At 50.8% G+C, this 109,413-nt stretch overlaps 11 protein-coding genes across 19 annotated transcripts; 3 read left to right on the top strand and 8 right to left on the bottom strand.

Moving 5' to 3' along the window:
- Nucleotides 1–7,323: 7,323 nt before the first annotated feature.
- Nucleotides 7,324–10,650, bottom strand: LOC109454409 (asialoglycoprotein receptor 1). Its single transcript, XM_074320122.1, has 9 exons — nt 10,443–10,650; nt 10,125–10,202; nt 8,965–9,081; nt 8,735–8,830; nt 8,586–8,657; nt 8,301–8,387; nt 8,062–8,213; nt 7,883–7,989; nt 7,324–7,742 (listed from the first exon to the last, which is right to left on the bottom strand). Exons 2-9 carry the CDS (start codon nt 10,189–10,191, stop codon nt 7,586–7,588), a joined length of 855 nt encoding a protein of 284 aa, XP_074176223.1. The 5' UTR covers nt 10,192–10,202; nt 10,443–10,650; the 3' UTR covers nt 7,324–7,585.
- Nucleotides 10,651–20,215: 9,565 nt separating this feature from the next.
- DLG4 (discs large MAGUK scaffold protein 4) lies at nt 20,216–42,410 on the bottom strand. The gene is given in 21 exon segments (XM_019745102.2): nt 20,216–21,122; nt 21,367–21,458; nt 22,011–22,120; nt 23,104–23,276; nt 23,584–23,685; nt 23,768–23,815; nt 23,948–23,975; nt 24,068–24,104; nt 24,391–24,567; nt 26,169–26,283; nt 26,422–26,524; nt 26,657–26,952; nt 29,692–29,836; nt 29,985–30,121; nt 30,222–30,391; nt 30,490–30,614; nt 30,813–30,872; nt 31,010–31,063; nt 34,565–34,606; nt 34,609–34,731; nt 42,251–42,410. Coding segments are annotated over 21 exon segments (2,274 nt in total). The 5' UTR covers nt 42,281–42,410; the 3' UTR covers nt 20,216–21,015.
- Nucleotides 42,411–45,013: 2,603 nt separating this feature from the next.
- ACADVL (acyl-CoA dehydrogenase very long chain) lies at nt 45,014–50,383 on the top strand. Of its 2 annotated transcripts, none has more exons than XM_019745105.2 (20): nt 45,014–45,169; nt 45,260–45,335; nt 45,607–45,672; nt 45,757–45,829; nt 45,914–45,978; nt 46,084–46,218; nt 46,622–46,766; nt 47,034–47,163; nt 47,242–47,367; nt 47,736–47,934; nt 48,197–48,301; nt 48,739–48,825; nt 48,910–48,972; nt 49,073–49,174; nt 49,249–49,346; nt 49,425–49,497; nt 49,592–49,664; nt 49,752–49,824; nt 49,916–49,991; nt 50,073–50,383. In XM_019745105.2, the coding sequence occupies exons 1-20, from the start codon at nt 45,123–45,125 to the stop codon at nt 50,211–50,213; spliced, it is 1,953 nt and encodes a 650-aa protein (XP_019600664.2). In that variant the 5' UTR covers nt 45,014–45,122; the 3' UTR covers nt 50,214–50,383. The 2 variants fall into 2 exon arrangements, with proteins under 2 accessions (XP_019600664.2, XP_019600663.2); XM_019745104.2 differs by having other exon boundaries at nt 45,026–45,184.
- Nucleotides 50,384–50,454: 71 nt separating this feature from the next.
- DVL2 (dishevelled segment polarity protein 2) lies at nt 50,455–58,303 on the bottom strand. Of its 4 annotated transcripts, none has more exons than XM_074320488.1 (15): nt 57,875–58,303; nt 55,529–55,598; nt 55,056–55,188; nt 54,828–54,925; nt 54,561–54,696; nt 54,353–54,443; nt 54,144–54,213; nt 53,911–54,050; nt 53,744–53,820; nt 53,064–53,131; nt 52,763–52,891; nt 52,516–52,647; nt 52,199–52,378; nt 51,591–51,809; nt 50,455–51,464 (listed from the first exon to the last, which is right to left on the bottom strand). In XM_074320488.1, the coding sequence occupies exons 3-15, from the start codon at nt 55,169–55,171 to the stop codon at nt 51,016–51,018; spliced, it is 1,905 nt and encodes a 634-aa protein (XP_074176589.1). In that variant the 5' UTR covers nt 55,172–55,188; nt 55,529–55,598; nt 57,875–58,303; the 3' UTR covers nt 50,455–51,015. The 4 variants fall into 4 exon arrangements, with proteins under 4 accessions (XP_074176589.1, XP_019600650.1, XP_019600649.1 ...); XM_019745091.2 differs by having other exon boundaries at nt 55,056–55,201; nt 57,875–58,296; XM_019745090.2 differs by having other exon boundaries at nt 50,878–51,464; nt 54,816–54,925; nt 55,056–55,201; nt 57,875–58,201.
- A 470-nt stretch (nt 58,304–58,773) lies between these two features.
- Nucleotides 58,774–63,103, bottom strand: PHF23 (PHD finger protein 23). The gene is made up of 5 exons (XM_019745219.2): nt 62,867–63,103; nt 61,306–61,337; nt 61,059–61,151; nt 59,662–60,499; nt 58,774–59,557 (listed from the first exon to the last, which is right to left on the bottom strand). Exons 1-5 carry the CDS (start codon nt 62,898–62,900, stop codon nt 59,340–59,342), a joined length of 1,215 nt encoding a protein of 404 aa, XP_019600778.1. The 5' UTR covers nt 62,901–63,103; the 3' UTR covers nt 58,774–59,339.
- Nucleotides 63,104–63,985: 882 nt separating this feature from the next.
- On the bottom strand, nt 63,986–66,046 carry GABARAP (GABA type A receptor-associated protein). The gene is made up of 4 exons (XM_074320620.1): nt 65,828–66,046; nt 65,198–65,276; nt 64,939–65,057; nt 63,986–64,475 (listed from the first exon to the last, which is right to left on the bottom strand). Exons 1-4 carry the CDS (start codon nt 65,915–65,917, stop codon nt 64,410–64,412), a joined length of 354 nt encoding a protein of 117 aa, XP_074176721.1. The 5' UTR covers nt 65,918–66,046; the 3' UTR covers nt 63,986–64,409.
- A 1,107-nt stretch (nt 66,047–67,153) lies between these two features.
- CTDNEP1 (CTD nuclear envelope phosphatase 1) lies at nt 67,154–73,443 on the bottom strand. 2 transcript variants are annotated; one of them, XM_019745129.2, is made up of 8 exons: nt 72,641–73,442; nt 69,986–70,052; nt 69,770–69,888; nt 69,501–69,572; nt 68,970–69,086; nt 68,621–68,732; nt 68,109–68,193; nt 67,154–67,811 (listed from the first exon to the last, which is right to left on the bottom strand). In XM_019745129.2, the coding sequence occupies exons 1-8, from the start codon at nt 72,740–72,742 to the stop codon at nt 67,751–67,753; spliced, it is 735 nt and encodes a 244-aa protein (XP_019600688.1). In that variant the 5' UTR covers nt 72,743–73,442; the 3' UTR covers nt 67,154–67,750. The 2 variants fall into 2 exon arrangements, with proteins under 2 accessions (XP_019600688.1, XP_074176719.1); XM_074320618.1 differs by lacking the exon at nt 69,501–69,572 and having other exon boundaries at nt 72,641–73,443.
- Nucleotides 73,444–73,908: 465 nt separating this feature from the next.
- Nucleotides 73,909–83,099, top strand: ELP5 (elongator acetyltransferase complex subunit 5). 3 transcript variants are annotated; one of them, XM_019745128.2, is made up of 8 exons: nt 73,910–74,032; nt 74,192–74,252; nt 74,339–74,419; nt 79,789–80,009; nt 81,134–81,315; nt 81,755–81,850; nt 81,978–82,078; nt 82,713–83,099. In XM_019745128.2, the coding sequence occupies exons 1-8, from the start codon at nt 73,987–73,989 to the stop codon at nt 82,825–82,827; spliced, it is 903 nt and encodes a 300-aa protein (XP_019600687.2). In that variant the 5' UTR covers nt 73,910–73,986; the 3' UTR covers nt 82,828–83,099. The 3 variants fall into 3 exon arrangements, with proteins under 3 accessions (XP_019600685.2, XP_074176718.1, XP_019600687.2); XM_019745126.2 differs by lacking the exon at nt 81,755–81,850 and having other exon boundaries at nt 73,909–74,032; XM_074320617.1 differs by lacking the exon at nt 81,978–82,078 and having other exon boundaries at nt 73,909–74,032.
- Nucleotides 83,100–83,346: 247 nt separating this feature from the next.
- Nucleotides 83,347–86,567, bottom strand: CLDN7 (claudin 7). Its single transcript, XM_019745131.2, has 4 exons — nt 85,026–86,567; nt 84,022–84,186; nt 83,818–83,902; nt 83,347–83,730 (listed from the first exon to the last, which is right to left on the bottom strand). The coding sequence occupies exons 1-4, from the start codon at nt 85,246–85,248 to the stop codon at nt 83,568–83,570; spliced, it is 636 nt and encodes a 211-aa protein (XP_019600690.1). The 5' UTR covers nt 85,249–86,567; the 3' UTR covers nt 83,347–83,567.
- A 9,552-nt stretch (nt 86,568–96,119) lies between these two features.
- On the top strand, nt 96,120–102,838 carry SLC2A4 (solute carrier family 2 member 4). 2 transcript variants are annotated; one of them, XM_019745179.2, is made up of 11 exons: nt 96,120–97,224; nt 98,546–98,662; nt 98,778–98,950; nt 99,040–99,164; nt 99,280–99,395; nt 99,488–99,650; nt 99,737–99,924; nt 100,092–100,196; nt 100,327–100,428; nt 100,948–101,151; nt 101,698–102,838. In XM_019745179.2, exons 1-11 carry the CDS (start codon nt 97,192–97,194, stop codon nt 101,899–101,901), a joined length of 1,530 nt encoding a protein of 509 aa, XP_019600738.1. In that variant the 5' UTR covers nt 96,120–97,191; the 3' UTR covers nt 101,902–102,838. The 2 variants fall into 2 exon arrangements, with proteins under 2 accessions (XP_019600738.1, XP_019600739.1); XM_019745180.2 differs by lacking the exon at nt 96,120–97,224 and adding an exon at nt 98,018–98,127.
- Nucleotides 102,839–103,266: 428 nt separating this feature from the next.
- On the bottom strand, nt 103,267–109,193 carry YBX2 (Y-box binding protein 2). Its single transcript, XM_019745177.2, has 9 exons — nt 108,681–109,193; nt 108,013–108,076; nt 106,868–106,901; nt 105,906–105,995; nt 105,028–105,312; nt 104,772–104,875; nt 104,272–104,449; nt 103,770–103,854; nt 103,267–103,654 (listed from the first exon to the last, which is right to left on the bottom strand). Exons 1-8 carry the CDS (start codon nt 108,955–108,957, stop codon nt 103,804–103,806), a joined length of 1,083 nt encoding a protein of 360 aa, XP_019600736.2. The 5' UTR covers nt 108,958–109,193; the 3' UTR covers nt 103,267–103,654; nt 103,770–103,803.
- Nucleotides 109,194–109,413: the final 220 nt, after the last annotated feature.

Genomic DNA, 109,413 nt, shown 5'->3' with positions numbered 1-109,413 from the left:
GGCCTATACAAAAATTACATGTGATTATGAATACCACGTTATTACCTAGTCACAGAGCAGGGAGGACCCACACACGGAATGTCCGGGTCCTACACCCAGATCTGTGTAGAGAGAGACAGCCAGAGAGAGACCCTGAAACTCTGCTGGGGCTCCTGTCCTTGTCAGATGTTCTGCAAGAGAGACAGGCCAACCTGATTTCAAATCCCTTCCTAGCTTTTTCCCTTCCTAGCTGTGTGACCTTGGACAAGTCACTTCACTGCTCAGGGCCTCAGTTTCCTTACCTATAAGGCAATCATAGGAGTTCCTACCGCAAAGGGCTGTTATGGAAATGAAGTAAGAAGAGGCCTGCAAAGTCCTGGCGCACAGCCAGTCCACGGAATATGCTCATCTAAGTGGTTATTTGTTTGTCTTCCTCCCCTCCTTGCATTCTAGCCTCCAGCACTTCCCTGCTCCCATTTTTGTCTCTTCTAGTGAGCCTCACTCAGGGTTCCTGAGGGACCCCACCCCTTCTTGTGTATGGTGAGATCCCTGGAGATTACGCCTAAGGAAGGTAGGCTTGTGCCGAGGCCTGAGACGGGCTACCATGGACGATGTCATCCAGAAGAAATCACACCTGTGGCCAATGGCCCTGGACCTCAGCTCAAGGGCCACGAGCTTCCCAGTTGCAGAATTCTACAACTCTGGGATGCATCTCAGACTGAGTCCCTAAGACACAGTTCCCAGTGTGGCTTCCTTAGTCACAGGACACTGGGCTGGGAGTCCAGGGTGGAGGTTCCAAGATGCCAGCTCCCTGGTCTCTCGAGCGTAGTCTGTGGAGGGGCTGCTCCCCCTGGTCCCCCACACCCCACCTCAGCCCCATCTCTGAGAGGCAGGAAACAAGGAAAGCTCACCTGGGGACCTTACAGTCCACATTCCTCCTCCTCCGGAAGCTTCCTTCAACTGGGCAGCCCTTGCCCCTCATGGAGCACTTTGGGCAGAGCTGGGAAACCACAAAAATTTTCAGCTGAGATGAAGGAACATAATGGGCTCTAATCTGAAGTGACAGCAGCATGATTGGCCAGCAAAGAGCCGCAGGAGCAGCAGGATAGCAAGGAGGGAAGGGGAGAGGGGAAGAGAAGGAACAGAGGACTAGACAGAGAAGACGCAGGAGTGAGGCAGGGTCCGAGCGTTGGTATGAGAGCGGCTGCCCAGGTGCCCAGGGTCGGGGGTGAGAGACAGAGTCTCACAGTAACAGCAGCGAATACAATAATAAGAGCAACTAATGCTGGTTTACAATGTGCCAAACACTGTTCTAAGCTCTCGTATTAACGAATGTAATTCTCACGGTGTAGGTGTTAGTATAATTATCGTTATTTTACAGAAGATGTAGAAATTACAGCACAGAGAGGTCCATCAATAATGAATACTGATCCCAGTTGCAAGGCTGGCATCTGCTGTTCTCAGAGGCCTTCTGCTCTCTAAAGGTCAGAAGTCAAAGGCCTCACTCAGGAGACAATGAGATGCAACTACCAAGTTCAGGATAAAGAAGGGCCGTGTGGAGCCCCTGCCTCCAGGACCTGGAAGGTAAGCAAGACCATGAGCTTAAAACCACCACTCAGGCAGGGCTGATGGGGGCCAGGTGAGTGCCAGGGAGAAGGGGGGCCAGGAACCTAAGGGTCAGAGGTCTTGATTAGCCTTTAGGAGTCAGAGGTCAAAGGTCCGTTTAGCCAACCAGGGTCTGGAGGCCATGACCGCTGACAGTTGGCTGGGATCCTGCCCAGGCCATGATTGTGGGGAGCCATGGTTTCTTGCAACCCTGAACCTTGCAGACTGGCTCGGTTTCTGCCCCCATAACATTGTTGATTCGGGGCCTGGAGCTGGCCCCTCACCCAGTTTCCCTGAATCGGCTTTCCGTTTTTATTTGTTTTGGATCTGCATTCATTGGCCCAATGTTTTCCTCTCCTGCATTTAGGACACACATCTGGAGGCTTTCTCACAGGAGCAACCGAGTTCTCAGATTCCCCTTTATGAGGGCATTGAGCAGCTCGATGTCCCTTTTTGCCACAAGTAAAACAAGCTCCAGAGCGACTTCCTGCATTAAATCTTGCTTGTTGATACAGTATTTCTTTCATCCCCTGGGCCTGGCTCAGTGCCTGACACATAGTAGGAGAACTTCGCATGTAATCTGCCTATCTACCTATCCTTCTTTCTTCCTATCATCTATTTATTTTCTATCTATTATCTATCTATCTATGTATCTATCTATCTGGGGATACTATAAAGAGGTTTTTGTTGTTGGCATTTGCTTGCTTGCCTGCTTGCTTTAATAAATGAGGCTCAGAGAAGAAAGTTAACTGGCCAGCTTGGCTCTAGCACCTAAGACAGTGCTCACCCGGTCACTCCATTTCTCTGACTTTTGAAGACATCTGTCCCTTCTCCTTGGACAGTTGAGCATCCTCTGTGAAATAGATCCTGATTTAAGTTTTTAGTTTAATTTTTTAATTGGAACAGAAATCGTACCCCTCGATAAATAATCACAAAGCAAAGAGTCGTGCATCAGGAAATAGAGTGTCATCACACTTCAGAAGCCCCCCTGGTGGCCACCCATCCTGACCCCATGTTGTGTTCAGGATGTTATTGCTGCTGCCTCAGTTTGTCCATCTATAAATGGGAAGGGGCCTGCTGGGTCTGAAGTTTGATGGATTGTTGACTTCCTCTGTGTTTTATCCCTTCGAGCTGGTACTGCTTCTGGCAGCACTCATAGAAACAAACACAAAGAGGCAGCCAAAATGAGGAAACAAAACAGTGCATCCCAAATGAAAGAACAGAAGGAAAATCCAGAAAAAAAAAATTTTAATGAAATGGAGGCATGCAACCTACTAGAGACAGAGTTCAAAACAATGATTATAAGAATGCTCAAGGAACTTTGTGAGGACTTCGACAAAGAGATAGCAAGCATACAAAAATGGATATAGAAACCATAAAAAAGAACCGGTCAGAAATAAAGAATACAATAACTGAAATGAAGAATACATTAGAGGGAATCGACAGTAGAGTAGATGAAGCAGAGGATCGAATCAGTGATTTAGAAGATAAGATAGCAGAAAACACCCAATCAGAACAGCAAAAAGAAAACAGAATCCAAAAAAATGCAAGTGTAAGGGGCCTCTGGTACAACATCAAGTGCAAACATACCAACATTTGCATTATAGAAGTACCAGAAGGAGAAGAGAGAGAGCAAGAAATTTAAAACCTATTCAAAGAACTAGTGACATAAAACTTCCCTAACCTGGTAAAGAAAATAGATATACAGGCTGAGGAAGCGCAGAGAATCCCAAACAAGATGAATCCGAAGAGGTCAACACAAAGACACATCGTGATTAAAATGCCAAAGTTAAAGACAAAGAAAGAATCTTAAAAAGCAGCAAGAGAAAAGCACTTAATTAGCTACAAGGGAGCTTCCATAAGACTATCAGTTGATTTCTCAACAGAAACTTTGCAGGACAGAGGGGATTGGCAGAAAATATCCAAAGTGATGAAAAGAAAGGACCTACAACCAAGAGTAATCTACCCAGCAAAGCTATCATTTAGAATCAAAGAACAGATAGAGGGCTTCCCAGACAAGAAAAACTAAAGAAGTTTTTCACCACCAAACCAGTATTACAAGGAAACTTAGAAGGACTAAGATGGAAAAAAAATCAGGAACACGAATAATAAAATGGTGATAACTACATACCTATCAACAATTACTTTCAATGTAAATAGATTAAATGCTCTAATCAAAAGATAGGGGGGCTGAATGGATAAGAAAACAAGACCCTTACATACTTGTACTCTGCCTACAAGAGACTCATTTCAGATCGAAAGACACACAGAGACAGAAAGTAAAGGCATTGAAAAAAGGTATTTCATGAAAATGGAAACAAAACAAGCAAAAAACTGGGGTAGCAATACTTATACCAGACAAAATAGACTTGAAAACAAAGACTATAACAAGAGAAAAGAAGGACCTAGTAATCCCACTTCTGGGTATTTATCTCAAGAAACCCAAAACACTACTTGAAGGGACATGCTCACCTATATGTTCATTGCAGCATTATTTACAATAGCTAAGATACGAAGGCTGCCTGGGTGCCCCTGGATAAGTGAATAAAGAAGAGATGATATATATATATATATATATATATATATATATATATATATATATACACACACACACACACACACACACACACACACACACACACACAATGGAATATTATCATTTACCAGATATAAAAAAGAATGAAATCTTGCCATCTGCAACAACATGGATGGCCCTAGAGGGTATTGAGCTGAGTGTAGTAAGTCAGACAGTGACAGACAAATGTCATATAATTACACTTATAAGTGGACTCTAAAGAACAGAATAAACAAACAAACAAAACAGAAACAAACTCATACAAAGATACAGAGAATATTTTGATGGTTGCCAGATGGGAGGGGGTTTGGGGGTGGATGAAAAAGGGGAAGAGATTAAGAAGTACAAATTGGTTGTTACACAGTAGTCATGGGGATGTAGGGTATCGCATAAGGAATATACTCAATAATATTGTAATTATGTATGGTGTCAGATGGGTACTAGATCTATTGGGGTGATAGATGGGAGGGAGTTGAGGGTAGGGTAAAAAAGGTGAAGGGACTAAGAAATACAAATTTATAGCTACAAAATAGTCATGGGGATGTAAAGTATAGTATAGGGAGTATAATCAATAATATGGTAATAACTAGGTATAGTACCAGGTAGGTACTGTTGAATGACTATGATGTACACCTAAAACTAATATTATATTGTATGTTAGCTATATTTTAATAAAAATCTTTTTAAAATTTTTTTAAAAGAATGCACACATTGAGAATAGTAGAGTGACAAAATAGAAGCAGATGAGGTCCTAAAATAGAAGCAGATGAGGTCTCTTTGTTCATTTCTAATTCACAAGACTTAATAACATAAATAGGTGGTGAATTTTTGCCATGTTCTTTTTCTTCAATGGGTGATTTTTTGCTTTTATATGCCATTAATCTAGTCTTATGCACTCTAAGTCTATTTCATTAATAAATCATTTGTGAGGTTAAACCATCTTTGAATTCCTGGCATATCTAAAGAACAGAATAAACTCTAATTTATTGAATATATTTCTTGAATATATTGAATTACTTGAATATATTTCTTTTAATACACCATTTGGTTGGGTTAGCTAATATTTTAGATAGGAATTTTACATTTGTAGTCATTGTAGTGAAAATTCTTTTTTTGATATTAGTTAAAACTTTCTTTATGGCCCAGTATTTGCTCAATAAAAAAAAAAAATTCCCAGTGTACTTGAAAAGAATGTGTATTCTGTAGTTAATGAGTGCAGTATATTAAATATGTCTATTGGATCATAATAGTACAACTTGGGCTTCAGTTTCCTTAGTGATATTTTTGCCTGCTGATCTATTAATTACTGAGAGATGCATTACAGTCTCTTACTATGAATATACATTTATATATTTTTTCTTGTACTTCTGAAATTTTTGTTTTATACGTTTAATGGCCATGTTATTCAGTGTACATATATTTAATGCTGATGTATCTTCCTGTTGAATTAAACCTTTTATCATTAGGAAATGACCCTCTTTATCTCTAATAATATTTTTTGTTATGAACAATACTTTATGTGATAATTATTTTGTTTAGAATTTGACTTTTTCATGCTTTTGCTTTCAACGTCTCTGATTTAGATATGTCTCTCGGGCATATGGTTGGACTTTTATTTTTTATTCTGTTGTCTGCAAATTCTTGTCTTTTAACAAGATAATTTAGTCTTTTGCATTTACTACAATCAGCAGCATATTTGGATGCATAGCTAAATTTTATTTTGTGCCTTTTCTTATCTACCTGTTCTTTTTTCTTTTTTCCTGCCTTCCTTTAAATTAATATTTTTTATTCATTTTTTTCATTTTATAAGTTGGAAGTTGTAAGCTCTGTTTCTAAGGGATTAACTGAAAAATTACAACAATGGTGGGGAAAACACTGTCTTCACTCTGCTGTTTCAAATCTGCAAGTGTTATATAATTATATCCTCTGTATCTGTACTTCTCTAACCTTTCTAAAGCCATGTATCTGTGTTTCTTTCTTCTTCATATTTGTTTATTTTATTCACATTTTCCAAGAACCAATTTTTTCTTTTATTGGTCATATCTACATTTTATATTCTAGTTCACTGATTTTTGCTTTTTAAAAATAAATTCCATCATTCTATTTTGAGGGGTTTATTTTGTTATACTTTTTTAAGTTTCTTGAGTTAAAACTTAGCTTATTTCAACTCTGCCTTTCTTGTTTTTAATAAATGTGCTAAAGGCTATGTACACTTCTTCCAGGGAATTGCTTTAGACCATCCCATAACCTCAGTATGTAGTGCTCTCTTTGTTCATTTTTAATTCACGAGACTTTGCTTTGATTTTCTCTTAAAGCTATCTAGATAATGAGAAATGTATATGTTATAGATCTGTTTTGGTTCTACTTTGGTGTTCATGTGTAATTGTGTTTTATTGGGATTAGAGCATTGCTCCTTTTTAGGTTTAGTTGAGGTCTTATTTGTGGCTAATACTTTGTCAATTTTTGTTGATTTTTGTTGACCTGCCCAGCTGGGGCAGCTGGGCCCAGGCCAGAGGGACAGAGTGCAGCATGAACACACTCACTTGAAGCCCGTCTCATAGTCTGTCCCATCCACCCATCTCCTGGGCCCATTTTGGTCAGTGAGGCCCATCCATGTGTTCACAGGATCCATACGAAGCTGTACACATTTCTGGGGAAAGAGGAGGGTGGTGACCTCTCTGTAGACCAGTCAGACACTCCCATAAGTGTCTGTAAAGTCTTAATGTGTTTGTCCTGTTAACTCCCATCGTAGGTTGTGAATTCTATTTATCTGAGGTCTTCCCTTCCGTGGAACTGGTTTTCCTCATGTGTTTGGTGACTCTTAGTTGGGGCTCAGTTTTGATTCATTGTATTTGCTACCTGTGGATGCTGCTTCTGTTCACCGTAATGCATGCAACAGACATCAAGGAGTTTCATTCAAAGCTTTTGAAGCACTCAACACATTAGGGTGATTCTGTTCCTGGGAAGTTGCTGGAAGTAGGATGGTCCCAGTAACAACACTATTTTCCAGCCAAGACTCAGAGAGCAGAGTAATTTGCCGTAAATCACATGCCTATAAATAGGCCAATACAGTTCTCCCAATATTCCCACTGCCCACCCAGGGCTTCCTAGTGCCACAGCCCACTCCCCACTCCTAATATCCAATAACCAGACAACTCAGAAGATTTATTATATTTCTCTTCTCTTTACTCTAAAAAACAGTTGACAATAACAACAAGCAAACTACAGAAAGTGGCATGGGTTTCAATACCCCCATCCCTCCAAACATCATTCTACATTCCTCAGACACTATCCTTTCACCTTCCCTTAAAACCTAGATGAAAATCCCTGAGAAGGTACAGGAGGCCTCCAGATAGGAGGATCCCCAAACCAGGCCCCTTAGGCAAGTGAAGGCATTGAGGAAATAAATTAGGGGAGAGGAAGCTCCTAGCTGGCCCTGTTCAGCTCTGTCTCGCAGACCCAGCGGTAGGGCCTCTGGCAGACGTCATCATTCCAGCGGCCATCATCTGTGAAGTGGGCACAGTCTTCGCCTCCCCCAAGCCCGTGCCCATACCAGTCATCTGGCTGCTCTGGTCTCCAGTTCCTAAGGAGACCAGACAAATGTGGGCCCCAGAAGGCCAGACCCTCAGCAGAGCCCAAGGAGCCCCTCTCACCCTGGGACCCACTCAGCTGGGACACCCGGGCCCAGGCCAGAGGGACAAAGTACAGCATGCACACACTCACTTGAAGCCTGTCTCATAGTCTGTTCCGTCCACCCATCTCCAGGGCCCATTTTGGTCAGTGAGGCCTATCCACATATTTCCAGGGCCCATATGGTGCTGGATAAATTTCTGGGGAGAAGGAGGGTGGTGACCTCTCTGTAGACCAGCCAGCCTCCCAGATGTGCCCTCCAGAGCCCTCACCTGCTCCTCCACGGAGCCAACCACAGCCAAGTGCCCGTTCTCCAGCTGGCAGTACTTCTCAGCCTCAGGCCAGGGCTTCCCAGTACGAGAGAACCAGTAGCAGCTGCCTTCATACTCCAGCCAGTTAACAGGGCAGCAGGTCTTTTCAGAGCCTGCAGGTAGCACAGAGGGTTGGTGGAGGAGCTGAGGTGATGCCAGGAGGGGAGGTGGGCAGAAAAGCATGTCTGGGCATCCCTCACCATTGCCCTGGAGGATGGCCAGCTGACAGCTTAGGCTTCGAATGTCAGACACGAAGGATTTCACATGGAGCAGCAAGCTGGAGTGATCTGGGGAGACAGAGGGCAGAGGGGGAGGGAAAGATGAGAGTGGAGAAGGAAAGGAGGTCAGTATGAGCACTGCGGCTTGGGAAGGGACTGCATCTGCAAGCAGAACCAGAGGCCAATCCCAGATGCCCCTGCCACAAGACCCCTCGGTTTGGACTGAGACACCCCTGTATCCTGTATACCATATGCTCCTTCTCTGACCTTCACTCAGGTCCTGCTGCTGCTTCTCCAGCTGCGACTCCAGGGACTTCATCTTTCTGCCCACACCTCCTCCTGCGGGAGAACCTTGCTCAGTGTCCCACGTCCCTAGTGTTCCACAGCCCCTCAGCCTCAGCCCTGGCTCCCCTCACCCTGAGTGCGCAGCTCCTTGACTTCGGCTTCCGTGCTCACTGTGAAATTGCTGAACGTCTCTCTCAAGGACCGCAGCTCCTCCTGCAGCTTGGAATCTGGGCAGGAGAGGGTGTGGATAGGACAAAATAAGAGGACTGTGTCCACCATCGCAGCAGCTGGCATTCCCCCACCACCATTTCCACCAACCTCCCACATTGCTCCCTTCCCAGCCCGCCCCAGGGGCACCTACTCTGGGATCCAATCACACAGACAACCACCAGCAGCAGGAGGCTGAGGCCCAGGGAGAGCAGGAGGAGGCGGGGTCCGGAGCAGAGACGCTGAAAGAGCGGCTGGGGAGGAGGCGGCCCTGCAAGAGAAGAGGACGTCAGGGTCTCAGGGACAAAGGGGAGCCTGGGGCAGCTCTAGCGTCCTAGGAGGAGAGCAGGCTAAGGCTCCTCTAGTAGACTAGGAGGAACCATATAGATTAAGAAGTATGGGCAATGGGTGACCCTGAGGAGTCAGAGGCAACTGGATGTGGGGAAGGGAAGAGGGTTATGGATAGATAGATGCAAAGCTTTGGCGTGCCCTAGCCCTGCCCAGGCCCTGGACCTTTGCTGACATCTAGTGGCTTGACTGTGTCAGTGCAGCTGATTGAACCTCATCAGAGCCTTGAGGACCGAGTTGAGCGGGAGAGCGGTGGAGTGAGCCGCCAACTGGGGCAAGAGAAGGGGGATTCTTTCTCTCCCCACGAATCCCACTGCTCTTTGGCTGAGTGCAGGAAGAGAAGGCAGAGTAGCCAGACTTCAGGTCCTTCCAGTTGCTCCCACCCAGGGAGCCCAGTCCCTGTGAGCTGGAATGTGGGGCTTCCTCTCCATTTTCTCCTCCCCTGCAGCCTCTTCTCCCATCAAAGGGCACTCCCGTCCCCCAAGAACTGTATCCTCGCTAAGCCCAAACAAAATCTCTCTTTGACCTGAAAGTGGGTAGGGGGGCTGTTTTTGATGTAGGAGAGCCTCATCCTCCCTCAGATCAGAGATCCCCAGCCTCTTCACAGAAATCTTACCCTTTGATAAACTGATCCTAGACACACACACACACACACACACACACCCACCCACACACACACACACAACGTTTATGGGGTGTTGGAAGAGGAAAGGAGGAGGAGGCCTAACTTCTTCCAGTTACACCCACTCCCCTGGGCCCACCCCCTCCCCAGGGTCAAGGGTTGAGAGGCATGCAGAAGCTCCTCCACCCTGAACCTCCTCTAAAAGAGGTGGTTCAGATACTGTGTTCCTGTGAGGGGAGAAGACCCAGTGATAGCGTCAGGGCTCACAGAAAGAAGCAGGAGCTGAGGTGAGGGAGCCAGAGCCACCCGATGCCTTTCAGAAATGGGGGGAGGTGTCCACTCACCTCCTCTGAGCTGATGATCATTTTCCTCGTTGTCCAGATGCTGAAGATCTTGATACTGCTTTGTCATGGCAGGGTTGGCTGGGGTTAGGGTTGAGATTGGAACTGAACAGAGTTGGAGTGTGGAGTCCGGTCCCTTTCTAAATGATTGGTGGCTACCTAAAGACCTTTCTTCTTTCCCCCATTCCCTCCCAGGCCTGACACCCAAAATCCATCCTCTGAAATTTTCCCGCCCTGCCCTTCCCCTCCTGACAGCAGGTCCCCTCCACCATTCCCCCATCCCACCCCTAGTAAGTCCCCCTGCCTTTCTTCCCCTTTTACTTGCTGAAGGTCTCGAGAGTGACTCCTGGGTCCCCGCAATGCTGTGCAGGTCCCAGGCTAAGAAGGGAGCTGAAGCCTGGAGATTTGGGGTGCGCAGACAACCCTGGATAGTGGAAGAGGAGGAAGGGGCAGGGTCCACACGAGGGTCCTGAGCCCTGGGCGTCTGCGTGTCTGCTTGTCTGTGTGTCCTAGAGCTCTGAACCTGGCATCAACAGTGCCAGGGACTTTGGACGTAAACAGAGGTGGAAATGGATTTGAAACTCGGGATCTGTGGGGGTGGGAAGGGGGGGTTAGCAGGGATTTGTTGCCTCTGCTTTCTTCCCTGAGGAGGGGGAATCTCCTGGTCTGTCCCCCACACCCCCATTTACTGGTCACCACACTCATTGCATGGTTTGGGAGGGGAACCAGGCCAGGGGGGCAGGGGGGCCATTTCCCCTCTGCCCCTGCCCCCGTCACTTCCTGCCTCTAAATTCCCAGAATTGTTGGTGTCTCCAAATATCCCTGACTGGGATCAGAAGGACCGGTCTTTGCTCTTGCCCAACCTGGGCCTGTGACCCTGGCATCTGAACCTAGGCCCCAGCTTCCTTGGGGGCTCACCACCAGACTCCCCAGCTCCGGCTGACTAACTTCATTCACTCTCCTGGAGTAAAGTTCCCCAGCAGCATGGGGGGCAATGAGGGGAGAGCAGAAGAGCAGGCTTTCCCCACCCCAACTGGGATGGGTGCCAACAAACCTTTATTGACTCCTACTGTGTGCCTGGGGCTTTTCATTCATTAACTCCTCTCATTATCCCCAGAGCACATCCTCAGATAAGGAAACTGAGGCTCAGAAGGTAAGAGCTTACCCAGGGTCACATCACAAGGAAGCAGCAGAGGAAGGACTGGAACTGGGGCTGCCTGACTCTAGCATCTTGTGCTGTCACCATGGCTGGGTCTTGGGGTCCCAGAGATGCTAAAATGTGGTTCCTCACAGTCCTGGGGGGGGGGGGGTAGGGAGGGTTGTGTTCAGAGAGGGTTGTATGAATTCAAAGTATGCTAAATTAGAAATTGGGCAAGATTAAAGATATTGATAAGTTTCTCTTTAGGACCCAAATGTGAAATCATGCAAATCCTATGTTAGTTATTTCATGAGAAAACTAGTGTTTGGAGTTTTACATCATGTGAGACATTCAGAAACACGTCCATTGCATAAAGTATGAAAGCCCTGGCTGCACCCTCTTTTGTCTGAAAAAGGCCCATGTTGTTTGTATGTACTTGGACTGTGCCCAGTAATTTTGGTGACTATTGGGCTGTTATTTTAGTATTCTCTGATATTGTTCCTTACAATCTGGCTTATTCAGACAAACAAACCTACTCTGTTTGGGTTAGAACAGTGGCTATCCCTGCAGGAGTAGTGAGTGGAAGGGAGCATGGAGGGCTTCTGGGGTGATGGAAATGTTCAGCTTCTTGATCTGGACTCTGGTTGCACAGGCGTGCTCAGTTTGTAAAACTGCAGAAGGCTGTACACATACACAGAAAGCAGTGCCTATAACCACGGTCCCCAAACAGTGCTTGAACCAGTCCTGAAGAACACACTCCAAAGCCAATAACTTTAGAATGGGAATCAGAGGTGATAAAACACTGTGAAGAAAGCCAGACAAACAGCGTGGAACATCAGGTCGCTAATTTACAAGCAAGCCCTCTTTAAAACATTGGAGATAATCCTCAGAAACTAAAAAGTAGCTAAAACCAAAACTATGCCACAATGGTGGTAGATCTATGCACTCTGAGAATTCATCCACCCTTTACATTTATTCCTTTAAGAATATACACCTTGAATTATGCAAGGTCTTCAGAGACAAAGCCTTATGTACGAGGTCTGACAATTAAGTTTGCGAACTCATCCTAGAAAAAGTGGTGCGTGCCTCATTGCTGAATATCACTACGGTCACCTTCAGAGTACTCACTTTGGGAAGCTATGCACTGATGCCAGAGCCTAGTCCACCCTTCAAACCAATTTTCTAATCTTTTTCTGGAATAGCCATCAGAGCTGTCATCGTATTAACCTTAATGTCAGGAATGTCATAAAAATGTCTTCATTGGGGGCTGGCCTGGTGGCTCAGGCAGTTAGAGCTCCATGCTCCTAACTCTGAAGGCTGCCGGTTCGATTCCCACGTGGGCCAGTGGGCTCCCAACCACAATGTTGCCAGTTCAATTCCTCGAGTCCCGCAAGTGATGGTGGGCAGCGCCCCCTGCAACTAAGATTGAACATGGCACCTTGAGCTGAGCAGCTGCTGAGCTCCCAGATGGCTCAGTTGGTTGGAAAGCGTCCTCTCAAACACAAGGTTGCCAGTTCAACTCCCGCAAGGGATGGTGGGCTGCGCCCCCTGCAACTAGAAAACAGCAACTGGACCTGGAGCTGAGCTACGCCCTTCACAACTAAGAGTGAAAGGACAACAACTTGACTTGGAAAAAAGGCCTGAAGTACACACTGTTCCCCAATAAAGTCCTGTTCCCCTTCCCCAATAAAAAAAGAAAAAAAAAACCTTTTAAAAAAATAATAAAATATAAAAAAATAAAAATGTCTTCCTTTCAATATCTCCTTTATCTTCGGGTAAAGAAAGAAGTTATTGGGGGCCAGATCAGGTGAGAAGGGAGGGTGTTCCAATACAGTTATTTGTTTACTGGCTAAAAACTCCCTCACAGACAGTGTCATGGGAACTGGTGCATTGTCATGATGCGAGAGCCATGAATTGTTGGCGAAAAGTTCAGGTCGTCTAACTATTTCACGCAGCCTTTTCAGCACCTCCAAATAGTAAACTTGGTTAACTGTCCAGTTGGTACAAATTCAGAATGAATAATCTCTCTGATATCAAAAAAGGTTAGCAACATTGTGGCAACAAGTTCACAAACTTAATTGTCAGACCTCGTATGCATTTTCTATGATTGAGTTATAACGTACCACAAACTTAGTGGCTTAAACCAACACTCATTTATTAGCTCACAGCTCTGTAGGGCAGAAGTCCAACTGGATTCTCTGCTCATAGTTTCACAAAGTCGAGGTCAAGATGCTGACAGAACTTATTCATGGAGGCAAAGAAAAATAATCTGCTTCCAAGTCCAGTCAAGTTGTTGACAGAATCCATTTCCTTGCAGCTATAGGATTAAAGTCCCCAGTTCCTTGCTGGCTGTCAACCATGGGCCACCCTGTGTTCCTAAAGGCCTCTGCATTCCTCATCATGTGGCCCCTTCAAAGTCAGCAACAGTGACTGGAATCTTTCTCATGCTTCAAATCTCTCTGACTTCCTCTGTACCTTTAAAGGGACTCATGTCATTAGATTAGGCCCACCTGCATAATCTTCCTGTCTTAAAGTCAACTGTGTACTATATGAAGTGTGATTTTGAAAAAAGGTGAATGTTTAAATTTTTAAAAATGTATTACAGTAAAAGACACATTGCCATTAATCCCCCTCAAAATACTCCCCCTCGCTTCGAACACATTTATCCCATCATTCTTGCCACTTTCTGAAGCAATTCTGGAAGTCCTCTTTCGTGTCTTTAGTTGCACTGTCATGGCTGCCCTGATGTCCTAAACATTTACCTTTTGTGGTCATTTTGACTTTGAAGAGCCAGGAGTCGCATGGTACCACACCGAGTGAATAAGGTGGATGAGGACACACCGTAATGTTTTTGTTTAACAGAAATTACTGTACCAGAAGCAACGTATGACATAGAGTATTGTCATGAATGGAGGATGAAGTAAAGACACGAAAGAGGACTTCCAGAACTACTTCAGAAAGTGGCAAGAACAATGTGATAAGTGTGTTGGAAGCAAGGGGGAGTATTTTGAGGGGGATTAATGGCAATATGCCTTTTACTGTAATAAATGTTTTTATTTAAACATTCGTCGTATTTTTCGATCATACCGTGTGTGTGTGTGTGTATGTGTGTGTACATTTTTATACACTTATATACAATAGGTCCTCCCTTAACGTCATCAATAGGTTCTGTGACTTTAAACAATATATAACAAAACCAGTTTTACCATAGGCTGATTTATATAAACAAGAGTTAATTTCCTACAGCCTTTCATCAATGTTGTAACAAAATGACATTGAATGAAATGTTATTCAAGGACCTGCTATATATATAATCATATGTAAGATTAACTATATATAACATAACTGTTAGAGTGATATCTCATCATATTCACTGGTTCCAGGGAATATTGGGGGCCACTCTGCCTACCACACTTCACACAAAGCAACCTTGTCCCCTCTGAGCGCACTTTCCTGTAGAATGAGGAACACATGTAGAGAGCAATTTACAGAGAGGCTGGACTCCAAACCTGGGAACCTCACTCCTGGCATTAGACAAAGGCTCCCTAGAGGAGGTCTGTAATGTTGGTCTGGGAAAACAGGATTTTATCAGTGGGTATAAGCAAGTGACCCTGGGGAGAGAAAACAGTAGCAGAAGAGAAATGGCCGGAGAGGTAGCTTGGACCACTCTGAGATGGGCCTTGAATCTCGGGGTGAGGCATTTTGAATGTCATTCGAAGTGCAGAGGTCTCCAAAGTGGGGGATATGCACCCAAAAGGGTCACAAGATCATTTATTAGTGTGGCAAGAAGACATTAGACCTTTATATACATTGTCATCTCTTTTCTTTAGATTTCTACTTGGGAATATATTATATAAGGCACATAATAGATGTTTACAGTGGCCCATGTGTCAGGGATCTATTGCTGCAAAATGATCACTCCAAAACTTAGCAACTTAAAACAAGAACTATTTATCATCTCAGTTTCTGAGGGGCAAGAATCTGGGTGCAGCTTAGCCGGTTGGTTCTGGCTTAGAGTCTCCCGTGCCGTTGCACTCAGGATGTCAGTCAGTGCTATTTCATTTGAAGACTTTCTCCAGAACCTGGAGAAGCAGCTTCCAAGGTGATACATGGCTGGCGAGTTAATGCTGGCTATTGGCAGGAGGCCTCAGCTCCTCACCCCCTGGATGTTTCTGCAGGGCTGCTTGAGTGTCCTCACAACATAGCAGCTGGCTTCCCCCAGGGCAAATAATTCGAAGGCACAGGACGGAAGTGCAATTTCTTCTACAACCTCAGAAGCTGGTGGTTACACAGTCAGCCTACTCAATGTAGAAGGGAACTACACAAGTGCGTGAATACCAACGGGGGAGAATAATCAGGGGCCATCTTGAAGGCTGGCTACTACAACATGTATAGAATTATTAGGTGTGGGAATACATATTGGGGAACACACACCCAAAAACATTTTACTGATGGGCCCCTGAACAACAAAGTTAAAGACTGACTATAGACTACGGGGCTCATGAAGAGTTGTAGGCAGGGTAGTGGTGAGATCAGATCTGTCAGCTGAACAATGGCCTGGCCTTGGGGAAGGTGATGGGTTAAAGGTGGGTTGCCAAGAGTCAGGGAGCACAGTCAGGAGGCTACTGGGTTGGTGTCAGTGAGAAACAGTAATGCTTGAGGCCAGAGAGGGAATGTGACATGGGCAGAACTTAGCGGAGGAATGGAGCAGACCTGGTGGCGGCTGAATGTGTGCAGTGAGGGAGGAGAGGATGGAGCAGGGGGAAGACAGCAGAGCACCTGACCAGAACCCAGAAGGCTTCTGGAGATGGGTGTGGAGTCCTCAGAGATTTCTGGGCTGGAGACACTGATGGCATAGGTTTGGGTGTGGCCCAGGTGTGGCAAAATGCCTGTGATGACCTCTGCCCAGTGAGAGGGCACAGTGGGAAGGAAGCAGCTCAGGAAGAGCCCCAGGACTATCAATCATACGAGCTGGGAAGTGGAAGTGACCTTTAGGGCCAGTTCTGGGGACCCAAGTGCCATGTTAAAGACTGCCGAGGACAGAAGAGGATGGGCCTCCTATCAGAGTGAGTCAGGAAGAGGGAAGGGCTTTTCAGGCAGGGGGAGGCCTGAGCATTGAAGGGGCGGGTAGAGAGAGGGCACGCTTGGATGCTGAGAAGGAAGGATGCTGGAGATCCCCAGAAAGATGTTAAGGGGTGAAAGACTAGTACAGCAGGAAGAGCCTGAAGGCTGATGACAGATCTGAGTTCACCTTGCTCACATTGGGAAAGTGGGCTTAATGCTCATCTCAAAGAGTTATTGTCAAGGTTAAGTGAGAAAATTAGTGACAAAGCACTTAAGGCAGTGACTGGCACATACAAAATGCTCAGCATGTGCTAGTTATTTTCATTCTTATCATCACTAGCAGCACAGCCAAGAGTTGTTAGACCTTCAGAAACTCTGAACGTGTGGGAGGGTGCTGGGGAAGGAAGGTTGGGATCAGGGGAGCAGAGGATGTCTCTCCCCAAATCCCAGAGGGTGGTTAGCAACTTCCCTGGGGCAGAACTGGGGTGTTGTCTGAGGTACAGATGAGACCTGGGTTCTGAGCTCCCTCAGCTCTTGCCTACCCCTCAGAGCACTTTCAGCTACATGTTTGGAATGGGCCGGCCTAGCTCATGCCCCAGACCAAGGTTGGGACTACACCTCATTCCCCTCGGCATCCAGCAGACCTCAAGAAGAGGTGACTGAACAAGTGGGCAGAGGGGAAAAGCGGAGGCTCAGTGCTTTTCAAAAAGGGTGACCCAGTTGCCCAAATCTAGGAGAGGGTGAGCAGGGCTTGGGTGGCAGTGAAGCAGGAGAGGCTAAAGGAGGTGCCCTCAGGCTGGAGGGCTAAGCACCAGGAGCAGCGGAAAGGGAACAGGGGGCTCCCCAGGGCTGGCGGGAAATGACCACTGCACACAAGTTTAAAATGGGAACCCAAACAACCCACCCAAAGGCTTCAATATGAGCTCCTGCAGCCGGCGGGGCCTGAGATCCGTCTCTCGTAGCGTCCTTCTCCCTCCTGGCTCTCCTTCCCAGCTCCACTCTCTCCATCCCAGGTAGTGTTGGGACAGCCAGGATTCTGTGACCCAGGACCCTCTCTGCTCCTCTTTCCTATTTTTATTTAGAGGATGACATCTTTAGAAAGATTTAAAACTCCAAATGTTTCCAGGTTTTATTTAACTTTCAAGTTTACCCAGTAACTGAGACTAGATCACGAGGCCAATGGCAATATGCTACCCTTTTCTAAGTGTGCCCAGCAGGGTGCCAAAGGCTTTACATGGATTACTCGCCTTTATTCCTCACAGAAATCCAGCAAGGTGGGCAGTTATTATTCCCATTTTACATATAGGGAAACTGAGGCTGAGAAGTTAGGCTCTTTGCCCAGTTAGTGAGGCCATATTTCTCATCCTAACCTCACCACTGCCCCCTACCGCACCTTCTCCACCAGCACGGGGCGGGACCGGGGGCGGGGTAGGGGGCAGGGCCCAGTTGCACCCTTCTTAAACAGCTTACAACAGAGCTTTTTATGGCACTTTTTAAAAAAATCCACATAAAATCCTCAGGCCTTGCTTACTTCTCTGACCCAGCTCCTATTTATCTCCCTGCCCCCACCCTGCTGCACCTGTTTTCTCTGGCATTCCAAACCTCTTCTTACCTTGCTGTTCCTCTCTCTACCTAGTACACACCCCCACCCCAGGCTTCCTCATCGCTCAAGTCACAACTCAAATGTTGCTCCAAGAGGCCTCCCTATCTAAACTAGCAAGGACACATACCCATACTTTGCTTAGTATTACCATCATTTTAAATTCTCAGCATTCCTTTACTTCCTACTGTCTTTTGTCCCCACTGTATAAATCTCAAGTTCCCTGACATTGCATTCCTAGCCTTTCAAACACTACCTGGCACCAAAGAAGATCCAAATAAGTATTTATGGAAACAAATAGAGGGAGATGGAGGAGTCAGGATTTGAATCCATCTGTTTGGGTACCTCGTGCACCTATCCATACGAGGTCTCTTTAAACAGCCAGAGATGAGCTTTATAGATGTGGAAGAATACATCCCAAACTGCTAACATGCTTCCCTCTGAGAACTATGTGGAATGAAATGGGGAGGGACCTTTCTTTTAGCCATATATATTTCTATATTTATTTGAATTTTTGTAAGCTACATTACTTTTGTAATCTAGAAAATAATGCATGCAGAACTAGGTGATTTCACGCCTTCCTCAGTGAAGTCTCCTTAACCGCTTAGAGCCAAGTATGTTACCTGCGCACACCTTCCATAGCTCAGATTTCTCCCTTCAGCTGATGGTAGAGAACATCAGCACAGCCTCAAACCATCTGTTCCTACGCAGAACCAAGCTAAGATTATTTGAAGAACATTCTGGGAAGCAGTGCTTCTCCACCCAGCAAGACATCAGAATCACCTGGGAAGTTTCCTGAAATGCAGACCTCTGAGTCCAAACCCCAGGATTGAGTTTACTGGATACTGCACAGAAAACCATGCAAGGCAATCCAGAGGGGACCACTGGTTTAGGTTGACACACTTCCAGGGATCTCTGCCTTTATCATTGGATCAGTTTAGGCTGGGGCAGCCATGCCCTCCCCAGAATCACTGCCCCTGGAGGTGGTCTTTTGCACCCAACTCTCAAAGTCTGTCAGGGGTAACTAAAAACTGCCCTTTTGCCCTGTTGAGGACTTAACCATAACTCACAATTCTTAGTACCTTCCACCTCAGCCTTCGCCTTGGGGCCCCTGAATCAGAGGGAGAAAGGGGTGGTATCACAGCAGGTGCCAGCTAAAGCTCATCTGTGCTGCAGCTGAGGCCTTCATGGTGGGAGCCTGTCAAGCACACGAACAGCGGCAGGAGGAAAGCTAAGAACCACTATCCTACACAGCAACATCTGAGGGGCTTCAGTTAGGACTTAGGGCCAGGAAAACCTGACTCCCTAAAAGGACTAAAATTGTCTTTATATATATTACATAAATGTATATATGTATAAGTGTGTGTGTACACACACACACACACACACAAACTAGGTAATGGACCATTTCCTTTTTTGTCCTATCTGAGGAAGCTCAGAGATCACCTTTACCCTATAGCAACTGTTTCTCCTATTTTTATCTTTGGTATTGAGTTCTATTTTCCTATCCTTATTATTTGCAAAACTGCTTCAAATCTTTCCTATAGAGATGGGGCATAAAGAAATTCAGTGAGTAAATATTTACACAGCACTTCTTACCATGTTTCCCCGAAAATAAGACCTAGCTGGACAATCAGCTCTAATGCGTGTTTTGGAGCAAAAATTAATAAGACCTGGTATTATATTAATTACATTAATTATATTGTATTGTATTATTATTATATTAAAGACCTGGTCTTACAGTAAAATAAAACTGGGTCTTTAATACAATAAAATATTATGTTATTGTTATATATTCTTATATTAATTTTTGCTCCAAAAGACACATTAGAGCTGATTGTCCAGCTAGATCTTATTTTTGGGGAAACACGGTGTCAGCAAACTTCTGTAAAGGTCTTTGCCAGAGCCCAGCTCTGTCTACAACTCCATGAACATGAATGAAGAAAGTTCCTTCTATACTTTCCTTTAGTGACCATCGTGCTGCCCAACAGGACCAGGACAGCCAGGGGAGTGCTCAGGACTGAGCTGAGTTTGCAGGGACCTATGCCAAGTCTGTCCTCCTCTTTCTGGGTCTGTCAGTGACCTTGGACAGAGCTCTAGTCCCTCCAGGCCCATTCCTCACTTCTGACTCTGCAATCTTGATTTGCAGGTTCCTTCCAAGGCCCCTTCAGTCCCCTCTACCCTCTGGGGGAGGCAGGGTGAAGAAGGATCTGACTTTACCAGACCCATCCCTATGCTCCCACCCCATCTCCCTCCTCACCCAGGTCCCAAATAATCAGGCCACACACCAGGTTTCAAGTATCTGTCTCTTCCTTTCACTCTCTCAAAAGAAAAAAAATAAATTGCAGAAGGCGGCAGCATTTCCAGTCTTCCCCTGGACACCCAACCCCCAACCCCTGCCCCCCACCCTCCCTCCCACATTCCCACTCCCTAGACCCATCCCTCCCCTTTTCCCAAAAAAAAAATCCCAGGGGAAAAAAAAGCCACAGTTAGACCTTCCACTCATGCAAACCAGCAAAGAAAAAAGGTGGGGGCATGTGGAAGGCAGGGGACCCACAGTGTAGTCCCCCACTTATCCCCCCAAAAACCACCTCTGAGAAGGAAAAAATGGAAAAAATAAATGAGAAATCAAGGGACATGGGAGTTATGACGTGAGCAAGGGTGACCCCAGACCCTGCCTCAGGAGAGAGCGGAAGCCTGTGGCCCTGCATCCCTGCAGTGGGGTGTTCCTTGGGGGGGCCCTGACTTCTGGAATGTGTGTGGGAGAACATGGGGGAGGGGTGGCCCCCAGTGGGTTCGTGTGTGCGTTGGGGGCGGGCAAGGACAAGGGGTCCTAAGGAGCAAGGGCTGGGGACCAGGAGCCTGGCTCCCCCCAGACCCCAGGTTCCTGGGATTCAGGAGCCCAGTTCTGGGGTGCAGGGATACATGCAGAGGAGTGTCCCCCCTCCAATGGGCTGGATCCAGTTAGAAAGGAAATAAATAAGAAGGGGTGGGAGGGAGGCTAGGGGGTGCGAAGGGCTTGGGCAATTCAGTCCAGACCAAGGGCCCGGGTGATGGAGGCAGGGTGAGTCCAGGCCAAGCCAGGGCAGGAATCAGAGTCTCTCTCGGGCTGGGACCCAGATGTAGGGGCCTGAGAGGTCCTCGATGACACGCTTCACCTTGTGGTAGATCTCCTCAAAGCTGTCGCCCTCCACGATGGCTGGGGGGGGGGAGCAAGGAGTGAGGCCAGATGCCCAGCCAGGGGGGTGTCACCAGCTCAGAGAAAAGGGGCACCTTTTTCTAATTGTCCAAGCCATGATCCATGGAGCTGCACCCACCCAAAGGGGGCACCTCTTTCTAAACCATCCACCCAGTGATCTCCACTTCTTTGCTACCTCCTTTTCCGTTCTTGAATCTGAGCAAAGGCTCATCATGTGCTGGCAATGGGTTGGCTGCAGCCTCACCTGAGAAGCACTCTGTGAATTCCTGCTCCAGCTTGGTGGCTCTGTCGAAGGCTTTGCGGGCTTGCTCCTCTGTGATCCTCTTATTAATCTCTCTGTAGAGAGTGAGAGACATACAGACCTGAGGGTGAGTGGGTACTGCCCTGCCTTTTCCCTCCTCCATCCAAGGATGTTAAATTGCAACCAGTATTTTTCTTATTTGGAGCATGAAACAAAAAATACAATTCCCAATATCCTCTGGAGCCACAGATGACCCCACACACACACACACACACACCTGCAACCCACCCCAGCCAGGTATGGCCACTCCAGGGACCTCTCCAGAGCCTCATTCTCCCAGCCTTCAGCCCCAGTGAAGGGATTCAGACTCTAACTCCCAACAGCCCCAGAGGCCTTGGCTTGCCCCAGCAGGTGTGTGCCTCAGGGGCTGCTGGGAGTTGTAGTCCTGCCTAGCCCAAGGAAGAAGAGGGGAGAGGCCTGAGATTTCCTGTATCCTCTGGGTTCCAGCTCTCTGTACAGTTCCCCCTGAAGGGCTGCTGGAGTCACTGCCCAGGATTCTGAACGGGAGAGTTCAACACAGAGCCTTCTGAGGCCCAGGGCCACAGTTGTAGGGGCGCGGAAGGGAGGCCCCCTGGGACCATACTCACAGCACATTCTCCAGGGAGCGGGGGCGGATGAAGATGGCGATAGGGTGCAGGTGGGCCGCCTGCAGCCGCCGCACGGCATTGGCTGAGACATCGAGGATGCAGTGCTTCCCCTGGGGGCAGGCAGGGTGGGCGGAGGGGGACCAGCAGGTGGCGGGAAAGGACAGACAGAGGTGCCAGGACAGGACACAGTACAAGGAAAGGCAGGGCACAGAAGGTTGGCCAAAAGGGAAGTGACATGGATGTCAAAAGACATGTGAGCAGAGAGAGTCAAGGTGGGAAGGGGATACGGACAGACCGAGTGAAAGACAGAGAGAAAAAGGGAAGGGTCAGACAGACAGCAAGGGAAGGGGCCAATACAGAAGTTGGGGATTAGACAGATGGATAGGGGGTGAGGAACAGGCAGGGAGGGGACCCAAAAGAAGGGGCATAGCAAAGCAAGGCAAGAGGGGCAGAGCAGGGTGGGGGTGTGGAAGATGGGCCCGGACAGATGGGGCAAAAAAGCAAAGAAAAAGGAGAAAGGAAGTAGGATAGAGGGAGGAGGGAGGGGAGGATAGACAGAGGACAGACAGATGGAAGGAACAAGGAGAGACAGATGGGAGGGAGGAGGGGCAGATGGAGAAAGGAGCAGTGGAAGGAGAGAGGGCAGGATGGGGGGCAGCAAGGAAAAGGAGGTAGCAGAGGAGTGGAAGAGGGGAGTGGAGACCCCAGAAACAGGTGAGGGGAGAGGATCGGGCCAACGGGGAGTAAGGCAGATGGGAGGGACCGAGGTAGGGGAGGCCAAGCCACCAAGAGCAAGACCATAGGAAGAGAGGAGAAATGGGGCAAGGAGGCGGGAAGGGGAATAGAGAGGGGCCAGATGGCCATGCAGAGTTTGGGGTCAGGAAGCAAGGGAGGGAGGCAGGCAGCAGAGCAGGGCACAAGAGAGCAGGCGGTCAGACAGAGTTGCCCAAGAGGAGGAGAAGGAGGTGGAGGAGCGGAGTCGAGACCCAGCAGGGAAAGACACAGAGAGAAAGAGAGTTAGAGAGAGCTGGAGGAAGGCCATGGGGTGGGGAGAGGGGAGGAGGAAGAGGACAGGGTGCCTGCTGAGCCCTACCTGTTCTGCCACCTCTCGTACAGACTGGACGCTGGTTCCATATAGGTGGCTGTTGTACTGGCCGGCCTCAATGAACTTGTGCGCCTGAATGTCCTTCTCCATTTTCTCCCGGGACGACACAAAGTGGTAATCCCGGCCATCTATCTCATACTCTCGCTTGGGCCGTGTCGTATCTGCCAGGAAGTCACCCCACCCCCCCCAAAGATCTAACCACCATCCCTCTAGCTCAAAAGCTGCCTACGTCAGCCCCCAGAGTGCTCAGCTGGTCCTTCAGTGGAAGGGGCTACTGGGGAGACCAAGACTGAGAGGGACAGGACCACCCTCCCAGCACCCTCTGGGTCCTCCTAGTCTCTGGCCTTGAATGGCGACCGTGGAACATGAGAATGGCTGAGAAGCACCCTTTGCCCAAAAGAGACTCTGCCTATGGCCTTCATGTGCCCCAGCCCTACATCCACCTCCATCCCAGGCCCTGGCACTCACGGGGAACACAGGATCCAAACTTGTCGGGGAACTCAGAGAGAAGGTCATCATTGGCACGGTCCTTGGTGGGCCCGAGGATGATGATGGGGCGAGCATAGTGCACTGAGGGAAGAGAGGCAGCTCAAGCGGATAACAGAGCCAGGGAGCACGAAAGGCTGAGGCCAAGGCAGGGGGCAGGGCTCACCTTCCATCTGCGTCACTGTCTCGTAGCTCAGAACCGAGTCTTCCCGACCTAGTGAGAGGTAGGGCGTCTGCAAGGGGCTCTGAGACAAGGGACTCGAGGCCCCACGTTGCCTTCCTGAGGATATCAAGAGAGGCTCAGGGCTCCTCTCACCTCAGGTCTTCCCAAACTGACCCTACCTACCCTGTGATCCAGAGCTGGAGCCCCAATCCTAGAAAGAAAGAGCGGGCCATGTGGTTGCTTAAGAGTTCACCCCCTGAGTTCCCCACTCTTCCACCCATGCTCACCTCCTCCTCTACCTACCTTGGCCTTTAACCTTGACCACTCCCGTCGCTCAACCCTGTGGGAAACATGATGGGGGATAGGGAAATGCCCAGTGAGGGACCCTACAGCTCCCACCCACGAGACCAGCTGATAACCCCATCTCCCAGCAGTCCCTGGGCCCCTGTGCTCCTAAATGAGATGTCTGCCCCCAAGGTTCCTGGGAGTCATCGTGCCCAGGAGGTCCAGTGGACAGACTCCCAAGAAGTCAGAGGACAGACCCATGCCCTATTGGCTGCCCATCCTGGGGACCTTGGGGGCTTTGGTGCCTGTGGCAGGAAGGCTAAAGGCCCTGGGAGCCTCACCGCCGTTTGCTGGGAATAAAGCCAATGTCATCAGTCTCGCTGTCAGAGTGTACCCGCCGCGCCTGCCACCACTCCTCATCACTGGCGTCGATTACATGCAGCACATCCCCAAAGCGGAAGCTCAGGGCCTGGCTCAGGAAGCCGCAGTCCTTGGTCTTGTCGTAGTCAAACAGGGCCCTGGAGGGCAGGCGGCCATTGGTCAGAACCTGGCTGAGGACTCCAGCTACCCTGAGACCCAGCCCAGAGGTTCAGGGCCAGGAGTCTATAGCAAAGTGTAGCTGCTGATGGCGCTCCCACAGGTGCCGTGGATTCTCAGGAACCCAAGAACTGTATGGGGACCAATAGCTCTACTATTATTCATAATCACCACAACTATTAACTATCATTCAGTCAACGCTGTGTCAGCCATCAGACCAGCTCATGGATTCAGTGCGATTTCTGAAGATCTAGAACACCATCCTCCAGAGAAAGCAGTCTGCAATATGCACGCACGTCACAGTCACAGGGATAACTTGGAATCTGCTCAAATTCTTTTTTTTTTTTTTTAACTTTTTATGTATTTTAAGTGTTTTCCAGGACCCATCAGCTCCAAGCCAAGTAGTTGTTTCAATCTAGTTGTGGAGGGCGCAGCTCACAGTGGCCCATGTGGGGATCGAATCGGCAACCTTGTTGTTAAGAGCACCGCGCTCTAACCAGCTGAGCCATCGGGCCGCCTCCGCTGCTCAAATTCTTAAGGAAAAAAACATTACTCTTTGCAGATTCTGGTTACCATTATTAGTATCAAATTCCTGTCAATAAGCCCTAACCCCTGGGGTCAGGACAAGGGGAGGAATGACCATTGAGAGAGCCAGGACAAAGAACAGGACAGTGAGACAGGAAGAAGGAAAGAAATGCCAGGGTTATCCGGCATCATCTGGGACTCAGAAATGACCAACCCTGGGAGCAAACTGGACCCCAGCAGGGAGGGAAGGGCCGAGCAAGGTGCCAGTTTGAGCCAGGTGTCTGGGTGGATGGTAGTGCCATTCAGCAAGAGAGAAAACACTGATTCGGCAAAAGAGAGAGCACAAGTAAGTAAGTGCACAGGAGAAAGAGATGAGCTCGGTTTCGGACATGTTGAATGTGAGATGCCTGTGGGACATCCCAGTAGACGTGTCCAGAAAGCAGATGGCCAGAACTGCAGGTCTGGACCTCCAGGAAGAGGTCAGGCCAGAGCTGACAGCTCTGAAATCAGACAGCCACAGAGTGGAGCAACAGAGGAGGTCGTTTGAGGGGACTGAAGCCCAGAGGAAGAAAAGAGAAGATCTGCAAGACACAGTGCCTACCCCTGGGGAGGACAAGAAAGAGGAGCCAATGGGAGAAGGAACCCTGAGATGGAAGCAAAATGCAACTAAAGAGATAAAGAATGAGAGCGAGTTTTGGTCCACCTTTCCTGGACTGTGTCATCCGAGGATGTGCAGGCAATATTCTGAACAGCTTAGAGATCCCCTGCTCTGTCAGGGGTTAAGCTTTGAGTTACCCAATTGTGGGGCAGCTGGGAGGTCCTAGGGGAAGTGCCAGGGTGACCAGGGGCTAGAAGGCAGTAAGGATACCTAAGGCAAAGGCTGTTTTCCAATTGCTATGGAGTATTCCAAAACGCTAACCTGTGCAGCTGAGCCCATGAACACCAGCTGAGTGTCAGGCCTAGGTGGGGAGGAGGAACCAGGCAGGGTTTCGGGGAAAAGCTGGCTGGAGGACGGGGGTCACACAATGAAACAAACTCAGCCCAGGAAGCATCTGACCTGATGTAGAAACCCCTTTTGGGGTTGCTCCGCAGGGAGGCAGTCCCTGAGCCCAGGCTGCTATTCATGAGCTGTTCCCGAAGGTCGTGGATCTTAGCTTCGAATCGGCTATACTCTGAGGAAAGACAAGGTTCCTGAGCTCTGGCCCCATCCTACTGCCCCCCTCCCTCTAACCCCACTGAAGCCAGAGCTGAGGAGACAGAGTTTTGAGGCCCAGCTTAGCCCACAAGAGAGGGAGCTTCAGGCCTGATACCTTCCGGTTTATACTGAGCGATGATCGTGACAGTCTGACCTGCATTTTTCAGGGCAATGGCAGCCTGCTCATGGCTGGCATTGCGGAGGTCAACACCGTTGACCTAGAGGGAGGAGGAGAGGCTGAGTCACTGAAGATGAACACCAGGCTCCAGCCTACCCAAGCCCGGCCCAAGAGCCCTGGGCCCTGCCCTGAGGGGAGGGGAAGGTGTGGGCAGGGGCTGGCCTTCCCTCACCGAGAGGATCTGGTCCCCCTTCCGCAGCTCCCCACTGAGGTCCGCAGGGCCCCCAGCCAGGATAAAGGAGATGAAGATGCCTTCACCATCCTCGCCCCCAACAATGTTGAAGCCCAGGCCCGTGGAGCCTCGGTGGATGACAATCCTCCTTGGTTCTCGGGGAATGTCTTCTTCCCCCAGCAGGTCCTTGGCTACTGGAGAGTAGCGCCGAGGGGAAGTGGGGGTCATGGCTGTGGGGTAGTCAGTGCCCAGGTAGCTGCTATGACTGATCTCATTGTCCAGGTGCTGGGAATACGCTGAGGGAAGACATGGGAGAAAGAATGACATGGAAATGGATGGAGGGAAAGAGCACCCCCCATCCCACCTTCTCCCTAAGGAACCAGGAGAACCAGACTCAGGTGAAGGGGAAGTTATTCTGCCAGAGATACTAGGATGGGTGGTAAAGGGGGACATCAGATCACAGCAGTATCAGAGGCAGGAATTAACAGGTGACGTCAGGGGTTGGTTCTCCTAGGGGATAATGGATTCGAAGTTACCTGCCCTAGGTATGCCAGGATGATGAAGTCAAGGCAAATGTTAATACCAAGGTTTTGATATTTTCTTTTGGTTGTTTTTGTTTGTTTGTTTGTTTTATCTTGGCCATTCATTTGAAACAATAAAGTCCTTTGTGTAACAGAATTTCCCACGTTCCATTAGGTAAATTCTAATATGGGAAATCACTGCTTGCATCCCTGTGGTGTTAACATGTGCCCCTACCCTGTATCTCCGGTAAACTGGTAATTCATACTAGAGACTTAGTCAGATTCAAGTTCAAATTTTTGGCACTACTTCATAGATGGTGGTATGTACTTTATACTGCATCACCTCAGGATGCAACAACATCTTTTTGTTAGTAAGACTAATTGGCCAGCTCAGGTATTGTCATCCTTTCACCTAAGAGTTTTAGCAGACACTGATGACCACTGCCTGGTTTGGATGTTTCCCTAGGGAGAGCAAAATAGTGATGTTCTACATTTTTGTTTTCCTTTTTGAGGGTGGGAATACTTATTAATGGGAATTCTTCTATAAAAAAGAACTTCCTCACATCAACCAGTTGGTTGGTTACTCTAAAGTGCAGTTTGTACAGGAAAGGGAGAATAAATGCTTGACTTGTTCCCTTTACTTGCCAGGTTTTAGAATGAGTTCCCCAGCATCCTCCAAAGGTACCCATTATTTTGAAGTACCATTACGATCTCATAGATTTGGTTGAAGAGCCCGTAGAAGCCCCTTCAAGTTGGTCCTGTGTCTTTGACATAACCCTAGCAGTCTTAGATATCTTCCTTGACCACTGATGTTATGAGCTCATCTTGTACATTTCCTGCCCAGGATTTGGAATCAAGGAGCCAAGATTCCTTCTGGTAAGTTATGGCATTTAGAAACACTACTATATGATTTTAATACAGTTTTACAATACGATTTCATATTTGGTAGAGGCAGCCATGTCTCATTATTCTTTTCTAAAAACTTCTTAGCTATTCTCCCAAATGTATTTTTCTAGCTGAAATTTAGAATCAACCTGTGAAGTTTCCAGGGAAGGTGGGGGCGGGCAGGGACATTAAAATTATGATTAGGATTGCATAAAATGTATAGATTAATTGGACAGGGTTGAGATCTTCAGCATTTAAGTTTTTCCATCTGGAAGCATGGTGTGACTCTCCATTTCTTCCAGTTTTCTTTTATGTCCTTCAGTAAAGTTTCTTCATTTCCTTCATATAAATCTTACGTACTTCTTGTCAAGTTCACATTTGCAAAAATGTTATAGAATTTTTTTCTATGGCAAAAGGGATCTTTTTACCCATTCCTTTTTCTTATTGTTGGGAAGTTACTAATTCTTGTAATTTTTCTTATATATGGCCACATTCTTAACCATATTATTTCTAAGTTTTTTCAGTTAATTCACTTAGATTTTAATCTAGATAGACAATAATATGATTTATAAATAAGAACAAGTTTATTTCTTCTTTTTCAAACGTAACATCTATTTATTCTTCTGGCCTCACTACACTGCCTAAAATCTCTAAAACAGTGATTCTCTAGCAGGGTAATTTTGCCTCCCAGGGACTATTTGGCAATGTCTACAGACATTTTTGGTTGTTCTGACTGGGAGGGGTACCATTGTCGTCTGATAGACAGAGGCCAGAGATGCTGTTACATCCTACAATGTACACAACAACCCCTACAATCAAGTCCAAAAACAACAATATCAACATTGAGAAATGTTGCTCTAAAACAATGTAGCATAACAGCAGCAATAAGAGGTATCCTTGCTTAGTTCCTAACTGAATGGACATGCTGCTAGGATTTTATCATTAGGAAATGTTTGTTGTTGGTTTCTGAAAGCTATTCTCATCACATTAAGGAAAATTCCTCTGTTCCTAGTTTACTAAGTTTTCATATCCCAAAACAGATGCTGAATTTCATCAAATGCCTTTCCCACATCTATTTGAAATGAACTTAAGGTTTTTCTCCCTGAACTTTTTAATACAATGAATCAAATTAAAAGGTTTTCTAATATGAAACCACCTTTAGTTTTCTGAAACAAACCCTACTTTGTGACAATGTGATTCTCTTAATATGCTACTGTGTCTGGTTTGCTACTATGTCATTATAAACATTTACATCTCTATTCAGAAGCAAAGTTGGCCTATACTTTCTTTTACACTATCTTTGTAACCATTTGAACTGCCCTTATAAAATGTGAAACTTTTTTATCTTTTCCTATACTCAGAGAAAGCATAAGAATAATCTATTCCTTGAGGATTTGATAAAATTAGCCATAGAACCATCTGGGCCTTGTGCCTTCCAGGGGAGAGGCTGTTGACAATATTTTCTAGTTCTTCTATGGTGACCGATTTTCCACCTATTCTCCAAATACAGGCAGTGGCAGAGGTTGTACCTATTTCATAGGGAGCATCTGAAGAGGAATGGTCACCGGGGATGTCATAGGGCTAGCTGGGATCAGTCATGGGGAGCTTTGGGGTTTGGAGGGCTCTCACAGGTTGTGATGTCTGGGGGAGCATAGCTGTCACTCAAGTAGGCATTGCTGGGCTTGGCCACCTTTAGGTAGACAACATCATACGTGTTCTTCAGGGCTGCCACAGCATCCTCATGCATGACGTCCTCCAGCCCCACACTGTTGACCTGGGGTCAAGGGAAGCAGAGCTCAGACAGGAGCCAGAAACAGCCTCAAGATAGAGACACACCAGTGAGCTGATAAGGAAGCCTGGGCCCGCTCAGGGCCAGCAGGCGAGACCCAAGTGTGGGCTAGAAAAATGATGGGGGTCCTCACCGCCAGAATCTTGTCTCCAATCTGCAACCTTCCGTCCTTGTGGGCTGCACCCCCTTCGATAATCTTGGTTACATAGATGCTATTATCTCCAGGGATGTGCTGGTTCCCTACACCCCCTGCGATGCTGAAGCCAAGACCTGGATGGAGCCGAGGGTAGAGATGGGTGCCCAGGTGCTTGGGAAGCAGGCCTTGACAGGGGACAGTAGACATGGGGGTGGCAACATAATGGGTTACTACCTTTAGGCCCCTTGATGAGCTTGATCTCCATGAGCTTCTCAGCTGGGGGCTTCCGGCGCATGACGTAGAGGCGAACTATGGAGCCGGCCTCCTTGAGGGCCTCCACAGCAGCTGAGTGGGTCACCTCCCGCACATCCACTTCATTTACAAACAAGATGCTATCGTTGACCCTGAGGGCAGCAAGGTGGGCCTGAGCCAGGAGCTTCCTGCCGCCCTGGCCCTTCCTTTCAAGGGAATCAGCATCCTAACCCCTGTTTCCTCTCCCCACCTGAGGCGGCCATCCTGGGCTGCAGCCCCGCCGGGAATGATCTTGGTGATGAAAATGGATGGGTCGTCACCGATGTGTGGGTTGTCAGTGCCACCTGCGATGCTGAAGCCCAGACCCGAGTTACCCTGGGCAGAAGGAGGAGAAGACGGTCAGCTCCCCTCACTACCCACTCTTGATAAGGCAAGTGGGGAGGAGAACGGATTTGGGAGCTGTGACCAGAGCAGGAAGGGACAAGGTTAAGAGGCTGACCACGTGGAAAACATGGGCACAGAGAGAAGCACAGACAGGGAGCAAGGGGACCTCGGGTGAAGGAGCCTGCTCACCCTTTCCAATGTGATCTCCTCGTATTCCATTTCCCCCTCGGTCCCGTTCACCTGCAACTCCAGCATGGACCAGAAACACAGAAACAGTGAGACAGACATTCCTACCTGAGAGCCTGTCCCTCCCCTGCTGCTGGGACCCAGGCTCTCCCTCTCTCCCTCCTTCCTTCTGCAATGGCTCCAAAATCTAAACAACTCACATATCCTGGGGCTTCTAGGGTGTCTGTGTTGACAATCACAGGGGGAGAATTGGCCTGTGAGGGAAAAACAGGAGATGAAAAACTGCCTGAGCCTCGTCTCCAGAGGCAGTCGGTAACCAAGAGTCCTAGCAGCCTGGCTACCCTTTAAGCCTCTTAACCAAGCCTGCTCTGCTACCCTTAAGAGTCCCTCAAGGACCCAGCCTCAATCCATATTACATATACTTACATGCACACGTGTGTGGACCTAACTCTGCCCAGCCCAGACCCCCTGCATGTGTAAGGAGGTATCTGAGAAGCAAGGAAGGAGACAGCCAGACGGGTGGGGGGGGGCAGGGGGGAGAAGCAGCAGATGGTAAGGGGGGGAGCCTCTCACCGGATGTAACACCACAGGGTGTTACATGCCTTATGTACTACACACATACACCCCAGGGATTGTGTCCACTGGGTCCTGGCCCCCTTGCTGCCCTTATCCCTGTCCCTATCCACCCACATAGACCCTGATACCTTCATAACCCTCCCTCAGATTTACCCCTCACCTTCACACATATCTGCCCTAAGCCCTGGGCCCTGGGAATCCCGGGTTCCCCCACATGCAGGGCCTTCCCTCTCTCTCGCCCACCCACCATCCAATCCACCCCTTCCTCTAGGGACTCTGTTGCCTAGCAACAGTATCTAAGCCGAGCCCAGGCCTGGGGAGACCCACCTCCTGGAGGTCCTGTTGTCAGGACAACGGGAGGGGATGAGGCGTGGCCTAGGCACGACCAGATTCTCCCACTCAGAAGGGATCCGGTAGCCCCGCCTCTCCTGCCCTGGGCCCCGCCCCCCCTTAGCCGGCCGAGAAATACACGCTGAAGAGGTTTGTGGGCCCTGCGCATCATGAATAACCTCCCTTCCTCCCTCCCCTACGCCCCTCACCCTACGCAGTGCAAAAGGCGTCAGGAGGAGTGGTGAAAGACATCCGGGTACTATCTTCTCATCTATTCCTCCCCCGCCCCACTTCATTCAGGAAAGGGTTAAAGTGGGGCGTTCACAGGCCTCTGACGTCAGTCACCTCCAAGCACCAAGGTCTCTAGACTCCGGGGCGGGACCAGCTTTAGGCCCGTCCTAGGGGCTTCCCCAATTGCCAGGGCAACGGAAGCCACGTCTCCATGGCAATGGGGGGAGGTGGCCAAGAGCCTCCTTCCTGGGTCCCAAACCTACCGCCTCCTTAAACAAATATTTATTTGGAGCCTACCAAGCAAGCGGGAGGCACGCTTCACGATTCCCCAGACTCCTCTTTTCCCCTCTAAAGGGGTCTCTCCTCTCTCCTACTGCTGTTTCTCAATACTACACATTACCATTTTCAAGACCTATAATAGATTTCACACCCATACATCTATTAACACCGTCCTCCAACCTTCAAATCTCAGCAAGTGCTGTTGTCCAACCAACAGCCACTAACACCAAAATCTTATCCACATGTCCATCCTCCATCCAGCAGTCTACCGTCAATCCCCACCCCCATCCCAGGACCTCCTTCCTCAGACCTTATCCTTTATCCGGGACTATCTTCACCTGCTTCTGATCCCTCTCTACCGCATCCCACATCCTCCATCTACATCCCTGTCCCACCCTTCAGTTTCCATCTTTGAAACCCAGCCTCCATTCTCCATCTGCTTCCCTGTCCCTGTCCCACCTTCTCGCCCTATCCCTTTTCATTCTCCTGTCCTCATCCTCCATCCTAACTTCTGATTCCCTGGAGAAATCAGCACCACTCCCCTTACCTCATCTACAGACCCTCAAGATTCTGTCCCCAAATCACAATCCTTCATTCTCAACCCATTCCCCATCTCCTCTGAAAATTGGGATTTCTCCTGTCTACCAGCTCAGGCCTTGTCCTGAGACCTCCCTCCCACGCTTAGGCCTCCAGCACTTCATCCTTCTACTTCACTCTGCTACCTGAGCTCTGACTCCCACAGTCTCTAGCACTGCACTAACTGTCACCTCTTAAGCCCCCCTTCTCTCATCTTCCCCCTCCTCAGAGAGTTAATGGCCTCATCTCTAGTCTTCTTTCCTCCACTCCTTGCAGCCCTCAGAGTTTCTGAGGAATACTCTGCACTATCTCCCCATCTCCAGGGCCTTACTTTCCTTCTCAATCAGCTCAACCTGCCGCCCTGATTTCAGTCTCATCCCATTCTGTCCCCTGCCATGGGACTGCTTACCCTTATGTTGTCTCTCCGTTTTGCTGCAAGCCAGAAAATGGTCTCTTTCTCTCTTTCTCTCTCTCCAACTCGTCTGCCAGCCACCTCCTTCTCACCCCAGAACCTGCTGCTGCCCATGACCTGACTCCTCATCCTTTGGCTCAGAAACACCCTCCCCATCTTCTTGGTTAACGGCATCCCCCTTCCCAAGCCATCTCACAAGATCCTGGAATCCCAGGCCTGACCGCACAGTGTTCCCCTCAGTCTCACAGCTGGCCTGGTGTTCTCCATTCCTCCCCATCCTGTTCCCCCAAGAGGAAACTGAAGGGGAAGAAGATGGAAAGTGGACTGAAGGATGGAAGGTCTAAGAAACAAGGCCTCTCCAGGACTGGAGAAGGAAAATCAGAGGAGTAGAAGGGGAAACAGGTGGTGGTAAATAATAATGGGGGGGACAGACAGGGTACAGAAAAAACATCTGGGTGGAAGTGAGAGTCCAAGAGGATAAGAGAGGGGAGGCATGGGAGGAGGGAAGTGATGAACAGCAAAGGGGGTAAGTGGGGGAGGGAGTAAGCTGGCTAACTGAGGAATAGGACTGATCAGGCCACAAAGGGCCTGAGCTCCGATCAGGGAAAGGGAGGAGAGTGCGTGGGAGGAAGAGAGAGACAACATCAAGAACCAGCCAGCCAGCAGGGAGGGAAAGGCAGTGAGGAGGGGAGGGAGCACAGGAGCAGACCAAAGGCAGGGGTAGGGGACAGAGGCAGAATGACCCTACAACTAGAAGTCTCAGGCCAGACAGAAGGACCAGGCTGGAGACTAGGGGGACAGGGAGAGCCAGGTCCAGGGGCTGGAAGTGGAGGGGGTGGGGAGGCAGGGATGGGACAAGAGCAAATGAGGACAGCAAGAGCTCTGAACAGACTTTGGACACGAAAACAGAGGTGGGGAGTGTGAAGGAATGAAAAGGGCCTAGGCTTGGTGAGCATCCTGGGGGATGCACACATCTCTACACACTTGCATACAGACATGCAGACACTCACTCAAAGGGATACAGACACAGAAACGCATGCGTGCGCGCGCGCACACACACACACACACACACACACACACACACACACACACACACACACACACTGGTTTTAAGCTCTACATCCACTCCACTTGCCTGTCCTGTTTCTTTTTTGTGGGAACAAGGTGTTTCTAGCTCCCCAAACATCCCCTCCCCCAGCCTCCAAGAACCTAAGCCCCAGTCCCCCTGACCCAGCCTCCTCCCACCTACGGCATAGCCCTACCGGCTGTCACCCTACCGGCCCTTGGGGGGTGGTCGTAACTCCGAGGTTCCAAGGGCCGCACTGGGGAGGGGGCCGCCCGAGTCTCCTACCTTGCGGGGGGAGAGGTGGGCGTGGCCCACGACCCCACCGACGGGGCCTCGAGGTGGGACAAGTTCCTCTCTGCCACGTGCGCCAGCTCGGGGGCGTTTACCTGGTTGGGGAGGTGGGCCGGGCTGTGCTCCAGAGGGGGTGTGTCTTCATCTTGGTAGCGGTATTTCTGGGAATGCGGAGGAAGTGTCACTGGGGCCGACCAGTGCCTGGGGCGCCAGGCTGCCCGCCCGCCACCTCCTCTTCGCCTAGCCAGAGCAGTGCGGAAGGCCCTGGGGCCTGACCAGCTCCTCCCCCTCCCTCTCCTCCAGCCCATTGGTTCCCCTCTCTCCACCCTCCCCCCACAGCCCCCTCTTCTGCCAAGGTTTTGGCACCTCTCAACCCTTCCCAAATCCCAGTCCCATCCCCCAACTCCTCCTCACATCCTAGGACTCCAGCCTTCTACTCAGCACACTCTCTCCTCTGGCCTTTTCATCCCTTTCCCAGGCCTTCATCCCTAAGTCCCTCCATCCTTTCAGAGCTGCAGCCCTTCTGACAGTGGTATCCACATTCTCTACATACATCCCCAAATTCTTTGCTTTTCTATCAATCCTCATCCCACTTCCCTCACTACCTATTTAATCCTCCTACCCATGTTACAACCTCCCTCTTCCAAACTACAGTTGCTGGTCCTGCTCTCCATTCTATCCTGCCACCCCACCCTCATTGCCTCAGTCTCCCCACTGCAGCCTCTACCCCGTGAGACTGGTTTTCCAGCACCCTGCATGCCCAAGGCAGGGACCACAATCAGGCCCTTCAACTAGCAGGTACTTGGCATCAGCCCCCCAGACAGGACAAAGCTAAACCTGGCCAGTTCTTCCTCTAAAAGTCCCCCTTTGCAAGTAGTCAACAGAGAGGCCAAGAGTCCAGCCCCACCTTTACAAATGCCCACAGCCCAGCCAGGTAATCAGATGTACTACAAGGGGATGGGGGAGGAAAGAGGAGGACAGAGGCAGTAGGGCTAAGGAGGGGGCCAGGAATGGGTACCAGGTTCCAGGTTCCCTGACTTGGGAAGGGGGTAGAGTGCTGATCTTCAGGGTAAAATCCTGGTCTCCCTCAGGTCTTTTGGAGTGAAAGACCCAACATGACCCCCTGACTCCTTTCCCAACTAACCACCTGCCATCTCAAGGGCCTACCGTGCTAGCTTAATAGGAACACCAGTAAAGGAGATTAACTGGGGGCCAGAGAGAGAGGAAAAGGGCAGCTGAAGACAGGACTGAAGGGCAGCAACCCTGCCTGGGTCCTCCTACATCTGCCTCTGCCCTCATGCTGCTCCCCTCCTCAGGAGCCGGCCCCCCCTGAAGCAGACCCTCCCAAACTCCAGGATCAAGGAAGGAAGAGAAGGGTATCATGTGCAGGGCTCCCTCAGGGACTGGGGAAGACTGAATATACTCCCCAGGACATGTGGGTAAAAAGAGAAGGCAGAATTTCCCTCTCAAAAAAGTGTCTGAGAAGCTGAAAGTACCCCAACATTTGGTGGTCAACAGTTGCAAAGTCCAACTGGAAGAAGCTTATCAAGGTCAACTCCTGATACTAGAAATAAGATTCTGAAATTTCTGAAGATGATGAACCAAGGCTGAGGATGTAACTCAACTTCGGCTATAGCTGAGGGTGCAGTAAGGGACTCGGAGGAGGGAAATAGTACTGGCAACGTGAAGACAGACCCAGGACACAGAGACAACTAGCATCAAGAAATACCTCGATGCATTTGAAGAGCCTTAAAGTAGGAAAACGGGCATGTGAAGCTACACTCCCTTTCTGGACCACAGACTTGGAGAGAGAATCCTGAGCTCCAGTTTCAATACCATGGACACAAAAAGCAGACAAGGAAATGGGGGGGGGGGGAGTATAAACTACATAATCCTCCTCAAAGGTGGGGCCATCTTGGATAACAGAATTAGATGAACTGAGAAAGGTTGTTCGTTCCACACCCTGAAAAGGTGGTCTTCAGCCTGGACAGTGCAAGAGCTGAGGGACAGTGCCCCAGAACTGGAGGGTCCAGGGAAAAAGGGAAGAGGTAGCCCTCCTCTCTCCCTTCACAATTCCCTGCATGATCAACAAAGTGGGCCCAAGGGTTTCAGCTTCAAGTTTTGGAGTTCTGGAGAGGGTCTGAGCCCAATACCCCACCATCTTCACCCCACCTCACAGAAAATTCCTGAATCTGATGATGAAATGTCAGGGTGCACATAAAGAAAATGGAAGCATGGAAAGAGACATTTCATCGTTTATTCTAGAGAAGAAATGAAGGTAATTTTTTTTTTTTTTACCACAGTGAGACTGCAGACATCTCTCCCTGTACCCCTCCAAAGGGGGGGGGGGGGAGGGTTGTCCAGAACTGAGGACAAGGCTCCTCCAGATTCGGAGACAATGTTACAGAAATGGGGAACAAGGAAAGAATACGAAGTTCCCAGGATGTGGTTGAAGGAGCTTAGAGCCTATGTTCAGCACTTGGAAATTTTCGAAATACATGTAGTAAGGGGGGAAAAATAAAGGAAAGCCGTCTGGAGGGGTAGGGGTGGGGGAGAGTAATTCTGAAACTGCAGACTGGGAGGTGGGAATGGGATCAGCACCTCTCAGTCCCAGAATACATGACACCTAAAACAGAACAGGCAGGAAAGGAGGATCCCTTCTTTTACCCTACTGGGACTCAGGGCCCAGACCTGCGACAATTCGGATGCTATGGGGTGCAAGTCTGAACCACCAATATACTTGGGCATAAGACAAGTAAAAGGCCTGGGGGTCGCTGTTGTTCCTTCCCCCTTGGCCCCCTCCTCACTGGAGACCCAGTTGCACAGAATGACCTGGAATCGAGGCTTGCACCCCAAAATAGAGGGGTGTGAGTGAAAGTGGATGATGAAAAGAGGGGACACCCACTGCGCTGTCCGCGAGACACTGCAACCCAGAGACCCCGCACCAAGCAGAAGAAACAGCGACAGCTCTTGAAGCTTGCACCCTGAGATTTGGGGCGTCCGGAAAGAAGGGAGCGGGGCCAAAGCCCGTACCGCGGCACGTACCACGCAGAGACACATGGAGGCGAATCTGTTCCGAGCCGACATGGAGAAGGGGAGGGGGACTGAGGGGAGGGGTGGGTGGGAGAGCAAGGGTCCCGGGGTTGGGGGGAGGGGCAGAGGGGCGGGGGCTGCTGCGGCCGTGGCGACTGGAGGCTGCGGCGGGGGGTGGGGGGGGGACAGCGCCTGCGCAGTGCGGGAGAGCGTCACGATGGGAGAGAGGGAGTGAGGGGAAGACCCTCTTAGCCTTCAACTTCCCTTGTTCCAGCTTTTTCTCTGTGGGCTTCACCTTCCACAGTCTACTTCTATCCCGACCCCTTTACGAGCAGAGACACTCCTAAAATTTACCAGTTTATTGCTGTGGTTCTCAGGGACCCCTTATTCCACCTAATCTGCCACACCTGAAATCACCAGGCCCCTAACTATTCCAAACTTCGCCTGACCTCTCATTACTACTGGACTCCCAAGGTGCAGGAAAGGAAGCAGCACTTCCCTCTCATTTTAGAAGGGCCCCCCAAAAACTGTCTCCCACATGCCCCTCCCCCACCTCCCCAAAGATTGTTAATGGTTAATGTGGACAACATCCCCTCAGATGCCAAGACATCTCCTATTCTAACCAGCAGTCCAGCCCCACCTTGTAGCCAGACAAGGGTTTTCAAGAGTTTAAGGACAACAGATCGTGGTCGTGCCCTCAAATTAATCTATCCCTTAAATTATCCCTTTTAAAATCTTATCTACCCCCCTATCCACTAAGAGACCTTGAAATCAGTGCAAATATTACTCTTGCTCTAATGTAAACATCCAAACAAGCAGTCCTCAAATTTGTTTGGGGTCTCCTGTCCAAATCCCTGTATCTCATGAAATACTCATGACTTTCTAATATACCAGTCCTCAATACCACCAGACCCCAATTTCAGGGAATACTTAATGTATCTTAAAGCTGACCCTCCAAATTAAATTGCAACCTCTTCAATTTATTCCCAAACCCTTAAGAGATACTTCCCTATTCCTTTTCTTTACTCCTTAATTTCATACATTACTCCCTTTTCTGGCTGCTCTCCCTGTATCTCAACATCCCCTCCAATCCTTCTGAATTCTGTTAGAAGATTGCTCCCAAATATATCTATCTGCCCCATACTCAGGACCTTAAAAAATATTCACCAAAGTAAGATCTGGCCGGCAATTTGCAGTGACCCACAAATCTTCCAGAACACCCCAAATCGACTGCCTCAGGTCTCTTCAGAGGCTTCCATTTTCTCCAAAACAACTGGACCTGAAAGTATCTCTTCTAAATCACCTCCCACAGAATGCTCACCTTTGCAACTCTTAAAGCCCAGTGAGCAGTCTCTTCAAATCTGTTTCTCTGGCTTCTGTAAAATGCCCACACATGGCAAAGAGGACGGACTTTCCTAGAATCTCGCCTATGCCCCCTATTTACTATTAACCGGAGATTGTTAGATGCGCCCCAAGATGACCCCCAATGTCCTAGTTTCATATCTTGATAGACTGCTTGGATTCTCAGAGCCAGTGAGTAAGGGTCTGAACTCGAAATTACTCCTAGACTAGCAAGTGCACAGTTCTCCACCAGTGGGCGCCATGACCCATTAAGACCCTCCCCATCCCCCATTTCCTTTTTCCCTCCATTTTCCGTTTCCCTGTTGCCTGGCAACGCAGCAATCAAGGCCTTGGCTGTCGCCTAGCAACCGTCTCCCAGGAACATTGAGCTGAGGTAGGAGGTTGTGCTCTGATGAAATCTGAACAGGCCTCCATCTTAAGAAAATTGAGACGTCAGACCGCCCAACCCCCGGATTCTCCCTTCCAAAGACCCCCGCGCCTCGCAGTGACTTAGGCAACAAGCCCCTCAAACCCTGTCTTCTTTCGGCACAAGGGACCACGTCACGCCCCTGCCAGGCCAGACCTGCCCTCACTTTCAGGTTACCCAGCCCTAAGGCCCCGCCCCGTTCCAAGGGCTGTTGCCCGCCTCCCTTGAGAGTAAGCCAGACCCCGCCCACCCGCCTCCAGGAGACCACGCCTCCATCCACTTCCCGCCCATTTGCTCTCCCACCCACCCCGGCCTCGCCCACACTGTCCCTTCGCCACGCCCCTGTCGGCCAATGAATGAGGCAGTTGGCCAAACTGCCCCGCCCCCGTCATTTTAGCTTTGCCCAATAAGGACCACCCGGAGGGTTTAACCGCTTCGCCTCCTGGGCTCTGGCCAAATACCCCGGGTCTTTCCCCACTTTCCCCCCTCCCCCACTAGTTCTGCTCCGCCCTTCGCCACCCTCGCCCGGCCCTCAAGTCCACCACGCAACCTCAGTCGTCGCCGGTTACCATGGCAACGGCGGCAGCAGCGCGGGGAGAAGGGGGAGGGATGGGGGCGGAGTGGGAGAAAGGGATGCTCAGAGATCGAGAGACACCGGCAGAGAGAGACACACATCGTAAGAATAAGTGTTAGCTGTAAAGGCAGAGTTAGCACAAAGCACAGGGCCTGGCACAAGGTAGTCATTCAATAAATATTCCTTAAATTACTGCGGCAGGAGTCTAAATATAGGCAATGAAAGATGGAGGACTCTCAGATGGAGCTGGGAAGCTCAACGACCGCAAAGCCTAAGCACCCCCTATTTGGGGGGGGTCAAGAGCCATGTGCCCCCTCCTGGCTCTTCCAGGGCTACCCTCCACTGCCCTGGATAAAGATGAACCACAACTCCCAACAGCCCCACGGGCAGCAATCTTCTAACACTGAGGGATTTTGTGCCTCAAGGCCTTATGGGAGTTGGAGTCCCCGCCATCCCAAGACTGACAAGTTTTCCGGCCAAGGAATGTGGCAACCCTGGGTCTCCATGCCTCTGTAAAACCCCAAATTTATGATCCTCTCTGTGCAAGGCTCCTTACTTAATGGATGCTCAACGTTGGGCTCTATCGAAGAAGTAAGAGTCTGGAAGAGATATGGATAAGCCCCCTTTTCCAGAATGTCAGTGCAGGCAAGCCCCTCACCCTCGCTCACATATGTGTTCACGTGTTGGAAGCAGAGCCCACACATTCCAACTGCCTTTCTGTGTACACCTGCACACGGGACCACAGCCAGGGAGGCTAAGGCTAAGGTGAAAGCTAAGGGCTGGAGACAGGAGGAGCAGAGAACCAGAGGACATTAAAGGAGAGCAGGCCAGAGAAACTGAGGCCCCAAAAATCTACTGAAACTACAAAGGTTGGGAAAAAGAAGCAGCGTAGGAGAAAGCTCACAGAAAAGGGGACCAGCAAGTAGCCCTGGAGATGGGATGGGGGCTCCAGACCTAAAAGTCCTCAGCCCTCAACCTCTTCCATCCATGTTCACACGCACACGATGCATGTGTACACACATGTGTGAGTTTGTGGCAGGGAACATGTGTGTCCTCAACTCCCTCCTCTGAGAAGCTGCAGTTCCCACTAAATATAACCCCCTCCCCAGCCAGTGACTCACCCAGACCCCGCCTCCCCGGCCCCCACTTCCTGTCCCACCCCCCAACCCCCAGCTGCCTGCCACCCGCCCAAGCCACCCTGCACACACCAAGCATCCAGATTTCCAGTCCCAGAGTCTCACAGCCAAGACCTAGGTATTCTGCATCCACCAGGAGCTTGCTGTGCTCCCCATCCAAGCTCTTCTTCCCTTTCCAGGCTCCAACCACAGGGACACCCTAGTACAGATCCTCACTGCTGCCAGTCCAGCCGTCCTATTTCTTTTCACTCCAGTCACCTTAAATCCAGGTGTCCTCCCTGACTATGATCCCAAGTGTCAGGGGTAACAGGAACAATCCCCTCCATCTGCTCTTCTCCCTCTTTCTCAACCAGGGGTAGATAAGAGTGTGGGAGGAGATGGGGGTATTGGGCACCTACTTGGGCCACCCCCAAATTTTGCACCACCCACCTGGTCCCCCTCTTCAAATACCCTCTCTTCCAAAACCTCAGGAGCTGGCAACCTCAGCTGCTGCAACCTTCTGCCTCCCATGGGAGTGCCCCAGATCCTAACCTCACCTGGTCCATTCCCTCAGGTGAATGTCAGGCCCCAGCTCTCTGACAACTCCCAGCTCTCCCCATTCCATGTGACTGCACCCTAAATTAACAGTTTCCTCAAATTAAGAGCACCCCCAAATGTATCTACCAGGAGATGCTGGTTCTATATACTGAAAGCAAGCCCCTTCCCACAGTCTGATACCCCCAGACCAGCCAGGCACTCGCAACCAATAACTTCCTACTCCCATGCCATGCCAGAAAACCCCTGAAATTGGACAAGGCACATGGAAGCCAGCTTGTTCACCAGGAGGAAAGACGACCCCCCCCACATAGTCAACCTTCTAACATACACAAGCAGGATTCCCATGTGAGCCAGGCTTCTCCTTAAATAAGTCTCCCTCAAACATTGTTGGTGAACCCCAAAACCTACCAGACCCCCAAACCACAGAACACCCCAAATTTTCTACTTCTACCAAAGAGATCACTCCAGGGGGCACCTGTGGCCAAACCCAGCGTTTTCTCAAATGGAAACCCCAAAACTAAATTAGGACCCCAAATACATCTTCTGATGCTCCCCAGCCCCAGATTAGATCTAACCCCTCCCCACAAACTCATACCCTCCCCCCAGTTTAGTGTCCCCCCCATCAGGCTTACCTTGGTTGTCACTATACAGAGACAGTCCATGTTGGGGGGCCTGGCCGCGGTGGCGGGTTAGGGGCTCTGACTTCATCGGAGTTTTGTTCCTGCCCTCCGTGGGTTCTCACCCCTCCCCCCTCCGCACCCCACTTTTGCAGGGGGAGCCAGGATGGGGGGAGGGGTGAGAGGGGAAAGAGGGTGTTGGAGAAGGGAAGGGTAGGGGAGCGTGGGAGGGAGGGGAAGGGGGCCCTAAAAGGGGGTCCCCTATAGAGGGGAGGGGGCTTGGGGAGCACACCCCGGTTCTCAGGAGGGGCGGGGGCACCGGGGGCTGGCAGCCCCGGGGCTCGGGGGCTGGGGCATGAGCTGAGGTGGGGGAGGGAAACTGGATTTCGGGGAGCCCCGGGGTGGGGGGGTGTCTTGCCTACTGGCCAGAGGCTAGGGGCCTTTGCAGGGGAGGGGGGGGGGCTTGGAGGCGGCAGCGGCCGAGGGAGCGCTGAAGCTGAGGAGGGAAGGGGAGAGAGGAGGAGAGAGGAAGCAGGGGGAGGGAGGGAGGGAGCGAGGAGCCAGAATGGGGGGGGTGCCTTGGCAGAGTTAACTCCTTCAGTGCTGGCAGGAACCCGGATAATGGGAAAGGATATGGAAGCAGAAGCGGAGAGGCCCTGAGGCAAACATGGAGACCTGGCCAACCACCAGCAAGGACAGCAGACATGACGAGGGTGGATTTCATTTATTAGAGGAGAAAGCACCCATAGTTGGGCTGGGAGCACCCATGTTTGTTTAAATACTGGACAGGCCATGGCAGGGGGTAGGGCTGAGGGAGGGGCTGGCAGGAGGGAATCCCAGGCTTAGTTCTCCCTCAGGATTCACAGAAGGAAACCCAAAAAGTAATTATATCCTGTACTCTTTAGTGCCAGAAATGGGGGCAGGCAAAGGAAAGGAGGAAGCCAGAGGGAGAAGGGGCTAAAGGACAGGAGAGTGCATTCTTTGTCCCCCTAACTCAGGATTTGTCCCCAGGATCCCAAAGTCTCAGTTCAATATCAGGAGTACTTTGCTTACCCCTTCAACCCTGCCTACTCCCTCAGGAAGTCAGACCCCCACCCTCACCCCCTTACCTGATTCTCTGAGATGGAAGCCTCATAATAGTCCAGGATGTCTGTCACAGGAACAGCACTGAGTTACCCTCCCCCACCCCTGCCTCCCTGGCCACCCCTGCCATCACTTCGCTTCCTTCTTTCTGGTAAGGGAGGAGCTCCTCTAGCCAAGGCTAGTGGATAGTCCCTCAGGGAGGGACACTGTTAGCATGACCCCTGCATGAAACTCCTGCTTGGACCAAATAATCTCCAGGCTCCCAACCAGCTCCCAAATTCAGTAATTGCCCTCACGAGCTTAGGCCAGACCATTCCACCATTGCCCCTCAGAAAACTGGGACTACTCACCCAGCAAAGCCTGGAAGAGGTCACTGTGCAGCACTGTGAGGAGACGGGGTGCCCATCGCAATAGTGGGGGAGCCAGGAGCCAGAGGGCTGACCTGGGAGCTGGTGAAATGCAAGTGAGGGTGGGCGAATTAGAACAAGGAAGAGAGACCAATGCCCTCACTCACCTCATCTTTCCCAGCCTTTGCCCTTTCACCCCAGACTCTATGGAAAGGTCAGGGAGAAGGATCCTGAGTCTCAGCCCCACACTCCACCCCCAGGCCTCTGCTTCACAAGGACTTCTATTTTCACCTCTTGGTCTCTCTGACATCTCTCTCTTCTCTCACTTTAATCTCCCTAATCCCCCAGAATTAGAGCTGAGCTGCCTTCTCCCCACCCAATTCTAGCTGTTAGGTCAAATAAGCATTCTCAGAACAAACCCAGCGATGTCCCATTCTTCCCTAGGTCCCTAGGCACCTCCACCACCACCTTGTTCCACATACCCTGGGCCCCTCTCCCCAAAGCCAGGCACAATTTAGCTACACTTTCCTAAGGGACTGAGAACGAGGGTCACCCCCAAGGAGGCCCCAATAGCTCAAAAATAAAGGAAACTGAGCTCAGCTCTCTCTCCTCCAGTGCCTGTCCCCAGTGGGAATGGCAGAAAGAGGGGCATAAATTACCTGGGACATGTTGACCCAGGACTAGAGAAGTGTGGAAGAGTGTGGAAACATGAGAATTCCTATAGTTCTTCTCAGGCCTGGGAAGACTCCATCTACCCAGAGGTCTAGCCTGAGCACATGGTCTCAGGAAGGAAGGGATTGCAGAGAGAGAGGCAGATGTTGAGGAAGGTCTCAGTGGCCCTACATGGGAGGCAGTGAACTCCAGGAGGGAAGAGGAGGTCCTTGCTACTGTGAAAATGTAGGTGTTTCCAGAGTTAGTGATACCTCCTAGGTCTTAGGAGAATATGCTTAGGACATTCACACCCCAGTCCGAGTCCCCCACTCCGCCATTCCTCTCCCTTTTGTGGAGATGGACTTTAAGAGATCCCAGCGTCGTCCTTCTATGCCGCTGCCTCTATTTATGCTTCTCTCTTCCCACCTCCTTTCTAACTCTTCTTGGGAAGTTCTCCTTTCAGTCTACCCTACATCCCTCTGGCTGCAGTTCCCTAAGCTCCAACTTCTTCAGTTCCAGCCTATCCCATCACGCCTTCTGAGGACTACTCTCTAGTTCGGACAGACGGGAGGAAGGAGTTTTGGAGAGACAAGGGACGTTTGGAGATCACCCTAGGTCAACCAGAATGCAGGACTCAGGAGCACTCGGAACTACAGCTCCCAGCATGCCCCGGCGGCCGGAAAGCTCCGCCCGCCGCCCGGGGCATTGTGGACGATGAGTCAGAGGTGGGGGGACCCAGACCTTGGCTGACGGGAGTAGAGCGTTAGGTCAGACCTCAGAGCAGCAACAGCCGGAGCGGTTCAGAGATGCAGGCGGCGAGGACGGCTCCGAGAGTGGGGCGACAGCTGCTGAGGTTGGGGTGCGGGAGGTGTGTATACGCCGGGAGGGATGGGGGCAGCGGGCCTGGGGACCCGGCCAGGACTGAACCCCCAACTCCCCACAGCTCGCGGCCCTGTACTCTCCTGGGGCAGCCCCAGCCATGCCCTGCTCGACGACCTTATGCCAATGGGGCCACTCAGGTAGGTGACGGCGGCTTTGGGACGGTGGAAGAGTGATGCTTGGGGTGGGCGTCCGACGCGTCTCCCACCTCCCTGACGTCGACAAGGGTCTCCCTCTTAGTGCCAGTCATCTGCAGACTGGCCTGGCACAAAAAGTAGGGGAAAGGGCAGGCCAGGGTGCCCGGGGACGAAACTAGGGGAAAGGTCGCCGGATCCGCCCTTCCCCGGCACCTAGCTCTCCCGGGCACTTGGGTATCCCTTTCCCGGCCGCGCTAACTATCCCTTTCCCCAGGCGGTTCTGGACAAGTCAGATTCTCTCTCTTCTGAGGCTTCGACCAGGGAGAAACGGGCCAAGCCGGTAGGTGACCCAAGGCCTGGAGGAGCTAAGCGAGGGGTGGACCCACCTCAGCCAGCTCCCTGAAACCCCCTTCTCCTGGCGCAGGAATCTAAGTCCTTTGCTGTGGGGATGTTTAAGGGCCAGCTCACCACGGATCAGGTGTTCCCATACCCGTCTGGTAAGGGTTAGTCAGAGATAGGTGGGGGTAGGTGGGTTCCCCTGACCTGCCTGGCCTGACCTGCCCATACCTGCTGCCCTGCAGTGCTCAACGAGGAGCAGATGCAGTTTCTCAAAGAGCTGGTGGGGCCTGTGTCCCGTTTTTTCGAGGTGAGGAATTACTGGGGCTGGGAAAGAGGGCATGGTCCTCTATGGGTTGGGAGAGGTTAAGAAGCTCAAAAGGAGCCTGGATGTGGGATCTTGTGACTTCCCCAGGAGGTGAACGATCCTGCCAAGAATGACATGCTGGAGCAGGTGGAAGAGCCCACCATGCAGGGCCTCAAGGAGCTGGGGGCCTTTGGTCTGCAAGTGCCCAGTGAACTGGGTGGCGTGGGCCTCTGCAACACCCAGGTGAGGGAGCCAGCCCCTCAGTCACTTCCCAGTATCCCAGATTCAGCTCCTTCCTCAACCCTGGGGCTAAGGTCTCTGCCACGCATCTGGCGGTCTATGGGATGCTGACTCTCCCAATGTGTATACCCTCCTGCTCCATACACAACACCAAACTACATGCAGTCCCCTAGGGCCATGGACCTCACCCAGGTTCCCAAATCCTAATGAATCTCTAAGGTGGGTACTGCCTTACGTAAGGGTATTACGGACACCAGCCAGCCAGTGTCCTTCTCTGCCATGGTCCTCCTCTCTACACACTGTGTGGGGATGCCCAGATCAGGGCGTGCCCTATTGCCCACTTTTCCTGCTAAGGGTAGGTCTGCATGCAGCCAGTTACAGCCCCAGATGCCCTCTTTTCCTCCAGTATGCCCGCTTGGTGGAGATCGTGGGCATGCATGACCTTGGTGTGGGCATCACCCTGGGGGCCCATCAAAGCATTGGATTCAAAGGTATCCTGCTCTTTGGCACGAAGAAACAGAGAGAAAAATACCTCCCCAAACTGGCATCAGGTGAGACAGGCCTAGGAGCCCGTAGGGATTGGGGGGTGTCCTGGGCTCGACACCAATTAGGCTGGTGCTACTTAGCCACCACATAGTTGGGTGGGTGGGTTGGGGGGTGTTCTGGGAAGGCGTCACAGGGTGCTGGCATAGAAATGGGAAGAAACTGAATACTACCAGAGGTGTTAAGGGGTAACAGGAGGGGGGGCACTGAGGGGCCTTCAATGTCCATCAGGACCCAGCAATGGGCCCAGCATAAAGGAGCTCTCTGCCCAACAGGGGAGACTTTAGCGGCTTTCTGTCTAACCGAGCCCTCAAGTGGGTCAGATGCAGCCTCCATCCGAACCTCAGCTGTGCCCAGCCCGTGTGGAAAATATTACACTCTCAATGGAAGCAAGATTTGGATCAGGTAATCTTCCCTTTCTCCCCTCCTCTCCATCTCTGCCCACTGCTGTCCTGCATGCCCTGATTACCCTTTTTTCCACAGTAATGGGGGCCTGGCTGAGATCTTCACAGTCTTTGCCAAGACACCAGTTACAGATGCAGCCACAGGGGCTGTGAAGGAGAAGATCACAGCTTTTGTGGTGGAGAGGGCTTTTGGAGGTGTTACCCAGTGAGTGAGCCTGGGGAAGAAGAGATTGAGCCAGGGAGGGGTCAGTACTGAACTCCAGGGCAGACGGCTGTTAGAGGTCACCCTGGGGATTTGTGCAAAAGCCAAAGCAGCTGGACAGCATGTTTCCTTTGGGACTTATGTATAAAACTGATCTAAAGCTTTGGTTCCAGCAACCAATGAGCCCAACACATGGCAGTAGAACAGTCAGGCCTCCTCAGCCCTCTGGGCATGCAGGGAATTGTTGCCTGTACCCTCTTACAGGCTAGGCTGGGAATTATAGTCTCTCCCTGGTTCATAAAAAACGAAGGGGCAGTTTTCCCTGCAACTTGTTGAACACACCTCTGCTTCTCTGCTCTGCCCTGCCACAGTGGACCCCCTGAGAAGAAGATGGGCATCAAGGCCTCAAACACAGCAGAGGTGTACTTTGATGGAGTACGAGTGCCATCAGAGAATGTGCTGGGCGAGGTGGGGGGCGGCTTCAAGGTCGCCATGCACATTCTCAACAATGGAAGGTTTGGCATGGCTGCAGCCCTTGCAGGCACCATGAAGGGCATCATTGCTAAGGCGGTGAGTACGCTGCTTGAGTCTGTAGCTAGCCTGAATCTAAGTTACCCTGTCTCCTTTCCCATGTGTCCACTGCCTTGCAGGCACTCCCGCCACCAGAGACCCTTCCCCCAACAGCAGCGCCAGACCTGATAGCTTAGATCCCCCATCCAGCCTAGACTGAACTCTTCCTGGCTGTGGCCAAAGCCCAGCCCTCCAAGCCCAGTCCAGCCCTTCTTCCAGGAGGACTAGAGAACCACAGTGGGAAACAGGTGTCCTCTTCCAGGTGGATCATGCTGCTAATCGTACCCAGTTTGGGGAGAAAATTCACAACTTTGGGGTGATCCAGGAGAAGCTGGCCCGGATGGCTATGCTCCAGTATGTGACAGAGGTGAGGGTCCTCCCACTATCTCCCCAGAGCCCTGTGGCCTTCTTCCCAGTCGGGTTGGACTACAACCCCCAGCAGCACCTGGGGCAGTGGGTCTCCAGCTTTACACCAATGCCCTAGGGGATGCGGGGAGGCATAGTCAGCTCAGCTGCTGCAGAAGGGGAGGAGCCATGCGGTTCTGCTGAGGTGCCTCCAGAGGTACCTGAAATTTATTCTACCCCCACACCCACCATTACCTCTTCACCCCTTTTAAGAAGTCAAATGTCTGGAAGCCCTGATGAACTGGCTTAGGGGACCAAATATTTCAACATGCCTGATGAGTTAGAAGGTGAAGGCAAGGACCACAGGGAGCTGGGGCAGATCTGGTCTTGGAGATTTGGGTGATCAGGTAGAGTTGATGCAGCTATTTTCCTTCCCATGTCCCAACCATGCAACCTCAGTCCATGGCTTACATGGTGAGTGCCAACATGGACCAAGGATCCACAGACTTCCAACTAGAGGCCGCCATCAGCAAAATCTTTGGCTCGGTGAGGTCCCAGGACTGCAGGGAGGGAGGGCCCAGTTTGGGAGCTCGGCTCCAAAACCAATCCAATGTGATTCTTTTTCCCTAGGAGGCAGCCTGGAAGGTGACAGATGAATGCATCCAAATCATGGGGGGCATGGGCTTCATGAAGGTACAGGATGGTTCTCTGCCAGGGGCAGCCACAATTGGGCTGGGAGAAGTAGGCAGGCATATCTCAGCAGGGGCATATGATCTGTCTTCCCCTGTGCTAGGAGCCTGGGGTAGAACGCGTGCTCCGAGATCTTCGTATCTTCCGGATCTTTGAGGGGACGAATGACATTCTCCGGCTGTTTGTGGCTTTGCAGGGCTGTATGGTAAGAGGGAGAAGAATTGCAGGGGGAGGTGGAAAGGACAGGGAGTCCTGACTGTTGACCTTCCTCCCCGACAGGACAAAGGAAAGGAACTCTCTGGGCTTGGCAATGCTCTAAAGAATCCTTTTGGGAATGCTGGCCTCCTGCTGGGAGAGGCAGGCAAACAGCTGAGGCGGTAAGCTTGGGGCGAGGCCAGGCCAGGCCAGGGCAAGGCATATATGGCAACTAACCAGTCACTTCCCCTTCCTCTAAGGCGGGCAGGGCTGGGCAGTGGCCTGAGTCTCAGTGGCATCGTCCACCCAGAGTTGAGTCGGAGTGGTGAACTGGTAAGTAGTCAAGGCTTGGGGGGGTACAGCCTATGTCAAGAGTTGATGGGGCTGGGCCCCCGTTGAGCCCAGGGCGCCTTCCTCATCTCCTCAGGCAGTGCAGGCTCTGGAGCAGTTTGCCACTGTGGTGGAGGCCAAGCTGATAAAACACAAGAAGGAGATTGTCAGTGAGTAAGCCCTACACCATTCCCACCCCCTCCTTTTCCTCTCCCTCTGACTAACACCCACCACCCCCTATCCCATCTACCTGACAGATGAACAGTTTGTGCTGCAGCGTCTGGCAGACAGTGCCATTGACCTCTATGCCATGGTGGTGGTTCTCTCCAGGTGAGGAGGCAGTGTAGGAGGACTGAGCTGCAGGGGGGTCCTGGGCTAGGGTCACAGCCCAAATTTATTTCTTCCTCCTGTTTCCCATCAGGGCCTCAAGGTCCCTGAGTGAGGACCACCCCACAGCCCAGCATGAGAAAATGCTCTGTGACAGCTGGTGTATTGAGGTGAGATTCGGAGTTGCCAAGGGCAGGTGGGGGACTGGGGGCTCAAGGCATAGGCCTGAACCCCTCCTTCCCTCTCCTCAGGCTGCAGCCCGGATCCGGGAGAACATGGTTGCTCTGCAGTCTGACCCCCAGCAGCAGGAGCTCTTCCGTAACTTCAAAAGCATCTCCAAGGCCTTGGTGGAGCGCGGTGGCGTGGTCACCAGCAACCCCCTTGGCTTCTGAATACTCCCAGCCAGGGCCTGGCCAGGAATGTGCCTTCTCTCAAGCCAAAGCCCAGGCCTCTTTCCCTTGGGCCCCAGTTCTGCCTTAAAGGGGCCTCGCCCCAGGACTGTGCCTGCTGTCAGTGGGAATACTCACTGTCTCACAAATAAAGTCTAACCAGTCATGCTTTGCTACTGTGTCTCACTCAGTCCTTTCCCTCAGTGCCTGCCTCCCTCCCAAAGAAAGGAGCCAGAGGAACAGGGAGTTTGCCCCTATTGCTTTATTTGGTGTTTTATATAAGTGACTAAAATAAATAGAGTAACAAAAGCAGCTACACGGCCCCCCAAATACCAAACACCCCAGCTTTGACTGCTGTCAAGGGTGACCAACCCCCCAACCCCTCCTCCCAGGGTAGCAGGACAGAGCTGACTGGGTGAATGGAGTAGGAGGTCACATTTTGGGGTTAAGAGAAGGGCCCGGGAGATGGGGATTCTTCATATAAAAGAGGAAATGCCTACTAAAAAAATAGTCCAAAAAATGTAGGAAAGTCTATTTTAACCCCCCAAAAGGCTTACAAAAAACAATAAAGCTAAAAATAACCAAAGGTCCCTTGTACACCCCCGAGGGGAGGGGGAGGAACCAGGCACTGCTGGTAAGTGGCAACAATCTCACAGCAGGCAGCAGCCCACAGGACAGGCTGAGCCCAGGCACCTCTGGAGGAGTAATAAGCATGTGAGTGACAAAACACCCAATCACAGGACAGGAGCACCAAGCATGGACTGGACAGGCCAAGGGTAGAGATCCAGCATGGCCCCAGTGGGCTCTACATAACATCCACAAAGAACTCACTGGGGTTGCCCATGGCCATGTGGAAGCTTTGGCGGCTCGCTGTCAGCTCTGGGGGCACTGAGCCCAGGTCTCTGACTGGAGGAGCCCCTGGGGGCTGCACTGCTGGAGGGACTGGTGGGGGAGGTGGGGGCATCATGACCACCATCATGGGGTTATACGGGAGGGCCATACCGGGGGGTGGTCCATAGGGATGGAGCCCTGGGTGGGCTCGGAGATTGGGAGCACCGCCTGATGAGCTCCTGGAGGGGGGAGGGCCCCCATCACCAGTGCCACCAGGTTCCCCACCCCGCCGAAGGCTGCCCCCCCGGCTGGAGGGCTCAGACTCACTGCCGCTGCCGGACTTGGACTCAGGGGCCCGCTCCTCAGGCCTCCCTGTGCGCCCTGCCCCCCCATCGCTTCGTGTGGACCCACTGCTCCGGCTCCCTGTTGGGGGAGAGGAGGGAACAACTGAGTCCTAGCCCAGGGTCCCTCAGCCTCCCTAGCCCCTGCTTCTGCCTCTCCTCCCTGGTTTCCCCTAGTTCCCCACTCCTCTATCTGGCAGTTACTTACCTTCACTGTGCTGGCTGCTAGCACTGCCTCCACCATAGGTGTAGGACGAGAGCTCATGGTAGGGTGGGGGCTGGGGGCTGTATGGATGCGGGGCTGGGTACTGGTAGGAGAAGGTGGGAAGCAGGGGCCAAGGGGTGGCCCCAGGCAGAGGAGCCAAGGTGTCCTGATCCGAAGCCCCACTGGAGCCATCATTATCATTCAGAGACAGGTTGACTAGGTCTGGAAAGTAAGAGAAGAGACTAAGAATCACTGCTTTGAGAGACCAGGACACCAGGACATTGAATGAAGATGAACTGGGAACTGTTTCCCCAGAATAATCCATAATGGGGGTTATAATGAAGGCCTCCAACAGGAAATTCCCCACTTGTCACTGCTATCAGGGCAGAAAGTCAGCCAGGGCCACAAGTACCATATGCTTTTAGGCGACTCAGGTAGAGGCACCCCCTCCCCCCAGCAGACATAGCCCTGTACCTGGCGCACAGCTTGTCCAGCAGAACATGTGTCATTGGCCAGTGCTAGGGTCTAGAGCAGGACACATACTGCTCAACAGTCCAAAGTGGCCCTGGCTGGTTTCTGGGCAAAGTCTGGGGTTGGAGAGGGGCACTCACAACTCTCACAGCCACCACTGAGGTCTCCGAAGACATAATAGCACTGTTCAGAGAAGGTGATCTTGTTTACGGTGTGTCGAATAAGGCCCGCTTTGAGCAGTCCGCTGGCATACTTGCGGGCCTCCCGCCGCTCAGGAAAGCCCTCCACGTGATGGTAGAGCCAGTCTACCACGTCCGATCCTGGGATCACCCAGAGCAGAAAAAGGTCTCAGGTTCTATTCCCTGACTCCTGCCTCACTCCTGCCTGAGCCATTCCCGGCTTTGGCCTCCTCCTTTTCCTCTCCTTCCCATGCCACCTGCCCAGGGCCCAGCTATACCCAGAAAGGCATTAGGGATGGTGATCTTGAGCCACATGCGGTCCCGAACTTCTAGTCCAGACTCTGGAGCTGCCATGGCCTTGGTGACGGATGCCATGTCTGTATGGATGGAGAGACCCCGGCCCTCACAGCCTGACAAGAAAATTAGGGAATCAGAGGAAGGACCTAGCACCAAAGAAAGATGGGATTATAACACTGCTGGGGGACTGTCTGGAGGGAGTAGAATTAGGCGGGCCTGGGGGCTCACCATCAGGCAAAGAGGACCCAGATGTAATGGTGCTCATGGAAGAGGAACCTGGATAGGCTGGGAAGGTGCCAGTCAGCGCAGCAGAGTGGGAGACCCAGGCAGCGGGGTCAATTGGCTGGATGGGCTCATCTGAGACAGAGAAAACCACCAAGATGATCACTTCCCAGTCCCAGAGAGCCACCCTGTCCCTCCCTGACTCAGATTTGACCTTCCTCCATCCATTCCCCATAGCCTAGCGGCCCAGCCTCAGATCCCAGCTCTCCCATCCTCTCCGCTGCAGGCCCTCCTGAGCACCACTCACTTCGGGGGAGAGTGAAATAGGCCTGGGGAGAGGGATCCCAGCACTTGGCCACAGTCAGCACGATGGGGCTGTGGGGAAGAGGAGAAGGCCAGTCAAGCAAGGGTGAAAAGAGTGCCCTCAGGAGAGCGGAGGCCTGGAATGAGAATGGGTTGAGGGACAGAAAAAGAGCGGACATGGCTGGGCCCGAGAAGGTGAGGGTGGAAGGCTCCACAATGGGAGTGACTCACCAACATGGCTAACTCTTAAAAACACACTGCTGAGTCAGACAAGAAAGTACACACTGTATAGTTCCATTCAGAGAAAGCCCCAAAACAGGTAAAAGTAAACTGTTGTTCAAGGATATGTGCATGGGTGGTAAAACTACCAAATGAAGCGCAGATTTTATCACAGTGATGACCAAAGAATCCGGAGAGTGATTACCCCTAGGGACAGTGAGGAGGGTGGGAGTCGAAAGGGACACTGGGGGAAACTTTTAGGGTATCAGCAATCTTCTATTTCATGATCTAGGCAGTGGTGACAGCGGAACTCATTCACTCTAGAATTACTCATTACATCACATGTTTTTTGTTTTATGTACTTTCTAGTTGCGTGTTGTTTCGCTACTTTTTAAAACTATGAAACAAAAGGTGAAAAGGCAAGAGCAAGAGGACTGAGCACCTGAGAGCAGCTCAAAGGCTCACCCTGGCTTGTGCACAATGTCTCTCAGCACCCGCACTGCATCGTCGTTGCTCATGTTCTCAAAGTTCATGTCATTCACCTGGAAGTGAGAGGAAGTGGGTCAGAGGTAGGGCGGGAGAGGCTGAGAGCCCCTGCCCGAGTTGGCGCTGGTGGCCCTGCCCCAGCACACCTGCAAAAGCATGTCCCCTGGCTCGATGCGCCCGTCAGCTGCCACGGCCCCACCCTTCATGATGGAGCCGATGTAGATGCCCCCGTCTCCCCGCTCATTGCTTTGGCCCACAATGGAGATGCCCAGGAAGTTGTACTTCTCTGTGGAGGGAGTCCATGTGATGAGGGGAAGCCCAAGCCACATGACCCCCAAGCTCTGGAGACCAGCCCCCCAGCCCCAGGCTCCCTCCATACCCATATTGAGTGTAACTGTGATGATGTTGAGAGACATGGTGGAATCGGTGACGCTGCTGAAGGACGAGGTCTGTGGTGGGAAAAGGGAAAGAAGCTAGACTGTCTTCAACAACCCGGGGATAAGCCCTGGGATTCTGTCTGTGCCCTTGTACCCCCTAAACCAAAGTCCAGGCCCCCAACTTTTCCAAGGTTCCATGACACCCCCTCACCCTCTCCAGACGGGGTGGCCGCTGTTTCCTCCGCCGCCGGTGGCGTTTGAGGAGGCGAGAGGCACTGCTCTGCTCCGTGGAGCTGCTGAACCTGTCAGGAGGTTGGGAAGGGAGCACTTGCAGGTGGAGGTGGTCATGGGGCCAAGAGAAAGATGAAAGGATTGGCTGAAGGGGCTGGTGCCCTGGGGAGAGATCTGTGGAGCCATACCTGCTCATGGTGTCATCCTCATCGGAGTCCCCCAGGCTGGTGCTCTCCAGCTCACTGGTCATGAGGGTTGAGGAGCTCTCGTACCCAGCCAGGTGGCGCTCCAGCCTGGAAGGGCCGCTGGGTCTGTGGCCCCCAGCTGAGTATGAACAGGAACTTCAGGAACCAGGCCTCATGCTCCTTACCCTCATCAAGGCTTGGGTCTGACCCAACCCCTTCCCAACTCCAGTCAACCTGGGAGGGCCCAGCCCCCCTCACCGCCATGCTCACTGCTGTCTCTCCTGCGAGGCCGCTCCCGCCTCAGAGACACTACTGACTCTGTTTCCGTCTCAGGCTCAAGATTTTCCCGGCTGCTGGACACATTAGGGCTAGATGGGCAGAGATGGTTGCCAACCTGAGCCAGTGGGACAGGGCTCTAAATCCTTGGCTTCCCCACCCATGGGGCTTGGATTCCCTCTTCACCTCCCTTCCTTGGACTCAAGAATCCCAAAGACTCACTGGAAGGATGGAGGCCTGGAGTCCCCAATGCCACTGGTCCTTTCCGGTGGCAAAGGGGGTAATGGTGGGGGTGGAGGTGCCAGTTCTGTCCGAGGCTCCTGGGCTGGGGGAGTCATCTCAGGTTGGGTGTTATCTGATGACACAAGCTAGAAGGGTGTAAGTGATTAAAAAAACAAAACAAAACTGGTTCAATTGGGAAGTGAGGCATATGACATCGGAGTGACGGAAAGGACTAGAAAAGGAGACAGGGTCTGAGAAAGCCTGGAGAAAAGCACAGAAAAGCAGTAGCAAGCATTAGAGGCTCCAGGAGAAGAAGGCTGAGGGGCTCCAGCTGGCTCTCTCCAAATAGGTAAGGAAGCAAAGAACCAGGGCCTCCAACAACTAAACAACAGTTGGGCTACAAGGCCAGAGAGAAGCTTGGAGGAGCTTAGTGATACAGGAGGGACTGGGCCCTCAGAGCCAGGGCCCCTTACCCAGGAGACCACCCTTCCATTGAAGCAGGGAAGGCGAGCATTGTCATCTGAAATTTCTTCCTTCACCACCCTGTCGAGAGAAGGGATGAAAGTGAGACTGGACTAGCTCCCCCCACTTGCATCCCCAAAGTTTCTCCCAATCTTTATCCAGCTCAAGGATGTTGATGTTCTCCTACCCTGTCCAAGTCCTCTTCTCTTATACTAAAACACTTTGCTCTTACACCTAAGAAATTTCCAAACTCAATTCCCTTTCCTTATTTCTCCTTCTCTCCCCAGCTCATCCTCAGGGGCTCAATGCTGCTCCAAAGATCTCGAGTGTGATTCGAACCTCTCAGTCCAATTTCAAAGTCCATCTCCTAAGGTTAACCCCGGTGCCCAAAATATCTGTCAAATGTGAGGAGCCTTGCTGGCAGCCTCCCCCAAACTTCAACCCTGTTCCTCACACACCTTCCCCAAAAAAGTTGTTGGTTCTCATCTAAGTCTCTACTCTTACGCTTTTCTTAGTTTTCTCTAACTTGCTTCCAGAGAGCTAAGTGTGCTATTTTTGCTTAGGTAAAAATACCCATTAGACCAAAGAATGGTACTTTCTCACTAGGCTGAGAGCTCCCAAGGGGAGGTGAGGCCCAGCTTCCCATTCCCCTGTGCCTCACCTGGCACAAAACTCTGCACCATGCAATCTGGTCTTCCTGACGGACCCCAAAGCCTAGCCCTGGGGTCACCTGTATCATGGGTTCCTTGTGATGGACTGGACTTGCCTCTTCTTCTCAACCACCACATGAAATCATTAATGCCTATTCTGTTCAATATCATGTCTTGGCCACACAGCAAAGTACCCGATGCTCGGTAAATACCATTGAACACTAGTTGACTAAAGGAACATACATATGAACGACAAGGCTCTCTGCCCTGAACAGAAGCTCTCTCACATATACACATCCTCACCCTCAAATTAGGCCATCCTGTCTAATTAACCCTTTATTTAGCCTGATATGGTTCTAGAAGCCTGGATATATGCTAACTTAATCCCATTTGCTTTTAGTTGTGACAACACAGCCCAGTCACTACCAATCTGTCTCAGCATATGTTGTACTCTTCACAACATAATCCAGTCTCAGCATAGCCCAGCCTGCCAAGTTATTCCATTCTGTATTACTATAACCTAGTTTATGGACTAGTCAGACTCAGCACTGACAATTACCACTAACCAAGACTTTACTGTGTGCCATGCACCTGCACTAAGCATTTTACTCTGATTATCTCCGTTTCACAGATGAGATCAAGGCACAGAAGTTTTAAACATTGCCCAATTACACTGCTGACAAATAGAAGAACCTTGATTTAAATCCAAGGTAACTCCCAAACCAGTACCACTTACCCAAGATCAACAATCTTTCTAGACAAAGCCCAGTCTATTCAGCTCTCCTAGAACCCAGCCTACCCCAGCCTAATTCAGCCTGCCTTCAAGAGCTGAGGTTGAGAACCCAGAGAGTTCAGTCCCAGAGGCTATAAACACAAAGGGGCTTACTCTGCATCATTGAAAGTCCCAGTGTAGCCCAGAATGTCCTAAGTCACAGTCTAGCCCAGAATGTCCCAAATTACACCAGGATAACCCAATCTATTCTAGCACAGCCTAGAATGTCACAACATGGAGCTAGATATCTGCACTAATATAAACTAGACTATCCCCAAATGGCTGTCTGTACTAGCATAGACCCCAACAGCTCTGTCTATCCTCTCCTGAGTGTCCCAACAAAAATTAGACCCCAGTACAAACTAAGATCAACCAATAAAACCCAGTAGAGACCAGAATGGCCCAAGTTTCTCCAGGATAGCCTAACCTACTCTAGAACATCCCAATACAGCACTCCCTGCATTAATACAGACTAGAATGTCCCAAAACAATCCTGGCTGCCCTAGTATAGGCCAGAATGTCCCAAGTTGACCTAATATAACTCAATCTAAGATTCCACAGTATCCCACAACATCCCTGTGTATTACAGGACTGCTCAGAATGTACTAAACTATCAGACAATAGATTAATCTACCTCGGCAGTCTACAATATCCCAAAATAAACCAGTGCGCCCCACTCTACTACAGTATAGCCTACTCTTCTCTAGTCTGGTTTAGTATAGCCCAGTCTGTCCTACAGCTCCGTGCGCCTCAATCTGTGCAAGCATAATAACCTTGTCCGTCCTGGGATATCCAATCTACCCCAGCCTAGTACAAGCTGATCCACTATAGCCCAAAAAACCTCAGTATGGACCAGACTAGGCCTGTGCCCTTCAATATTGCCCAATCAACTCCAGCACAGACCCCATCAGCCCCAGTCTAGGCCTCGCGCTCACCCGAAATCCTGATCCATAGACTTGAAAAAGTACTTAGCACCCGCGGGCCGCTGCAGTACGCTCTTAAAATCGCCGAGGGTGATGCGCTCGGCGGGGACGGGGATCTTCACCAGGTAGGGAGTCTCTTCTTCATCCAGGTGGTAAATCACCTTCGTCTCCCCGACACTACCGCCCCCCGCGCCGCTGCCCGCCATGGTCTCGCCCGCGCGCTCTCGGGCTCCGCCGCCCACCCAACAGAGCTAATCTCCCCCGCCGCGCCTGCGCACACCCGCAAACCGACGAGCGAGCGCGGACAGAACCGCCCCAGTGCGAGAGATTTAGGAGAAAGGCGGGGGTCAGCCGGGTGGCGGGACGCGGGGCGCGACCCAAAGCCGCGTACTCGGCCGCCGCCGTGAACACCTTTCAGTGCCCCGCCCACCTCCATGCCACGTGATCCAAGCCGTCCCACCCCATTCTCGTAACCGCCACGTGACCTTCTGATCATGTGATCGAACCGGCCCCTCCCAGAGCCCCCGCCACGTGATCGCTGCTTTGGGCAACGGTTTCCTAACCCTCACCGGCCCCGCCCCCAAATGTGTCCCCACCTGCGTCCTCCGAATACCCTGGCTCAACTGGCCTCTGCCCTCACCGGGCAGGCAACCGACTCCCACCCCGCTTAACAGCACTCAAGTGGGTAACTCCAAGCAACCCTCATCCACTGAAGCGTGTGTGGAGAGTAAAGGTGGGTTGTGAGCTTCCTCAGGCGAGGCAAAGCCAACCGAAGCCATAGGGTTGATGGGAAAGGTACAGGGCCGTCATTCTTCAGCTCGGACTTTCAAGATGGGTTTCAGGCCCTCCTCCAGCCTTCTCCAGCCAGCTTCTCTTAAGTCTCCCTCCCAAGCAGGACAGTCAGTGAGGGCTATAAACACAAAAGAGCCCACTCTGCTTTATTTACAACACGCAGGCTACCTGTACAAACAGCTGGCCAGTATTATTAAAAACAAAAGAAATGAAAGAACCTTTGTTTTCCTCCCTCCCTCGGCCAGGCTCTGGTTGGTACTCCACCTCTGAGTTGCCATGCCCAAAAGCGGAATTCCAAAATTAAAAATACAACCGGTGTTGAACGGGGAGTGAGACAGAAGATGAGGGAGGGGAGTGCTATATTTACACTAGAGTTTTATAGACAACTGTCCCGTTCCATCCCAATTCCAATCCTGGCCCAGAAAGTGAGGGGTGGCAGGTCCAAGGGACAGAAATTAAGTGTCTAGGGACCCAGGCAGCCCCCCACCCCTAAATGTAATGGGTCTGTCCGAGTTAAAGTCCACAAGGTGGGAAAGGATAGGGAAGGAACTCATTTCCAAGCCAGTCTCCCTTGGGAATTCCTGCCTTGAAGTAGGACAGTATCCAAGCTTCAGGGGATAGGCTGAGGACCCTGAGGCTTAGTTCCCAAGTCATGTTGTCATTTGGAAGTTCCAGCCTAGAAATGTCAGGGCTCTCCAGATTTGGGAGGCGGACCCCCTAACCGCCGGGCCTCTGGCCGCAGTTCCTTGCACTTCTGGCAGTAAAAGAAGTCAGGGACATTGGTCTTCTTAATCTTAGCACAGGAAAGGTGGATCCATGTTCCACACAGGCTGCACTCAATCATGGGCCGCCCTGCAAAGGGCTTTCGACAGTAACATGTGATCAGGTCCCATGAGTCATCACCTGGGGAAAAGAAGGTTTGTTTGGTGTTCTGTCTGAGCTCTTGCATCCACAACAGCTCCATACCCATCATCCCAGCTGCCCCTATTCAGCCCCAAACTTCTCACCTGATTCTACCATGATGTCTTCATCCATGACCCGCATCTCACCTTCACTGGAGCTGGCATCTCCATCTTGGCTTGTTTCAGTGCTGCCCACCTCCTTGCTTTCACTGTCAGTGGGAGGGGCTCCTTCAGGGTGCACTGTGGCAGGGGGCCTAGGAGCCTCAGGGGGTGTTGGGAGCACAGGGGCTGGGGCTTCACCCCCTACCATTGCTACAATCTCTTCCTCCTCCTCCTCCTCTTCCTCCTCCTCCTCCTCTTCAGAGTCTGTATCACTGGGGGGTGCCCGGGGAGGCCCAGGAGGTGGGAGTCTATCCCCCCGCTCTGCTTTTTTCAACTTCCGCTTCTTGCTCTTCTTGATTCGAGACCTCTTTTCCCCATCCCCAGGGGCTGGCCGAGGCCTCCGAAGCACCCCAAAGCCAGCCCCCCCTCCTGGCCCCAACTTTCGGTTCTTTCGGTCCTTCTTTCGAGGAGGCTGGGAGAGATCCCCCTGGGAAAGGGGCACTGGGGTGAGAGCAGCAGGGGGCCGGGACGCATGTGTCAGGGATGTGGGGGACAGTGGAGATGCCATTTTGGGCCCATCTAGATCAAACAGAGAGTCCTTGAGCTTCATCTTCTCAAGCAGTGTAGCACTGTCAGGGGCCTGCAGACGAGAGAAAGTGGACCTTGGAGGTCCAGGCTGAGTGGGACCTGCTTGAGCCGCCCGTCTCTTGGATGACTTTGCTTTCTTAACAAAGGTCTGGATGGTTCGGAGATCTGAGGGGGCAGAGTCCCAGCCATCACTGTCTGCCGCACTCTCACCTCGCAATGGAGAGCTGGAGCCAGAGGCTGGCCAGTCACTTTCCTTAAAAGGCGGACAAGACCGTGGTCAGCAGGGGGCCCAGTATCATCTCAGCTTCTCTATAAACCCAGCTTGAAAACCAGGGACCAGTCTACTCCCAAATATCCTGCCAAAATCACCAATTCTCACTGTACTCAGAAAATTTATCCCCACCCCAATTCCTATCACCTCTTGAGCACCTCCATGCTACTTCTGCCCTTAAATTCTATCCATCTCCCCAATTCCCACTGCCTTTGTAATGCTGTATCTCCCAACAAGACCCATATTTCTTTAGTTTCCTTTCTGTGTAGCCTCATTTGTCACCATTTTCAGCTTCCTAAAATTTACCCAAAAGCATCTTCAGGTAACATCACCCCAAGACTATTCACTGCTACTCAAGCCATCTATCGCTATTAAGCCCACCCTCATCCCAGATACTAGTCTTCCTACCAGAATTTCTAACTGCCCTAGTCTTACGTATATAATTTCTGGAAGCCTTCTCCTATAAATACAGTCCCATTTGCTCAACAGTCCCTCTAGTCCTAGGCCACCACCCTCAAGTCAGTTGACCTCCTGTCCCTACCTCTTTGCTAGGAGGGATGTAACCAGCATAGGCCAAGACAAAACTACAGAATTTGTTGAAATCTTCAATTGTTCTTCGACGTTTCTCTGGTGGCTGAAAGGAAGGAAATATGTATCACATGGAGTTTAAGAGGGGCATTCCCAAAGAGTAGTCCCAGGAGTGAGGAATCTGGAAAACGTAGGAGGGAGAGGGAGAGAGGAGGGGGGCGGTCAGTAATACTAGGCTGCAAGGTAAAGGGAAACTTCACCTGAGTCTCTGGTTTAAGGGTCGGAGGTGGATCTGTGAAAGCAATAAAAGCTGAGTTAAGGCACTAGAAGAGTCTGTATAAAATCCCACCTCTAAACCTTGGAGATGCCAAGCAAATCCCCTGCTCTCCCAAGTCCCTCAGCCGGGCCAGCAGGCCCCCAGCTGTGCTGGAACCGCCCCTGCTCCCCCTCCCGCCCCGCGAGGGGCGGAGCTTGGGCGCGGCGCGCTCTCAGGCCTCGCTATAGCGCTCCCCTTCCCCCCACCGGAGGCCTGGCGCCCCGCCCCCCCTCACGGTTTCTCTAGACTCGTCTACTCCGATCTCTTAGCGCCCCACCCCGCCATACCGCTCCCGGGGCCGAGCCCGGGCTGCCGCCTGACCCTGTCCTTCACATGCGCCCAGGGCCCCGAGTTTCTGCCGGGCCGCGCTCTACTGCCCCGGGCCCTCCGAGGCTGCACACGCCGCCCGCCGGCCCCCAGGGTCTAGGATGACCACGCTGAACCGCTCCCCGCCCTCCAGCCCCTTCTACTCGAGCACGAGGCCCGGCGCGCCCCTCACCCCCACCCTAAACACACACAGAATCACACATCCAATGCCGGTTCGCGTCCGGGACAGACCCGAAAGCTCTCACCCGGACGCGGCCCCACCTGCCCCCCCCCATACCGCGCTCCCCACAATTTCGCCGTCCCTCCGCCCCCATCCGGGGCTTTGGCCCCTCCCCGTCTCGAGCTTCTAGGGCTCCCGGCCGGGCCCCCAGGCCCTGTTCGGAGCTCTCTCCGGACGCCGACCACCCCCCCCCCCGCCCCCGTACTCACCATTAAGTCACTTAGGCTATGGACCCCTAAACTCTAGCCGCCCCCCACCAGCTACTCTACTCTTCCACGCCAACTCCGGCTGCTACCGCCGCTCCGCAACTCCCAAGCTCTAAACCTCGCCGATCAACTCCCCCCCCACCCCGCAACTCGCCGGTCTTAACCCCCACCCCGCCCCACCGCCCCTACAACTACCCAGCTCTCGTCTCTTCCAGGCTCTCTTCCCACAACTACCCCCCGGTACAGGTCCCTCTACCGCAGACAATACCCAGACACCCTCTTCTCCCACAACTATCTGCCCACCCCTCCAACATTCACCAGGCTATCTCCGGCGGCAACTACCGGGAGCTCCGGCACCACCGCCACAAACTCCCCCACCTCGGCGAACTACCGGGCTCCTCACTCAGTCCTCTTCTACCTCCTCCCTCCTCAACAACTCTCCAGCCCCCAGGTCCCCCCAGCCTTCTAGCTTCAGGGCCCCAACCTGCCGGAGGCCCTTTCGGCCCCTAACCCCCAAGCTCCGGGTTTCTAGCTCCCACCCCCCCACACACAGCGTCTGATCTCCAGCTACCCTCAGCCTAGTCTCCCACTCCTCTTTCTCCAAGGTCTCACAACTCGTCGTTCTTCCACCACCAGGGGCAGGCCCCCGACCCCCTCCCCGCGCTCCCTCCGGGGCTCGACCTCCAAGTTTGCCAATTGATTCCTAACCCGCCCCCCGCCGGCTCAGCGTTCCGTGCCGGTCGAGAGCTCACCTTCGGGACTGGGCTCCGCCATGGCTTCCAGCATCGCCCCCTCCCCTCCTCTTGGTCCGGCGCCCCCCTCCCCTAACCCGGGCTCCCGGTGCCGCCTCCGGTGCTCGGTACTCCTTCTGCCTCTTTCCACAGAGGTGTCTGCCTCGGCCCGGTTGTGACTCGAGTCCGCTAGCCGCTGCCGCCACCTCCCTCTACCACTGCCTCCCGCACTCCCGGACCGGGCCCCCTCCCCCCGCGCCGCCGGCCGCCTGCTCCCTCCTCCTCCTCTCTCCTCCCTCCCTCATCTCCTCCCCCCTCCCTACGCGGGCGCCGATGCGCAATGCATCAAGGGACTTGTAGTCCGTCAGGGGACAGCGGAAAGGGGACTGCATAAACCTTGGGAACTTCAGTCCCCAGCAAGCCACGGACTGGCGCAGGCGCACTAAACTGCTCCCCTCCCCCGGGGAGTGGCGGGGAGATTGGAGCAGAGGGTAGAACGGAAGAGCGCGCGCAGGCTCCTGGGAAATGTAGGCTGAGCGCGACTAAGAAAGAAGGGAAAGCCGGCATTAGAACTCTCGGCCACCATACTGCCTCATTCTGCAGGTTCTTTCTCCCCTCCGGGGGACCGCCCCACTTCCGGCCAAACGGAGAAGTGGTTGCTGGAAGATGAAGTTTTCCTGGTGATAATGGTTCCCTCCTCCCAGTCTTCTCCCTCCCTTGGATTCCCCTCCACTGGATCCCATATTCTGGCACAAAGTCTGGCCAGGTGGCACGCATCTGAAAGCAGAGTCCTTTTACCAGCCTCCACACGCGATAACTTTCTTAATCCAAAAGGTTATAATAAACTTGGATGTGTTTATCTAAAGCAGGTACTCTCAAACTTTCTCCACAGGAACCCACAGTAAAATAGTTATTCTTTCCATAAGGACCCAATACACATGTATATAAAGCTAAAAGTTTCAAGAAACAACTCAGAGTATCTCATCCATCACAATAAAAGCACCCTTTTTATGCACAAGGAAAAGCCACCCCAACATCAACAGAATAACCTAAAATATATGACTATCCCTCCAACCTCTTTCCCACCACCGATGATTAAAAAACAAAAGGGGTAGGGAAGGAATACAAAGCAAAATCCAGTTCAGCTTGGTTTCCTCTTTATTGATGTGCCTCCTACCTTCCCCCCACAATTTCAGTCCCTTCCATCTACCCCCAAAAAAAGGTAGTGAAAGGAAAGGATTGTTGGGGTTCTGAGCCCCTTGAGCAGTTAGAAAGGGAACAGAAACCAAAACAATCACTGGATGTGACAGAGATTGACAATCAAGAAGTCTAAAGCAGAGTGGGAAAGTGGTATAGAAAGGGGAAGAAAGGAGAAAGGAGAGGTACTAGAGGCCATCTCCACCCATTAACCCTCCTGCTAAGAGGGTCTGGGAAAAGAGCCTCAAACATTAGGAAGTGCAGGTCCTGAAGGGAGGTGGTGATTGAGCCTGAAGGAGGAGGTGGTCAAGGAAGGGGGGCCACCTCTCTTTGTAGAATGGGACCCCCCACTGCAGGGGCAGCAGTTTCACAGACCATAGACACTTTCGTCACTGTACGCAATGTATAGAAAGAAGTCTTCTTCATGGTGTTCCTGGAGTGAAAACAGAAAATGATGCTGCTCAGACATCTGAGCTTAGTTACCTAAACCACCTGCCACCCAAACACATTCTTTAAACACCATTCTTTTTGAAAACTCCCAAAACCAGTGCCTTGATTCTCTTCCTCACTTGCTCCAAACCCTAGTAGTCTAGCCGGATTATCCCTAGAAGCAGCTCTTGGCAAAAAAGATCTTCAACTGTTCTCTGCTGCTGTGGGGAGGGACTAGGGAGGGTCAGAATTAGAATACTTGCTCCAGCTCACTGTTCTCTCCCTTCTCTCTACCCCCACTGCCTGCCCAAACCCCCAACTCAGGACTATCCAGAAAGTTTAAGGCCAAAGATAAAATTGAGAGCTAAGCAAGCCAGCTAGTCCAAGAACTACCGACCTAAAACTTTCTTCCTCTCAAGCTCTTCCAACTCCTCTCCAAAGCCTCCATTACGTCCCAGTCACCGTACCTGGTATAGCTGACCCATCGTGGCACTGGTGGGTGGAATGACATTGTTGACAAAGAAAAACAAGGCATCCTCAGCTCGGAGATGAATTCGCTTCCGGATCAAGAAGTAGAACTGACCAACTGCCAAAGATACAAGGTGTGATAAAGTCACAGATAGCACAAAAGCCCTCAAAAGAACAGCTGCTATGTGGAGCCTCCTCCCACAGAGATTGCACTCACACCCACAGGAAGCAAACTTGAGTATTGGGTCAGGTTCCCACCTGTGAGATCAGAAGGCACCAGGTATTTCTTTTTGTCAAGGTCTCCTATCCGAGCTTTGGGAGCCTTTTCTACTATCACCTGATAAAGGGAAGATGAAAATTAGGAGACAGTAGGTATAGCGTCCCACAGCTCCACCTGTCAGGAACTCAAGCAACAGTATTTCTAGCACGCAGACCTACCCCAGACTCAATTCTTTGTCTATGAACACGCGGTGCAGACCTGAGTAGAGATTCTAACCCCACTGACTCAACTCATCTAAACATCCAGGTCCCTGTCATAATAAATAATTACCTTAATTAGACGAAAATGACTTGTCTGGGGCGACTACAGCTTCAATCTCAAGAACTCGGGGGAATGACCATGTGACATTCAGACTGTCAAACTCCCTACAGCCTCCCACACGAATCTCAAGGTCTATCTCTCCCACCTACACCCCCTCACCCCCAGCTACCACCACTACCCCACTCCTTTCACCTCCGGTCCCAGAGACAGCAGTTTCAGGTTCGTTCCCAAACCTGCCACAGCAGGAAGCTTGATACCCAAACTGCCCGTCCCCGACCCAAGCCCAGGCTGTGGCGTCAGCGCCAGCGCCGGCGCCCCGAGCCCTCGGCCCTGGCTACGGTCCTCACCGGGACCCGGTCCGGGTATTTCTTTCGGATCTTCTCGCCCTCAGAGCGGCGCTTCTCGAACGGATGCTCCTCTTTATACACGAACTTCATCCTCCCGGGAACCGGGCTGGACAAGGCTGGGCTGAGGGAACCCGGGGGGGCCGGGACTGGGGGAGGCGGCGACGGCGGCGACGCGCGGGCGGATTCAGCGGAGCGATCCCAGGACTTGCGCCACTTCCCTATTCACCAACCCCGCCCCCGCCCATCAGGGGCCGCCCTGCCTGCTACATTACGCCACTAGCGCAGCAGCCCTGACGCCGCTAACTTAGCACCACCTACTGACCACCCCCCCTGCCCCCGCCACGCCATCAGCGTAATAGCTTCGGAATCAACTTGTGGGCTACGCAGGCGACGTAGCAAAGGTGGTTGGCTTTTGCTACCGTCAAAAATAACTGAAAACCCGTTTCCCGACCTTCCCCCACGAAGCTAGGGGTGAAAAGAAGCTAGGAGATAGCAAACATAACTTGAGACTTGTTCCTCAAAAATTCTTTTCGGGCATAACGTAGAGGAAAAAGAGCAGAGAATTACAAGGACAGCTATTCAAGAAATGTGCTGGTACGCTAAAGACGGCCGTTGACACCAAAACAAAATAGTACCCAAATGGAAGAGGTGGCCTTCGGAAATACAGGAGGGCAGAAACAAAACATATGTTTAGAGAGATGCACAGAAACCATAGGTTCCAGGAATGAGTGGACCAAGAGGGAATGTAAAGGTCCGAAAGGTTAGGGACTACGTCAGCGCGGAAGAACACCTCCAGTATTTGTACCAACGAAATCATGTGATCTCAGAGAAGGGCGGAGCATCACGTGGCAGCTACAAGGAAGTAGAGCCGGCTTCGGGGAGGAGGGCGCGGGGAGCCGGAGGCGGGAGGGAGGTTAACTTGACCGGGGAGAATGGACGGCCTGTGGCACAAGCTACCTGCGGGCAGCGCCCACTTAGGTTGTCTACGTCAGTCCCCCCAGCCCAGCCTCTCTCCAGCTATATGCCTTTTCTGGCATTCCGTCTTCTCCTTTCATATTTCTGTGTCTTGCTCTGGAGCTCGAGTCCCCTCCAGACATACAGCTGTACTTTTCACTCCCAGCCAGGGCGCTGACCCTTCACTAACACCCTTCCCGCCAAATCATCTGAAGTCAATGTTCTCTACTGCATCACTGACAACCCAACACCACATTTTCCCCTTACCCCTTGGGCCCAACAGCAGTCACCTCTGCCTAGAGGGCAGGGTGGATGTGAACAAAGACCCCTCCCCTTCATTTACCCAAACCCCAGAGAAGGACCTAGGGCAGCTTTGGTTTCCAAGTTATAATGCATGGTTTAAAAGAAAGGAAAGAAAAGAGGAAAAAAAAAACAAAACTGGTTACAGGTCTGAGGAAATCTAGGAAAAAGGTAAAACAGAGGGAAAAGAAAGGGGAGGACAAGTTTGGGGAAAATCCAGTGGCCCAAATCCCAGTTTCCCACCCACAGCCCAGCCCTTGGAGTAAAGAATTAGATCAGTTTTATACAAGAGTTTTAAAAAAATCAAATCACAACAAAGCTGGCTTGGCTTCTCTCTGAGCCTCCTGGATTACCGAATGTCTGTCTCTCACTGGCCAGTCCTGTCTCTCCACCACAGACACAGTTTCGGCTCTCCTAGGCCTCTGCTTATGTCCCAGTCTGGGGTTTCCAAGGAGTTTGAACACGAAGTTAGAGTGAGGCTGCTTCAGAGTCTGGCCCATGTGTCCATCCAGACTCCATACAGAGTGCAGGGCTCCCAGGGCAGAGAGGGGAGGGAGAGGCAGACCCTGCCCAGGCAGTCCTCACCATTGGACAGGGCATCAGACGGCATCCTGAGGGCTCACCCTCCCTTTCCCCCCCACCCCAACTCAGGTGGAGGGGGAGCAGCTGTCACCAGAGCCTATGTTGGTGAAGGTTTCGACTCAGCACAGAACGAACATCAGCGGTGAACCTGGGATGACAATAACTTGCATTGGTAGAGTCCTTATAGTTAATATCCCCACAACACTAGTGTGAGGCAGCCTCACTGGAGATGTGGGGCAGAAATGATCACCATTTTCAGATGATGTTCAGTTTGCCCAAAACCCAACGGCTAAAAGTGATGAGCTTTAGTCTAAGACCTGGGCTCAAATGCTAAATTCTTAGGGAAGAGAGATAAGTAAGTAAAACAGGTCAAACTTTTTTTTTCCTCTTGGGATTCCCCCACCTCCTCCTTTCCTCAGAAATCTAAGTGTCTAGCTTCCCTTACCTGAGGGCATCCAGCATTGGAAGCAGGTTGAGAAGGGCGGTGTCGCTGGGGTCACTGAACCAGGATTTGATGGGGATGGCATTGTCTAAGTTGAGTGAAAAATGCACATGAGAAGAAACAAAGGATTCAAAAGAGACAGGGTGTTTTTTTCTTTTATTTGGGAGTAAGGATCATTACTTTCAAATATATACCTTGCCACTACCTTCTACCCAAACTCAATAATCTAAGTAAAAACCTTCTTGATTTATCCTCCAAAATAAAATAAAATTTCAATCACCACATCTCATACTAGTGTGAGGCCTCTAGTCAAACTTACTGTCATTGTGTCTCACCTGCTGTAAGAAATCTGATTTATGAAATGGTCATGTGGGGGAGAGGGGAATGTCTCATTTAGAAGAGAAACAACTTGCATCCTGACCTACAGTAAACCAAGGCATCACAACTCCATGTATTCAAAATACCTCCTCAGAACCACTTCCTGGTCCTGCCAGACTCACCACCTTCCCCCATACCTGGATGGCTCCTGTAAGCCCCTGGGGAGTTATCCAGGATCACAATGCTGGAGAGGTCACTGTGGACCACAGAGAGGTCCTTGATGTAGCTGCCCAATTCCAAAGTGCAGTGCTGGAAGGCAGGGTAAGCTGGGCATCAAAAGGAAACTCGCTCTCTGTGACTGTCCTCCCCCCCAGCCCAACAACGCCTTGGGTAGCCAATTCCCACAAAGAGGATCATGCAGTATACCACCACCCACACACATATGACTAGAAGGTCCCATTTCAGGACAATTGCTTCCAACTCAAATCTCTCACTGGTGGTCTGCCTCTGGAGCTTTACTCTTAGACCTGGATTCTAGCCCCTTACCTGTCTGTAGTATCTCCTCTTGAGAATGCTTCTGCTATTGTCCAGTTTATCTGCCACAGCAGAGCCATAAATCTCCATGCTTGCTGTGAATACTACCAGCTCGTACCACTGGCTCACCTGAAATACAGGGGAAAGGGAGGTGTCAGAAGAGGTGATCATCCTTTAGATACACAGTTCCCATTCACCAGGACTGCAGCCTTGTCCTTCAGGACTTTCAGCAATATCAAATTATCTCTAAGGACACAAAATTGTGAACGCCCCCAAACTCAAGTCTTAGGCACCATACACCCTTAAGATTCAGAGATGCAAGAACAAAAGAGCAAGAAGCCTGTGGAAGAAAAGAATTACATCAGCAAAACAAATGAACCCAAACTAGTGAAAGCCATTCTCCAACCACCCCACAGCCTCCCCTCTCCAAAATTGCCCTTACCCATTTCTCCTCAACCCTTACTTCCTCTAAATTCTCTAAATTCCCAGAACCCTAAAACCATTCCTTCATAACAGAGCTCCCTTTGGCTTTCGCAAACTCACCACTTCTAAGAAGAAATCCACATGGGGCCTCTTATGTACAAAAAACCGGACAGGATGTTTATCTATTACCACCTGTAGAGGAATAGGGAAGGGCTAGGGGAAGCACCAGAACATGGCCTAAACGACACCCTCCCACTGCCTGCCTCCCTCCTTCAGGCTGACACTGGTGCCAGGGGATGGGGATGGAGATGACACATTCTGGGACTGGGAAAGGGAGTCCAGCCTAAGACGAATAACAGCCATAACCATTCCATCCCATCCCCACACACCTTGAGGATGAAATCAGGAGGTGTTCCAGGCCGGACTGTGGGCCTCAGGACCCCATCATGATGGGAGTGAATAAGTGTCTCATCCAGATCCAGCACCAGGATCTTCCTCTTCACCTGGCCTGAACCACAACAGGAAGGGAAAACATCAACCAACCTCCAGCCCAGACCTTGAATCCTACCTCACGTTAAAGGAGTCTTCTCAGCCAGCACACATACCTAGCCGATTCCGGGACACAGGAGATAAGGGAAGGATATCATATCGAACAGTTTGGTACTGAATTACCTAAGAACAAGAGAGAAAATTAGAACCCTTGACAAAGAAATCTTCCCTAGTAACAATAGATAGCACATGTTGAATATTTACTGTATGTTGGGTACCGTGTAAGTGATTCAGGATTATTTCATTTATTTCTCAAAACAACAACAATAGTATCATCTCTGTTTTAAGAATAAACTGAGGCTTAGGGAGGTTAAATACCTTGCCTAAGGCCACACAGCTAGAAATTATTTTATTTAGTTGTTTGTCCCCACAATTAGAATGCAAACTCCACGAGAGCATGGATTTTTGTCTCTATCATGGCTGAATTCCTAGAACACTGTAGCAGGGGTGGTCAGTTCATATTAGAATCTATGAAGTGGTGGAGCCAGGATTGTACCCACACAGTCCGACATAATAGCTTGCCCTCTTTACCATATTATCCTGCTACACTGAACAAAGAAATACACAGCCCTCCCCACCTCCACCCCAAGGATTCTTCATGACAACTCCCATCATCTCCCGCTAGGAACTGAGCTTCCTTAGTGGAGTAGGAATAGGAGTCAAGAGGGGAGGTCCTTGGGTCCCTAAGGGGAAGAGAGGATGAAGCAACCCAGGGGTTGTCAGGTCAGCTAAGTTCCTCTGGCTGGGGGCCACCGGGCTTATTTTAACCAGCCACCTGTCCATTTCTGTCTTTAAGAGCCAAGTCACAAGTTGCAAAGAACCTCAGCCCTCTGAACAGCCCCCTTTTCCTGGTACCTAGGGCAAGGCAGAGAACACTGGAAAGCCCCATCTGCCAAGCTGACTGACAGGTTGTGTGGAGAAGGCCAAAGTGAAGTAAGGGCTGTGAGTGAGAAGTGAAGGGACAAGGACATCACCACCTCAGCCTTCCAACTTCTCCAAGCCTTCTCTAGAGGCTCCTATTTCTAATATTCGGATCTCCCCCATGCAAACCCTGGTAATTCCCTCCTCTATTTCCTTTTAAGGCACAAATGCTTTTCAGTCCATCCCTAGAGCCATCACCAGAATCAGGCTCCCCTTTGCAAAGGAAAGGGCCCTCTCCCCCTAATCCCAAGGCATCTGCCCTTCTTTTCTCCCTGGGTGGTGATGAGGGCCGCAACAGCTCGAGTGTCCTGCCCTGCTATCTCGGGTTGCACATGCTGGGCATGTAGGGAATGCTCCAAGCATCTGCCAGAAGGGGGTGGGGGGTGGAAACCAGATTGGAAGGGAAGAGAAGACAAAGGGCTGTGGGTCAGTGCCACCCAGAGGAGAGCAACTAACCTCTGGATGGGCTGGAGCACTATTCCCTGCAACCAGAACAGAAAATTGTTGTTAGGGAGAGAAAATGGGAAGCTCAGAGCAAGGCCAGGAAGAGAGGATGGTAGCTAACATGTAAAGAAAATCCCAGGAGCTAGCCCCACACACATCTCAGCATCTATGACCCCAGATTCTTCTTGGATCCTAACTCTTGTCTCAGGTAAATAGCCCTACCTACAACCATGACCACAGAAAACAATCCTCACCCTATATCAGTAAATGGAAACAGTAGAATAGTAAAGGAGACACTGAAGCCCAGGCCAAACCCATTCGCCCAAGTCACCACCCCTATCTCCTAGGGCTTTCTGGAAATTCCTTGACCTAGGCAGCCCCTACCCGTTTTTATTCTTTCAAGTTTTACTGAAGTATGCCAAAGAGTACAGACCAGAGAACCTCTGCACCCAAGCTCACTGAATCTCCCCAGACTTCTTCAGAAGATTCTCCCCAGTGGTGATGAGAACACAAGAGACCATTCATTAAATGATGTTAGCATAAGGAGCTTTGACCTTGGGGAAAAGCTATAGTGAAGGAAACCCAGAAATATTTGAGCACATGCACCGTCTCCACTACCCACAGTAACCCTCAACAGGGAATGCTGGGGTCTCCGGGAGAAACAAGTGTGCCTTCAGAGTCAAGCCTACAACTGACAAACGCCGTCTTCTAATAGGGACACCCCAACTTTAATATGCTCCCTTCCACAGCTAAAGAAGCCCAATGTAAAAGCATCTTTTAGTCCCAGGGGCTCAATAAACCAAGATACTCACACTATGAAGTAAGTTTTTCAGGGCCTTTTTGGAGGAGTTCCCTTAATGCAAACGGCAGGGGTTTCTCCTTCACACCCAGGGCTTTTCCCAAGTTTCCATCCTCATCACATATGCCCTCCCATCCACCCCCACCCTTGACACACAAGCGTGTCACTCCCTGTTATAAGACCAAACACACAAGGAGGGTCTTTCACAAGTCCACATCAACAGATATGCTGCCATCAAACAGGTGTTCCCCGCTTCTCCGTTTCTTCAGCAACAACTCCAGCTTTCTTAAGGGCACCCCACCCACGACCCTAGACCCCAAGAGTTGCAAAATCCAGTCCCCGTCTAGGCCCCCGGTTCTCGGTTCTAATACAAGAGTCTCCCTCCTCCCCATCCCACCCCACGCCCAGCTAAAGGTGCCCTAAATCTCTAACGGGAGAAGATGCCGCTAGGACTCCGTTCCTAGGCCCAGAAGCCTGACGCTTTCTGAAAACCCGTGAGCACCACTGACATAGGTCCCCACCACCAACGGCGCCCACCCAGGCTCACCGTGCGGATCTGCCTCCGCAAAAGGTAAATGAAGAAGCTCCACAGCTTGGCGGCGAAGGCCACGAACGTGCGCAGCCCCAGCAGACACTGCGTCCGCATCATCCCGATGACCCCGGCACCGCCGGCCCTGGGGCCCCCGCGGCCCAGCTCCGCCAGCCCCCCGGGGGCAGCCCCCCGCTGCCGGGAGGGGGAACGGGGGCCCCGAGTGGCAGGAGAGGCCGCAGAGAGGGGCACGGAGAGGAAGGCTCAGAAAGCCACCCCCAGCGAGGGGAAAGCCCAGAGGAACGGGGAGCTGGGGTACAGGCGTGGGCAGCCCGCAGGGGCCCACATGGGCAGGGACTGGCACCGACGGCTTCGCGGAGGTTGCGGGCCGAAATAGGTCGGGATAGGACGGGGTCCTCAGAGACCAGCAGGGAAGGGGATGAAGAATTGGGGGAGGGGGTTATGGGGGAGGGGGCTAGGGATAAGGGAGGGAGGGAGAAGGGGGAGGGGAAGGGGGGAAGAGGAGGGTGGCCCGCTGCGCAGGCGCGCTAGGGGGCTGCCCGCGGGAAAGGGGCGGGCGGGGGCAGGGGTGCGCGAAGGGCCGCGGCGGTGAACCGGCCGGTTGAGCGAAGGAGCGGGGAAGGAGGGGGAGGGGGAGCCGAAAGGCGTGGATGGCTGACCCGGAGCGGCCTCCCCCTCCCCGAGGTCTGGGGCGCCTTAGCCGCTGAGGAGCGGGGCTGCAGTCTCTGCAGCAGGATTTCCCACTCTGACAGGCGCCATTTTACCGCCCAAAGGGCTCCCTCCTCCCTTCTTCCCCCCTCCTCTTCCCCTCTGACACTACTTCCGGTGGTGACGTGTATTCGCTTCACCGGGACTAATGTTACCCCTACTCGGCCTGTGGGGGTGGGGATAATGAAAGTGGAATGTGTCCCGAACAAGGCCGCAGTACTGCGCACGCGCGGAGGGTGTCGATGGGGCGGGGCCTGGGGCAAAACAAGCCCCGCCTCGAACCGGGTAAACGGGGCACTGACGTCACATGTCCCCGATTTCAGGCCGCCGGACGAGCTTGTGAGGCCACCTGCCCCTTCTATAGACAACTGTCCCAACCACTCTTCCTGCCCTATTCATGGTAAAAATGTAGAGAGGGGTGTCGTCCATACGTCTGTGCTCCAGGCCTTAGGAGGGACCCCTCTGCGTGAGCCCCTGTGGGAAAATTGAACATACCACCTCTAATCCCACACTATGCCAGATTTTAGTGGTGGGAGGGATCATGGATGCCCCGCCCCTCTCACTTGGACGGGGCGGAGCAGCGGGTCGTGACGCCATCATAACGCGTCGGAGAAGGGACAAGACGCGGCTTGGAGATGTTGGAATCTGTATTGGCTTCTGGCGGCCTGGTGCTGCTTCGGGGTGAGGGGTCGCAGGCACAGGGACTTCAGAAGTGGGCTCAAGGGAAGGAAGTGGAAAGGAAGGATCATGGGTCACATGGTAGGGGCGGAGGTTGCGACGGGTTCGTGAAAGTGTAAAACTCAGTATTGTCATGCTGTTTATCCGTCTCACTCTCCTCAGACTCCGTGGAATGGGAGGGGCGCAGTCTCTTGAAGGCGCTCATCAAGAAATCTGTACTGTGGTGAGTATTCCGCAGCGTCTCTCCATCCTCCTGGGGAAGGAAGCCTGGGCCCCACCCTTTGACACTCTGCCTCGTATGTGCCTCAGTGGGGAGCAAGTCCACATCCTGGGCTGTGAAGTGAGCGAGGAAGAGTTTCGTGACGGTTTTGACGTCAGTATCAACAGCCAGTAAGTACAAATTAAGAGAGAGTTAACTGGATGTGGGATCTCTATTGCTAAGGAACTTCTCTTACAGTAACAAGTGCAGAACCTGGTATGTACCATGTTTCCCCGAAAGTAAGACCTAGCTGGACCATCAGCTCTAATGTGTCTTTTGGAGCAAAAATTAACGTAAGACCCGGTACTATATTATACTATACCCGGTCTTATATTAAAATAAGACCGAGTCTTAAATTAATTTTTGCTCCAAAAGACACATTAGAGCTGATGGTCCAGCTAGGTCTTATTTTCAGGGCAACACAGTAGTAGCAGCTACTTATTCATTGAATGAATGGGTATGGGTCTTTCAGGAGGCAAGAATTAGTAAGAGGAAGGATAAGGAGTGGTGAGTATCTGGAGAATCCAAAGCAGGGACTGTGGAAATAGAGAGAAATAGAGGGTAATAAAAGGCCCACAATACAGTTTAGCACTAGAGGCTGTACTGGGGAGAAGAGTAAACATGTTCTGCTTTTTGAGTTATTCAGAATCTCATGATACTTAATCCAGACATGGATTCCAAACTTGCATCAACACTTAACTGCAAGCTACTGAGGAACTTGTAACAGTATATGCAAAGTTAGGGAGGTATGGGAATGTATACCTGTTCATGGAAGGTGGAAGAGCTTCCGGAGGTCAGACAGATAAAAAGATATCTGATAGTGACAGGTCTTACAGAGTATAAAAAGGAGTTTAGATGTTATTGTAAAGGCAGTGGAGAGTCATTTGAAAATTCGGGAGGGGAGTGATAACATCATCCCTGTTAGAAAGATTCAGTGACCACAGTGTGGAGAATGGGTTGGCAAGAGGCAGCCTGGAGCTAGGGAGACCAGGTGGCAATGCTATTGCAGTAATCCTGGTTCACTCATGTGGATATGTACTGAGCACCAATTGTGAACCAGATGCTGTGCTGGGCATTGGCGATACATTAGTGAATGAGGTAGACGTGATCCCCGTTCTAAAGAATCTTAGAGAATAATGGTAGGAAGTGACAGAGGCCTGGCTTAAGGGAGTGGCAGTAGGGATGAAGAGTTTAGGACAAATGTAAAAGAACTTTAGCAAGTAGACTTCCAGAACTTATAGACTGATGTGGGGTAGCATCCAGATTGGGAGGTCCTTGAACCCATCTGTGTTGCCTGGTTAAGAAAGACTACTTCCGGCTCGAACCAAGATAGTGCAGTAGGTAAATGTTGTTTACTTTCTCTTACAACCACATCAAAATTACAACTAATGTACAAAACAACCTTTATTGAGAATCGCCTAAAATCAAGCTGAACTGAAGCCTTTCAACTAAAGACATGTAGAAGAAGCCATCTCCAGACTGGTAGGAAGGTCGGAGACAAGGAACGGGCTGGTGCCATACCAGTGTGTGACCATTAAAGATCGGGAGGGCTATTTCAGCTGTGGGAGTCCCCCCATCCCTTAGAGGAGTGAGAGATCCCAGACCAGAGTTCCAGTGCCGGGGAGAGAAGTCCCCATAATTTTTGATTGTGAAAACCAGTGGACATTGTGACTGAGGGACATTGAGACAGTGCAGCTGCACTCCTAGCCACTCCTCTTCTTTTTTTTTTTTTTTTTTAAAGATTTTATTGGGGAAGGAGAACAGGACTTTATTGGGGAACAGTGTGTACTTCCAGGACTTTTTTCCAAGTCAAGTTGTTGTCCTTTCAATCTTAGTTGTGGAGGGTGCTGTTCAGCTTCAAGTTGTTGTCCTTTCAGTCTTAGTTGTGGTGGGCGCAGCTCAGCTCCAGGTCCAGTTGCCATTGCTAGTTGCAGGGGCGCAGCCCACCATCCCTTGTGGGAGTCAAACCGGCAACCTTGTGGTTGAGAGGACGCACTCCAATCAACTGAGCCATCCAGGAGCTCAGCAGCACCTCAGTTCAAGGTGCCGTGTTCAATCTTAGTTGCAGGGGGCGCTGCCCACCATCCCTTGCGGGACTCGAGGAATTGAACTGGCAACCTTGTGGTTGCGAGCCTGAGCTCCAACCAAATGAGCCATCCGGGAAGCAGCTCAGCTCAAGGTGCTGTGTTCAATCTTAGTTGCAGGGGGCGCTGCCCACCATCCCTTGCCGGACTCGAGTTGAACCGGCAACCTTGTGGTTGAGAGCCCACTGGCCCATGTGGGAATCGAACCAGCAGCCTTCGGAGTTAGGAGCATGGAGCTCTAACTGCCTGAGCCACCGGGCCGGCCCCAAGCCACTCCTCTTAAAGGTACCATGTGCGGACTTACCCACCAATGAAATCACTGGCTCCAAGCTCCGGCGCTGGGGCAGCAGCTGGAAAGGCAGCAGGGACATATGATGGGGAATTGAGTTGTCTGGCGTGGGACAGGGACTTGAGAAGTGGCTTTCTCCTGGACGAGAGAGCTGGCAGAGGTCATTGTTTCTGTGCTGAGCCCTCCCCATTCCCTACCTGTGGTCGCAGGTGGCCGCCATATCTGAGTCTGCTGTTCATTTGCTACGCCCAGGTGATTGGAGACCCTGCCCCACCCAACTTTTGGACACACCCAGGCTGCTTTCAGTGGCTTTTTCGTGCAGACTGCCTGCTTTGGCTCAAGCTGCAGACTTCCCTAGGTTTGCGGAACCCAGACAGCAACATCTGCTTGAGTGTGTCCTGTACCTCTGGTTGAGCAGCCCTAAGCTGGCACTAGCAATAGCTGGCCTTGGTTCATGGCTTGGCCTCTCAAGGTGTTTCCAAGTACAGCATGAGCAGAAGCCATCTGTGGATTTCTTTCTGGCTCCCACTAAGTGGCCCTAAGTGGGGTACGGGCTGTGGCTGAAGCAGACCTACAGCAGATCTCCAAGGTGGTCCTGGGGCTGGTGCCCCCAGTGGCCAGCTTCAAAACAAGCTGGAGCATCACCCAGCTGGCTCCAACTGGACACACCTAAGGGGCGAATTGGGCAGACACCAGAGTCCTGCTGAGGAAGATCCTGCTCCATAGGGTCAGCCCCTACACAACAACTCTTCCACTGTAGTCAAAGCCAGTCCTCACAACCAGTGAGCCCAAGGGTCAGTCCCTCCCATTGATGGGCAGTTATCAACCAAGGCTCAACTACAAGAGGAGGGCACACACAACCCACACAAGGGACATACCTGGAGCTTGTGGCCTAGGTGACCAGAAAGACTGCCACTGAACCCCACAGCACACCTACTACATAAGGTCACTCTACTAAGACCAGAAGACCTAGCAGCCCTACCTAATACATAGAAACAAACACATGGAGGCAGCCAAAATGGGGAGACAGATATGTCCCAAATAAAAGAATAGAACAAAGCTCCAGAAAAAGAACTAAGCAAAATGGAGTAAGCAGTCAGATGCAGAGTTCCAAACACTGCTTATAAGAATGCTCAATGATCTCAGGGAGAACTTCAATAGAGAGATAGGAAGCATAAAAATGGAGATGAAAACCATAAAAAAGAACCAGTTAGAAATAAAGGATACAGTAACAGAAATGAAGACTATTATGGGGAATCAACAATAGATTAGATGAAACAGAGGATCCAACCAGAGATGTAGAACATAAGGTAGCAGAAAACACCCAACCAGAACAGTAAAAAGAATCCAAAAAATTGAGAGTTTAAGGGGCCTCCAGGACAATATCAAGCGGATCAACATTCACATTATAGGGGTACCAGAATAATGACAGAAAACTTCCCTAACCTAGTGAAGGAAATAGACATACAAGCCCAGGAAGTACAGCATCCCAAACAAGATAAACCCAGAGAGGCCAACACCAATACACATAATTAAAATGCCAGTGGTTAAATACAAAGAGAGAATCTTAAAAGCAGCAAGAGAAAAACAGTTAGTTAACCTACAGGGGAGCTCCCATAAGACTCAGCTGACTTCTCAACAGAAACTTTGCAGGCAAGAAGGGAGTGACAGGAAATACTCCAAGTGATGAAAAAGCAATGACATATAACCAAGATTGCTCTACCCAGCAAGGCTATCATTTAGAATTGAAGGACAGATAAGGAGCTTCCCAGACAAGAAAGCTGAAGGAGTTCATCACCAAACCAGTATTAAAAGGAGTCTTAGAGGGACTTCTTTAAGATGGGAGTGGGGTTAAGGATGGGCGAAAGGGGAAGGGATTAAGAAGTACAAATTGGTTATTATACAGTAGTCATGGAGATGTAGGGTATAGCACAAGGAATACAGTCAATGATAGTGTAATAACTAGGTATGGGGCCAAATAGGTACTAGATTTATCAGGGTGATAGCTGGGAATGGGGTTGGGGGCAGGGTGAAAAAGGTGAAGGCATTAGGAAATACAAATTGGTAGTTAATACAGTATGGGGCATATAACCAACAATGTTGTAAAGATCATGTAAGGTGCCAGATGGGCACTGGACATATCAGGGGGATCACATCATAGACTGTGTAGATGCCTGACCATGTGCTACACACCTGAAGCTAAAGTAGAATAATATTGAATGTCAACTACAACTAAATATATAGGTATGTATTCTCATGGGATCTGGAATACAACATAGGGAAGATAGTTGATGGTATTGTAACAGCTATATAATATGTCAGAGGGTAGTAGCTGGGATGGGGGGTTATCACTATGAGGGGTTTAAATAACTACTACATTGCTCTGTACACCTAAAACTAATTTTAAAAAATTGAAAAAGAAAGACTACTACCTGGTCTCGGTAGCTCCATGGATAATAACTAGTTTACCTCTGTTGAGCCCTAATTTTGTGTCAGCCATTGTGATAGAGGTGATCCTGTATGTTAAGATGTCATTCACAAGAGAAGCAGGAGATCGAAAGGAGGTGTCTGGGAACAAGTTCTGCCACCATGAAACTATTCCAGGATTTCTACTCCACACCAGTCTCCCTTTCCTGAATTGCTATTTTTTTTTCTGTAGTTAGTACCACATGATTTAATTCTTGACCTTCTCTAAGCTGTTCTGCAGGCTGGAACCATGTCTCATTCTTTCCTTTCTCTTTATCCATCCAGAGAATGATACATTTTAGCCACCACTCAGGAAATATTTGATAGTGATTAACATTTATCAAGTATTTAGTATGTCTGTACTAAATGTCAAGTTGGTATCCCTACTTTACAAATGAAGAAACTGAGTCTTAGAAAGATTAACTAATTTATCACTTAGGTGTCCTTGGGCAACTAACAGAGCCAAGCTTGGAGCTCAGGGCTGTTAGATGGCAAAGTCTGTTTTCTAAATCACTATATTCTACTTCTCCGTAATTAACCTTTCACTGGTATTTAAGATATTAGTGAAAATGGAGAAAACAGAGCCACAAAGATCACAGGATGAATTTCAGGACTGGGAGGATGGGGCAGTATTATGTTGTCTCTTATTTTCTCTTTGCAGACTGGTTTACCATGATCTCTTCAGAGACCCTCTCAACTGGTCAAAGACTGGGGAAGCCCTTCCAGAGGGTGCCCTGGGAGCCTTGAGAGCCATGTACAGAAGGACAGATCCTGGTCCTGTCATCATTGCTCTCGATTCACTTAGCTGGCTGCTGCTTCACCTTCCCTGCACCACACTCTGCCAGACCCTACATACTCTGAGCCAGCAAGACACCTGCTCTGGTGAGACCCCTCCTTCATTACTTCCCCTCATACATTTCCACCTGCCAAGGAACCTACCCCTTTCCTCCACCCTGCTAAAATACATGTCAGGGATCTCCAAGTGGACCGTCTTTCATCTCTTTAACCTTTATACTAGTTCTTGACTTCTGTATAATGCCACCTACCAGTCACTGTTTTCTTTTCCAAGTTCTTTTTCACTCATCCATTTCATTCATTTATTCATTCAACAAACATTAAATATATACAGTGTACAGTGTCAGATACAATTCTAGATAATGGGAAAATAAAGACTAACTACAGTCAGTTCCTTATCTTCCAGGAGCTCAAAGCCCCATAAAGGATACAGACAAGTAAACAAGCATTTACAAGACATTCTGATAAGGGCCATGATGATAAACAACATGCCCAGAATACCTTAAAGGAATGAACTGTCTTGACACGGGGTCAGCCAGGCAAATTGGGCCAGGCCAGCAGCACTTGGACTAGGCCAGAAGTACACTGTGGGTACTGGCATGGGCTTTAGAGTCAGATACCTAGCTTTGTGTTAAGGTACTTGATCTCAGTTTCAGTGGTTAAGGTACAGTGCTTCAATTTCCTTTGTAAAAGTGTGGAATTGCCATTTTTGTAGTTCACCTATGCTCAAATGTCAAATATGAGCAATTTCATATGGTTCAACCTAAAAATGCTGACCTTTGTAAGGATTGAAGTGTTTGGTGCAATGCCTGACACTCTGTAAATGCTCCCAAAAAGGGAGGGAATCAAAGGCACTGACTAGGATCTTGGCAAGCTCCAAAAACTGCAAGTACTTCTATATGGAAGAGATCAAGCAGGGACCTGCTGATGCAAGTTAATTCCATCCTGAAGGCCATCAGTCGCACTCCTGGGGAATGTAGTCAGAGTGCTGCCTTGATCAGATTTACATTGGAATAAGAAAGAAAGCACATTAAAGGTGAGGGCTGAAAGAGGCTCAAAGCAGGGCCGTGAAAGTGGCCAGTCAGTCAGGATTGTGGCAGAGCTGTGATGGAAATGTGGGCCTCTCTTTCCTTTTTTCCTCCTATTCGATCCCAGGTTTCCACCCTGAATGCTTCTTGCTGCCCTTTGTGCCGTTTCTTGTCCCTGTCCAGGTGACAGCTCCCCAGTAAAGCGGGTGTGTGTGCTAGGCCTGCTCCATGAAGAGCTTCACGGCCCAGGCCCCATGGGAGCATTGAGCAGCCTTGCTCAGACTGAGGTGACTCTGAGTGGTACAGCAAGCCAGACCTCGGCTCACATCCTCTATCGGAGGCCACGACAGCGCCCAACACATAAGGTCAGAAGCAGCACGGGAGGACTAGGGGTTCAGGTCAGAAGGGAAGAACAATAAAAAGCTGATGTGATAGAACACTTCTCTGTGCTTTCATCATTTCATTATTTCCTTCATTTAATCTTCACAGCTACCCTGTGAGTTAAATTTATTATCCCCATTTTGCAACCTGGGAAATTTGGATCCTGTCAGCTTAACCGTTGAAAGACAGTGCCTTCCAGTAAATGGAAAAGAAGAAAAGACTGGGAGTGGTTACTAGGGGGGATAAGAAACAAGCCCATATGGAGAGGTTTAAAGGAGGGGTGAAAGGCGGAGAGCAAGAGCTGAAAGCAGCCAGTTAAGTTATATAGCTGATTGGGGGCTGGGGGGGTGTCAGGCCTTTAGTTGTCTCTGGTTTGTTTGGTAAGATGGAAAACTTTCAAATGCTCTTCTTTCTTTTCCCCAGATTCAATGGTTCTCCATCTTGCCTGACTTCAGTGTGGATCTCCAAGGGGGGCCCCCCCTAGAGTCCCAGCCCCACCCAGATCCTGACACACCCCTGGTATCTAAGAGTGCCAGAGCTAGAACAAGGGAGTAGAGTTGGGGGTCTGGCAAAAAGAATAAAAACTGCAGAGGTTAGGGGTGGGTTCAGGGATGGGGGAGAGAAGCAGCATCCTTTGTACTTACAGGTTGATCCCACGACTCATTTGACCTTTAACCTTCGCCTGTCCAAGAAAGAGAAAGAAGCCAAAGATAGCCTGACCCTGCCCTTCCAGTTCAGCTCTGAAAAGTAAGGTTGGGGCCTGTATGCTCAGGTTCCTGAGTAAAGCCCAGCATCTGGGCCTGAGAGGTGGGGTGACAACAGGTTATTGATTAACCTCATAGACTTTATAGGGGCTGAAGTCCATCTCCAGAGCCAAGTCTGGGGAGTGGTTCTCTACCCACCCATACCACAACAATGGCAAAAGGCTTTTGTCTCTTTTCTCTCCATTAGAGCCTTGGGTCCCAGCTCCAGGGTTGTTCCAGAGCAATCTGGGCCTAGGCTGAGGCAGCCCAGACCCTGGGGAAGTGGCCCTGTCTCCGGGCAGTAGTGCTAGAACAGGAAGCTAAATGGGGAGGGCAAAGGCAGGTTAATAAGGGCTTAGTAGAAGCCTGTTCTGTGCCTAGTGTGTGGGTGGATGAAGCAAGACTATGGCAGGATCCTTGCCCTCAAGCTACTAAGAACTTAGAGTATTATTAGGAGAGCAGTATAAGAGTATCTATTTCAGTGCCACGTGGTGTTTCAGTACTAAATGAGTTCAGAGAAAGGGACTTAGACCAAGAAAACGTGGAGGACAGAGGAGTCAGTCACCAGGTAGAACATATCCACATAGGACCCGTTACCCACCCTCACCAGCACCAATTCTCCCCTTCTCTCTCCTCAGACAGCAGGCTCTACTGTGCCCTGGTTCAGGCCAGGCAACCAGCCACATCTTCTATGAACCAGATGCTTATGATGACCCGGACCAAGAGGACCCAGATGATGACCTAGATATTTGACTGGCCATGAGATTTGGCTAGCCTTTAATTGGAGGGGGAGTGTGTAGGCCTTGGGCCCATAACCATCCTTCCATTATTTCCTCTGGTCTTATCCTGTGCCTCCCCCACCTTTGTTCCGTGTGTCTATGGAAGCCCTGTCCTGTGACCCATGAGTCAGGGAGTAGATCCAATCATGACAGAAAGTGGGATGGGGGCAGAGGGGAAGATGGGAGACTAGGAAACCCCTCCTCCAAACCTAATAAAGTCTTTTTTTATTATTATTAAAAAAGAAACTCTGGTAGCCATTTAAACAAGAATTGGGAGTGTAAAGGACTGGAGGAAACCAAACGCCTGAGTCTTAGAATCAATAGTCAAAGTGTTGGGACCTGAATGACAATGAAATGCTGGAACAGGGATAGCCTGGCACACAGTTGGTGCTCATTAAGTGTATATTTAGCTGAAATAGGTATAATTTAGGCTCCCAGCTTCTTGTAGGATCTGGGTAGGGAGAAAGGAGAGGCCCTGAAGGAGAAAAAAAAGCCTGTTTTCCAAAACATACTTTTTATTACTGTACAAAAAGCACACCCACCCCTTTTTGTCTCCCTCACCCAACCCCCCAGGGAACTGTACATGGTGTGCAGGACTGGAGTGACCAAAGGCTTCTGCTCCGCACCCTGCCCACAGGCTGAGCTCTGCCCCGGGGCCCTTCAGATGTTGGGGCACACCCATGGGCTACCAGGCAGGGGCCAAGGGATCTCAGCTCACACATACTCCTTGGCAGAGTTGGGCTTAGGGTAGGAGCGGGGTGCACGGTACCCAGCTTTACTGTCGTTCCCAGGACAGGAGCAAGAGAGTAGTGCACCTCCCAGGAGGGCCAGAGCAGACCCTGCCCAGCCAATGAAAATGGCAGGACCAAACTCATACCTGTGGAGAGAGGGGACTGGGGTCAGAAACCCTGGCCTGCCTCTCCCAGCCCCAGGACCCCTTAGGAGGTAGGGCTCCCATACTCACTTAATGTTCATGGGGACCAAAGGGTTATAAAAGTCTGTGACAATCTTGTGGCCATACCAGGAGCAAGCTATCAAGGCAGCCAGACCTGGAGAGAGAATGAGTATTCAGATATTATGAGCCCCCAAACCAGCACCTTCCCCACCATCACTCCTCCAGGATGGGAGAGAGAAGAGCCCTTGAGCCCATCTTGGACCTGTGACTTACCTGCCACGATGAAAATGATGCCTCCAGTCATGGCTATACGGGCCTTCTTCGCTTTGTCGTCTCCTCCACAGCGTGTACACTTCATGCCTATCGTGGCCACAAACATGGCCAGGAAGCCGAGCACCAGGGATACCACCATTAGAGCTCGAGTGGCCTGAATGGCCGCTGCAGGGAAGGGGCAAGGATGCCGTCATCGCTAGGAGTGCAGACGGCCCTCGGGCCGTTCGAGCCTTCGAACCGCCCACCGTGCCCACGTAACCAATGGCCGCCGGACCCCGCCGCCAGCCTGGGGGCCTCTCGGTGTCTAAGTCCCGGGCGGAAGTAGAGTGGATCCCGTACCCTCCCGAGTCCGCGGCCTTCCAGCTCCGCCCCGCCCTCTCTAGTACCCGCCCGGGGCGCCCAGGTTTCGATGAAACTGCCCCGAGTAGGGGGAAGGGTGAAAGGGGACAGCTAACAGGACCGGAGGCAACGGCCTCTCCGGAGACCTCGCGCGGGCCACAGATTGACGGCCCGCGTCCTAGTTCTGACCCCACTATCGAGGCCATTGGTTTTGTGGCTTGGCTAATCGGCCGATAAGATTAGAGGCCGCCGGCGGCGGCCCAAGTCTGACGGAGCGTACGGCTCCCCCGCCCTCGGCCTGACCCTGCGGCCTCGGCCGTGCGCCACCCTTTGTCGGAGAGAAAAGGGCGGGAGCGGCGGAGGCCGAGGCCTGCCCAGGGGGGTGAGGGAGGGAGGACCCCGGCCCAGGACCCGGCCTATACGAGAGAAGTTGGGGCGGAAGAGGGGCACCAGGACGGTGGAGGGGGGGTGGCGGGTCCACGTGCAGCCGCCGGAACCCCAGTCCGCTCTGGCCGGCACCACGGCCCCATCCCCACGGCTTCCGCTCCCTCCTCTCTCCAGCGACTCTCAGACAACCAAGGGCGTCGGTCAGCGGGGCCTGACCGACACCCCACCCCTTGACCTCGGCCCTGGGCGCGTCCGCCCCGTCGGTCCCGCGGCCTTACCCGGCAGGGCGAGCACCGAGTCGTACATCTTGCAGCTCATCATGCCGGTGCTCTGCGTGACGCAGTCCATCCACAGACCCTTGTACATGGCCTGGGCCGTGATGATGTTGTCGCCCGCGTACGAGCTCATCTGCCACTGCGGGATGGCTGTGCACGCCACCAGGCCCACCCAGCCCATCAGGGCCATGGAAAAGCCCAGCAGCTGCAGGCCCGAATTGGCCATTTCCGCCCTCAGAAAAGACCGGGGGCGCCGGGCGGGCGCCTCTGCAGTAAAACAAACAAACCTTGAGGGGCAACCCCACAAAAGACAAGTTGGAGTTATAAGTCGCCCGAAAAGTCAAAAAAAATTTGATCGAGTGACTGCAAATATCTGATCACCCGAAGTAAACACAAATCGCCCCTCTGGCGGTGCAAAGGTCTCGCAGTAGAGGGAACAGGTTACGACCGGAGAACTGCTGGTCAACAAAGGCGATCTGCGAAGGCCAGGTGTTTCCTTCTGGTGCTCTCCGCGACCCTACCCAAATAAAAGGTGGAGGGGCCGTACAGGCGCGGTCCTGGGTGCTGGAAGTCTCCAAAGTACCCGGGGCTGTCGGCCCGAGGCTGCGGTGTGCGAGGCGGTGCGAGGGAGAGGTTGTGCCAGAAACCTCAGCCGTAAGCCGGCAGGTGCGAGCGGACAGGTGCGGCGCACCTGAGTATATGTAGGGCGTCGGGGGCGCGTCCCCGCGGGTACCCGGAGCGCGAGGGGGGGCGGGACCGGAGGGGCTGCCGAAAGTGACCTGACGTCACCGAAGGGACACTTACCTAGGCCGGAAGTCCCGGCCCCCACCCCTCCTTGCCCAGGTAATGAGGAAGAAACCTGAGCACCAGGGTCACGCCCCTTCACTTGCCGGGCTTTGACCGCAGGTGGGGAGGAGGCGGAAGCTTCTTGGAAGTCCCACGCTCAAAGTCGGCTCCTCTGAACCGGACTTCGCTCGGGCACCAGGATGCCCCTTCCCCACTCCCCAACAGGTGCGCCAGCGACGCTGCGGAGCCAGAATGTAGGGGACGACCCCGGCCAGTCTTTGCTCTGCCTTTCCTCTCCGAAGGGACCCTAGGCTTCTACTCCAGGCGCTCTTTGTCCCGCCCTACTTTTCCCCCACCTTCTGCTCTTTCTTCTTTTTCTTCAGTCTCAGATCCTAGCGGATCCCACCTTCAGGGGCCCTGGCTCCAATCCCTCAGAACTCCCAGAGCCACCTCTCCAGCATGCCCCCGGCCCTGGCCGCTGTCCTTCGCTCTTCTACCCTGCTCTCCAACGGACACCCGGCTTCCATGCATGGGCCCCATCTTCTTGGCCCCGCATTCCAATCCCAGACATGACAATGCCTGGACTCTTTGCACCCCACTTCCCGGTGGCCACTAATCCCTCCCGCATCAAGGGTCATTGTAACAAGGGAAAAACCACCATGACCAGAAGCCAGCTGAGAGTGGGGAGAAGGGTAACACCTCCGTCTGAATTCTTGCCCACACCCCTCATTCCCTCCCTGGAGCCTTTCCAAATTTGTCCTTCACCTTCCCCTCTTCTCCACTCCCCCCATCCATGCTAGCATTTCTCTTTCTTTCATTCTGAGCCACGACCTGCCTATTTGTGTGAGCTCTTCCATCCTCTCCTGTTCTGCCCTCCCCAACATCAGGCTCTAATGTGACCTTTGATTCAGCCCTCAGATTCAGCTCCCAACTCACCCTCAGGTTTCTTCTCTCTTCCCAAACTATTGCCCCATCCTTCCTCTGGATATCTCTTCCCAACATCCCCATTCACTCATTCCTCCCTCATCTTTTATCATGTCCCCCTTCCTGCCTTTTCCACTTCCTATTTCACTCCCCTTTCTTTTAGTCAACCTTTGTACCCTATCCCCAGCCCTCTTGGAGTCCAGCACCACCAATTAGCCTTTCTTTGCATCTCCCTGCCCAGATGCCTCCCAATCTTACTCCTCTCACTCCTCACAACTCTCAGACTCGCACACCTTTATTACTTTGTCTCTCTTATTTCTCTCTGTTTCTTTTACCTCATCTCTCTTGCATTTCCCATCATTGTTCCTCCCTCTCAAATATTTCTCTGTAGATCTTTCCCTCTTTTAGTTAAGATACATATTAAAGAGCCCCTCATACCAAGCTAATTAGCCTGCTTTTCTATAAAATGCAGACTTTAATGTCTTTTATTCATTTTTATTTTTCTACTTTCTGATTAATGGTATTTCTTAAAGGTATTTTCCAGCTCTAAAAATTCCATGTTTCTCATTACTTAAGTATATCTAATTTTTCTCCAAGCTCACTGCCACTGCCTCAAGCCAAGCCACCAACACCTCTTGCCTGGACACGGCAACTACCTCCAAACCAATCCCCCAGCTTCCCTGCTTGTCCTTCTAATATTCTGTCTCTGATAACTGACTTTTTTTAAAACAAACTTAGATCTTGTCACTTCCTATGAAAATCCTTAATATGTTCCAATGGCACTCTTTTGCTTCCTTTGCTCCACTAGATTTGGCAAATGCCATACCATGGGTTACTGTACTCTGGACTTCAGCCACACCGGCGTTCTCTGTTTCTGAAACGAACTACATTACTTCCCACCAAAGTGCCTTTGCACACTCTGTTTTCTATGCCTGGATGCTCTCCTCCATTTACCCCCTGTCCACCTTCCTCCACCCAGCTGACTCATCCTTCAGCTATCAGCTCAACTATCACTTCTCTTAGAAAGCCTGGCCTGACTACCCCTCCCCAGACTGACTGAGTCAGATCACCTGCTGACTGCTCTCACCGCTACTTGTACTTTACTTTCAAAACCCTTATCATAGTTTGAAACTGTTTACTTTGTGTGGTTATTTATTCAATATCAGTCTCCCACTGTCCTATAAGTTCCAAGAGGGCAGAAATGTGTCTGGGTTTTAATCACAAATAAATATTTGATGAATGAATGAATGAATTTGCAAATTAACAATGTTTTCATCTACTTGTTCAACAAATATTTTCTGAGTGCCTATATAATGTAGTAGTTTGTCACTGGGGATACAGCTGTAAATAAGACAGATAAAGACACGAGACTCATGTAACAGAGTCTAGAAAGAGGAAGCAGATAATAAAGACAAATGAAATGGTGCATGTTTTGAAAGCAATAAAACGGTAATGTGATGAGGTTGGGCCCATTTTAGAGTGAGGTCAGAGAGACCTTTCTAGGAAGCTACTGTTAAATAATGAAAGAACAATGTTATAGCCAGAGGAAACAGCAAGTGCTAAGACCCTGTGTCAATTGTTCCTTTGAAACTTGTAGTATTAATTTAAAGCAGGATCTCTTAACCTCACACTATTGAATTTGGGGCCAGATAATTCTTTCGTATGGGTGATGGTCCTGTGCAGTATAGGATATTTAGCATCCTTGACTTTTACTGATTAGCTACCAGTAGAACCCTCCCTAGAACCCTCTCCTGAGCCTCAGTGTGACAATCAAAAAAAAAAGTTGAGTGCAAGAAGCAAGCAGATGGATGGTTGGAGAAGGGACTTAAGGTATCTGCATAAGAGTGTTTTATGTGTTAAATCGTGGATATAAATTGGATAAGGAGAGTAAACATAAAAAAATGTTGGTGGATAGTGAAAAACTGATAAAATAAGGTCAATGGTTTAGAGGTCTCCATGAAATGAAAGGAATACATGAGTAAATGAGCTAGAAGGTTAGGAGGTGATCATCAGAGGTGGGAGGCTTGAGTTCAATACATTGGAAGAAACTGTTTTTCGAAATGACAAAGCCTAGGGATGGGCTGAAGAGAAACATCATTGAAGATGAGATTGAGGGCTGAGACGCTACAATTAGATGGAGTACCCTGATGGGTTTTGAAGTTGACAACCTTGATGATAGGCACATAGGTGTAAAGAGGAAGGGGATGAGCCAGGTGCTAATGTTATCAGTGAATGTGGGCTGGATGTTATCAGTGAATGAGTAGGCGGGAAGACCCTAGCAACAAGTTGAGGTGGTGAGTGATACACTTCTAGACATGAACTGCAAAGGAACAGAGAATTTTGAAGTATGAAGGAAAATAATGATCTAGAAGCAGCAATACAATTGGGGAGCAATATTCCCAGCTCCAGACTCTGAGGCATAAGAAATGAGAGCTGGGGGTGGCCAGTTAGCTCAGTTGGTTAGAGTGTGGTGCTAATAACAACTAAGATTGCCGGTTCGATCCCCACATGGGCCACTGTGAGCTGCGCCCTCCACAACTAGATTGAAACAATTACATGATTTGGAGCTGATGGGTCCTGGAAAAACACACTTAAATAAATAAAAAGAAAAAAGAAAGAAATGGGATTTTTTTTAAAAAGAAAAAAAAAAAAATGAGACCTGCAGTAATCCTCTGTTATGTGGGCTGCCAGGGAAGTATGTCCTCCAAGACAGCCAGGTTTCAGTAAAGTCTAGGAAGAAAACATTCAGAGAAGAGTCTGTGCCTTTAAGGATGATGACAGACATTGAGTCCAAAGGTCATAGGGGAAGAATTTGAAAGATCAAATCTGGGTGGAAGATTGGATCAGATTAGGGGATATACACCATAGAATGGAGATGACAGGTGATATGATGATGTAATCAACTTGGTATGGGAACCCAACCAACTTGTTTGTTTCTATGGGAAAGTGTGATAAATAAATAAATGAACTTTGGAAGCTTGCAATATTATTTTAATTGTGAAATATTACTCAAAAACTATTATTATACTGATCACTGGTTATTATTTTACTGGTCAGACCAAAACATTACAGCCTCAAAGCAGATAAAATATCCCAAGTTCTAATTCCACCTCATTTAGAAATTTATTCTTGGGCCTCACTTGTCTCATCTGTAAAATACGAGTGATAATATTTTGCCTGCTTAGGAAACAGGAGGCCAGATGATCACCTGTGGTTCAGCCTCGAGTGCATATTTGAGATACAGATCTGGAGAAGGAGTGAGAAGGCAACCAGCTCATTTTATGAGGCTAGGGTAATCTTACCTCTGAAAACAGTTAAAGATAATATGAGAAAAATATTACAGGCCAATTTCATCTATAAATATGTATACATACAAAAATCCTTAGTAGAATATTACTTAACCAAAAGTAAAAGTGTATTTAAAGAGTACTACATCACAAACAAGGAATTTATCCCAGGGATGCAAGTGTTTCGATATTAGAAAATTCATCTATGTAATTTCCCACATTAATAGACTAAAAAAAAAAATTATATGGTTACCTCAATCAGTAATTTTAAAAAGCATTTGATAAAGTTAAACACCTACTTATGATAAGAACTTTTAGCAAACAAAGATTAGAAAAGAAATTCTTATATTTAATGAAAAAATTTTAGACTCATCTCTTTTATGATGGGGAAAAGTACAAAGATGTTCACTGTTACCCCTTTTGCTTGGCAAAGTCCTGGAGGTCATGATCGATACTACAAGGAAGTATAAGAAATAAGTAGTGCAAAGATTGAAGGGATAACGTACGCGTAAACTGATTTGCCGATGATATAATCATCTATTTGGAAAAGCGAACAGAATCAACAAAGACACTATTAGAACCTGCAAGGATGTTCAGCAAGGTTGCTGTATACAAGATCAACCCACAAAAAAAAAGAAAAGAAAGAAAAAAGTTCACTCGTATATGACTATGTCAGTAATAACTAGAAAATGTAATAAAAAACATCATTCAATATTCATCAGTGACAAAAATGATAAAGCATCTAGGAATTAACTAAGTATTCATAATACCTCAATGGAAAAAATTTTTAATTCTAATAAAGGATATAGAAGATGACCTGAATAAATAAATAGGCCATGCTCTTAAATGGGATGACTTAACATTACAAGGACATCAGTTGTGCCCAGAAGATTTTATAATTTTAAATATTATCAATAAAAATGCATTTTTAAAAGATCTTGATAAGTTTACCCCCAAATTTGTATGGGGCAGTAAAAGAACACAAATGGTAAGTTGACATTGAAAAGGAAGAGTAACAAGAGGGGTCTTGCTGTTCCAGAAGTTTAAACTTGTTACGAAGCATCATGAAAAACAGCAACTTGTAGTATTTGTTGTAGTTGTAATAACAGTGCAGTATTAGTACAAGAACACACAGATACACCAATGGAACAGAATATGAGCTCAGAGACAGATATTTGTATATATTGAATTTGATATGTGGTAAATGTGGCTCCATAAGAGAAAAAAATGGATCCTTAACACCCAAAACAAGGATGTACTCTAGATGGATTAGTGTATGTGCTGCCGAAGTGAGCACTTCCAGATGGATTAAAAAGACCTAAATGTGAAGAGTAAAACTATAAAGTTATTAGAAGAAACTATAAAACAATATATTTTTACAAAAGATACAAAAGAACATACACAGAATTTCAAAATCACAACCCATAAAAGAAAAAATTTTCATTTTGATTACACCAAAATTAAAGATTTCTATTCAATAGAGCTCACCAAAGAAAATTTAATAGGGAGATGATAGAATGAGAGAAAATAATTGTGATGTCCAAATCTGACAAAGATTGATATAAGTTTTTAAATGTTGCCAGTCAACAAGAATACTCCAAGAGAAAACAGGCAGACTATGAGGAGGGAATTTACAAAAGAATAAAGCCTGGGGGCAACCAATTAGCTCAGTTGGTTAGTGCTCTGTCCTCCTAAAAACAAGGTTGCCTGGTCGATCCCTGCATAGGCGACTGTGAGCTGCGTCCTCCACAACTAGATTGAAACAACTAGTTGACTCGGAGCTAATGGGTCCTGGAAACGCACACTTAAATAAATAAAAGTTAAAAAATAATAATAATAAAGCCAAAGTGCTAACAAGTATTTAAAGGCATGCTCCAAACCATGAGTAATCAGACAAAACTGCAGTAAGGTATCGCCTTTCACCCATCGAACTGACAAATATTCAAAATCCAAACCAATTCTCATGTATTTCATTAAAATCTCATTATCCACTCTGGATTTTAAAAGACTGACCATCTTGAAATATTGCCATTTTGACAACATGGATGGATCTTGAGAATATCATGCTAAGTGAAATAAGTCAGATGGAAAAGGACAAGAATCACATGATTTCACTCATACGTGGGACATAAAACAAAAAGCAACAAATAAAACAAACAAACAAACTCACAGGTACAAATAACAGAATGGTGGTTACCGGAGGGAAAGAGGGGTGGGGAGAGGGCTAAGGGTAAAGGGGGTCAGATACATAGAGATGGAAGGAGACTACACTTCAGGTGGTGAGCACACAATGGAGTATACAAATGTCGTATCATAAAGTTGTACACCTGAAATTTATATAATGTTATTAACCAATGTTACCCCAATAAACTTAATTTAAAATTGTTTTTAAAATTAAAAAAAAATTGACCATCTTAAATGTTGGTGAGGGTGTGGAGGAGTTAGAACTCTCATTCACTGCTGATGGGAATGCAAAGTGGTACAATCACTTTGGAAAACAGTTTGGCAGTTTCACAAAAAGTGACACATACACCTACATAAAATCCAGGCATTCTACTCCTAGGTATTTTCCAAGAGAAATGAAAGCATACAGTCGTACAAAGACTTGTACCTGAATATTCCTAGAAGCTTTATTTGTAATAGCCTAATGTTGGAAATAACCCAACTGTCCACCAACAGGTGAATGGATAAGCAGACTGAATACTTTTGATCATCAAATCAATTGTATTCAATAATAAAACAGGAATGAACTCTAGATACACGCAACAATATAGATGATCTCAAAATAATTATGTTAAGTGAAAGAAGCCAGACAAAAAGAGTACATTCTGTATGATTCCGTTTACATAAAATTCTAGAAAATGCAAACTAGTCTGTAAGAGAAAGCAGATCAGTAGTTACCTAGGGGATGGGGAAAGGGCTGAAGGGAGGGATTACAGAGAGGTACAAGGAAACTTTGGGAAATGATGGATATATTCGTTATCTTGATTACTGGTAGGGTTTCACAGGTGTATACATATGTCAAAACTTAAATTGTACACTTTCAATTATGCAGTTTATTGTTTGGCAATTATGCCTCAATAAAGCTGTTTTAAAAAATTGAAACAATAAACCTTATTCTTCAGTGCCTACTTTATAAAAATAAAGCTATTTCAAACTCTACTGGTTGCACTGTTCCTAACAGGGGAAAAAAAACACAAAAAAACTTTATTAAGTTCAACCTATTCTAAGCACATAGGAGTATTGCATTATAGACTGTCATTAAAACCCTAGGATGTAGATACTATTATTATCTCCCTTCTCATTTTACAGATGAGGCAAATAAGTCAGAAAGAGCTTAGGTAACTTTCCCAAGGGCACAAAGTTAGTGTCACAAAGCTGGGGCTCAAACTCAGGCAGTTTGGGCCCAGGGTCCATTCTCTTAACTACGTTGCCTCTGGGTGGATGATGACTGAAGAAGGTATGGTAGTAGCAGAACCCTTCCACACTGCTAATGGAAATGGAGACTGGGACAGTCATTCTTAACAGCAAGCTCGTAGTACTTAGTCATATTAGGTATAAGTATACCCTATGACTCAGCAATTCCACTTGTGGAGATAGATATAAATAAAGACATAGACATAGGCAGAGACAGAGATATAGCTCTCAAAGAAGTTTTCACAGGAGTGCATAATGAACCTTGTATGAAAATGCTCATTGCCACATTATTTGCTGTGGTAGGGAGCTGGAGGTGACATGGGTACTCATCAGTGGGATTCTGAGCAAGTACAATGTGGTGTGACTGATACTGTGGAGTACTGTGCAACAATAAATCTGATAATCACAGAACGTGAATGAATTTTTAAAACAGTGCTTACTGAAAATAAGTAAGATCAGAATGAAAGACATAACAAGATGCATTTACATCAATTTAAAATGTTTGTACACAAAACAATTCATATTTTGCAAGGTCACAAACAGAAAATGAGCATTAAAGACATTGGAATGGTTGCCTTTTGAGGGAGGAGAGGACAAACGAGAAATGGGTATGGAAATAAGAGAGAACAGTTTTAAACATAAAAATAAGACATAGATTAACGAAGACACCAACAACTGTGTCATTAATTCATCCTCCACACCGGAGACCCTAATATATAGACAAAATACAGTGAGAGGGAGGAGATAACATTGCTGGAGCTCAGGAGTCAAGGTTTTCCTTGCGGAATCTGGAAGCAAAGACAGCCTGAAGAGTAGAACCTGGGGCAGGGGTGGATGGTAGGTGGATGTGAGGGGATATCCTGGCTTTCTCCTGCCCTCCAATCTCTTACCTACCATGGGCTGAATCCAGCTGGAAGGCAATGAACACAGGAGCTTGGAAAACAAATCCTGTAGAGTTTAGCTCCCCATGATATAGGACAGAGTTTAGGAAGGGCTATAATTTGTTCTGAGATCACAAGGGCCAAAGATGACTATGCAAAATCAACACACACACACACACACACTCCAATGCAAAGTTTCCACTGTGTCATGTTTCTCTTTCTTCCTTTTCAATCCTCTATCAATCAACATCTTTCTCCCACCTTCCATGCCATTTTTCTTTCTCCCTCCCAATTTTTCTTTTGTCTCTCATTTTTCTTTTGTCTCCTCTTCTACTTCTCCACCACTTCTCCACAATCTTTAAACTACTCTATCTCCTAATATCTAGCTGACTTGCTTTCCTTGATCCTGCTTTCCCTGGGGTTTAAACTCCCAGATGGGTCCTTGAGAAGCATCAGAAACAAAGCATCTGAATAAGAGCAAGAATGTGCCTTGCCCTGAATGGCAGGACAGATCTGAGTGTGCTGGACCCCAGCCCTGCACTTCACCTACACCGACTTTTCATCTGTCCCCGACCTGTGCCTCCCTCCTAATTCCTTTTTTCTCCTCAGTACCTTTCTCTGCTTTCCCTGCCCTCCTCCCTTTGTGGTTCTCCTTTTACTTTCCTGATCATTTTCTCTCTGCTTCCATCAATTGCTTCTGTTCCTTTCTGCTCATAAATGATTGGTTCTCCTCAATATTCAGACCTTAGTTCTTCATCTCCATCCTGTCAGTCAGGTACGTGGAGACACTTAGCAACTGGTTCTCTCCTTTGTGATTGCTCCCCAATCTGTGTTTTCCGCTATCAGAAGACCCTCATTTCATTCATTCAACAAACATTTACTGAGTCCCCGCCCCTAGGCTGGCTGGAGATACAGAGGTAAACAAGGTGAACTTCTACCCTCAAGGTTAAAGTACAGAGAAGACATGATGACAATATATGTCATTAGGGACACATGGATTTCTGAAGGAAAGCTAAGGAAGGTTTCACAGAGGGGTTGAGCCTTTCTGAAGGATGAACAGGAATGCTCTGGTATTCCAGACTGAGGAATTAGTATGACAAAGACACCAAGGGATGAAATAGCACTGAGTGTTCTGGGCACAAGATGTAGTTAGGTATTGACTAAAACTTGAATGGAGAAATTAGAAAATGAGGAAGAGGCAGGAGATGAAAAGCAGGAGTGTTTGTTCATTCTGAAAAGGGTTTGAACTTGACAGTGGGGGCAACAAAGAGCCAGTGATTTCTGGGGCAGGAGTGATGAGGTTGAGTTTTTTGTATTGTACTCTTCCCTCTGTATAAGGGAAGAGGAGCAGCAGGAAGACCAGTCAGGATGACGGTGGTCTGGACCAAACTGGCAGCAGGACAGGTGAAGAAAATCAGATGACTGTAAGTTTAGGAGGTAAAAACACCAACGTTGGTAACTAACTGGATAAAGGGGGCTGCAAGAGAGGAAGAATCAAGTATGACTTCCAGGATTCTGATAGAAGTGACAGAGTGAGACCATTCACTGGGATGACAAAGTTAGGAGGAGCAGGTTTGGACATTCTGATCTTGTGAGCTGCTCCATCCAGGCGGTAGCCGAACACTCTGATCTGAAGCTCCAGAAAGAGTCAGGGGTTGGATGTAATGGAAGCCTCAAGAGAGGTAGAATGGCTGGGCCAGTGGGCCAGAGACTATCTTGGTCCCATCCGCAAGCGGGTCCTCGCTCTCCCTCCAGGTGGCACTAGAGCCCCGCGCTTCTGAGCCCTGTGTTCTGAGTCGCACGTGCTCGGAGTGTTCCGCTTCTGTCTGGACATGCTGGATTTAGCTGCGGATTCAAACCCTGAGCGGCCTCCAGAAAGCGTGTCCAAACCGTCCATGAGGCCAGTACATGCGTGGCGGCTCAGGGACCTCAGGGCTGGTGGTGTGGTTGGTGTGACCACTGTCCCTCGGGCCTCCTCCAAGAATCAACGTGGGGAACTGGGATAGGGAAAGGCCCAGATAGGTTGTACCCAGAGCAAGGATGTATGGAAAGAGAGCCAACAAGCCGTGACATCCGACCCACTAGGAACGGAATTTCCTGTCCCCCACGGCCATCCCTTCATGGGAAATGTGTCACGGACCCTTTAAGGATCCATCTCCCGGCCCTCCCCCACCCGGGACAGGCCGGGACACCTGGGACCTGACATTTGGCGTCTCCCAACGTGGGAGCTAAAAATAACCGCCGTGGGTTACTTTAGGCCATTGCTCCTCACGCACCCAGCGCGCCGGCTCGTATGCAGTCTCAGGCCGCGAGAGTTCTCTCTCTGGAGAGTATACCCTCCTCTCGGACCTCGCTTTCCCGACCTGCAGCGCAGGATTTTTAAGTCGCCTCTTCAGCCCCAATCTTTGGCTGGTGGGCAGAGTCTTCACACGGAGGGGACGAGTCCTTCTATACTCCAAGAAATTTTTCTCAAAACTTCCCAGCGGGAGGCTGGCGGGAACACGAGGGGCGTGGCCTCGCTGGTCCACCCAATAACTAACTGGTGCCAAATTCTAAACCTCAGGCTTAGAAAGTGGGCGTGGTCTTCTGGGGTGTGCGGGCTCCTGGCCAATGGGTGTTGTGAAGGGCGTGGCCCGTGAGGGATGCGGGGGCTCCTCGGGTCTTTTCCCCCCCAGCCCGGCTCTGCCAGATCTTCCGAAGCCCTGCCGCTCTCCGACTCCTTGACTTGTTGCTGTGGGTCCGCTAAACCCTCCCTCCGCACTTCGCACCGGGATCCCCGTCGCGCCCGCGCCCTCTGCTCGCCAAGCCGGACCGCAGACCCCCCCAGTCTCCTCCCTCTTCTGAAGCCCCTGTGCCTCCAGCTCCTGAGACGAGATGCCGTCGGGCTTCCAACAAATCGGCTCAGAAGTAGGGTTCAGCATGCGGTGGAGGAACGGGGTCACGGGTCCCACTTTTCTCGGGCTGGGGTCGCAGTTGGGGTCAGCTAGGGGGCAGTCCCTGCGCAGGCGCAGGGGGTGGAAGTGGGGGCCTGGCTATTTACACTCCGCTGGACAACCCGTGACTGTCGGATTCCAGTCTCTACAAGTGGCTGAGTAGGTCTGGGGGACCGTTCAGGAGCACGGGCCACAGTTGGATTTTGTGAGACCAGGGTTCGCCCCCTTCTCTAGTACAGCGCAAGTTGCGTCGGGATCAGGGACACCCTGTCCTCCATCCAGCTTGAGAAAGCATGGGCGGGTATTGGCCTCCAGGAGCAGTCCGTCTGTCCCGACTCGCGGGAAATTTTTCGAGGACCAGAGGCTCTCTGTTGGCCCCCACCCCCACTCCTGGCCGTTCTTCAGGACGCTGAACTTTCCCTTGGCCCCATGGTTGGTGGAGGGGCAGAGGAGTGGCATCCCCCCCACCCCCACCCCCAGCTCAGATTTCCGCTTGGAGACTCTCTGTGCTGCTGGCTAGGGACCGCCACCGCCCCTCACACCACCTTCCCGCCCCCATCCCTTGGGCACCGCTCTCCCCGGCAAAAGCCGGGCACGGTCCCCCGCCCTTCATCGGGGCTTAGAGGGGGAGGGAAGGCCGGGGCGGAGACTGAGAAGGCCACCGCAAGGGCCATAGGCCGGGAGGAATGACCGCGATGTCCTTTTTGGAATTGCTCTTCTTGAACCTGTTGGGGGCCTCCAGAAGCCAGTTGAGAAAACCCCCAGAGGGGAGGGAAGAAGACAGCAGCTGATGATGATAAGGCACTTGTCAGTTTTTTATAAAACCACCACTAACAGAGATACCCTTAACATTTGATTGTCACGCTTTCACTGACAGGTAGGCAAAGCAGGCAACATCCCCTCTATTTCCCCTAATTAGCCTAAAGGAAACCTAGGTTCAGAGTTGGGAAGTGACTTGCCCAAGGTCACACAAATCTGAATTTGTGTCTTTTAAGGCCAAGCCTGTCCCAAGGTCACAGAGGAATTGTGAGACCTAGGTCCTCAAACATTTCTCTGCTGGCCGAACTCAAACATCCAGTTTCTCCACCATGCCCTGGTTACTGTGGGGTTCTTCCTGCTCCTGTTTACACTAAGATCTTTTGGCAGGTCCTAATACTACCCACTTTCCCTCACCCAACATGTTGGATGGAACCTAGTATCATAAAGTTCTGGCTGGGCCCTGGCCCTGGCCCCTGGAGGAAGGAAAGAAACCACGATTCTATGTGACATGCCTCCTCTCTGTTCGGCCTTCCCAGGAAGGGGAACCCCCTCAGCAACAAGTCACTGCGACCCTGGTCCTCGCTGTATTCTCTGCTGTGCTTGGCTCTCTGCAGTTTGGCTACAACATTGGGGTCATCAATGCCCCTCAGAAGGTGAGGGGCCTGCGGCTGGCAGAGTGGGGCTGCCCAAACAGGGAGGGCAGGGTACAGCAGGGGTGAGCAGAGAGGGAAGGGTCTGCAGTGACTTACTCCTCTGCTGTCCCCCCAGGTGATTGAACAGAGCTACAATGAGACATGGCTGGGGAGGCAGGGGCCTGATGGACCAAGCTCTATCCCCCCAGGCACCCTCACCACCCTCTGGTCTCTCTCGGTGGCCATCTTTTCTGTGGGCGGCATGATCTCCTCCTTTCTCATCGGTGTCATCTCTCAGTGGCTGGGAAGGTATGGGGCTGGAGGGCAAGGGTTGGGAACAGGAAGGGAGCCATAGCACAGGCACCCTAACTCTCATAGCTCCACTATCTGCCTGCCAGGAAGAGGGCAATGCTGATCAACAACACCTTGGCAGTGCTGGGAGGTGCCCTCATGGGCCTGGCCAATGCTGCTGCTTCCTATGAGATGCTCATTCTTGGACGGTTCCTCATTGGCGCCTACTCAGGTACCCACAGGCACATGGTCCTGCCCAGTGCCCGGCTCTCCTTCACCATTCCTGGGTTTGCAGGGCAGGGGGGGAGGGGCATCTGCCTCAGCCCTGTCTTCTTCCCTCTGCCCAGGGCTGACATCAGGGCTTGTGCCTATGTACGTGGGGGAGATCGCCCCCACTCACTTGCGGGGTGCCTTGGGGACGCTCAACCAACTGGCCATCGTCATTGGCATTCTGATCGCCCAGGTGACTGGGCGTGGCCTCATGGGAGGATAGACAGGGGATTGGGGTGGGGCTCCGGAGAACAGGCTGAATAGCCTACTTTCCTTCTCCCACAGGTGCTGGGCTTGGAGTCCATGCTGGGCACTGCCACCCTATGGCCACTACTCCTGAGCATCACAGTGCTGCCTGCCCTCCTGCAGCTAGTCCTGCTGCCCTTCTGCCCAGAAAGCCCTCGCTACCTCTACATCATCCGGAACCTGGAGGGGCCCGCCAAAAAGAGTAAGCTTCCACCCCATTTTGCTAGTGCCTGTTCCCCTCCCAGACCTTCTCCTTGCCCTCTCAGGCCTGACCCTTTCTACCTCCAGGTCTGAAGCGCCTGACAGGCTGGGCTGATGTGTCTGGAGCACTGGCTGAGCTGAAGGAGGAGAAGCGGAAGCTGGAGCGTGAGCGGCCACTGTCCCTGCTGCAGCTCTTGGGCAGCCGTACTCACCGGCAGCCCCTAATCATTGCAGTTGTGCTGCAGCTGAGTCAGCAGCTCTCAGGCATCAATGCTGTATGTATGCAGCAGCCTCCGGGAAGGGCAGGGTTAGGGAATAGCCCAAGAGGAGGGTAGAAGGGGAAAAGCCCCCTCCCTTAAAACTCAGAGTCAGTCCATTTTGGTGTGGCTGCAGGGAGGAAGGAACATCCCTGTCATCCCCTTTTCTTCTCCCCCACTTCTAGGTTTTCTATTATTCAACCAGCATCTTCGAGACGGCAGGGGTAGGGCAGCCAGCCTATGCCACCATAGGAGCCGGTGTAGTCAACACAGTTTTCACCTTGGTCTCGGTAACTGCTGGCCTCTGGAATGGCCTCCACCATTGGCTTCACATCCCTTGGTTGTCTCCACCCCCCCAACCCATCCCAAATCCTGTTCCCGAAGACCCTCCACCCCACCAAGCCCTGACTCTCCCCATAGGTGTTGTTGGTGGAACGGGCTGGGCGCCGGACACTCCATCTCCTGGGCCTGGCGGGAATGTGTGGCTGCGCCATCTTGATGACTGTGGCTCTGCTTCTGCTGGTGAGGCCTGGGAAATGGGAAGGGGACCAACAGCCCAACCCATGGGGACTACTCCAAGAGGCTCTGTGGCCAGCCAGGACCATGGCTCAACATACGTGCCTTTGATCCTGGGACCAGCTCATGAGCTAGGACCATGGTCTGTGCTCCCGAGGGACCCAGGCTGTACTTCCTCCCACTCTGGAAAGAAACTGGAGCACAACTCTGGCAGCCAGGAAGGAGAGGCACTCTCCAGCCCCAGGAACAAACATTCCTAAGGACCCAGCTTTAGAACCAAGGGGGAATTGACCATTTTAATAGCTGAAAGTCCATAGCATTCCTTCTGCCTTGAATCAGCATAGGGTAGCCAGCTGAATGTCAGTGCTCGGAAATGTTCAAGGGCCTGTTCTAACCTAGGGTGGCAGATCCCGCCCCCCTGCCATGAGCTACTGGAAAGGGTAGATTTCAGTTCTCTGGGTTAAGGGCAAAGGAAAATTCAGAAAGACCTGACCTGAATTCCCACCCTCCCTGCTTGGCCCCCAGGAGCGGGTTCCAGCCATGAGCTATGTCTCCATCGTGGCCATCTTCGGCTTTGTGGCGTTCTTTGAGATTGGCCCTGGCCCCATCCCCTGGTTCATCGTGGCTGAGCTCTTCAGCCAGGGCCCCCGCCCAGCAGCCATGGCCGTGGCTGGTTTCTCCAACTGGACATGCAACTTCCTCATTGGCATGGGTTTCCAGTATGTTGCGGTAGGTGGCCTGCCCCTGTCCCAATCTCCCATACCACAGGCCAGAAGGGGACAACTCACAGCTAGCCCACTGGCTTTCCAGTCAGGTACTCCCCCAGTCCACAAACTACTGGTCTGGGGATCACTTTGTTGGACCACATGGGCCCTGAAGACTACCTGCTCCACTAGAATCAAAGGAAAGAAGGGAGCTGAACTAGATTGCATAGCAACACAGGTGTCTTCAAAACAAACTAGTGGTATAACTTATTTAGACTAGGAATAAAAATTAATTATAAACTTCATATTAATATTGCGAACAGTTGGGAATCCACTCTGAGTGCAGTAACTCAGGATGGTAAGAGGGTGAAAAACTATAGGAGAGTTGGGGTTCAGAGAATCCTTTTTTCACTAAATTCTCATTCCTGGTAACTTCCATTGCCCTGCAAAGGAGCCACCTGCTTTCTGCAGTATCCCAGCTCCTTATGAGGGACTTTAGCTCCTGGCTTGCCTGAAATCACCCCTCCACTCCCCTTACCTCTGTCAACACCTCTTTCTCTGCCTGTCCCAGGATGCTATGGGTCCCTACGTCTTCCTTCTATTTGCGGTCCTCCTGCTTGGCTTCTTCATCTTCACCTTCTTAAAAGTGCCTGAAACCCGAGGCCGGACCTTTGACCAGATCTCAGCCGCCTTCCACCGGACACCCTCTCTTTTAGAGCAGGAGGTGAAGCCCAGCACCGAACTTGAGTACTTAGGGCCAGATGAGAATGACTGAGGGGCCAGGCAGGGGTGGGAGAGCCAGTTCTATGTCCCCAGAGACCCCTCCTTTCCTCTGCAGCACTTTAACCCTCTCTTCCCCATCACTTCCAGGGTAGAGAAAGCCCCTGCAGCCTGGTGGAATTGGGAAGCTGGAGGGAGAGGTGGTCTGAGTAGCCCCTCATTCCCCTCATGTGACTCTCTTGGATTATTTATGTGTTATGGTTATGCTGTGGCCATCAGGGTGGGCCAGTCTCCCCTCTCATCCCCTTCCTCCTTCCTCCATAGCCCACACCATCCCCATCCCCACCCCGCCTAAGCTCCAGAATACTTTTCACTCTCTGGAGAGATGGGGTATTAGAGGGAGGAAGGGCTCTAGGACTGACTTTAGTGGGGGTTAACAGAAGCACAGAACAGGAACAGAGCAGGACTGGAGAAGTTTCCTGCCACTTTGGACTCCTCTCACTCTCTGGCACTTCCTCTGAATTCTTGCCTCATAGAATGTGGGTGAAGAGGGTTCTGTTTTCACCCCTCCATGGCAAAGGATGCACCCTCCCAAGGTCTAACCTCACCTCTCTCACAGCAGGCTCAATCTTCTCATTCAACCTTCCAGGCAAGAGGGAACATGTGCCCGTATGTGATGAGAGGAAGGGACAGCAAGCTCCCGCCTCTAGACTTAGGGCTCCAGGCCCTACCCCAACTGCTTCCCAAGGCTGCCATATGGGGGCCCCAGCTCTTTCGTGCTCTCCCATCCTGGAAGGGTGTTGTACCCGCAGGCTTTTGACCAACTAAGGGAAAGAGGGATTTGAAAGGCTGCCTGTAAACACTGGGCTGGGAGGAGCCTTCAGATATTTTTGTATATGTTTAAAAAAGAAGGGTTAGGGAGAAGAAACTGAAAGTCTGTTGTACTAAATGTAAATATATAGATACGTATATAAAGTCACTGTATGAGACAAGCGTCCTGTCGTGGAGGCATTCAAGGACAGGCTCAGACAGGCACCATAACTTCCCCTCCCCCCTCTACTTCCCTCTATCCTGCTTCAGCTTGAGGCTGAAGAATCCTCTGGATGCTGTCACTCATGCCCTCACTTATATTTTTAGTCATTGCTTTTAATAGTAAATGCTAATAAGTAGCTGCAAGTGCCAGACTGCTCTTGGTACTTTACAAAACATTCATTCTACAAGGGAAATATTATCCCCATTTTACAGATGGGAAAAATGATTCTCACAGGGATGAAAGCACTTGTTCAGAGCTGCACAGCTAGAAACATGGGAACAAGGATTAAAGACCAGACCCTGCCCACTACCCCACATCCTCCTCCTCCCCACCTTCACCAGCAAGTTACCCGCAATTCTCATAACAGAAAAGAGGCAGAGACCAAGACAACAGGAAAGCCTGTTTTTGTTTTTACTGGAGGCTCAGGTGGCACATGACAGTTCATAAAATGGCTTCAGAGGTCGGAGGTAGAGGGGAAACAAAAAATAAACTGGGATGGGAAAGAAAAACAACCAGGAGGAGATAACAGCTGGCTAGTTCCTTCTCAGCCTGATTTAGGGGAGGGAATTGCTGCCTCTGAACAAAAAGGATGGATCTCTTCCTTTAACTCTTGGTAGGGGAGAGAGAAAAAAAAAAGCAAAAGGCTGTTGCTTTGGCCCTCCTGAGTCTCAAGGAAAAGGGGGAAAAGCCGGTGTTCTGATGTCATGAATTATGGGAAAAGGGGGTGGGGGGTACTGGGTAGGGTATAGGTCAGTTGGAAAAACTGGCAGATTACCTGAGAGAGAAAAAGAAATAGACAAGTCATGACTATCGACTTATCAGGACCCAGTTCCCCACCCTCTTGGATCCCCCCATCCCACCCCCGACCCACCCCAGGAGCAGACACTCACCAGATGGTAGCTCTGGGTGTCCTTTGAGTTGGAATCACTCCAGTATGGTGGTGGTGGGGTCCCCACTATTGATGGGGGCTGAGGTCTAGAGAGAAAAGGGGTGATCAGTTGATACCCTCCTGTTCTTTAGGGCCCCCCAACTTCACCCTTCTACCTTTCCTCCTCCCACTTCCATAGCCCCTTCCTATTCCTCTCAATTCACATTCACAGCTAGTGCTGTGGCTCCAAGCAGAGCTGAGAGGGGAGTCCGCATGGGGTGACACTGGCTTGATTGCCTCTGCTGGGGTTTCCTATGGGTGGGGGTACCTGCCAGAGGTGGACCCAGCAGTATACTGGTTCTTTGGTGTCAGGCTGCATGAAAGGGGGTGGGAAGGGGGCAGGGCCAGGAGAAGGGGAAACAGGGATAGAGAGGGAAGGGAAGGGGAAAGGATAGAAAGGAGAGGGGGAAGAAGGGAGAGGGGGACGTTGGCCTCATGGTAGACAGACAGTCCAAGGTCCTTACTTCCTGGGCTGTGGGCTGCCTGGGTCCCGGGGGCTGCTGCCTTCGCCGCTGGAAGTAGGGGCGGTTTCGTGGGCGCTGGGGCTCAGGCCGGGAACCATCAGTGGGACCTTGGCTGGGCTTGGTCTCGCCATCCCCACCTTCTGTGGTAGGCTGCTGGGGTGGCCTGGGGCGGAAAGGCCTGGAGAGAGAAGTGGGGACCCTGAAGGTAGTCCAGTGTAGACCATTTCCCTCCCTCCGTCCCTCTTTCCCTCCCTTCTCCCTCCCTCCCAGGAGTCCCCTAGCAGAGGTGGACCAGTCAGCTTCCCCATCCCCAGGAGCCAGGCTTCCAGCCATAGGGGTACCTGCTTCCCCAGGGCACCTATGCAGTAATCTCTCAGCTACCCAGCCCCCCTCACCACTAGCTTCAGGCTTGTCTAAGAGCTTAGCTCTTCCCCTTCTCATCCCCCTACCCAATACTGGATGGTAAAGGGGAAGATAAGGCCCTGGAAAGGGAGTCTTACCTTCGGTACCTAGGCCGGAATCTGGGTGGGGGCACCCGCTCATCTCCCTGCTGTTGGTCCCCCTCCAATGGGGCTGTCTCTTTAGGTTCCAGCCCGTCAGTGCCCTGGGAACATACAGAGGCCCTGGTGAGCTGTCCCAGACCCAGATGTCCACAGCTCTTCCCAACCCTCGGTTCCACTTCCTCTGGGGACTCTGCTCTCTCTCCTCACCAACTCCCAGTTGGGTAGTTGATTCCACATTTCCAGTTCCCCTCACCTCTATAGGCTGTTGCTGGTTGGGGGGCCTTGGTCCTCGCACAAAGCGACGGCGATAAAAGAAGGGTGGTGGGCGCCGTCGTCTGGGCCTCTGCCCAGGGTCTTCAGCTCGCTCCCCTTCACTGCCTGGTTCTGTCCCACCTGATGGAACCTCTGCCACCATGGGTGGTGGGGCAGCTGGGCGAGGGCGGGGGATGAATCGGCGGAATCTACGTCGATTGGGGGCATAGCGGCTGCCCTTTACTGGCACACCCCCAGGCCCAGTTACATTAGCAGCTTCTGCACCCTGGAAAGGAGGTAGGGAGAACTTGCTCCAACAACCAACGTACAATATGCCCAAAATGGCTCAAATAATTAGTCTCCCCCTTCTAGCTCAATCCCCTCTCCAGCTTTCCTTCAGCCCCTCTAACTTCTACTCCTTTCCACTCTCCCCCGGGGGAGCAATGGCATGCTTGGACCCTTCTAGGAGGGGCCACCTCTGCAACTTGTCCTCTTGAAATAGCTACTATTGAACCCTCTGAGTTTAACACTGGAGGAGAGGGTATGGATAGAGAAAGGTCTGCAGCAATTGTCCATCTTACTACACAGAGAGCTGACTCAAAGGGAGCCTGGGGAGAGGGCCCCATGGGGAGAAGAGACATAGAAGTGCTTGGTGAACTACAAAGAAATCCAGGTACTATTGAGTGATGACAGGAACACAGTCTTTAGGACCTTCCTTAGAGCAGCCAGAATGTTAAAGATGACAAAGTCTGGGTGAGAACACAGTCTTGCCTAAAGGGCCAGAAAAGCTGGCATCAGAAGGGCCAAAGCCTGGGATGACTTTCAGGCCACCATCCTACCAGCCTGGTCAACTCTATATCCCACCGTGGGCCCCCAAACCTTCTCTCCTTCCACGACATCAAATTCCACAGTCTCCCCATCTCCAACGCTGCGCAGAAACTTCCTGGGGTTGTTTCTTTTAATAGCTGTCTGGTTAGGGGAAAGGCCATGAGAAAGGTGAGATGAACAAGCCGAGTCTCTCTCATCCCTGCTGGGCCCACCACCCAATTTCATTCTTTTCACCATTTTGTGGGCTTGTGGGCTGGGGCTGGAGGGTGAGGCAAGGAGAAGGTAGTCAGAGTTTAGTAAGGGAAAAGCCATAAACTAGGGGCCTCCGGAACGACAATGCAGTTCACTGTCCCAAGGACACACTCCCCCCTCCCTCTACCCTGCAGGGATTTCAGAAAGGGAAGAAACATGAACTCAGAAGCAAAACAAAAAGCGGAGACAGTCTTAAGTTGCAAAGTGGGTAAAATGTACTGTGCTTCTTACCTCAATCCCACTGAGCGCTCTTTCTACCAAACCAGTGGTTCTCAAACTGTGGTGTGCATCAGACTCACCTGGGGAGCTTGTTAAAAGATTGTTGGCCCCTCCCCCAAGTCTGATTGATTCAGTAGGTCTGGGGTGGAGGCCTTCAAATTGGATGTCAGGTGATGCTGCTGCTGCTGCTGCTGCTGCTGCTGCTGGTGCAGGGACCATACTTTGAGAACCACCGCACCCAAGTCTCTCTAGCCTGTGAACACTGCCTGTGATTCATTCCTGTGGTGTTAACAGGTCCCAGTAGGTAGTGAGCATGCCATGTCCAGAGGGCAGCACATATATTTCTTAGAGACAACCCAACACCTGGGGCCAATGGCAGTTAATTCAGGCACCCGATGCAGATGGGGAGGGAAACTTTCCTGGTGGGCATGCTGTTGTGAGGTAAAAGCTGAAGAAGCACGATCTGCGCTGCTAAGGGTGATGGCAAAAGTCTTCGAAGAGAGGGCAGGGTTCTCCCCTCAGAAAGCCAACCTAGCTCTTACCTGGTGAACAAAGACATCCTCCTTGGTGTCATTCCTGCGGAACAGGATGGGTCATTAGGGAGTGACTGGTGAGATGCTCATCTCCCCTGCGGTTTCCCTAGCTGCCCATTCTTAAAATTGGTAGGCACATCTTCTCCAGTCTTTCCATAGCTGCTTGGGGGTAGACAGGGTCCCCAGAAGCTGGTATGAAATATACCTAAAACCTTGGTGTAAAACCTGGGCTTCAAGAACTTGTACCCAAACTTTATTCTCAGCCTCAGCCTGGAGGTGAACCCCAGGGTCAGTCCCCCTTTTAACACATCAAGTGACCAAGAGTGATAGAAGATAATATTCGATCACTCTCTATCACTACCTGCCTACTGCCCAAGTTTATCCTAGATCCCAGTGTGGGGGAGGGGAGGTTTTCCTTCAGAACCTTCCAGGAGTCCTCAGTTTCCAGAATTAAGAGAGGGGCCCTTCCCTAGAACAAATGTTCCGACTTTAAAGCACTTGGAGCTGCACAAAGGTCAGCCTGCTAAGAGGGAATGAGGGCCTCCCAGGAGGGCTGGGCTGGGCTGGGCAGGGTGCCCAGGCTGGGAAAGGGCCCACAGGGGGAGACCTGGCTCTGCTCAGAATGGGCTACTAGGGCCCCTCCTGCTGGGAGTGGGTGGGGCTGCCAAAGAGAAGGAAGGCAGCAGCCTCTGGCTGGGCTGGCTCCTTCCCCAATCCCCGCCGGCCTCAGTCCCATCAGGTGGGGGGTTCAAATGAGCCAACAGCTCTCTAAGATGAGCTATGAGAGTGCTATGAGAGCAGCTATGTGCTCTCTGAAACAGGAAATGAGTGAGGCCTAAAGCCCTGGGGCGTAGAGAGCAGGTACATTCTGCCCCCAAAGTGAGGTAAACTAAACCAGAAGGTGAGACAGGAGCTGGGAGGATCAAAGCCAGGTTTGCCAACTTTCTAGATCGTTAACCCTCCATTGCCCTTGAAGATGAGGAGGCTTCATCTTCCCCACATATGTGCTGAGATTCAAGACTTTCAATCAGCATCAGCTGGACATTGCAACCATGTGCCTTGGCAGGGGTAGAGATGAGGTTGGGAAGGTGTCCAGTCCCACAGGCCAGTTTGGAAGACACCGATTCCACCCCCTCCCTGGGTTTCTCATATACCTGTTGATGAATCCGTAACCATTCCGGACGTTGAACCATTTGACAGTGCCCAGGACTTGGATTGCTGTCAGGCAGAGATGCAGTCGGGTAAGACAGGGGAGGAAGAGATGGAGTTGGACTCAGTTTTGAGACACTTCAATATCTAACCTACCTCCCTATTACCTAGTAAACTTAACTTCAAGTGGAAGTGACCAGACAGTGAAGTTCAGGCTTTTAGAACCCTTCCAACTCTAAGGTATGTTCCTCATAGCCTACAAATCCACGCCCTTCACCTAAAACCCTATACTCACCTGGTCCACAAAGACCCTCCTGAGGGCTTTTCTAGCCCTCTTAATGTCAGGGTCCCTCGTCTGCTTCCAGGGCTTGGAGATTTACCTAGTACTAACCCAAGTCAACTAGGCCAAGTCTCCTGCCCCAGGGGCGTGGCCAGACCCTGAGGTTTATCCTCCACCTCAAGGGCCTTGCTGAACCTGCCGACCACGCCCTCTCGCCCAGGAAGAATTTCCCACCAGGGGAACCTACTTTGGTTCACTGCCCCCAGCCCAGTTAGTCCTTTGAGCCTCAGGGCCACACCCACCTTTGACTTTCCGGACCCCGCCGGGCTCCATGATACCCCTCCCCCAGCCCGCCGACCCCTTAGAACCGCCCTGGCACGAGTACCCCCTCACCCAGCACCGGTTTCTCCGCCTGACTCCGGGCTGGGAGTGCGGGGGTCCCTGAGGCCGCCGTCGACGGGTTGCCAGAGTTGCGGGGGCCCGGCGCCGAGGGAGTCCCAGCAGCGGAGCCCAAGGCGGCTCCAACCCCAACGCCGCCCGCCCCGCCGCCTGCTTTCTGTGGCTCCCCCGCCGGCACCGGTACCACCACCGCTACCACCCCTGCCGCCGTGGCTGGCACCGTCGCTGCGGGGGTCGCTGTAGCTACCGCTGCCGCCTCCGCCTCGCTCATCCCGCCGGGTCCAGTACCGGACCCCGCAGCCACCTCCTCCGCCGCCGCCACCGCCCCGGCCCCTCCCCCCGGCTCGAGAACCCGCCGCCTGGCTCGGTCCTCGCGCCCCAAGCCTCGCCCGCACGCCGGCAGCGGGCGCTGAACCGAGGCCAATCGCAGCCCGCAGCTGCGGCGCGCGCAGGCCCCGCCTCCCGGCCACAGGCCAATCCTAGCGGGGCAGCTCCCTGGCCCGCACGCCGACCCCGCCTCTCGAACTTCACGCCGCGGCCTAGGCCCCCTCCCGCAGCGCTGTAAGTACACCTGGGCCCCGCCCGATGTTGTCACGTGACAGCCCACAGCCCTACCCATTGGCCGACGGCCCTTTTCCCCCTCCCCCCTCCGCCCCTTTCCACCGGCCGCGGGAAATCAAACAGGTTGGTGGCGCCCCAACCGCCACCTGGCCACTGCGCGAAGGGC

Source organism: Rhinolophus sinicus, linkage group LG15 (assembly GCF_036562045.2).
Source record: "Rhinolophus sinicus isolate RSC01 linkage group LG15, ASM3656204v1, whole genome shotgun sequence".
NCBI lineage: Eukaryota > Metazoa > Chordata > Mammalia > Chiroptera > Rhinolophidae > Rhinolophus > Rhinolophus sinicus.
The sequence above is the reverse complement of the archived record's forward strand: the minus strand, read 5'-3'. Positions and strand labels throughout refer to the sequence as shown.

Bases quoted from the DNA above. Each gene is read 5' to 3' on its own strand.
- LOC109454409 (XM_074320122.1), bottom strand. From the start codon at position 10,191: ATGACAAAGCAGTATCAAGATCTTCAGCATCTGGACAACGAGGAAAAT. The intron at 8,214-8,300 runs GTGAGGGATGCC...TGCTACCTGCAG, and splicing joins GGCCATCCTCCAGGGCAATG to GCTCTGAAAAGACCTGCTGC. The intron at 7,990-8,061 runs GTGAGGGCTCTG...CCTTCTCCCCAG, and splicing joins TTGGCTCCGTGGAGGAGCAG to AAATTTATCCAGCACCATAT.
- ACADVL (XM_019745104.2), top strand. From the start codon at position 45,123: ATGCAGGCGGCGAGGACGGCTCCGAGAGTGGGGCGACAGCTGCTGAGG. The intron at 45,336-45,606 runs GTAGGTGACGGC...CCCTTTCCCCAG, and splicing joins ATGCCAATGGGGCCACTCAG to GCGGTTCTGGACAAGTCAGA. The intron at 48,826-48,909 runs GTGAGGTCCCAG...CTTTTTCCCTAG, and splicing joins TCAGCAAAATCTTTGGCTCG to GAGGCAGCCTGGAAGGTGAC.
- DVL2 (XM_019745090.2), bottom strand. From the start codon at position 58,068: ATGGCGGGCAGCGGCGCGGGGGGCGGTAGTGTCGGGGAGACGAAGGTG. The intron at 54,926-55,055 runs GTGAGTCTTTGG...CTGCCCATCTAG, and splicing joins TCCAGGCCTCCATCCTTCCA to CCCTAATGTGTCCAGCAGCC. The intron at 53,821-53,910 runs GTGTGCTGGGGC...TCTCACTTCCAG, and splicing joins CAGGGGACATGCTTTTGCAG to GTGAATGACATGAACTTTGA.
- PHF23 (XM_019745219.2), bottom strand. From the start codon at position 62,900: ATGCTGGAAGCCATGGCGGAGCCCAGTCCCGAAG. The intron at 61,338-62,866 runs GTGAGCTCTCGA...TTGCTTTCACAG, and splicing joins GGCGGAGCCCAGTCCCGAAG to ATCCACCTCCGACCCTTAAA. The intron at 60,500-61,058 runs GTAGGGACAGGA...CCGCCTTTTAAG, and splicing joins ACATCCCTCCTAGCAAAGAG to GAAAGTGACTGGCCAGCCTC.
- GABARAP (XM_074320620.1), bottom strand. From the start codon at position 65,917: ATGAAGTTCGTGTATAAAGAGGAGCATCCGTTCGAGAAGCGCCGCTCT. The intron at 65,058-65,197 runs GTGGGAACCTGA...TATCTTTGGCAG, and splicing joins GGTGCCTTCTGATCTCACAG to TTGGTCAGTTCTACTTCTTG. The intron at 64,476-64,938 runs GTACGGTGACTG...TTTTCACTCCAG, and splicing joins CGATGGGTCAGCTATACCAG to GAACACCATGAAGAAGACTT.
- CTDNEP1 (XM_019745129.2), bottom strand. From the start codon at position 72,742: ATGATGCGGACGCAGTGTCTGCTGGGGCTGCGCACGTTCGTGGCCTTC. The intron at 70,053-72,640 runs GTGAGCCTGGGT...TCTTGTTCTTAG, and splicing joins TGCGGAGGCAGATCCGCACG to GTAATTCAGTACCAAACTGT. The intron at 69,573-69,769 runs GTGTGTGGGGAT...ATTCCTCTACAG, and splicing joins CTCCTGATTTCATCCTCAAG to GTGGTAATAGATAAACATCC.
- ELP5 (XM_019745128.2), top strand. From the start codon at position 73,987: ATGTTGGAATCTGTATTGGCTTCTGGCGGCCTGGTGCTGCTTCGGG. The intron at 74,253-74,338 runs GTGAGTATTCCG...TATGTGCCTCAG, and splicing joins ATCAAGAAATCTGTACTGTG to TGGGGAGCAAGTCCACATCC. The intron at 74,420-79,788 runs GTAAGTACAAAT...TTCTCTTTGCAG, and splicing joins GACGTCAGTATCAACAGCCA to ACTGGTTTACCATGATCTCT.
- CLDN7 (XM_019745131.2), bottom strand. From the start codon at position 85,248: ATGGCCAATTCGGGCCTGCAGCTGCTGGGCTTTTCCATGGCCCTGATG. The intron at 83,903-84,021 runs GTAAGTCACAGG...TTCTCTCTCCAG, and splicing joins CATCATTTTCATCGTGGCAG to GTCTGGCTGCCTTGATAGCT. The intron at 83,731-83,817 runs GTGAGTATGGGA...CTCTCTCCACAG, and splicing joins TTGGTCCCCATGAACATTAA to GTATGAGTTTGGTCCTGCCA.
- SLC2A4 (XM_019745179.2), top strand. From the start codon at position 97,192: ATGCCGTCGGGCTTCCAACAAATCGGCTCAGAA. The intron at 99,165-99,279 runs GTACCCACAGGC...CCCTCTGCCCAG, and splicing joins CCTCATTGGCGCCTACTCAG to GGCTGACATCAGGGCTTGTG. The intron at 100,429-100,947 runs GTGAGGCCTGGG...CTTGGCCCCCAG, and splicing joins CTGTGGCTCTGCTTCTGCTG to GAGCGGGTTCCAGCCATGAG.
- YBX2 (XM_019745177.2), bottom strand. From the start codon at position 108,957: ATGAGCGAGGCGGAGGCGGCAGCGGTAGCTACAGCGACCCCCGCAGCG. The intron at 108,077-108,680 runs GTGAGGGGGTAC...TCTGCCTGACAG, and splicing joins GGCGGAGAAACCGGTGCTGG to CAATCCAAGTCCTGGGCACT. The intron at 104,450-104,771 runs GTAAGACTCCCT...TTCTCTCTCCAG, and splicing joins TTCCGGCCTAGGTACCGAAG to GCCTTTCCGCCCCAGGCCAC.